The following is a 115,242-nucleotide window of genomic DNA, read 5'->3' on the forward strand; positions in this document are numbered from 1 at the left end:
AGAGCGCTAGCCTTGAGCTGAAGAGCTGAGGGACAGCGCCCAGGCCCAGAGTTCAGGCCTCACGACCAACCAAAAATAAAAACAAAAACAAAGAAAGTCACTTCAGACCTTACTTAAAGCAGAAAAGAAGCCAGGAGAAACCAGGCTTACTGGTATAGGCCTGTAATCCCAGCACGTGGGAGGCTGAGGTAGGAGAACCCTGAGTTCAAAGCCAGCCTGGGACTGCATGGGGAGACCTTGTCTAAATCAAGAAAAGACTGGAGAGGCAGAGCTAGGCTGGACGGGAGAAGAAGCTGGAGTCCAGACTCCACCGGGCACCTAACCTGGGGTGTGTTCTTTATGAATCTGAGCAACTCTCTTTCCCTCTGAAGGATTCAGTCCTCCTCACCTGACAAGTGAGGACTACAGAAGCATTTCCCAAACTGAAAAACAGGTTAGTAGCATAAGAGAGAGACAGACAGACAACAATCTTTTTTGTTTCTTAGTTTTTGTCAGTCATGGGGCTTGAACTCTGGACCTGGGCACTATCCCTCAGCTTTTCAGCTCAAGGCAAGTGCTTTACCACTTGAACACAGCCCCACTTTGGGTTTTTCTGAGTGGTTTATTGAAGATAAGAATCTCACAGACTTTCCTGACGGGGCTGGCTTTGAACTGTAATCCTCAGATCTCAGCCTCCTGAGTAGCTAGAATTACAGGCATGAACCACTGATGCCGGCCAGACAACAATCTCTAGCCTAGGTTTTTAGCAAAAGTCACTTAACATTTATTGGATAAAGACTTGGAGATTGTGTTAGCCCAGTATGTAGCCTCTAATCTCATATGACTAAATTAAAATTAAAATTCACAAAGCCAGGAATGGTGGGACATTCTGTTATCCCAGACTTTGGAGGCAGGAGGTTTGAGAGTTTGAGGTCAACCTGAGCTATATAGTATGGACTCTGTCTCCAAAACCACAAAATTTAAAAAAAGTGGGAGGGGGGGGGACCGGGAAGGTGGCTCAGTGGTAGAGTGCTTGCCTTGCATGCATGAGGCCCTGAGTTCGATTCATCAGCACCACATAAGCAGAAAAAGCTGGAAGTGGCACTCTGGCTCAAGTGGTAGAGCGCTAGACTTGAGTTTTAGAGCCTAGGGACAGTGTCCAGGCCCAGAGATCAGGCCCCTGGACCAACCAAAAAAAAAATGGTGCCAGTGTTTGGCGTTTGAATTCAGGGCCTGGGTGATGGTCCTGAGTTTTGTGTTCAAGGCTAGCTAACTCTACCACTGGACCCCATGCCTCCACTTCTGGCTTTTTGGTGATTATTTGGAGATAAATACCTCATGGACTTTCCTGCCTGGGCTGGCTTCAAAGTGTAATCTTCAGATCTCAGCCTCCTGAGTAGCTGGGAGTACAGGTGTGAGTCACTGGTGACTGGTTATAAGAAAAGTATTCAAATAAAATTTAACTTTGCCACCAGTGCCCTGGTCTCACTGGGCACATGTCAGAGCACAGGCCTCTCTCTACATCTCTAGTGGCAAATGCTTCCTAGAGCCTTGGAGCAGGCTCTCTCCACTGGAAGTATTACTGGGAGTGGCTGCTGCTAGGGCCTTCTTCCATATCCTGCCTCTTCAGAATGTGTACAAGCAGTTAAGAAATAACTTCTAATAGCCAAGTTATACAAATAGTCCCGATGCCCTACAATAGATGAGTGGATCAATAAAGTGTGGTAACTATGCCGGGTGCCCGTGGCTCACGCCTGTAATCCTAGCTACTCAGGAGGCTGAGATCTGAGGATCACAGCTCAAAGCCAGCCTGGGCAGGAAAGTCTGTGAAACTCTTATCTCCAGTAAACCACCAGAAAACCAGAAGTGGCCCTGTAGCTTAAGTGGTAGAGTGCTAGCCTTGAGCTGAAGAGCTGAGGGACAGCGCTCAGGCCCAGCATTCAAGCCCCACAACCGACCAAAAAAAAAAAAAAGTGTGGTATCTATTCACAATGGAATTTTACTCATCCATGAGAGAATAAGATTATGTCATTTGCAGGGAAATGGATGGGCCTAGAACAAATTATACTAAATGAGTTAAGCCAAGTTCAGACAAATGGTGCATGTTTTCTCTTGGTGTGGAAGGTAGATCTAAAATATAACTGGACACGAAAACCTATACAGGACTCCAGGCATTTATAGTCAGACTAAAGGAGGATTCCTGTAGGGGAGGAAGGAGCCCAAATATGTAACTCCTCTGAACATTGAAAATACTATTTATTGAAATGAATTCCAGGAAATGGAAATATGGGGTGTTTATTTTTGTTATTGTTGGTATGGTTGTGGTTTTTGGTTTTGTCTTTGGGGTTTTCTTTTTTCTGATTTTTTCTTTTGGGCGAGGGTGGAGAAAAGGAGGGAGGATAAACAATGGAATCGTGCTATTCAGTAGACACTGTGGAAAACGAGCTAAACTTGTGTGCAGAGATTGGAGGGGGAAACTGGGGGAAAGAAACAGAGGAGTGGCATTGTAAAAAAAAAAAAGAAAAGAAAAGAAAAAATGTTGCTGGGCACTGTTGGCTCACGCCTGTAATCTCAGCTCCTCAGGAGGCTGAGATCTGAGGATTGTGGCTCAAAGCCAGGCAGGAAAGTCTTGAGACTTTTATATCCAGAAAACTGGAAGTGGCGCTGTGGCTCAAGTGGTAGAGTGCTAGCCTCCAGAGTTCAAGACCCACGACTGACCAAAAAAAAGGACACATTATCTGACTTATGAAATGGTAACCTCTTTGTACAATACCGTAATAATAGCAGTAAAATTAGGTTTAAAGATAATAATAAGCCAGGCATCGGTGGCTCATGTCTATAATCCTAGCTACTAAGCAGGCTGAGATCTGAGGATCCCAGTTCAAAGCCAGCCTGGGCAAGGAAAATCCGTAAGACCCTTATCTCCAATAAGCCACCAGAAAACTGGAAGTGGCGCTGTGGCTCAAGTGGTAGAGCACTAGCCTTGAGCTGAAGAGCTGAGGGACGAAGCCCAGGCCAAAAGCTCAAGCCCCAAGATCAACCAAAATAATAATAATAATAAACTGCTTTCCTAGGAATGTGCTGAGCGAAGGCTGTGAGCCTTCTTGCCCTGACAGTGTGCAGAGAAACATTCCAGCTGCAAATTCCTGCCTGGGGAGGCCCCGGCTGGGCTCACAGGGTTCTTCCTGAAGAAAGGAGGAGGCTAAGTGGACACCATCACCGTGGGAAGGGCTCTCCGTGTGGCTGTCTTGCACTGGGAAAAGAGGGGGCAGAGAATGTCATTACATGTGAAATCTGGAAGGAGAGAGGAGAGAAATGGGAGTGGTTGACGGTCAGAGAGAGGCTGGCCACCCAGGGGAAAACGAGAGAGGACCAGGGGGTTGGAGGGCTCCTGCACGTGTGCACACACGTGTGCACGCATATGTGCATGTGGGCATGTGTGTGCACAGGTTCTGACACTTGAACTCAGGGCCTGGGTGCTGTCTCTACTTGAGCCACAGCTCCACTTCCAGCTTTTTTTATGCCCTAGGGCTTGACCTCAGGGACTAGACCCTATCTCTGAGCTTTTTCTGCTCCAGGCTATTGCTCTATTGAGACACAGAGCTACTTCTGGTTTTCTAGTGGTTAAGTGGAGATAAGAGTCTCAGGGACTCTTTCTCTCTGTTCGTTTCTAGCTCTCTTGCTCTTCTTTTCTAGCTCTCTTGCTCTTGCTCTTCTAGCTCTCTTGCTCTTGCTCTTCTTTTCTAGCTCTCTCTGCTCTCTCTCTGCTCTAGCTCTTTCCTCTCTCTTTCCCAGCCACGTGGAGTGCCAACCTTGCCTGGTCCCAGCAGGTCTACTGAATAAACCTACCCCTTACCTGAATACCACGTGAGTGCTACTGTTCTCACCCCTCTCTCTGCTCTTTTCTAGCTCTTTCCTCTCTTTCCCAGCTCTCTCTCATTCCCAGGCCTTTCCCAGCCACGTGGAGTGCCAACCTTGCCTGTTCCCAGCAGGTCTACTGAATAAACCTACCCCTTACCTGAAAAAAAAAAAAAAAAAAAAGAGTCTCAGGGACTTTCCAGCCTGAGTTGGCTTTGAACTGAGATCCTCAGATCTCAGCTTCTGGAGTAGCTAGGATTACAGACCTGAGCTACCAGTGCCCAGCTGTGAAACTCCAATTAAGTACTGAAAAAGCTAGCCTTGAGCAAAAGAAGCTCAGAGATAGCGTGCAGACCTTGAGTTCAAGCCCCAGAACAGGTACAAAAAAAAAAAAACAAACAGGGCTGGGTAGGTGGCTCAGTGGTAGAGCGCTTGCCTTGCATGCATGAGGCCCTGAGTTCGATTCCTCAGCACCACATAAGCAAAAAGAAAAAAAGCCAGAAGTGGCACTGTGGCTCAAGTGGTAGAGCACTAGCCTTGAGCTGAAGAGCTGAGGGACAGCGCCCAGGCCCAGAGTTCAGGCCCCATGACCGGACCCCCCAAAAAACAAAACAAAACAGGAAGTAGCTCTGTGGCTCAAGTGGTAGAGTGCTAGCCTTGAACAAAAGAAGCTCAGGGACAGTTCCCAGTGTAAGGTCCGCTCTTGGATGGCTAGCAGACTCCACCCTCCTCGCAGCAAAGTCTCCACCCAGTACCTGCGTTACCTAGGCAACTGAGACACCTGGAAGAGGTCACATCTGAATTTGATGTGGCCACACCTTTCCCTGCCCATACCCTACATAAGGCCTAGCCCAGGCCCAGACTCTCTCTTTCTCTCTCTGTTCGTTTCTAGCTCTCTTGCTCTTCTTTTCTAGCTCTCTCTGCTCTCTCTCTGCTCTAGCTCTTTCCTCTCTCTTTCCCAGCCACGTGGAGTGCCAACCTTGCCTGGTCCCAGCAGGTCTACTGAATAAACCTACCCCTTACCTGAATACCACGTGCGTGGTGCAGTTCTTACTCGGCCACCTCTTTTTAAAAACCTAACACCCAGGACTGGCAAGAGAGAGAGAGAGAGACGGAAGGAAGGAAGGAAAGGAAAGAAAAGAAAAGAAAAGGAAAAAGAAAGAAAGTTCCACTTCCTGTTTCTTTGGATACTCCTTCTTGGAAGCCAGCCGCTGTGGGTCACGGTTCCAGCCAACTGCCCCAGCTGAGTTCCAGCAGACAACCAAAGCAAAGTGCCAGACTGGTAAGCAAGGAAGCTTCTAGATTGCACCAGGCCCCTTGACTATAGCCCCCCAATCCCTGTGAGTACATCACCCAGCCAGCCTCCAACCTGCACAGACACAAGACCCAATAACACGCGCGCTTGTTTCAGGCTTACAGCATGAGTCATCCCACAAGCAAGGTTGAACGGGGCCAGAAGATGAACCATGAAGTCTCCGCACAAGATGGGGCCAATCTGTTCCCCAAAGTGCCAAGTGTTAGGCCTCAGTGAGCCTCGGCCAGCTGGCATCCCCGAGAGACCATGGCTGCCATCTTCTGCAGGCTGGACATCAGATCAAGTTTCTGCTGCGACTGTCAGGAGCTGCCTAGAGACTGTCCAAAAGACAGAGAAAGGATCTGAGTGCTAGTGCTCACACCTGTAATCCCAGCTTCTCAGGACGCTGAGATCTGAGGATTGCAGTTTAAAGCCAGCCTGGACAGAAAAGTCTATGAGACTCCCATCTGCAGTAAACTACTAAAAAAGATAGAAGTAGAGCTGTGGCTCGAGTAGTAGAGCATTAGCCTTGAGCAAAAGAAACTCAAGGACAGTGCCCAAGCCCAGAGGAGAGAAAGACATGGAGAGGGAGAGGGAGGGAGGGGGGAAAATGGGGTAGAAGAGGGAGAGACAGAGAGAGGGAAAGGGGAGGGGGAAGAGGGAGGGACAGAAAAATATGACTTAGGGAGGAAAGGAAGGGTGAGGTTTCAGATCTAGGCTTGTTCCTTTTTTTTTTTTTTTTTTGGTCACAGGGCTTGAACTCTGGGCCTGGGCGCTGTCCCTCAGCTCTTCAGCTCAAGGCTAGTGCTCTACCACTTGAGCCACAGCGCCACGTCTGGCTTTTCCTGCTTATGTGGTGCTGAGGAATCGAACCCATGAAGCTTCATACATGCAATGCAAGCGCTCTACCACTGAGCCGCCTTCCCAGAACCTCTGTTTGGTTTTTATCTTTGTTTCTGAGGAACAAAACTGCCTCTGTCTCCCAAGTGCTGGGATTACAAGTGTGTGCCACTGTGCCAGGCAAAAATGAAGGCTTTTGTGCTTGTAGATTCAGTCCATGTTCTCAAAGCAAAGGTTTTGGGAGTATGGCCGGGCACCAGGCTCACGCCTGTAAGCCTAGCTACTCAGGAGCCTGAGATCTGAGGATTGAAGTTGAAAGCCAGTCATGGCAGGAAAGTCTGTGAGACTCTGATCTCCAATAAACCACCAGAAAAACAGAAGTGGCGCTGTGGCTCAAGTGGTAGAGAGCTCACCTTGAGCTGAAGAGCTGAGGGACAGCACCCAGGCCCAGAGTTCAAGCCGCACAGCTGAAAAAAAAAAAAAATGTTTTGGGAGTGTGAATTTCAAATCCCATTCCATCAGACCCTTGTTCGATCATTCACTCACTCACTCAGAACTCATTTAATTACACTGCATGTGTAGGTGCCATTCTGGTGTGTGGTGGGCTCAGGTTCTCAAGGTCCAGTTCTACCTCTTTCTAGTTGCATAGCCTTAGGCTAGCAATCCAATCTATTTGTGCCTTTTATCTCTAAACACTGTGGGGCTGGGAATGTGGCTGAGTGGTAGAGTGTTTGCCTAGCGTGAATGAAGCCCTGGGTTCGATTCCTCAGTATCCCTAAACAGAAAAGTCGGAAGTGGCATTATGACTCAAGTGGTAGAGTACTAGCCTCGAGCAAAAGAAGCTCAGGGAGCCGAGCCCTGGTGGCTCACATGTACAATTGTAGCTACTCAAGAGGCTGAGATCTGAGGATCACAGTTCAAAGACAGCCAGGCCAGAAAAGTCCCTGTGAGACTCCTATCACTAATTAACTACTCAAAAAACAGGAAGTGAGGGCTGGGAAGGTGGCTCTCAGTGGTAGAGTGCTTGCCTTGCATGCATGAGGCCCTGGGTTCGATTCCTCAGCACCACATAAGCAAAAAGAAAAAAGCCAGAGTGGCACTGTGGCTCAAGTGGTAGAGCGCTAGCCTTGAGCTGAAGAGCTGAGGGACAGTGCCCAGGCCCAGAGTTCAGGTCCCATGACCGGACCCAAAAAACAAACAAACAAAAAAACAGGAAGTGATGCTGTGGCTCACCATGGTAGAGCAAATAATTTGCCTTGAGCAAATAAGCTCAGGGACAGCACCCAGGCCCTGAGTTCAAGCCCTACACCCAACCAACCCCCTAAAAAAACAAAACAAAACATGGCTTTCATGGTAGAAATTAATATATAAGGAAAACTCAGAACAGTAATTACTTCTTAGCTGTTATAAAGATGATCTATTAGCTGTTAATAAGGATAATAATAATAACTTAATAAGATGATCTATTATGAGGCAAGATCTGGATATACAGCCCAAACTAGCCTTGAACTCTTAAACCTCCAGCCTCCACTTCCCAAGTGCTTGGATTACAGGGTTGTACCACTGCACCCAGCCTCAGGTTTGCTTTCTATATCTTGTCCCATTTGAGCCTCAGGAAGACCCTGTGACATTGGCAGAGCAGTGACTTCATTGTCATTTGACTCTTTGCGCAGTCTCCATGGCTGACACACACCTAATGGCACTAGGACTTAAGTGGCCCAGAAACTCCTTGTCCCCTGTAGGACAGTTATTCCTTCCGCTACTTGGAATCCCCAGAGCAGGAAATCTTGCAGGTGACCAGGCATGGCTCCCCAGCCCCTGGGCCTCCCAGCAGATTCCAGAGGCATAAAAAGGAGGTGTTTTTACACACACCCAAGTCAAATGGTCTTCACGGGTGCCTGGGATTCCGCTGCTCATGACTCACTTTTTCAGGTTGAGCAATTGTCCTTAGGAGTGTCCTTTTTCTTTTCTTTTTTTTTTTTTGGTCGGTCGTGGGACTTGAACTCTGGGCCTGGGTGCTGCCCCTCAGCGCTTTAGCTCAAGGCCAGTGCTCTACCACTTGAGCCACAGCTCAAGTGAGACGCTTCCAGCTTTTTCTGTTTATGTGGTGCTGAGGAATCAAACCCGGGCCAGTCAGGGTCTGGTGCAGCCGATCCAGGGTTGGTTGGCTTCTGGTTCTGGAGCCTCCAGCCACCTCCGTAGCCCCCCACGAGTCCCCCCAGGCTGCCTCCCTCCTCCTGCTCAGCCAGAGCCAGGAATGGTGTTCTGGCCTCTGGACAGGCCACATGTGCTGGCCCAGCGCCTGCCGCACCCAGGCCGCGCTCACAATGGCTCCATTCACCAGTGGGGGGGAGCCGGGCTGCCTGGAACCCACGCCGGGATGTTCCAGGCTTGGGGACTGGGCTGGGAGATCAGAGACTGAGGAGGGGGGCTGCTGCTACGAGGTGAGAGGTGGCAGTCTCCCCCCTCACCACCTGATGGGGAGGTGACCAGCCCACAGTTGGGGCCAGAGATCAGGTTCCCTAGGAGAAGATGGAGGGAACAAATTAGTCATGAGGTTCTGGGGCGAAGGGAGGAGGGGCCCTCAGCCCACGCTCTCGCTGGCATCTGCAGGCCCCCAGCCAGTGGGTGACGTGGACTTCTAGAAGCAGCCCTTCTCGTAACAGCAGCAGCATCTCAGCCAGACGCTGTCATCTGCCCCAACCTCCATGTCCCCCTCAAGAACCTGTATATTGGGAAAAACAAGTCATTTAAATAAGGATACAGGTGGACCTGTTGCAACAATGAGAAGTACAAGTTGTCATGTCGAAAACGAACTTTACAACTTGGGGGGGGGAGGATTGAGTCGGGGAGAGGGAGGATGGGAAGGGATGGGAAGGGGAAACAAAGGAGGAGGAGGCTACAATGCTTGATAAGAAATGTACTCACTATCTTGCCCATGTAATTGTAACCCCTCTGTACAGTATTTTCACAATAAAAAAAATTAAAATAAAAAAAAAAAAGAACCCGTATATTATTAGCCAGGTGCTGGTGGCTCACACCTGTAATCCTAGCCACTCAGGAGGTTGAGATCTGAGGATCACAGTTCAAAGCCAGCCTGGGCAGGAAAGTCTGTGAAACTTTTTTTTGGTCGGTCATGGGACCTGAACTCTGGGCCTGGCCACTGTCCCTCAGCTCTTCAGCTCAAGGCTAGCGCTCTACCACTTGAGCCACAGCGCCACTTCCAGCTTTTTCTATTTATGTGGTGCTGAGGAATCGAACCCAGGGCCTCATGCATGCAAGGCAAGCGCTCTACCACTGAGCCACCTTCCCAGCCCCCTCTGTGAGACTCTGATCTCCAATGAACCACCAGAAAACTGGAAGTGGTGCTGTGGCTCAAGTGGTAGGGCGCTCACCTTGAGCTGAAGAGCTGAGGGACAGCGCCCAGGCCCAGAGTTCAAGCCTCATGACGGACCAAAAAAAAAAAAAAAGGAACCTGTATATTGAACCCACCTCTGTCCCCAGCTGCCTGGTCCCAAACCAGAGTCTCCACTGCCAAAGAGCCTTGACTCAGGGCCTGACCGTCCCTTCCCGGCCAGCCGCCATGGCTTCCCGTCAGAGCTCCAAGTCTCTCTGTCCCCTCCACTCACTCCAAGTGTCCGGGTGGGGCGCAGGTTTATAGTCATGTGACAGCGATCTCCTGTCACTCGGAGCTCACTAAGGAAAGGCAATGGCATCCGCCCTGCCCTACAAGTGCAGACTCACTGCCGCCTGAAGCCCTGGTGTCCACACGCTCTCTCCGCCCTGGCCCTGCCTCCTGCCAGGGTGCATTCCTCTTCTCCACCCTGGAGTCCAGGCAGATTTGAGTTCAAGTCCTGCTTTGATGTGGGGCAAGTGATACAACCTTGAGCTAGAACTCATTCTGTACTATGCCTTGATCTTTTTTTTTTTTCCTTCCAGTTTTGAGGCTTGAACTCAAGGCCTGGGCACTGCCCTGAGCTGCTTTTGTTCAAGACTAGCACTCTACCACTTAAACCACAGCACCACTTCTGGCTTTTTTCTGTGTATGGGCACTGAAGAATGGAACCCGGGCTTCGTGCATGCTAGGCAAGCACTCTACCACAGAGCCGCATTCCCGGCCGAGCTATGCCTTGTTCTAAGTGCTTGGCCTGTCCTGACACTTCTGGGTAGTTTCTCTGTCCTGGGAGTGTGGGGAGTAGTTGACCCTTCACCTACTAAACAGAAAACAGCCTCAAGGCTGGCATGAGGGAGCGGAGCCCGGGTACCTGGCTGCAGCAGCAATGGGGTGCACTAGAACCTTCTTCCAGGAGCTCACCTTCACCTTAAATGAGGAGATGACTGTGGGGCTGGGAGTTGCTGTTGTCCTCTCTGGGTCTCCTGTCTGTGGCAGCCCAGCTGCTCAGAGGAGCCTGGGTTTTAGAGTCCAGCTGGAGGAAGGGGTGCGGCTGGTGCTGGCATTCCCACGTTCTAGCTGTGTGACTTCAAACAAGTTACTTAACCTCTCTGTGCTCCATTCCTCAACCATGAATTGAAGCTCACAACCAAAGAGCCCCGTGTGTGGTGCATAGAAAGTGGTCTGATAGCTTAGCTCTTATTATATTCAGGTTGAAAGACCTTGGGTAACTCTCCGCTCCTCAGGCCTCCGTTTCCCCTTCCTCGAGTGAAATAATAGACTTCACTGACAGTGCTATTTTCTAGCTGGTCCCCAGACTCCACCCCTTTCTTTGGGGCCGGCTGCTGTCTGCATCTTGTTCACTGCCAGGCCTGGGCCTGGCACATGACAGGCCTTCAGGGATGTGTGTGTGTGTGTGAGTGTGTGTGTGTGTGTGTGTGTGTGTGTGTGTGTGTGTGTGTGCACTACTGTGCACGTATGCGTGGGCATGCACCTGTCCTGGAGCTTGAACTAAGGCCCTGGGTGCTGTCCCTGAGCTTTATTTGCTCAAAGCTAGTGTTCTACTACTTGAGTCATACTTCTACTTCGACCTTTTTTTTTTTTTTTTTCTGACAGTTAATTGGAGATCAGAGTTTCATGGACGCATCTGCCTGAGCTGGCTTCAAATTGTGATCTTCAGGGCTGGAAATGTGGCCTAGTGATAGATTGTTTGCCTTGCATGCATGAAGCCCCAAGTTCAATTCTTTAGTACCACATACGCCAGAAGTGGCGCTGTGGCTCAAGTGGTAGAGTGCTAGCCTTGAGCTGAAGAGCCCAGTGACAGCGCCAGGCCCAGAGTTCAAGCCCTACAACTGACAAAAAAAAAAAAAATGCATAGGGGGTGGACTGGTGGTATCCACCGATAGTCCCAGCACTTCAGGGACAGAAGCTAGAGGACAGCGATTTAAGGACAGCCTAGACTATATCATTGACCCCGTATTTTGAGTTTCTTTTACAAAAATTGATATATAAGCCGGGCACCGGTACCTGTAATCCTAGCTACTCAGGAGGCAGAGATCTGAGCATTGAGGTTCAAAGTCAGTCTGGGCAGGAAAATCCATGGGACTCTTATCTCCAACTAGTCACCAGAAAACTGGAAGTGTTGCTTTGGCTCAAGTGGTAGAGCGCTAGCCTTGAGCTAAAGAGCTGGGGGACAGCACCCAGGCCTAGAGTTCAAGACCTATGACCAACCAAAAAAAATGGTATATAATTTGATTGCTACTATTAAGATGTTGTATAGAGGGGTTACCATTTTATAAGTCAAGTCATGGGTATATTTCTTTCTTTTTTTTGGACAATGTCATCTCTGCCTTCGCTTTCCCCCAGATTTCCCCTCCTGTCCCTGCCCACAAGTTACACTGGCCATTTCCCTCATAGTGTATAGCATGATTGCATTTGTTCACCCTTCCTCCTCCCTTTCTTTGCCCCTCCTTTCCCCCAAAAAAGAAATAAAAATGAAAAAAAAAGGAAAAACAAATACTACCACTACCAGCAACAACAAAAACATGTTTCCATTTCCTGGAATTTTTTTTTTTTTTTGGGTCCAGTCGTGGGACCTGAACTCTGGGTCTGGGTGCTGTCCCTCAGCTCTTCAGCTCAAGGCTAGCGCTCTACCACTTGAACCACAGCACCACTTCCGGCTTTTTTTCTTTTTGCTTATGTGGTGCTGAGGAATCAAACCCAGGGCCTCATGCATGCAAGGCAAGTGCTCTACCACTGAGCCACCTTCCCAGCCCCGGAATTTTTTTTTATTTGACCTTCCTGGGGCTTGAACTCAGGGCCTGGGCACTGTCCCTGAGCTTCTTTTGCTCAAGACTAGCACTCTACCACTTAAGCCACAGCACTACTTCCAGCTTTTTCTGTGTATGTGGTACTGAGTACCAGGGCTTCATGCATGCTAGGCAAGCACTCTACCACTAAGCCACATTCCCAGCTCTGGAATTCATTTTTTTTCTTTTTTGGCCGATCGTGGGGCTTGAACTCTGGGCCTGGGTGCTGTCACTGAGCTCTTCAGCTCAAACCACAGTGCCACTTCCAGTTTTTTGGTGGTTTCCTGCCTGGGCTGGCTTTGAACCGAGATCCTCAGATCTCAGCCTCCTGAGTAGCTAGGATTACAGGCATCAGCCACGGTCACTGGCTAGTTTTACTATTTTTTTTTTTTTTTTGGAAGAATCTCCAAACCTCCTTCCAGAGTGGGTGTTGTAGTTTACCTTCTCACTAACACCCATCTTCAAATTAAACAAGTACTTTCCTAGAGATCCCAATTCAGGCCCTCTGGCTTCTGAGTTTACCCTGAACCAGTCTGGCTCTGTCCCTCTTCAGGAATGGGGATACACGAGGCGCCCCTTGCTCCTCACCCTCCCTGGCTGTGTGGTGTGAGGAGCTGAGAACCAGGGTTTCCAGAAGACAGCTGCAAACACCTGCCACTCCAGCAAGTCCCATGGGGCCTGGGCGTGGCGCACAGGCTGCTGAGTGGAGTAGAGAACGGGAAGAGAGGAGAGATGGGAGGAGGCCGGAAAGGCAAGGGGGGCCCCCAATGCACCTCTCTTCCTTGGAGGCTGGCTGGGTCCTGAGTCACAGGCCAGGACCTCCCCACCCACAGGTCACACACTGCGGAGGAGGGACAGCTGGAAATCCCTGCCTGTCACCTGCAGGAAGGATGGGGGCTTTCTGTGCACCCACACACACTTGCATACTTGTGGCTGGTCATCTGGGCTGGGGGGCCCTGGTCTGTCCTTGGATGCCCGAGGGTGGGAGGCAAAGAGAGCCAGGGAGCAGTGTGGCATAGCTGGACCAGAGCCCCAGGGAAGCCGGCCCAAGACAAGTCTATGGGTTGAAGATTTGCTGCATACTTAAAAACTCATTTGCTGGGGCCTGGCAACTCATGCCTGTAATCCTAGCTACTCAGGAGGCCGAGATCTGATCAAGTCCCAGGACCGACCAAAATAAGAAAAAGTTATTGCATGGTGATCAGTCAAGAAGTGGGCATCTAACTCCAGTGACTTGAAGGTGGCGTGGGGCGTGTGTGTGTGGGGGGTGTGTGTATGTGTGCACACTTCCCTGAGCTTTTTCTTTTTCATTCAAGGCTGGAGCTCTACCACTTGAGCCACAGATCAAATCCCAGCATTTTGTTGGTTAATTGGAGATAAGAGTGTCACAGACTTTCCTGCCTGGGCTGGCTTTTGTTGTTGTTGGTGGTGGTGGTGGTGGTCATGGGGCTTGAACTCGGCCTGGGTGCTGTTCCTTAGCTCTTCAGCTCAAGGCTAGCGCTCTACCACTTGAGCCACATCGCCATTCTGGTTTTCTAGTGGCTTTATTGGAGTTAAGAGTCTCATGGTGGGGGCTGGGAAGGTGGCTCAGTGGTAGAGCGCTTGCCTTGCATGCCTGAGGCCCTGGGTTCGATTCCTCAGCACCACATAAGCAGAAAAAGCTGGAAGTGGTGCTGTGGCTCAAGTGGTAGAGCACTAGCCTAGAGCTGAAGAATTGAGGGACAGTGCCCAGGCCCAGAGTTCAGGCCCCATGACCGACAAAAAAAAAAAAAGAGAAAGTCTCATGGACTTTCCTGTCTGGCCTGCCTTTGAACCATGACTGTTAGCAAATTGAGTCCCTTCCCATACCTTGGTCCATTCCTTCCCTTCTCCACAGCTTAGCATGCTCCCTTCCTAGGCAACACTAGGCCCATGTAGTAAAAGCGGTAAATAATCAGCCTCCAACCCCCTTTACTTTGGGATGGCGCTTCTCTGGGGCAGCTACCACCATGGAAGGCAACAAGAGCCCCTTAGAGTGACCTTCAGGTCTGGGCAGCTGCAGGACCCTTATCTACTACTTGGACAGCAGCCATACATCCTAGTCTGCCATGATGAGGCCCCTGACCCACAGGTCCACACCAGGGTCTCTGCCTCCTAGCCCCTTCTAGCCCTTCCTAAACCTCCTAGGTTATATGGGTCACCTCAGACCATAGCCAGTGCTTCTTCTCATTCCTCCCTGTGAGAAGGAGTCTTGCCGGGCCCCCTTTCCAGGCAATAAACCTTTCTTTGTTCTCTGGCAAAGTCTAATTATTCCTAATTTGCTATCAATGACCCTCAGATCTCAGCCTCCTGAGTAGCTAGGATTTACAGGTATGAGCCACCAGTACTGGGTGGAGATTTGTGGGTTGTTTTTTTTTTTTGGGGGGGGGTCCGATCATGGGGCCTGAACTCTGGACCTGGGCGCTGTCCCTCAGCTCTTCAGCTCAAGGCTAGCGCTCTACCACTGAGCCACCTTCCCAGCCCGTGGAGATTTGTTTCATGCAACAGGGAGTCTTAAGGCATCCCTGGTTTGGGATTGATAGTCTCCATGATTCAGTGAGGTGAAAAGCCTCTGGAATGTTCTGTTCTCTACTCTGTCTCCCTTCTCTTTGGCTTTGGCCCGAGGTGGCACCCTCTTGGTGGCAGGATGGCTTCCAGGAACACCTGGGCAACCAGGGGCCTTGTCTCTTCCTCAGCAAGGAAAGACCATTTCCTTAAACTGGATATGTAACACCTTCCTTCCCAGTCAGATTGGGCAGATTGGGTACTGCTGTCTTCCCCGACCAATCAGGACACAAGGACAGCTCCAGGAGTTGATTGGCTTAGATTCTGGGAGCCCTGACCCTGCAGCCAAGGCTGGAATGACTTTTCCCAGAAACTGGGGCCTGGTGGGAGGAGGACTCTGTTGGGAAGGCCAGGGGGACTGTGGATGTCACTTTTAGGGCTAGTGACCCCTGTCAGCTGCGGACTGGGTGGGGGTGGGAGGAACCCTTGGGTCACAGGAATAGCTTCAGAACATTGTGCCATCCAGAGGCAGCGGCGCCAGATCCTGGGGAGGAAGCGTTTATTTAGACTGAGGGCGGAGGTGTGTTTGGGGAGATCCCTGGAGACTTCGCCTCCGAATCCTGTAATATGAGAAAGATTTCTGCCCTGAGGAGCCTGGGAAGAGGGTCAGAGGGTACAGCTTGAGCAACGGCCTGTGAGCTGCAAGAGACAGGGAAGCCGGAGTGGAAGAGCTGGGAGATCAGCTCCCAGTGCTCACAATGTGGGGCTTCAATCCTCCCCATATGAAATAATTTGAAAGAAAGAAAGAGAAGTGCTGAGGGCCTGTGGCTCATGTCTATAATCCTAGCTAGTGAGGAGGCTGAGATCTGAGGATTGTGGTTCAAAGCCAGCCCTGGCAGGAAACCGTGAGCCTTTTTGCAGCTCAAGGCAAGAGCTGTACTATTTGAGCCACAGCGCCACTTCTAGTCTTCTGGTGGTTAATTGGCAATAAGAGGCTCAAAGATTTTCCTGCCCGGGCTGGCTTTGAACCATGATCCTCAGATCTCAGCCTCCTGAGTAGCTAGGATTACAGGCATGAGCCACCAGCGCCCGGCTCTGTGAGACTCTTACCTCCAGTTTACCACCAAAAAGCCAGAAGTATAGAGCTCAAGTGGTAGAGCACCAGCCTTGAGCAAAAAAAAAAGCTCAGGGGCAGTGCCTAGGCCCTGAGTTCAAACCCCAGGACAGGAGCCAAAAGAAGAAGAAGTAGTCCAAAAAAAAAAAAAAAAAATCAAACCCAGACAGAGTTCCTCCCACTACTTCCAGGCTGAGAAAACAGTAACTGTGAGCCTGGTATTCCCCGCCATATTCCAGATGTGGCAGGTGAGACACGGAGAGATTCAGGAATTTGCCCCAAGCCACAGAGCTGCCCAGCCGGGCTAGGAGTCTGGGCTCTGCCTCCATCCAAAGGCAGTGCTTTCAACGTGGTCTCCACGGCCCAGATGAAGCCGGTCCCCCAGCCCCCTATCCCAGCAAGCTGAGCGTGGCCTGGAGGGGAGACCTACACCCTGCTGTCACACTGTGAGTCACTACAGTGCCGGCCGCCTCCACTGGGGGATCCCCAGCTGGCAGACAAAGGAGGGAAGTGTGTGTGGGGGGAGGGGGGTAGTCTCCTCTGGGCAGGGAGGTGCCTGTGTGGAAGCTTCCCACTTCCTTAGGCTGGAGAGTTGGGGAGAGATAGGGGAGCGAGGTAAGCTCTCTGGATGACTGGTAATTGGCATTATTGTAAATGTCATGGCAGGCACGGGAGGGGCAGATGGACCGCAGTGCAGGGGCACAAAGCCGCTTTCTACCCAGTCATTCCAACAGCGGTTTCCTTATTCGAGCCCAAGCCTGGGTGGAAGGCACTGGCAGGGCTCGCCCTTAACCCAGAGCTTTTGGTCTAAGCTTTCCACTCCCTAACCCTGCATCCGCCCAACTCTCTACAAGGAACCTATTTTACTCTGCAATGGAGTCGGCCCCAAAAGAACAATCAAGTTCATTATTAAAATGCCTCCATGAATACATCTGCATAAACCTATGCATGCATGCATAGGGTATCTTTGAAAGGCAATCTATGATTTAGGCTTGGTGGCCAGGACCTGGGGGAGGAGACACTGGCCCAGGCCGTGTCCCAGGGGCCTGTCCCTGTGCTGACAGCTCCTGGAGCCCATGCTGTATGCATTTATGTATGTTCCACTGTACTTGCGTGGTTTCTTTCCAAAGGTCATTTTTTTTTTCATGCCAGGCAGTGCTGGGACTTGAACTCAGAACTTGGGTGCTGTCCCTGAGCTCTTTTGCTCAAGGCTGGCACTCTGTCACTTCTGGCTTTGTGCTGGGTCATTGGAGATGAGTCTCAGACTTTCCTTCCAGAGGCTGGCTTTGAACCTTGATCCTCAGACTCAGCCTCCTGAATAGCTAGGATTACAGGTGTGAGCCACCGAGTACTCCAGCACTGGGCTAAACCACAACACTTGAGTGTTTAGCATATGCCGGCTTTCTCTGTCTCTGTCTCTGTCTGTCTCTGTCTCTGTCTCTCTCTGCCTGTGCCAGCTCTTCATCCCATCTCTTCTTTCATCCTCCTCTCCCTTTGGGTGTTTTATGTAATGGCTTGATTTGAACTCAGAGCCTGGTCTCTGTCTCTTAGCTTTTTCACTGAAAGCTGGCACTTTACCACTTGAGCCACAGCACCACTTCTGATGTTTTGCTGATTAACTGGAGATAAGAATCTCCCAGACTTTCGTGGGGGAGGGGGCTGGCTTCAAACCTTAACTCTCACATCATCTCAGCCTCCTGAGTAGCTAGGATTGCAAGCATGAGTCACCAGTGCCTGGCTCAGAGCAGCTATTTTTATAAGATGAGCGTGGTTTTGGGTGTGGCCTATGTCTCCTCTTGGTCAGTGTCAGCTGGAATGTTCTGATAGTGAAGTTGTGTACTTTTCGCAGTATCCTTCCCTGAAGCACCTCATGTCTGTCCACTTGGAGAAGTTGGTCATTTTGGTATCTGGATTCAACTATCCTCTGGATAGTTGAATTTTCTCCCTTGCAAGTAACCAGCAGAGAGGGGACAGCACGGGGTCCAGTCAGCTCCGGCTCCTGCTGACTCCGCCGTGTTAATCTCTGATGGACAGGAATGGGTGTGTGCTCCCTGCCTCCTCCGCCGTCCCTGCCACCCTCACCCCTGTAGGCTCATGGATGGAGCCCCATCGTAGTTAGCAAGTTGGGGTCTGGGGGCTTGGATACCCCCTTCCTTGTGTTCTACCCCTCCCCCACCCCCAGGAGCCTCACAGAGTGAACCTCAGGACTCTTGTTTTGTTTTGTCAGTCATGGGGTTGAACTCTGGGCTTGGGTGCTATCCCTCAGCTCTTCAGCTCAAGGCAAGCGCTCTACCACTTCAGCCACAGCGCCACTTCCAGTTTTCTAGTGGTTTATTGGAGATAAGAGTCTCACGGACTTTCCTGCCTGGGCTGGCTTTGAACCGTGATCCTCAGATTTCAGCCTCCTGAGTAGCTAGGATTACAGGAGTGAGCCACCGGCGCCCGGCAAATCTCAGGACTCTGGTCCCTGCCCCACAGATGAGGGATGTGGGTGGATTCAAGAAAGAAATTTCAGGCCAGGCCCTAGCTACTCTGAGGCTGATATCTGAGGAATGCAGTTCAAAGCCAGCCCAGGCAAGAAAGTCTATGAGACTTTTTGTTTTTTTGGGGGTCAAGTTGTGGGGCCTGAACTCTGGGCCTGGGCGCTGTCCCTCAGCTCTTCAGCTCAAGGCTAGCGCTCTACCACTTGAGTCACAGCGCCACTTCTGGCTTTTTTCTTTTTGCTTATGTGGTGCTGAGGAATTGAACCCAGGGCCTCAGGCATGCAAGCCAACCACCTTCCCAGCCCAGTCTATGAGACTTTTATCTTTAGTTAACCAACAGAAAACTAGAAGGGGAGCTATGCCTCAAAGTGGTAGAACACTAGCCTTGAGCAAAAGAGCTCAGGGACAGCACCCAGCCCCTGAGTGCAAGCCCCAGGATCAAGAATAAAAATATAATAAAAAATAAAAGGAAGTTTTGAGCCGAACCTAGAAACTCAGGGGCGAATCAGGTAGGAAACACAGCGTGATGCTGGGCTTAGTCCTGGAGTCTTAGATCCCCCCCCCCCACACACACACGTGCTCACTGTGTGTGTGTGTGTGTGTGTGTGTGTGTGTGTGTCCTCTGTCACAGGCTGTCCCGGGGCTGTCAGTCAGGGCACCGTGTGGCATGGCGAGGCAGTACACAGCGTTCTGCACAAAGAGCAGCAGTCCTGCTCCAAATAAAGACATTGCCTTAGGAACGGGGGCTCCCTGTGGGGGAGATTAGGGCATGGCACAAGCCATGGGCATGCAATGGGGTGGGCAGACTGCCACACCCACGGGGCGTGGGAGGCAGCTGGAGAAACATCAGAGCCACCGATTTTCCCACTGGGGTCTCCAGAACAGGCTGGGAGCACCCCGATTCTCCGGAAGCATGAAGGACACTTGTCAGCTTTAAACAAATTCATTTGCCTGCTGAATATCAAAGAGCTCCCCCTCGGGCTACCTCGCTGAGAAACACAGCAGCAAAGGACTGCATGGAGGATCCTAGGAGGGAGAAAGGTCTGCTAAGTGTGCGGCCCTGCTGCTCCCTTGCAGGGAGCCGTGGGTGAGGGACCCCCCTGCCCTCTCAGATGTTGCTGCATTGAGAGACACTGGGGAATCAGGTCCTTCCCAGAGCCACAGCCACCTGCTCTGTGGCTGGTTCTCCATGGTGACATTCGCAGCCCTACTCTAAACTCAACTGTGCACATGGTAAGGTCGGCTTTTCAGCAAGACTTCTAGCCACCAAGGAGTCCTCCTACAGTCTCCAGTTCGAATCCTACCCCTGCCACTTACTACTAGCTATTTCCTTGGAATAAGTGATTGAATCCCTCTAAGTCTTTATATGTACCCGGCTCTAGGGGACCTTTATCTTCAGTTAACCACCAGAAAACTAGAAGGGAAGCTATGCTTCAAAGTAGTAGAGCACTAGCTTTGAGCAAAAGAGCTCAGGGAATAGCACTACTTAGTCCCCTAGTTCAAGCCCCATGACCTACAGGAAAAAAAAAAAGAAAGAAAGAAGAAGAAATCTATCTTGCTGGTGGTCTTTATGAGTCACAAAATGGGCTGGGCACCAGTGGCTCATGCCTATAATCCTAGCTTCTCAGGAGGCTGAGATCTGAGGATCAGGGTTCAAAGCCTGGGCAAGAAAGTCCTGAGACTCTTATGTCCAATAAACCACTAGAAAACCAGACATGGCACTGTGGCTTAAGTGGCAGAGCACTCGCCTTGAGCTGAAGAACTGAGGGACAGTGCTCTGGCCCAGAGTTCAAGCCCCACGACCGACAAAAAAAAAAAAAAAAGGCCTGGGGACACACATAAGGAGAGGGTACTCAAACAAGAGGCAAAGGCACCTTTACTCTGGAGATAACTCATTAATCCATTAAACCCCAAGTGGATTAATCCACTTCTCAGGGCTCAGTCCTCCTGACTAATCATTTCTCAAAGGCCCCACCTGCCCCCATCTTAAATCCTCACAAGGGGTTGAAGTTTCAACATGAGTTTGGTGGGGTGGTCAAACTATAACAGTAGGTTCTGGTGTGTTCTTTCACTTCTGTCTTTGTGTGTGTGCGCGCACGCGCACGTGCCAGTCCCAGAGTTTGGGCATTGTCCCTAAGTGTCTTTGTGCTCAAGGCTAGTGCTTTATCAGTGCACTTCTTGGTTTTTTTTTTTTTTTTTTGGTCGGTCATGCAGCTTGATCTCTGGGCTTGGGTGCTGTCCCTCAGCTCTTCCTTCAGCTCAAGGCTAGCGCTCTACCACTTGAGCCACAGCGCCACTTCTAGTTTTTCTAGTGGTTTATTGGAGATAAGAGTCTCACGGACTTTCCTGCCCAGGCTGGCTTTGAACCACGATCCTCAGAACTCAGCTTCCTGAGTAGCTAGGATTACAGGCATGAGCCACTGGTGCCCAGCCCACAATACACTTCTGACTTTTTCTGAATAGTTTATTGGAGATAAGAGTCTCATAGACTTTCCTGCCCAAGCTGGCTTCAAATGCTGATCCTCAGATCTCAGCCTCCTAGTAGCTAGGATTACAGGTGTGAGACACTGATTACCAGCTCCCATATTACATTTTCGATTAAGAAAACAACAGAAATTGAGTACTGATGGCTCACACCTACTTTCTCAGGAGGCTGAGATCTGAGGATCATGGTTCAAAGCCAGATTGGGCAGGAAAGTTCATGAGACTTTTATCTCCAATTAACCACTCAAAAACAGAAAGTGGGGGCTAGGAATGTGGCTTAGTGGTAGAGTGCTTGCCCAGCATGCGTGAAGCCCTGGGTTTGATTCCTCAGTACCACATAAACAGAAAAAGCCGGAAGTGGTGCTGTGGCTCAAGTGGTAGAGTACCAGCCTTGTGCAAAAGAAGCTCAGGGACAGTGCGCAGGCCCTGAGTTCAGGCCCCAGGACTGACAACGCACACATACACCAGAAAGTGGTGCTATGGCTCCAAGTGGTACAGTGCTAGTCTTAAGCAAGAGAGTTCAGGGACAGAGCCCAGGCCTGAGTTCAAGCCCTAAGGCTGTTTAAAAAAAAACAATAAAATAACAGAATATCATGACTTGGCTGGGAAAGTAGCTCAGTGGTAGAGTGCTTTGTCTTGCATGTATGAGGCCCTGGGTTTGATTCCTTAGCACCACATAAGCAGAAAAAAACTGGAGGTGGCACTATGGCTCAAGTGGTAGAGTGCTAGCCTTGAGTTGAGGAGCTGAGGGACAGCACCCAGGCCCAGAGTTCAGGCCCCAAGTCTGGCAAAAAAAAAAAAAAATTATATCTATATCTATCTATCTATATAAACATGACGTTAGGTCTCCCTATCCAAGAATAGATTATGCCTATTTATTGAATCTTTTGTTGTTGTTGGTCATGGGACCTAAACTCTGGGCTTGGATGCTGTCCCTCAGCTCTTCAGCTTTAGACTAGTGCTCTACCACTTGAGCCTCAGCCCCACTTCCGGCTTTTTCTGCTTATGTGGTAGCTGGGGAATCGAACCCAGGGCCTCGTGCATGTAAGGCACGTGCTCTACCACTGAGCCACCTTCCTAGCCCCTTGAATCATTTTCAAAAACTCACATATATATTTCTTAAAACTTACTGTTTTGTTCAAATGAAACTGGTACATATTTTGGGGGGAGGGTTGGTCATGAAGCTTGAACTTGGAATTTTTTTGCTGAAGGATAGTGCTTTACCATTTGTGTGTGTGTGTGTGTGTGTATGTGTGTGTGTTGGTCGTGGGGCCTGAACTCTGGGCCTGGGTGCTATCACCCAGCTCTTCAGCTCAAGGATAGCGCTCTACCACTTGAGCCACAGCACTACTTTCAACTTTTTCGGTTTATGTGGTGCTGAGGAATCGAACCCAGGGACTCATGCATGCAAGGTAAGCACTCTACCACTGAGCCACCTTCCCAGCTCCTAGTGCTCTACCATTTTGAGTCACAGTGCCACTTCTGGTTTTCTGGTGATTGGAAGTAAGAGTCTCACAGACTTTCCTGCCCAGGCTGGCTTTGAACTCTGATCCTTAGACTCAGCCTCTTGAGTAACTAGAATTACAGGCATGAGCCCAGTGCCTAGCTTGGATTGTTATTTTTTTTTGGGTCCGGTCGTGGGGCCTCAACTCGGGGCCTGGGCGCTGTCCCTCAGATCTTCAGCTCTACCACTTGAGCCACAGTGCTACTTCCGGCTTTTTTTTTCAGCTTATGTGGTGCTGAGGAATCAAACCCAGGGCCTCAAGCATGCAAGGCAAGCGCTCTAGCACTGAGCCACCTTCCCAGCCCCTTGGATTGTTATTTTAAAGAGTTGTTCAAATGGGTTACAATTTCACGTCAGGTTACATGAGTACAATGCTTCTTGGGCGTTTCCCCCCCTTCCTTCACTTTTGTTTATTGTTTTGACTAATGTCTGGAGGAACAGAGTATGTGAGAAAGTCCTGATTTTTCAAAAAGCGTTTTCTTGGTTTCCAGTCACTTCTAAAGTTTTCTTATTGCTGGTAGATTTCCCGTTGTTTTCCTTTGGAACTAAAGTGAAGGCCGCTGGTCTGTGGCTCTGGATGCTCCTTGGATTTATTAGTTTATTTTTCTTCCTCCTCTTCTTCCACCTCCTCCTCCTCTTCTTCCTCCTTCCCCCTCCATCTTTTCCCATCCTCCTCCCCCTCCCTGCATCCTTACCTTGTAGGCACCAGGCAGACCCTGTCCCCTCTTCCCTGGGGAGCAGAAACCCGACCCTTATCCCTCTTCTTTCTATCCTTTGCTGGAGTCTTCTCCCGGAAAGTCACGGGTTGCATTCTGTCTCTTGGAAGCTCCAACAGTAGGGAAGGGAACCCAAGTTGACTCCAAGCCAGGTCCTTAATTGGATTGGATTTCCGTGGCCATTAACAGCCGGGTGGAAAGGAACCCCCGCCCCCCCCCCCCCAGTGGTGAGCCATCTTGGATGGCCTACAGCCTAAAGAAGCTATGAGATTAGGTTTCTAGTGACTGTGCCCACCTCTAATAGTATAAATATGGTAAGTGTGGCAAATCCCTGCTTATTTATGCCACACATTTGTGGTTGTTTATTTTTTTTTTGTCGGTCGTGGGGCCTGAACTCTGGGTCTGGGTGCTGTCCCTCAGCTCTTCAGCTCAAGGCTAGCGCTCTACCACTTGAGCCACAGCACCACTTCCGGCTTTTTTCTTTTTGCTTATGTGGTGCTGAGGAATCGAACCCAGGGCCTCAGGCATGCAAGGCAAGCGCTCTACCACTGAGCCACCTTCCCAGCCCCCACACATTTGTTTATTGAGGACCTACAAGGTGCCAGACCTTGTGCCAAGCCCAAACAGCATCTTGGTTAGCAGAGCTTGTATCCAAATACCCAGGCCAAATTTCTTAAGTAGGGAAGCCAGTAAGAGCTATGAAGAAGAGTAAAACAAAGTAAAGGGATAGAAGTGGGGAGGACATCTCTGATGAGATGACAGTTGCATAAAGCCCACAGGAAGTAGACAACCAGATCCACGATGCTCTACGCAAAGGGAACAGCAAGTGCAAAGGCACTGGGGCAGGAATTCCCTTGGTATGGTAGAAGGACAATAAATCTCTTGCCACCACTTCTGTGACTCTTGTCCATCACTCAGCTTAGTGACCACAAAAAATAGCCCCGAGTTTAGAGAAAAATATTTTTCACGAGATCACGTGAATCTCCTGAAAAGGGAAAAAAAGATACACAGGGAATGTGGCTTCGTGGCAGAATTTCTGCCTAGCATGCATGAAGCCCCGGGGTTCAATTCCTCAATACCACATAGACAGAAAAAGCTGGAAGTGCCACTGTGGTTCAAGTAGCTAGAGTGCTAGCCTTGAGCAAAAGAAGCTTAGGGATAGTGCTCAGGCCCTGAGTTCAAGTCCCAAGACTGGCAACAAAAATAACACCAACGAAAAGAGGGAGATATCCATGGCTATATTATCTAAAGGCACAAGAGAGCCAGGCCCTGATGGCTTATGCCTATAATCCTAGCTACTCAGGAGGCTGAGATCTGAGAATCATGGTTCAAAGCCAGCTGGAGCAGGAGTCTGTAAGACTCTTATCTCCAATGAACTACTGAAAAGCTGGAAGTGGCCCTGTGGCAGCACCCAGGCCCTGAGTTCAAACCCCAGGAGACAGACAGACAGGCAGACAGACACACAGACACAGACACACACAGACACAGACACAGACACACACACACACACACACACAGGTAATGTGAGTTATGAAGGACTGGCCTGCCCTGTTATCCCAGGTGCATACTCCAGGTATGCATGGCCATGCTGGACACAGGCAGGGCACTCCGACCTAAGCCTCACTTAAACACTTCCTTGTGGGCCTGACCAAAAGTCTCCACCTCCCCAGCCCCAATAGCTTTTTTCATGACCTCTGTCTCCTTGCTCAGACCCCAGAAAAGTCCAACTCCAACCTCACGTCCTTTCACAACCTCTGATCCCAGGGAAGGTTGTTGCAGCGCCCTTGCTGGGCGCTGGTGGCTCACGCCTGTAATCCTAGCTACTCTGGAGGCTGAGATCTGAGGATCATGGTTTAAAGCCAGCCCGGGCAGGAAAGTCCCTGAGACTCTTTTTTTTTTTTTTTGTCAGTCGTGGGGCTTGAACTCTGGGCCTAGGCACTGTCCCTCAGCTCTTCAGCTCAAGGCGAGCGCTCTACCACTTGAGCTACAGCACCACTTCCAGTTTTCTGGTGGTTTATTGGAGATAGGAGTCTCATGGTCTCTCCTACCCGGGCTGGCTTTGAACCACGATCCTCAGATCTCAGCCTCCTGAGTAGCTAGGATTACAGGCGTGAGCCACCAGCGCCGGGCTGAGACTCTTATCTTCAATTCTTATCTTTCATTAAACTAGAAGTGGTGCTGGGGCTCAAGCGGTAGAGTGTTTACCTTGAGCTGAAGAGCGCAGGGATAGCGCCCAAGCCCAGAGTTCAAGCCCTACGACCAGCAAAAAAAAGTATCTCCTCTCCTCTGTCCTATGTTTGCTAACCTACTCTCTCCCTCCAGGGAAGGCCAGATCTACAAGGAAGCTGGCAAAGGTTGGAGCGTCTTTAAACACCACTGGTCAAGTTAAACTTCAGCCAAACATATGGTTAAGCCTCAATTGGCAGGATTTTATAGGATCTAGTTCACATGGTAGTGACAGAATTCAAATTCAAAGCCAAGTAGAAAATTTCCATAGTGGAGGTGACTGGCATCAGACAAGATGGGTGAGCTTTAATCATGTGATAAGAGAAAACCCCAGGAGAGAGAGAGATTCAAAGGCAGTGTTTGAAAGCCTGCCGCCAGGGGCTCAGGCCTGTAATCCTAGCTATTCAAGAGGCTGAGATATGAGACTGTTTTTTTTTTTTTCCTTTTGCCAGTCCTGGGGCTTGAACTCAGGGCCTAGGCATTATCCCAGAGCTTCTTTTGCTCCAGGCTAGTGTTCTACCACTTGATCCACAGCACCACTTCCTGCTTTTTTTTTTTTTTTTTTTGCTTATGTGGTGCTGAGGAATCAAACCCAGGGCCTCATGCATGCAAAGCAAGCGCTCTACCACTGAGCCACCTTCCTAGCACCCTCCCCCCATTTTTTCTCTCCATCCAGTTCAAAATGTTTGCATCTCTTAATAGCTAGTATTCTCGGCAGTGATCACCTATTTTTTTTGTCGGTCCTGGAGCCTGAACTCTGGGCCTGGACATTGTCCCTCAGCTCTTCAGCTCAAGGCTAGTGCTCTACTACTTGAGCCACAGCACCACTTCTGTTTTTCTGGTGGCTAATTGGAGATAAGAATCTCACAGACTGGGCTGGGAAGGTGGCTCAGTGGTAGAGCGCTTGCCTTGCATGCATGAGGCCCTGGGTTCGATTCCTCAGCACCACATAAGCAAAAAGAAAAAAGCCGTAAGTGGCGCTGTGGCTCAAGTGGTAGAGTGCTAGCCTTCAGCTGAAGAGCTGAGGGACAGTGTCCAGGCCCAGAGTTCAGGCCCCACAACCGGACGCAAAAAAAAAAAAAAAAAGAATCTCACAGACTTTCCTGCCTGGACTGGCTTTGAACTTCAATCCTCAGATCTCAGCCTCCTGAGTAGCTAGGATTTCAGGCATGAGCCACAGGTGCCCAGCATCAGTGAGACTCTAATATCAAATAAACTACCAGAAAACTGAAGTGGTGCTGTGGCTCAAGGGGTAGAGTGCTGGCCTTGAGCTGGAAAGCTGAGGGACAGTGCCCAAGCCCAGAGTTCAAGCCCCACAACTGGAAAGCAAAACAAAACAAAACAACAAAAACCCACAACTTTTTTTTTTTTTTTTTTGTCGGTTGTGGGGTTTGAACTCTGGGCTTGGGCGCTGTCCCTCAGCTCTTCAGCTCAAGGTGAGCGCTCTACCCCTTGAACCACAGCACCACTTCTGGTTTTCTAGTGGTTTATTGGAAATAAGAGTCTCATGGACTTTCCTGCCTGGGCTGGCTTTGAACCATGATCCTCAGATCTCAGCCTTCTGAGTAGCTAGGATTACAAGCAAACCCACAACTTTTTTTTTTTTTGTCGGTTGTGGGGCCTGAACTCTGGGCCTGGACGCTGTTCTTCAGCTCTACAGCTCAAGGCTAGTGCTCTACCACTTGAACCACAGCACCACTTCCGGCTTTTTCTGCTTATGTGGTACTGAAGAATTGAACTCAGGGCCTCATATATGCAAGGCAAGCCCTCTACCACTGAGCCACCTTCCCAGCTCACCCACAACTTTTTAAATACATATAAGAGCAATTTCCTTGACCTCCAAAAATGTCAGTTTCCTAAGGAAGAAGATGCCATTGACATGAGAGGTGTAACAGTATTTGCTCATTAAATGCTTATTGCTAAATGCAATAGATGACCTTAGTTAAACCTCAGTGACCTTGTGAGCCAGTTTCTGCCTGCCTGCCGTTTTTTTCCTTTCTCTCCCTTCCCTTCCCTTCTTCTTTTTTCCCTTCTTCTCCCCTCCCCTTCCCTTTCCTTCCTTTTATCCCTTCTATGTGTGACAGTACTGGGGCTTGTAGTCAGGGCTTCTTGCTATCCCTTGGCTTTTTCACCAAGGCTGATGCTTTACCACTTAAGCCACACCTCCAGTTTTAGGTTTTCGATGCTTAATTGGAGATAGGATTTTTTTTTCCAGTCTTGGGACTGGGCATTGTCCCTGAGCTTCTTTTGCTCAAGGCAAGTGCTTTACCAGTTGAGCCACAGTGCCACTTCTAAGTTGTTGTGTTGTTGTTGTTGTTGTCGGTCGTGGGGCTTGAACTCTGGGCTTGGGCGCTATCCCTGCACTCTTCAGCTCAAGGCAAGAGCTCTACCACTTGAGCCACAGCACCATTTCCGGTTTTCTAGTGGTTTATTGGAGATAAGAGTCTCACAGAGGGGGCTGGGAAGGGGCTCGGTGGTAGAGCGCTTGCCTTGCATGCCTGAGGCCCTGGGTTCGATTCCTCAGCACCCCATAAGCAAAAAGAAAAAAGCCGGAAGTGGCGCTGTGGCTCAAGTGGTAGAGCGCTAGCCTTGAGCTGAAGAGCTGAGGGACAGCGCCCAGGCCCAGAGTTCAGGCCCCACGACCAGACCCCCCCCCCCCAAAAAAAAAAAACCAAAAAAGAGTCTCACAGACTTTCCTGCCCTGGCTGGCTTTGAACCATGATCCTCAGATCTCAGCCTCCTGAGTAGCTAGGATTACAGGCATGAGCCACTGGTGCCTGGCTTGATACTGTTTTTTTTTTTTTTTTTTTTTTGGGGTCCAGTCATGGGGCCTGAACTCTGGGCCTGGGCGCTGTCCCTCAGCTCTTCAGCTTAAGGCTAGCACTCTACCACTTGAGCCACAGCGCCACTTCCGGCTTTTTTCTTTTTGCTTATGTGGTGCTGAGGAATCGAACCCAGGGCCTCAGGCATGCAAGGCAAGCGCTCTACCACTGAGCCACCTTCCCAGCCCCTTGATACTGTTTTTTTATCTGTAAAGTGGAGAAATGAAAGCTATGCTGTGACTGGCTATCTGGTGGCTCATACCAGGAATCTTCCCTACTCAAAAGTTGAGATCTGAGAATCCTGGTTTGTAACCAGTCTGAACAGACAAATCCTAGAGAGTCTTTTTTTTTTTGGTAGGTCGTGGGACTTAAACTCTGGGTTTGGGTGCTGTCCCTCAGCTCTTCAGCTCTAGACTAGTGCTCTACCACTTGAGCCACAGCACCACTTCCAGCTTTTGCTGCTTATGTGGTGCTGAGGAATGGAATCCAGGGCCTCATGCCTCTACCACTGAGCCACCTTCCCAGCCCTCCCCCCTCCCAGATTTTTATCTTTAGCAAAAAGCTAGAAATGGAGGTGAGGCTTTAGTCTGAGTGGAAAAAGCTGAGCAAGAGCTTGAGGCCCTCAGATCAAGCTGCGGGACCATAAAAATAAATAGGGAATATGGCTTAGTGGTAGAATGCTTGCTTAGCATTCATGAAGTCCTGGATTCAATTCCTCAGTACCACATACACAGAAAAAGCCAGAAATGGTGCTGTGGCTCAAGTGGTAGAGTGCTAGCCCTGAGTACAGAGAAGCTCAGGGACAGAGCCCAGGCCCTGAGTTTAAACCCCAGGACCAGAACAACAAATAAACATAGGAATAATGAGAAAAGGAAGCTGGATGCCTGTGGTGGTGACTCACACCTGTACTCAGGAGGCTGAGATCTGAGGATACAGTTCAAAGCCAGCCCAGGCAGGAAAGTCCATGAGACTCTTTTCTCCAATTAACCAATAGAAAACTGCTAATGGAGTTGTGACCAAGTGGTAGAGCACTGATCTTGAGCTGGAGAGCTGAGGGTCAGTGCCCAGGCCAAGTTCAAGCCCCACAACAAAAAAAAAAAAAAAAAAGAAAAAAGATTAATACAAAGAAAGGCTCAGTCAACAGAGCTACATGAATCCATCCCATGGTGTTATCATTCAATCCCTGTTTTGATTGATGAGCTGTTCTGCCAGTCTGGAATATAGCCATAAACAAAGCCCAACCTAAATCTCAGCCTAAAGGATGACACCAATACTAAGACTGCTAGGTACATTCAAGGAATAGGGAGGAGGCAAGTGTGGCCTGGGTGGAAAGCAAAAAGGAAGAGCTTCAGGAGATGAAGTCAGAGGAGATGGGTGGAGGTGAATAAGCTTGCCTTGGGTTGAAGGAGCCTAGATGCTATGCAGCCTCCCTCCATAAACACCCTCCTCTTCTCCCCACTCCAGCTCTCCCCTCCTAGGTGAGTCACTGGGGCTAGAAACGCCAGGTGTGACTGTGACCAAGTTTCTTAAGCACAGGCTCCGGGTCTGAGCCTCTGCCTGGGGGTTTTGTTTAAGGTCTGTGGAGGAAAACCCCTCCGGCTTCCTCTCAATGAAGATCTGTGTGAAGTCAGTGCAACTCACGGAACCCAGCAACTGCAACTCTCCTTCCAGGCCTGGGTCATCTTCATGTCCTGGTGCTGTTGCTGTGAGCCAGTCTGGGAGGTCACATGGTACATGCTCACTGAAGATCCCCCTCAGTGACTCCACATTGAACAGGAAGGCCTCAATTCTCCCTTGCCTCTGGGCTGCCTGGGGTCTTCTTTGAAGTTCAGTTAGATCATTGTAGGTTTGGATTTACTTTGAACTGATTCACCATTTTGGCTTTTCAGGTCTGAGAGGGAAGCTGCAAGAGAACTGGAATGCAGTTCATGATTCCCTGAAAAAACTAACACAGAGTTCAGTTCAGAGTCCAGCCAGTCAGTTCAGTTTGTTTTAACTTCAAGTCCCCAACTAAGGGGGCAGCCTTCTGGCATTTATGAATTTTCAACAAGCTTTCTAGATAAAGAAAGGAAACCGGGTTCTAAAGTTTGCAAGGACATTGCTGGGCCAAGATGGGAAATGAAAGCTGAGTGTGTGGTGCAAGTCTGTAACCTAGCAAGTCTGTAACCTAGCAACTTGAGAGAAGAGATGGGACTTCGAGGTTTGAGGCCAGCCCAGGCATAAAAATTCAGGAGACTCCAGTGGCTGGGTCTAGCAGGACAAGCCTGCTATTCAACTTACGGAGGGAACAGAATAGCTGGGTGCATTGGTGAGCCCCTGTCATCCTACATACAATGGGAAGCAAAATATAGAAGGATCACAGCTGCCTTTGGTCCACACTAGCCTGCCACCAAAAGTGGGATTCTATCTGAAAAATAACCAAGGCCAACAGGGAATGAGGTTGTGGCTCAAGTGGTAGAATGTCACGCAAGAGGCTGAGTTCAATTCCCAATACTACCAAAAGAAAAAAAAAAAAAAGGAAGAAATAAAAAAGATGGGGCCAGGGCTGGGAAGGTGGCTCAGTGGTAGAGCACTTGCCTTGCATGCTTGAGGCCCTGGGTTCGATTCCTCAGCACCACATAAGCAGAATAAAAAAGCCGGAAGTGGCACTGTGGCTCAAGTGGTAGAGCGCTAGCCTTGAGCTGAAGAGCTGAGGGACAGCGCCCAGGCCCAGAGTTCAGGCCCCACGACTGGACCCCCCCCCCCAAAAAAAAAAAAAGATACAGCAACCGAACTAGAAAGACAGCCAACTAATAACTGGAAAAAAATATTCACCAGCAATATATCAGATAAGGAGTTAATATCCAGTATACTCAGGGAACTCAAGAAACAAATCCCTCCCAAACCTAACAAACCAATTATTAAATGGGCAAGGGAACTAAAGCGAGACTTCTCAGAAGAGATAAAATGGCAAAGAAGGGCTGGGAAGGTGGCTCAGTGGTAGAGCACTTGCCTTGCATGGGTGTGGCCTGGGTTCGATTCCTCAGCACCACATAAGCAGAAAAAGAAAAAAAACAGAAGAGGCACTGTGGCTCAAGTGGTAGAGCGCTAGCCTTGAGCTGAAGAGCTGAGGGACAGTGCCCAGGCCCAGAGTTCAGGCTGCACGACCGGACCCCTCCCCCCCCCAAAAAAAAGATGGGGCCAGGTGCCTGTGGTCTTGCCTCCCAGGGTCTTAGCTCCTTAGGAGGCAGAAATCTGAAAATCATAGTTCTAAGCCTGTCTATGAGACTGATTTCCAATTAACCACTAAAATGCCGGAAGTGGAGCTGTGGGCTCAACTGGTAGAAAAACCAGTCCTGAATAAAAAGCCCAGTCCCTGCGTTTTACTCCAGAGCCTGTGTCCACGGTCCTTCTACCAGAGTCCCTGTGGGAAAATCTGAGCGACAGGCTTTGGGGCAGAGGAAAAAGAAATGTTGCAGGTTTCACTGCACTTCCATTACCCATTTGATTTATTCTGGAAGAAGCTAAGCCAGGATGTGGAGACAACTCCCTCCCCGCCCCCCCCCGCCCCCCACCGTATTGGCCCTGCTGGAATTCACACATCAACCCAGGAAATGGAGCACACGTCAGTGAATCAAACATTGGGGAAAGATGAGGAAGGACACAGAAGGCTTCCTGCGGAGGAGTGTGGGGGGAACCGGCGGACAATCCCCCCAGGCAACCAGCAGTGGCAGAACCGGCTTGGGGTGCTCAGTTAGCACTGCTGCGGGGGGGGGGGGGGCAGGAACCAAGCCCCAAGGCCCTAAGACCTGGTGGAGGGGGCGCCTCGTCAGAACTCCTGAGAAAGGAGGGCAGGGGGCCGCACCCAGAGGCGGGGGGGGGGGGCAGCCCTGAATCGGGGGCCGGGGGGCGACGGCAGGGTGGGGAAGGGCAGGGATCCTAGCTCAGTGTGTGCTGGCTTCCCATATGGAAGCGATCGGAGAGGAGGAAGAAGGAAAAGATACTTTGGAAGGAGACACAAACTTTCGGGAAAGTTTTCCTGACCAAGGCAGCCCTCCCTCCCCACCTTGCTCGAGACAGGGAGCCGGGCAGGAGGCCCCTGCAGTCCAGGGCGGTGGATGAGTCCAGGGGCTGCAGCCCCGGAGAGGGCGGGAGGCGCCCGCCGGCCTCGGGCGGGCGGAGGCATGAGGTCACCTGGCACCGAACCAGCAACAGCTGCGGAGGACTGGCGGGCGCAGCGGAGGGAGGCGGTGTCAGGCTCCGGCTCCCGGGGAAATTTCCCTCCCGACCCCCCGGAGGCGTGGCTTACAGCCCCGCCCGCCACGCTGGGAGCCGGCCCGCCTAGCGCCCCACCGAGGCCACGCCCCCTCCGCAACCTCCCTGGCGCCTGAACGGTCCCCTCCGAATTCCCTCCCCCCCCACCTCCCCCCACCAACTGGCGCCGGAGCAGTCCCGCCGCTTCCCTCGCCCTAGGCCACGCCCTCGGCTCTCAGGCACGCCCATTTCCTCGGGAGAGTCCCGCCGCGCCCCGGGCCTTGGCCCCGCCCCCACAAGGCCCCGCCTCCCGCCACGCCCCACCGTTTTTGAAGCGTCTCGGAGCGCCGCTGCCGCCTCAGAGTCGCGCGCGGACCGTGGGGCGGTACAGACGCGTGGAGGCCGCGGCCAGCTCGACGCCCGGACTGTCCAGCGAGCGCAGCGCAGGAGCCCGCAGCCCGAGCAGCCCCGGAGCCGCAGCCGCAGCCGCGCCGAGCCTACCATGGCGTTGTCGATGCCGCTGAACGGGCTGAAGGAGGAGGACAAAGAGCCCCTCATCGAGCTCTTCGTCAAGGTGAGCCAGCGCCCGCCGCCGTCCCGCCCGGCCGAGCCCCGCGCGTCCGCCCGGCCCGGGGGGTGGGGGGCGTCTTCCCGGCGGCCCCCGCCCCGGCGCGCCACGCGCGCTCCCCGCGCCCCGGCGGTGCCCATTGTCTCCGGGCCACCCGCGCCTTCCCGCCTCCCAGGAGCCGGGGCGGGGACGGGTCGGTAGAAAGCTCCAGAACGGGCAGCGGGGCGGCGGCAGCGGTGGCGGGAACGACGGCCCGCGTCTGGGCGCAGCGGGCCGACCCCCGGCCCCCGGGCCGACCCGGAGGCGTGGGTCCTGTCACCCGCCCCAGCTTTGCCGCCCCTCCGCCCGCGTCCTCCCGGGCCCGCAGCCCCGGCCCCCGTCGCTGCAGCCTCCGGCCCCGCCGTCCGGGGGAACCCCACCGGGCACGCGCTTGCAAAGAACCTCTGCGCCCCCGGGATCTGAAACTGAAACTTTTCATCTCGGACGCAGTCTTCAAAGGAGAAAACGGACCAAGGGGCCCGGGGCTCCCCCGCGAAAGACCCGGGGTTCCCAACCTGGGATTTCCTGCCTTCGGTGTTTTCTGTTGTTGTTGTTAACCACCGTCTGGTTTTCTGGTTTCTCCAGCGCCGAGGATTTCGTATGATGCAACATTTTGGCTGCTCCCCCCCCTGCGCGTTGCCGCCCCGGGAAAGATTGCTGTGTGCCCTTTTGTTGGAAAAGAAAAATTTGTTGAGAGAACGAATTCATTCCCTCGCTTTGGACCCCAGCGGGACCGATCCCCTTTCCTCCCCACGTCCTTCCCGCCCCCTTTCGCTTTTATATCCCGGAATTAGCTTATCTGCTTCCAAATCCTATACGTGGCCCCTTCCCGTTTTTCTTTAGTGTTTTTCAGTGTAAAACAGCTGGATCCAGCTGCTTTCCCTAAAACGATTTCTTTGAGGTTCTCTCAGCCACTTAACTTTTAGCAGCCAGGCTGCTTTAGAGCAGGGCAACACTGGAAGAGTTACCAGGGGATCCAGTACTTTTCTATTTTCTTCCCTGAGTTTTTGGTTTAGAGAAGGGAACTGAGGGGCGCATTTTAAGAAATGGCGAGGAGAAAGGATCTGCCAGTGAGTGAGTGGATCACTGTTTACCTTAGGATTTTCTTTCGATTCTCAGTTTGAGAAACATTTTGCTCCCCCAAATGGGAAGAGCTGAAGGGTGTGTAGAACTTCCAGAGTGGCAGTTAAATCTCAACTACTCTGAGTGACAGTACTTTGAGGTGAAGAGAATGTGGGAAGGAACCCGAAATGAGAGGAAGGAAGAGAGGGGAGTGGAAAGCTGTGTGGACAGGGAAAAAGGTGGGTCAGAGATCAGGGGGAAAAAAGTTAAAAGAGGTTAGAATTCGAAGGAATTTCCTTACTCTAAAAAAAGTATATGCTAATAACCCAAAATAATGGTAAACTTTATGAGCATATTTATTTATTTATTATTTATTTATTTTTTGGGGTCCGGTAGTGGGGCCTGAACTCTGGGCCTGGGTACTGTCCCTCAGCTCTTCAGCTCAAGGCTAGCACTCTACCACTTGAGCCACAGTACCACTTTCGGCTTTTTTTTTTTTTTCTGCTTATGTGTTGCTGAGGGATAGAACCCAGGGCCTCAAGCATGCAAGGCGAGCGCTCTACCACTGAGCCACCTTCCCAGCCCTTTATGAGCATTTTTAAATTTAGGATAATATCAGGATGCCTTCTCAGTATTCTGGCTCACACAGTAAACACTTGCCTAGCATGCAATATGTGCTAGGTTCAGGCCTCAGGACTGGGAGAAAAAAATGAGACCGATTTGGAAGTGGGCAATGTCTTAATCCCAGCTACTCTGGGGGTGGAGGCTGGACTATTTCAGATTTAGAGATAGATCTTATCTCAAAGACAATGAAGGGCTTGAGGGATTTGGCCCAAATTGTAGAGCTCCAGTCTAGTAGGTCTGGGACCCCACATTCAACCTCTAGTATCTCCCCCCCAAAAAATAAATTAACTAAAATAAAAGAATTGGAAAGAGGCAGGAAAAATATAGGTCAGTAGTGGAGTGCTTGCCTAGCCTAGATGAGGCCCCTAGGTTCAGTTCCCATTAACACCCATTTAAACACCACACACGACACACACGATTCCTGTTGAACTTCTGGTGAGTTAATCTCTCCTTTAGAAGGACTTGGGTGTGGTCACTTTCCTGAAGTTGAGTCACTTGCATACCCCTTCTTTCTCAGTTTTCCATATCTTTGTTGTGAACCACTTGGAGTCATGGTTGCTTGCACAAGCTATAAGTCTGTCTTTCGTGAAGGTCCTGAGGATTGAACTCATGGCCTTGCCACTGAGCTTTTGTACTCAAGGCTAGCTAGCACTCTTAGCATTGGAGCCACAGCTCCACTTCCAGCTTTTTTGGTGATTAATTGGAGAGAAGAATCTCATGGACTTTGCTGTGGGGCTGGTTTCAAATCTACTGGTATCCTTAGATCTCATTGTCCTGAGTAGCTAAGATTACAGGCCTGAGCCACCAGCCTCCATCAGAAGTTTTTAGTATGGGTTTGAACACAGAGCTAGAGTCATAGTTTTGTGCTTATATGCTAAGTTATTCTGAGCTATTGGTTTTTCTTATTAAAGCCTTTTTTTTTGGTTGGTTGTGGGGCTTGAACTCTGGGCCTGGGTGCTATCCCTCAGCTCTTCAGCTCAAGGCGAGCGCTCTACCACTTGAGCTACAGGGCCACTTCCGGTTTTCTGGTGGTTTATTGGAGATAGGAGTCTCACGGTCTCTCCTGCCCGGGCTGGCTTTGAACCGCGACCCTCAGATCTCAGCCTCCTGAGTAGCTAGGATTACAGGCCTGAGCCACCAGCGCCCGGCTTTAAAGCCTTTTTTTTTGTTGTTGGTGTGGGGCTTGAACTCTGGGCCTGGGCACTGTCCCTAAGCTCTTCAGCTCAAGGCTAGTGCTGAACCATTTGAGCCACAGCGCCACTTCCAGTTTTCTGGTAGTTTATTGGAGAAAAGAGTCTCACAGACTTCCCTGCCTGGGCTGGGTTTGAACTGTGATCCTCAGATCTCAGCCTCCTGAGTACCTAGGATTACAGGCGTGAGCCACAGGTTGCCCAGCTAAAGCCTTATTTTTATTTGTGAAATGAAAAGCAAAATACTAGCCTGGGATTCAACACAGACCAATTTTTCACTGACAAAGACTAGTGTTAGTTGGGTGAATAAAAAGGACAACTAAAACATACTCTTGATTTCTTCTCAAAACCTATGTGTGGAAATGCAAATAGGAGAAAATACCCTTGTAAATACAGTAAATTTGAAAATAATCGGGCTGTGGTGTCCAGAGTGCTATGCTAAATTGTCTTATTTTTTTTCGTGGGAGCTTGAACTCTGGACCTGGGCGCTGTCCCTCAGATCTTCAGCTCAAGGCTAGTGCTCTACCACTTGAGCCACAGCACTGCTTATGTGTTGCTGAGGAATCGAACCCAGGGCCTCATGAAAGGCAAGCATTCTACCACTGAGCCACCTTCCTAGACCTTGTCTTAATTATTCTGTCAAGAAGTATTTGAGTTTGTAGCAGAGAACTGTTTTTTTTTTTTTAAAGCAGGAGCAAGAACACACACAATTTATCACATGCATCCACACAATTTATTACATGCTTAAGTCATAGGAGTATTAGCCTCAGTGCCAGCAAAATTTATTTACATTGAAGCACAGAGTATGTGTAGGAATTCTCTGTGCATTTCTTTTCCCTATTATTTAGCACCAAGATTTAGAACCAAGGTTGCAGTTTGTGTAGAGGTAAATATTAACTGATTGATGACCCACAAAATAAGAGACATTGAGAAGAGTCTAGATTCCATTGGCTTGTGAGGGCCCAGCTTCTGTTGACACTGCTGCCTCTCGGTGCATACTGGGAGCTTTAATATGACATGAGGGTATTTCTCATCTCCATTTAGGAAGTAATCCCTTTGTAGTGTTTAGTTTTTTATGAGTTGGGACTTAAATTTGATATATTACTATGAGCTGGAGCATGGCTGCAGTAGCCACCAAGCTACTGGGATCCAGGTGCTAATTGTAAATTCGTTAATTTGGCGGAGGATGACATCAGTAATTTTTCTTTTGTTATTTAGAAGAGATTTCTTTTGTGCATGGACTTTTGAGCTAGACTCCTGGCTTTTCCTAATATGTCAGTCAAGATCCTTAGATTCTCAGGGGTGGTTTCTGTCTCAATAATATTGGGGTAAAGTAATAATAATAGCTATTTTATATGGTTGCTGAGAGATTAAAAAAACTGCTGTAACACTTAATGCTCTGCACTCAAACAGTGTTTCAGACAACATGTAATTTTTTATTCTATTTTTTTTGTTGATCATGGGGCTTGAACTCTGGGCTTGTGGGCTGTCCCTCAGCTCTTCAGCTCAAGGCAAGCGCTCCACCACTTGAGCCACAGTGCCACTTCTGGTTTTCTGGTGGTTTGTTGGAGATAGGAGTCTCACGGACTTTCTTGCCTGGACTGGCTTTGAACCTCGATCCTCAGATCTCAGCCTCCTGAGTAGTTAGGATTATAGGCATGAGGCACCGGTGCCCAGTGCAAATTTTTTTTTTTCTTTCTCACCTTGCAGTCTAGGAGGGTGTTCTATATCTCTGTTTGTGATCAAGGCTCTTTCATCTTATTTTTTCACTAAACATCTCTCTCATCAGAGCATTGTCCTTTTTGTTTGTATATGTATGTATACACCTGCACAAATACATATCTGCGTGTGGGTGAGGAATGTTGGCTTTTTGTCCCTTAGCTTTTTCACTCAAGGCTGATACTCTACCACTTGAGTCACAGCTCCATTTCCAGCTTCTTTTTTGGTCAGCTTTTCTGGTGAAGGCTACTGCTCTACCAATTTGAGCCATACCACTTCTGGTTTTTAGGTGTTTATTTGGAAATAAGATTCTTACAGAGTACCTGCCCAGGCTGGCTTTGAACCATGATCCTCAGATCACAGCCTCCTGAGTAGCTAGGATTACATGCGTGAGTCATCATTTCCCCAACCTGCCCTCTTCTGATTAGTCACAGCTGGTGAGAATATAATGAAAGCACATTTTTTTTTTTTTTTGGTGGGGGAGAGGGGTTGTTGGGCTTGAATTCAGGGCCTGGGTGCTTTCCCTAAGGTTTTGCACTCGAAGCTAGTGAGTGCTCTATTATTGTGAGCCACAGTTCCACTTCTAGTTTTTCTGGTGGTTAATTGGAGATTAGAGTCTCACAGACTTTCTTACCTGTGCTGGCTTCAAACTGTGATCCCCAGATCTCAGCCTTCTGAGTAGCTAGTTTTACAGGCGTGAGCCACTATGGCCTCAGTGAGGCACATCTTAAGTGGCCCAGCCTGGAAGTTCTGTCTTACTTCCTGTCACACTGTTTCATCTAATTCTGAGAGGCTAGGAAGTTATCTAACTACCATTGAACAACCTTGTGTAAAGCTTTAAGAAAGCTTGACTTGCAGTAAATACCTGCTTTTGCTTTTGCCTGTGCTGTTCCCAAAGACATAATAATACTCCTTTTTTTCCTTTTGTGAGTTTTAGGGCTTGAATTCAGGGTCCTGTTTGACTTTTTTACTCACAGCTGGTATTCTACTAGTTGATTCACACATCCAGTTCCTGCTTTTTGCTCGTTAATTTGAGATTAGAGTCTCAGATTTGTCTGCCTGGGCTGGTTTCAAAGCTCACTTCTCAGATCTTAGCGCTCTGAGTAGCTAGGGCTATAAGCATAAGCCACCAGTGCTTGGCACAATGCTACTTTTTAGACAAGTTGATGACTTTGATTCTAAGAGAAAAGGGCCAAGAGATGAGGCTTTTGAGTGTGGGTGGCTGAACTGGAGAATAGTGGAGAGGACTTGGAACCTGGCTGCCACTGGGAGCTGGCTTGGAAGGGGAAGGGTGCATGCAGAAGTGCCTGGAGGCCTGAGAGGGGTGGATTTGCTTCCCTTCTTCCTGTTTCCTAACGCAGTAGAGCTTCAGTGTTCTGGTAGCTTCTGAATAGAGACTTGGTAATTCCATAAAAGGGAAATGTGTTCCACACAGGAGGGACGTGGGATTAGGTATGAGTACAGCATTTGATCAAGTAGGGGAGTGAGCTGGGATGGGTTTGTTCACTTTAGAGGCTCACAGAGAATGAAAAGGGAATTTCTGGAGGGAAATAACATTAGGTCAGGATTACAAATCATCCAAGTGTGATTTAATAGAAATCCAAATTTGATTTAGAGCTTGAGTTGGTAAATTTCCTTGGAACTTTGAATCCTGTCGTCTTTTTTGAGACTTGGCTTTGGCTTTTATCCTTTGGTGCCAGAACCGCCAAGGTATGAGGAATATCAATTAGTAGCCTGGTTTGGTTTTGGTCTTTTTTCCTTATTTAGACTATAAAACTAGTAGACTGAATTAGACTAATTATTAATGTATGAAGGTGACAACCTAATGCAGATAAATAAATGCCTATTTGAAAATTGTTTCAAAGATAGACTTAGGAGTACCTTATATTTGTGTAATTTTAAAAGTTAGCATATATTAATTGTACAGGGGTTTCATTGTGATACTGTAATGTACTTTGATTACATTAATCCCCATCTCTTTCTCTCCCTACTTCCTTCCCCCTTTTTCCATGCCTGCTTCTTTAGGAAAATTGAAGATTTATTAGGTCGTTGTTACAAGGTGAGGACTGCAGGCAGCTAGGCAGCGGGCATAGATCAGTGACTCACTGGAGAAGCAGGGCTCTCTGAGGGGGCAGCAGGGTGTTGAAAGAGTTCAGGAGATAGGAAAGAAGAATCAAATGTTTATTAGGACACCATTAAAGAAGGTGGTGGACAGACTAATAGAGAAATGTCCCTAACTATGTCTTTATAACAGTTTTTTTTTTCTTTCCTTTTTTTTTTTTTTGGCACAGCTGAGGACTGAACTCAGGGCCTTGTAATTGCCAAGCAAGTGCTCTTCCAGTGAGCTAAATCCCCAACCCCAATATAACAGTTTATTTTTTTTTTTCCCCCTGTCGAGGGGCTTGAACTCTGGGCTTGGGGTGCTATCTCACCTCTTCAGCTCAAGGCTAGTGCTCTACCACTCGAGCCATAGCGCCACTTCTGGCTTTTTCTGCTTATGTGGTGCTGAGGAATTGAACCCAGGGCCTCATGCATTTGAGGCAAGCACTCTACCACTGAGCCACCTTCCCAGCCCCAGTTTCTTTCTTTCTTCTTTTTTTTTTTTTGTTGGTCGTGGGGCTTGAACTCTGGGCCTGGGTGCTGTCCCTGTGCTCTTCAGCTCAAAGCAAGCACTCTACCGCTTGAGCCACAGCACCACTTCCCCAGCCCCAGTTTCTTAAGCTCTATTTTAAGATAGTTTCAAAGGTTTTGTTCTGTTTTCATACATGCATATAAAATATTGGGTCATTAGTTGTTTTTTGTTTTTGTTTTTTGCTTTTTTTGGGTCCGGTCATGGGGCCTGAACTCTGGGCCTGGGCGCTGTCCCTCAGCTCTTCAGCTCAAGGCTAGCGCTCTACCACTTTAGCCACAGCGCCACTTCTGGCTTTTTTCTTTTTGCTTATGTGGTGCTGAGGAATGGAACCCAGGGCCTCAGGCATGCAAAGCAAGCTCTCTACCACTGAGCCACCTTCCCAGCCCTTGTTTTTGTTTTTTGAGACTTGGCTTTTATCTCTCAGTGGCTAATATTTGGTATGGCTCCTGAAAGGTAGAGTAACGATGTGAGAACTAGGGCCAGGTGTTCACCTCAGAGTTAGCATGTATTTTGTACTTCTAGGGTATTTTTCTTTTTTTACCTTGAAACTGAAATACAGTGTTCCTAACTGTAAGCTTGGAGTGTAAGTTTCTCTTCCTTTTATTTTATTTTTGTAATACAGTTAATATTTCCAGCTTCACATGTACAAAGATTCATTCCTATGAAAAGGACTTAGTTCTCATGATTTGAGTTGTAAAAATGTCAATCATCTGTTATAAGCAAGTATTGAATTTTACTACTGTGCAACATAGCCATTTACTTGTATATGTGTGGGAAGAATAAAAGAATCTGAACAAACACTGGAGAACACAAAACTATGCAATTAGATGGACATTAATTAAGGCAATTACCTTAGAGGATTTGTTGTTATGGGAATGTTTTTCTCCATTAAAATCGGGTTATTTATGTGGAGGTATATTACTAGAGTGAATGGTCATTAAGAACTAAAGAGTAGTCCAATTAGGTTATTGTGCCACTTAGGGAGAGCTGGAGGAGTGGGAGTGGGAGTTTGAGGCCAGACTAAATGGACTAATTGGGAAAAAGAAAAGGTGGTTAGATTTCAGAGATTAAATTTTGACCTTGAACAAAAACATACTCTAAAGATTCAATTGACAAAGCTCAGGCCCAGAGTTCAAGCCCCATTACTGACTAAAAAAAAAATTCAATTGAAACTTTTCAAAGTTGTAAGCCTGTGAGGAGTGTGTAGTTTTATATTGCATGCTATTCTTTTGGGCAAAGCTAGTGCTTCACCACTTTGAGCCACAGTTCCACTTCCATTTTTGAGTAGTTAATTGGAGATTAGAGTATCATGGGGATTTGTCTGTTCAGTCTGGCTTTAAATGGTGATTCTCAGCCGCCTGAGTAGCTAGGATTACAGATGTGAGCACCAGTGCCTGGTGTCCAGTAACTTTTTTTGGGGGGGGGGCGTCGTTGTAGGGCTTGAACTCTGGGCCTGGGCGCTGTCCCTGTGCTCGCTAGCTCAAGGCGGGTGCTCTGCTGCTTGAGCCACAGTGCTACTTCCGTTTTTCTGGTGATTTATTGGAGATCAGAGTCTCATGGACTTTCCTGTCCGGGCTGGCTTTGAACAGTGATCCTCAGATCTCAACCTCCTGAGTAGCTAGGATTATAGGCATGAGCCACCAGTGCCTAGCTTCCTGAGCTTGTCCAGTAACTTTTTTTTTTTTTGGCCATTCGTGGGGCCTGAACTCTGGGCCTGGGCGCTGTCCCTCAGCTCTTCAGCTCAAGGCTAGCATTCTACCACTTGAGCCACAGTGCCACTTCTGGCTTTTCTGCTAATGTGCTGAGGAATTGAACCCAGGGCCTCATGCTTGCAAGGCAAGTGCTCTACCACTGAGCCACCTTCCCAGCCCCTTGTCCAGTAACTTTTGAGATAAGGTTCTCAAACTTTTCTGCCCCAGATGGTTTCAAACCTTCCACTTAATCCTGCTCTCAACCTCTTGAGTAGCTAGGATTATAGGTTGAGCCACTAGCACCCTACTGGGAACAAGGTTCTAGCTTATAAAATCTCCTAACACCCAGAACTGCTCCAAGAGTAGATGTTTCTTCAAGTAGTTTGAAGGTAGGCACTTAACATTCTTTTGGAGAGAGGTGTTCTAAAAATTCAAGTGGTTTTTCAGAATTGATTTCTTTGATCCATAGTTAGGTAAGATGTGCATATGGAAGTAAGGTGTGCCCATTTCATGGTTGGAGATATAAGATACAATCTTTGCCTAGGAGCAATTGTACGTGGTATTATAGGGATCTTAATAGGAGCTCATGGAATACTTTCCATGTTCTAAGTGCTGACAAGATAAGGAATAAGACAGGGCCCTTTTATCCTGGGAGCTTGCAAGAGAGCTTCATGTATGATAAGTCAGTGAGCCCTGGCTGATGGCACCGGTCAGGTGCTTAGTGCTGAGTTTCTGTTTATGAAGTCAATGACTTTAATTTGCTTTTTGGAAAATCCCAGTTGGATTAGTTTAAGAAATAATTTATATATGGCAGTCTTTTTTTTTTTTTTTAATTTTATTTTATTTTATTTGAGAACATACTGTACAGAGGGGTTACAATTACATGGGCAGGATAATGCATACATTTCTTACCAAGCATTGCAGCCTCCTCCTTTGTTTACCCTTCACCTCCCTTCCCAGCCTCCCCCCTCCCCCCCACCCAGTCATACCCCCCCCCCCCCACATTGTAAAGTTGGTTTTGACATGACATTTTGTACTTCTCATTGTTGCATATATGGCAGTCTTAATGAGATAAGTGACTTAGAGATGAGTCCAATACTTAGTTACATTTTATATTCTCTTTTTTTTGGGTCTGGTCGTGGGGCCTGAACTCTGGGCCTGGGCACTGTCCCTCAGCTCTTCAGCTCAAGGCTAGTGCTCTACCACTTGAGCCACAGCGCCACTTCTGGCTTTTTTCTTTTTGCTTATGTGGTGCTGAGGAATGGAACCCAGGGCCTCCGGCATGCAAGGCAAGCTCTCTACCACTGAGCCACCTTCCCAGCCCCTTAGTTGCATTTTAACAAATGAAGGGCAGGAGTTTATTATTAGTTGTTAAGGAAAACAATTTGTGTGTGTGTGTGTGTGTGTGTGCGCGCGCGCTAGGGCTTGAATTCAGGGCTTTGCTCTGTTTCTTGGCCCTTTTGCTTAAGTATGACACCTTGTTACTTCTCTTTTTTTTTTGGTTGGTTGTAAGGCCTGAACTCTGGGACTGGGCACTGCCCCTCAGCTCTTCAGCTCAAGGCTAGCGCTCTACCACGAGAGCCACTTCCAGTTTTCTGAGTGTTTTATTTGAGATAAGAGTCTCATGGACTTTCCTGCCTGGGCTGACTTTGAACCATGATCCTCAGATCTCAGCCTCCTGATAGGATTACAGGTGTGAGCCACCTGCACCCGGCTACTTTTTTTTTTCTGTTTAATTGGATCTGTCTGCTCAGGTTGGCTTTGAACCTTGATACTCAGATCTCAACCACTGGTGCCAGGCCTCAGTTGTTTTTGAGGAACTGGACATTTTGGCAATCCCATGGAGAATAACAAGTAGGCCAAGGCTGAGGCAGAAAGATTATAGAGTCTTTTAGTGACTCGAGGTAGGAGATGATGATTTGGAAGTGGTAGGGAGGTGATGGAGGTAGACATTGGAAGTGGAGACAGCAGGAATCTGTTGGAGGAGATGTGTGTAAGAGGTATGTGAGAAATGACTCAGGTTTCTAATTAGAGTCACTGGTGAAGAGATGGCCTTTTATGGAGATGGAAGAAGAGCTGGAAATGTTGAGATGGCTGGGATGACAAAGTAGATAATCTATTAGATATGTCCAGAAAGAAGCTCAGCTAAAGTAGAAATATTTGCAATTTGAAGACATACGGTATTTATGGTGTTCTAAAATCTATCAGTTTATTGGGTGGATGGAGTGAAGAGCAAGAAAATGCCTTGGGCCAAGTTTTTGGGAGCTGTCAATATCTGGGATGTGACACATCTAGAGAACCAAGGGGAGTTGTGACAGAGCAGCTGGGGTTGGGAAGAAAGGAAAAACTCCAGGTACTTAGAAGCTTGGAGAGGCTTTCAAGAGGAAGAGGAGGAGCTATGTGTCAAGTAGAATGTCTCTTGGTCTGAATAGCTTGAAGCCATTGGTGTAACCTTTGTAGGGTGTTGGAGGAGAGCTGGTAGTGGGGAAGCCACAGGAGATGTGGGAGGTTAGATAGGAAGGAGATTGGGTATAAAGCCAACTTTGAGACACTGGGTTATGTGTAAGGGACAGGTAGATAGCTCAGAGGAGGAGATACATGTCAGGGAAAACTTTTATTTTATTTATTTATTTATTTACTTATTTATTGTCAGTCGTGGGCCTGAACTCTGAGCCTGGGTGCTGTCCCTCAACTCTTCAGCTCAAGGCTAGCGCTCTATCACTTGAGCCACAGCACCACTTCCAGCCTTTTCTGCTTATGTGGTGCTGAGGAATCGAACCTAGGGCCTCATGCATGCAAGGCAAGCACTCTACCACTGAGCCACCTTCCCAGCCTCTCATTTTATTTTTATTATCTATGTTAGTTAATAGTGGAAGGGATTTCATTGTTATATTTCCACATGTTTCAAGGGCAACCTTTTTTTTTTTTTTTTGGCCAGTTCTGGGCTTGAAGTTGGGGATTGGGTACTATCCCTGAGCTTCTTTTGCTCAAGGCTAGCCCTCTACCACTTGAGCCATAGCACTACTTCCTCTGGTGTTTTCTGTTTATGTGGTACTGAGGAATCGAACCCAAGGCTTTATGCATGCTAGGCAAGCACTCTACCACTAAACCACATTCCCAGGACTCAAGGGAAAGCTTTGTAACAAAATGTCTGAACTATCAGAGCTGTTTGAAGGCTGATGTATTAGAGAAAGATGAAATGAATAAGAAAATTTAAGAGGGATAAGGTTTATGGGATCTTTGTTATATGAATTTGTAGGTCTTGAACTCTGGGACTGGGTGCTGTCTCTGTGTTCTTCAGCTCAAGGCAAGTGCTCTACCGCTTGAGCCACAGCACCACTTCCAGTTTTCTAGTGGTTTATTGGAGATAAGAGTCTCATGGACTTTCCTGCCCAGGCTGACTTTGAACCATGATCCTCAGATTGCAGCCTCCTGATGGCTAGTCCTGTGTTTTTTAATCCTGGTGTTACCCTTTACTGAGTGCCTTAGTTTATGTTCATTGAAGTTGTAGTGTTTACTTTTTGGCTTTGGTAAAGATTAAAAGTGTTAATATGGGGGCTGGGAAGGTGGCTCAGTGGTAAAGTGCTTGCCTTGCATGCATGAGGCTTGATTCCTCAGCCCCACATAAGCAGAAAAAGCTGGAAGTAGTGCTGTGGCTCAAGTGGTAGAGCACTAGCCTTGAGCTGAAGAGCTGAGGGACAGTGTGCCCAGGCCCAGAGTTCAGGCACCATGACTGGCCAAAAAAAAAAAAAAAAAAACATTAATACGAAAAAAGTACTTAGGGCCTGACACATAGTAAGCTTAGTTTGTTTCTGTATTCTGCCATTGGATGTTAAGCAGTCCCAGTAAATAACACTACTGGGATTTGGGGTAAGATCTTCATTATTCCACAGTGCCAGAGGCAGGATGTTTATTTGTTTATTTATTGCCAGTTCTGGGGATCAAACCCAGGACCTTAACATGTACCTGGCAAGCTCTCTTACGGAGTGGTGCCCCAGCTCCTCTAGGTTAAATTTAAAAGGCAGTGTAGAGTTTCCATAACTTAACCTTTTTGCATTTTGGGGACCTTATTGATTAATTTATTTTTGGGTCCCTTGTGGGGCTTGTACTCAGCCTGGGCACTGTCTTTCAGCTCTTCAGCTCGAGGCTAGCGCTCTGCCATTTGAGCCACAGCACTACTTCCAGTGGTTTATTGGAGATAAGTGTCTCTTGGACTTACCTATCCGGGCTGGCTTTGAACCATGATTCTCAGATCTCAGAGTAGTTAGGACTACAGGCATGAGCCACTGGCGCCTATATTGATTAATATTTTATAAAGTATGTTAGAAGGGTTTATTTCTTTTTATTTAATAAGTTTTTTATTGTGAAAATACTGTACAGAGGGGTTACAGTTACATGAGCAAGGTAATGAGTACATTTCTTTTCAAGCACTGTTGCCTCCTTTGTTTTTCCCCTACAGAAGGGTTTATTTCTAAACACAATAAAGGGACTTGATTTGAACATTACAGGTTTTGATTTTATAATTTTTTTTTTTTGGTTGGTTGTGGGGCTTGAACTCTGGGCCTGGGCTCTGTCCCTGAGCTCTTTAGCTCAAGGCTAGTGCTCTACCACTTGAGCCACAGCACTACTTCTGGTTTTTTGGTGGTTAATTGGAGATAAGAGTCTTACAGACTATTCTCGACCGGCTGGCTTTGAACCGTGATCCTTAAATCTCAGCCTCCTGAGTAGGTAGGTTTGCAGGCATGAGCCACTGGTGCCCAGCTTTGATTTTAAAATTATCTCATAATTAATAGAAATGTCAAAGTGGTACAAGTGTAATAAAAATCACATCCTAATTTGTTCATTTAAAAAAAATGAGTTCTGGGGCTGGGAAGGTGGCTCAGTGGTAGAGTGCTTGCCATGCATGCATGAGGCCCTGGGTTTGATTCCTCAGCACCACATAAGCAAAAAAAAATAAAAATAAATAAAAAATGAGTCTCTTTCCTTTCTTTTTCAAACCCTCCCCCCTCAGAGAGGAGGCTGCCTGTATTGTTGATGTGAAAAAAAAAAAAAGCAAGGAAGTTTCTTTTTTTTTTTGGAAGTTTCTTTTTGTGGAGAGGAAATGGCCGTTAGTTTAGGACTTCATCCATATTAGGTATAAACTAAATATAGCTGTGTAGTCCAGGAGTGAAGTCACATCTATGAAGTTTCTTAGGCAGAGCTAATGAGATCAACCAGTACTTTGGAGTCAGTCCTTTCCCGTCCCTACTTTTGGCTCATGTAAAAGGCTACCAAACTGCTAAGTCTTATGATCTCCTTGCCTTTGCCCCTTAAAAAAAAAAAATCAAGCTGGGTGTTGGTGGCTGGACCTGGAATCCTAGCTATTCAGGAGGCTGAGAATTGAGGATCGCCTGGGCAGGACAGTCCATGAGACTCTTTTTTTTTTTTTTTGGGTCCGGTCGTGGGGCCTGAGCTCTGGGCTTGGGCACTGTCCCTCAGCTCTTCAGCTCAAGGTAGTGCTCTACCACTTGAGCCACAACGCCACTTCCGGCTTTTTTCTTTTTGCTTACGTGGTGCTGAGGAATTGAACCCAGGGCCTCAGGCATGCAAGGCAAGCGCTCTACCACTGAGCCACCTTCCCAGCCCCATCCATGAGACTCTTATCTCCAGTTAACCACCAGAAAACCAGAAGTGCAGCTGTGGCTCAAAGTGGTAGAGGGCTAGCCACGAGCAAAAGAAGCTCAGGGACAGTGGCTAGAGTTCAAGCCCCAGGACTGGCAGAAAAAAGAAAAAGAAAAAAAAAAGGCTCAAGGACAGCAGGTCTAAGCCCATGAGTTCAAGCCCCCAGACTGGTACCAAAACAAAGAACAACAAAAAAGCCATTTACAAAGATGTGTTTTTTTTGTTTTTTTGAGAACCCAAAGTCTCTGCCCTGTTCCTAAGCTTTTTTGCTCAAGGCTAGTTCTCTACCACTTTGAGCCACAGCTCCACTTCTGGTTTTCTCATTGTTAATTGGAATTTAGAGTCTCACAGACTTTCCTGCCCAGTCTGGCTTTGAACCATGATCCTTAGATATCAGCCTCCCGAGTAGCTAGGATTACAGGCGTGAGCCACTGCTACCCAGCTGCAAGGAATTTTTAAGTGATCAACATTTCTTAATTCTGTCATTTTCCTATCATCAGCATTTTTTTTTTTTTTTTTTTTGTGGGGGGGCCTGAGCTCTGGGCCTGGGCACTGTCCCTCAGCTCTTCAGCTCAAGGCTAGTGCTCTACAGCTTGAGCCACAGTGCCACTTCCGGCTTTTTTCTTTTTTCTTATGTGGTGCTAAGGAATCAAACCCAGGGCCTAAGGCATGCAAGGCAAACGCTCTACCACTGAGCCACCTTCCCAGCCCCTGGTCTCCTCTTATAAGTACATTCTACTTAGTATTGTTCTCGGTTATTCAGTTTTTAAAATTTATTCTTAAAATTTTTTTAAAAGATATCCTTATTTGTGAATCCTGGTCCCATACAGCTGAAGCAGTGGTTTTGTTTTGTTTGTTTCTTTGTTTGTTTTGCCAGTACTGGGGCTTCAACTTAGGGCCTGGACACTGTCCCTGAGCTTCTTTCCCTCTGGCTAGCCCTCTTCCACTTGAACCACAGCGCCCTTTCCAGCTTTTTCTGTGTATGTAGTACTGAGGAATTGAACCCAGGGCTTCATGCTAGGCAAGCACTCTACCACTAAGCCACATTCCCAGCCTGGTTATTCAGTTTTTAACCATTAAATGAGATCCTTATGTGGCCATGGGTAATAGGGTTTCTTCTGATCTGGTTAGAGATTTTATTTATTTATTTATTTGTCTGGTTGTGGGGCCTGAACTCTGGGCCTGAGCACTGTCCCTCAGCTCTTCAGCTCAAGGCTAGTGCCCTACCACTTGAGCCACAGCGCCACTTCCGGCTTTTTTCTTTTTTCTTATGTGGTGCTGAGGAATCGAACCCAGGGCCTCAGGCATGCAAGGCAAGCACTCTACCACTGAGCCAACTTCCCAGCCCCTGGTTAGAGAGATTTTAGTAGAACAGAATGGTAGGATGAATCTCTTGTTTCTGGTCAGGTTACATGTTCTCGAATAAGGACTTTGAAAGCATTTTTCTTCAGGATGACTGCCCAGCTTTTGGGGTCTGTCTTAGAGCCCTTTGTAGCCCTGCGTAGACGTTCAGCCACTTGGGACTTGGTTACCCTTCAGAAGGGAAGAACCATAAGAATCATGTGTTTATAGCCTGTCTTAGAAATAGTTTGGAATACAACTATGTAAGAGATTTAACTTAGCATCTTCCAAGGCTTTAACTGTCATTTTATGAAACCAAATGTCCTCCAAAAGGCTCAGGGCAGATCACTCTGAGTGCTCTGGGTCTTCTCCTGTGTCTGGAGATTAGTGTATTTTCACAGCTGCTGCTTATCCTTCCTATTCTCCTGTTTCCTGGGGATTCCAAGAGTTCGAGCCTCAGTGTATTGTCTTCATCTTTTTTGCTCCCACTTACCATAAACTGATCTACAGAAGGCTAATCTAACAAACACCTATTAGCATTTTGGGGCAAGTTGGCATGCCTAGTATAGAATGGAAGCATGTAATAGATATTAAGTCTGGTTCTGATGCATTACCTCATAGTAAAACGCCAGAGATAAAGATAGGATTCCTTTTTGAATTTGAGACATATAATTTGGGGTTGACTAGCTGCTCATCTGGTCTAAAGTTAATAACATATTGGTGAAGAGTATTAGGATCTTAAAATTACATAACTAGGAGGCAGGTTCAGCTTCCTTTCAGTGTTAGCTCCCTTCTTCTAGCATCTGCTTCCTAGGTAGGACCTTCCGGTGGCTGACTTTATATAGAAATTGTCTCTGTTTTGATTTGTTTATTTATTTTTTGGGTCTGGTCATGGGGCCTGAACTCTGGGCCTGGGCGCTGTCCCTCAGCTCTTCAGCTCAAGGCTAACGCTCTACCTCTTTAGCCACAGCGCCACTTCTGGCTTTTTTCTTTTTGCTTATGTAGTGCTGAGGAATCGAACCCAGGGCCTCATGCATGCAAGGCAAGAACTCTATCACTGACCCACCTTCCCAGCCCTTGTCTCTGTTTTGAGAGACAGAGGATTGATTCATGTGAACAGCTTGGCCATACCAGAAACCTCAAATTAATTTAAAATTAAATTTTACATTAGATTTGATTTGTACATATTAGATTTGTAGAAAAACTGCAAAAATAGCAAAGAACATCCTCAAATTGATTTTAAATGAAAACGAATTGAAAATAGGCCAATGCTTTGTTGACTTCTTAGACTACTGAATTTAACTGCCAACTCATGTGGCATTCTGAATATAAATTCAATAATAATGCAGCCTTGGCCTCAGGAGCTACCGGGTATGTAAAAGCGTCTTTGTGTTCCTTCTGAATGGCTTTAGCCATTATTCTTTTAAACCTAGCTCTCTCTCTGTATATGTATTTGCTATTTTTTTCCTTTGCTAAATAACTTAATTCTGTTGATACAGACCATTTCCTTTAATTTTTTTATTCTATAGTTCAGTAAACCGGGTAAGCTTGTTGGAATTTGAAATAAGAATAAGTAATTTCTTTCTTTCTTTCTTTTTTTTTTTTTTTTGGTCATGGGGCTTAAACTCTGGGCCTGGGCGCTGTCCCACAGCTCTTCAGCTCAAGGCTAGTGCTCTACCACTTTGAATGAACACTGACTTTCCTTCCTGGGCTGGCTTTGAACCTTGATCTTCAGATCTTAGTCTCCTCTGAGTAGCTAGGGTTATAAGCAAGAGCCACCGGTGCCTGGTTATATGCTGGCAATATTTTAAGAGGTTCCCATCTACGTATTCACTATTCATAATAACGCTTGTGAGGTAGGTGTTCTTCCTCACCTTACCTATAAGGGATCTGAGACCTAGAGAAGTTGGCCAGTATCACACAGGTGGTGAAGTTAAGTAGAACTGACAAAACAGTCCCTCTGCATAGCCTTGCTGTTAAACATTGCACTAAATACTTTTTTCTCCATTGCAGGTTCTTGGTAAACATTTGTTAAACGAGGGTCTGAACTATTCCCTCTGTGGGCATAAAGTTTGCCCTTTAATTTGGTTGGGAGAGTCTTATCTGATCAGGCCCTGTAATCCCAGCTCTATGCTCACAGCTGTAGTCACAGACTCCACGCTGCTGAGTGGAGAGATCATCTATGACCATCAGATCTAAAGTAGGAGAGGTGCTCCCAGTCCCTTTCTCTGAGTATTGTTTCCCTCAACTTCTGGCACTTTTTATCTATTTCATAGAAATCTAAGATCCACCAAGTTAGATGCTACCTTCCTTACCTCTGCTTGCTTCTCCAACATGTCCCACTATGCTTGGGAGATGGTAGCCCTCAGTAAATAATTGTTGTGAGCAAATCTTGTGGTTCTAGGGAAGGAAGTGTTTTGGGAAAGCCCCATATGCAGAACTTGAGTGGCAAGTGCTACCCACATCACAGGAACCTTGGTGTAAATGGCAGCTTGAGGAAAACAATTATAAACAAATCAGAGCCCTGGAGGACCATTGCTTCTCCTTTACTTAGAAAAGAGTTTTCTTTTTTCATTCCTTATCATGTCTTACAGTCTACCACTGAGCTACATCCCTTTTAAGCCTATTAGAGACTGTTTTGGTTTCAGCTAGAGTGAACTAGAAAGGTTTCTTGGGTGTGAGACTTGATCTGAAAGGCAGATGTGGTAGTGGATGTTGCAGGTGGAGTGTAATGTAATTTTAGGCACAGAAGTTTCCAGGTTTATCCCCCTCTGAGTCAAGTAGAAAGGGAGGTGGTGTGGAGTAGTACTGTGGGTCACCAAGTACACTGTAGGGGCTGTGTGCCATGGCTCATACCCTGAGGCCTCAGCTAGTCCAGAGCACAGATGTGGGACCATTGTGATTCAGCTGAGACAGGCTAAAAGAAGAGAAATAGCTGAAAGCATAAAGAGCTAGGGCTGTGTAGCTCAAGTGGTAGATCTCATGCCTACCTAGTTATGAAGCTCTGAGCTCAAACCTCAGTACAGCTGACTGAATGACTGAATGAACAGAACATTATAGGGAAATTGTTCTAGGAGAGAAGGGAAAACTTTGCTAGACTCAGCTTTAAAGATTCTCGTGCTGGTGACAAGAATTTTTCTTTTAAAAACTAAGCTATTGGGGCTGGGAAGGTGGCTCAGTGGTAGAGTGCTTGCCTTGCATGCATGAGGCCCTGGGTTCGATTCCTCAACACCACATAAGCAGAAAAAGCCAGAGTGGGGCTGACTCTCAAGTGGTAGAGTGCTGCGCCCAGGCCCAGAGTTCAGGCCCCACAACCGATCCCCCCCCCAAAACAAACAAACAAACAAAACAAAACTTAAGTTATCAGCTGCATTAGGTAGTAAAATCATAATCTGATAACTTGGCAAGTTAACAGAAGCATAACTTCTCACACTACTGGGATGTGAATCATTTCCTCCAACTCAACCATGAATAATTGTGGGTGGAAGAGAATAAAATAAAGTAAAAATAGAAGTAAATAAAGTGTCTGGTGGCTCACACCTATAATCCTAGCTACTCAGGAGGCAGAGATCAGAGGATCACAGTTGAAAGCCAGCCCGAGCAGGAAAGTCTGTGAGACACTTATCTCCAATTAACCACCAGAAAACTGGAAGTGGCACTGTGGCTCAAGTGGTAGGGCCCTCCCCTTGAGCTGAAGAGCTGAGGGACAGTGCCCAGGCCCTGAGTTCAAGCCCAGCAATGGGGAGACGCACACATACTAAAGTAAAATAAATAAAACACACACACTCACAAACACACACACACACACACACACTAAAGTAAAATAAATAAACCTGACCATGCCAGTTAGCTAAAGCAATGGCTGAATAGTGTATTTTGGTTATTTTTCCAACAACATAATAACCTTAAATCTTATGACTTTACTAATTGTAGATTTTTGGAGTTATTTCAGAGAAGAATGAGGAGGGTAGATTAGATCAGGAAGCTTGTGGTTTGAGACCAGTGCCAGCATGGTGGCATGCGACTGATCTCAGCTGTGTGAGAGGCCATAGGTCAGGGGATCATAGTCCAAGGCCAGCCTCAGGCAAAACACAAGACCTCATCCAGAAAAATGGCAACTAGAGGCAAAAAACTTCTCAACCAACAAACAAAAAGAACAGAAAATCTGATTATACTTTCAGTTGATCCTCTACTTGTTAATGAATAAAATGAAAGGATATTAAAAAAAAAAAAGTGTTTGAATCTCTCTCAACTCACAGTGGTAGGTAAAGCATGACTGGCAAGTGAACCAGTATAATCTGAGCCACCTCCGCAGAGGAGGAACCGCTGTTCTCACTGGAGACTGCACTTCCGCAGTTCACAGAAACATCGTGATTTGTTGGCGGATATTTATGACACTTGAGAAAATGAGAAGCAAGTGTTTCACTTGTCACAGAGTTGGGTTATATTTTGAGTTTTTATATATATATATATATATTTATTTATTTATTTATTTTGTCGTCAGTCGTGGGGCTTGAACTCTGGGCTTGGGCGCTGTCCCTGCGCTCTTCAGCTCAAGACAAGCGCTCTACCCCTTGAGCCACAGCACCACTTCTGGCTTTCTAGTAGTTTATTGGAGATAAGAGTCAAACTGACTTTCCTGCCCTTTCCTGCCCGGGCTGGCTTTGAACCGTGATCTTCAGATCTCAGCCTCCTGAGTAAGCTAGGATTACAGGCGTGAGCCACCGGCGCCTGGCTGAGTTTTGATATTTTCTAATTGAAATGTCCATGTGGATTTTAAATTTTTCAAACTAAGCATTGTAGTCTAAAGATAATAGCAAGGTAGGAGCAATGTGTTCTCTTGTTCCTCACTGGGTTGAGTGTAGGCACTCACACTATTGGTACATGAACATAAAAAACAAGTGTAAAATATTTACTGTTAAGAGACTGAGGACTGGGGATGTAGCTTAATGGTAGAGTTCTTTTTTTGCAGCGGGGGGAGGGGTCTGGTCGTGGGGCCTGAACTCTGGGCCTGGGCGCTGTCCCTCAGCTCTTCAGCTCAAGGCTAGCGCTCTACCACTTGAGCCACAGCGCACTTCTGGCTTTTTTCTTTTTCTGCTTATGTGGTGCTGAGGAATTGAACCCATGGCATCAGGCATGCAAGGCAAGCGCTCTACCACTGAGCCACCTTCCCAGCCCTTTGGCTTTTTTTGTTTTGATCAAGGTTGGTAGCTTACTACTTGGGTCACACCTCCCCTTGTTTGCTGTTTCTCTACAAGTAGCATATATTGTGGCTCTGGCCCCTGAATACTTGTATGTATTCCCAAAGAGTAGGGTTATATCTTGTATGTATCATGTTACATCAGTAGAGCAGTCTGTCCTACCCCACTTCCCTTCCTGGATTAGAAAACCAAAATCCAAAGAGATAAGTGATTTCACTATACTTACGTAGGTTCTAAATGGAAATCCAGACTAATTTGTAAGTCACGTATTTGCCCTGGTTCCTGACATCACAACAGATTGCTTTGATTGCCTGACCAGCCAGATCATTCAATAGTACAAAATAGTAATAAGATTACTCTTTTCCACTAGATGTAACACCGGAAGCACTTGATCTAGAAAGGGCTTTCAATCACAAACTCCTACAAATATCAGTGTAGTATGAGTTTTACATTAAAATGTACTTGTCTCTGCTTCTCAGTTTGCGTGAAGTGAGAATGTTCTCAAATTTGGGTATGGGACTTGTGAGGCTTTAGGTGGACTTGGTTGAAGTTTGGGTATGTCCCTATTTAAGGCAAGATAGGATTGCATTCCTTTGAGGGAGGGAAGGGATTGTTATTTACCAAATCTGATCCTAACAGTCTGGTTGCTGCCTGCAAAGAGCAGAGTCCAAAAGGCATCATGAGGAATTCAGAGTTCAACCAGATTTGATTTTTTTCCCCATGTTTTTCCTCTTTGTCAATGTTTGTGAAAATACAATGCACCCCACACGTGCAACAGAATTGCTTGAAATGCTTAAAAAATTTTCAGTTTCCTGAACCTGCTCCAACATCCTATTATCTAGCTTTCCTTCATCTTAAGAGCAGTTTCCACATTCATTCAGTGATTTGTGTATTTACTTTATTTTATTTATTATTAAAAAAAATTTTTTTTGGAGTCCGGTCGTGGAGCCTGAACTCTGGGCCTTGGCACTGTCCCTCAGCTCTTCAGCTCAAGGCTAGCGCTCTACCACTTGAGCCACAGCGCCACTTCCGGCTTTTTTCTTTTTGATTATGTGGTGCTGAGGAATCGAACCCAGGCCTCATGCATGCAAGGCAAGCGCTCTACCACTGAGCCACCTTCCCAGCCTACGTTTGCTTTATTTTAATGTCTTGTTTGAACCCCACCCCCTTTCATGGTACTGGAGATTGAACTGAGATTGAATTTGCTCTTGCAAGGCAGGTGCCGCACCACTTGAGCTGTGCCTCCAGCTCCTTTTTTTTGCTTTGGTTATTTGCAGAATAGGGTCCCACTTTAATGCGCAGACTGGCCTGGGCTGTGATCCGCTGCCTTGTGCTTCCTTGCTTCTTTGGGGAATGGCAGGTTTGCATCACTGGGCTCAGCTATGGTGCTTACCCTCATAGCTGGGACAGCAGGCACATAGCGCTGCTCCCAGCCATTGGTTGAGATGGTCTCACAAACTTTTTTTTTACCTGGGCTGGCCTCAAACCACCATTCCCCCAATTTCTACCTCCCAACTAGCTAGCATTCCAGACTTGAGCCACTGTACCTAGCTTGCTTGCTCTTTTAAAAAGAAAGATTCATGTCTATATTATACATATCAAAAAGTAAGGAAGGGCATGCATTGGAACTTCCCTGTCCCTCGATTTTAGATCATTGGGCTGTTCTAAGCCCTTCTTATATAGTATTAACACTTCAGTTTCCCTAACAATCCAATGAGAAAGGCACAGACGGAGTCCTCCATCTTATAGAAGAGGACAGCAGCCCAAAGGGGTTCTGTCACTTTGAAAGTCACTTAGCTAAGAAGTGTGGAGTTGCTGAGTCTTGCTTGGTGCTTTTTAACCACCATTGCTTTGCTGTGTGAGCAAATGAGAGTATTAACCAGATTAATGCTTGTCACAAGAGCTTGTTATACAGTAAATGTTCCATGTGGACTTTTTTTTTTTTGGTGCTGGTCTAGGGGCCTGACCTGAGGGCCTGAGCAGTGTTCCTGAGCTTTTTGCCCAAGACTAGTACTCTACCACTTGCTACCATTCCATTTCAGGCTTTTTTGGTGGTTAATTGGAGATAAAATGTCTCCTAGACTTTCCTGCCTAAGCAGGTATCAGACCTCAATCTTCAGATTTCATCCCCCTGAGTAGCTAGGATTACAGGTATGAGCCACCAGTGCCCAGACTGTCTTTCTTTGTGAATCTCTAACCACCTATCCTGGGGTCCTGTTTAGCCCTCAAGTGAGATATTGAGATATTGTTTCAACCTACCTAGCTCCTAAATGGCTCAAGGCTTTTATCCTGGGTGTAGATGCTGAACAAGAAAATGGTAGCAACCTCAGTTTATTTCTAGAGGCAGAGCTTGAGAATGTGATAATTCTTCAGGATGGACTTGACTTTATTTCTCTAATAACAGTTCTATGATAGAGTTATTATCAGGAAACAGTGGGACAGTCTGGATATGGCCAAAGATTTTACAGGACATCTTTGTTTTCACTGCATTGTGGACTGGATTTATTGATTGATTGATTGTTGGTTGGTCATGGGACTTGTGGCCTAGCCCTGAGCTCTTCCAAAAATTCAAGGTTGGGCTGGGAAGGTGGCTCAGTGGCAGAGCGCTTGCCTTGCATGCATGAGGCCCTGGGTTTGATTCCCCAGCACCACATAAGAAAAAAAGCCGGAAGTGGCGCTATAGCTCAAGTGGTAGAGCGCTAGCCTTGAGCTGAAGAGCTGAGGGACAGTGCCCAGGCCCAGAGTTCAGACCCACCCCCCCCCCCCAAAAAAAAAAAAAAAGAAGCTCAGGGACAGTGCCCAGGCCCAGAGTTCAGGCTCTATAACTGACCCCCCCCCAAAAAAAAAAAAAAAAAAAGTTCAAGGTTAATGCTCTACCACTTTGAGCCACAGTGCCACTTCCAGTTTTCTGGTGGTTAATTGGAGATAAGAGTGTCATGGACTTTTCTGCCCTGACTGGCTTTGAATCATGATCCTCAAATCTCAGCCTCCCGAGTAGCTAGAATTTCAGGCATGAGCCATTGGCATTCAGCTGGACTGAACTTTTTTTTTTTTTTTTTGCCAGTCCTGGGGCTTGAACTCAGGGCCTGGGCACTGTCCCTGAGCTTCTTTTGCTCAAGTCTAGCATTTTTCCACTTGAGCCATAGCACCCTTCTGGCCTTTTCTGTGTAGGTGGAACTGAGGAATTAAGCCCATGGCTTCATGCATGCTAGGTAAGCACTCTGCCATTAAGCCACATTCCCAGACCCTGGTAGACTATTTCTTAAAGCATAGGACCCTAATGTTGATCAGAACAGGGTACAGGGTGATTATTATTCCCCTCTATTACTGTTTTCTGAAAAGGAAGCTATTGTGTTCACTCTAGTGACTAAGTGCTTAAACTGAGTCCCTGTTGTTAGGTCTTGAGTTGTGTATAGGAAGTGTCTTGTTTTGTTTTTTTTTTTTTCTTTTTGGCAGTATTGGGGTTTGAGCTCAGGACTTGTATGCTTATTGGGCAGGTACTCTACTACTTGAGCCAAGTCCACTATAGGAAGTATCTTCAAGTAAAGAAACATTTGTGAAATTCTTACCATGTGCCAGGATCCTAATTTATGTGATCCTATAATGTTTAGTCAGTTTTTACAGATGACGCCACTAGTGACGCTTGGATAACTAATTAAGTAATGAAGTCAGAATTAAGACCTTATTTCCTGCATCTTCTGCAGACCCTCTGGAAAGAAAACAACTTACAAAACCTTTAGACTCTTAAGTCTTGGATCCAGCGAGGGCTTAGAAAAAAACTCTGAAGGAAGGTAATAAAACATGGATGACTTTGATTTCACATGTTGGTGTGTGACTTAAGTTGATCCAAATCAAACCAAACTGTTTTAAGTGTTCAGGCAACTTACCCAGAGCAACAGAATTCACACTGAAGTAAACGGACTATTACATTCTTCAGGAACTCTTTTGTTGTCCTGTACATTCCCTAGAAAAAGTGTGGAGGAAAACAGCAGTGGTCAGGAGCCCATTCTTGTTTCAGGCTCCAGTTCTTTCTTCCTCCAGCCACTGCACCTCGCCTCCAGTTCCATAAACACAACAAAAGATGGGACTCCTTATTAGGTGTTTCAAAGGCTGACTAGTCTAAAGACTGATTAAGCTGGGTTTTCTAAGTGAGCAGTTTCTTTACCCCCACTTAGTAAAACATTAAAATATTTATGGCAGCTGCCACTGACCCCTCTTCTGCAATGTGGGAGAAGTCTAGCAGTGTCTTGTTGGATACCAGCATTATGCAATTGCAGAATTACCACAGAGGTCTGGAGTTGGGGTTGGGGGGGTGAGGCTGGTGAGGAACAATGGCTATGTGAAGGAAACTCTGGACAAGTCAGACCCCTTTGAGAAGAACAAACTCAAGATGATGATTCATTCTTTATCTGGAATTTGTGACTGTTTTTGGGTTAGTGGTATCATTCCCATTTTCTCTAGGATTATTTGGATTTTCTAATTTGTAGGGAAACATAGCATGAGTCATAACATGAAATTATAATTTTAAAACTCCAGAACCCAAATTAAAATTCTTTTCAGCACATGGAAATTTATACTTAGGCTTTTTTAGATATAATTCCTGCACTGTAAAATTCATCCATTTAGAAGGCAAAAATCAGATTTGCAGTATATCCAGAAGGTATTCAACCATCTTCAGTCTAATTTGATAACATTTCTGTTAGCTCATCAGCAGTTACTCCTTATTGTCTATTTGTAATTGCTATTACTCCTCACAGACTCATGCTGAAACCCTAGGTATCCACAAGTCTACTCTGTCTCTATGAATTTACATATTTTAGACATTTCATGTGATTGAACTTTTGTGATGGCTTCTTTTACTTAGCCTATTTTCAGAGCTCATCTAAGTTAAAACATTAAAAATTAAAAATTTTCATTAAAATTTTTCTCCTGGGCTGGGAAGGTGGCTCAGTGGTAGAGCGCTTGCCTTGCATGCCTGAAGCCCTGGGTTCGATTCCTCAGCACCCACATAAGCAAAAAGAAAAAAGACGGATGTGGTGCTGTGGCTCAAGTGGTAGAGTGCTAGCCTTGAGCTGAAGAGCTGAGGTACAGCATCCAGGCCCAGAGTTCAGGCCCCACGACTGGACCCAAAAAAAAAAAAATTTTTTTTTTCTCCTGCCCCCTAATTTTTTTTTTTTTTTTGCTGGTCATGACCTGACCTCTGGGCCTGGGTGCTGTCCCTCAGTTCTTCAGCTCAAAGCTAGCGCTCCACCACTGGAGCCACAGCTCCACTTCCAGCTTTTTCTGCTTATGTGGTGCTAAGGAATCGAACCCAGGACTTCATGCATGTAAGGCAAGCACTCTACCACTGAGTCAGCTTATTTATTTATTTATTTTTGTCAGTCCTGGAGCTTGAATTCTGAGCCTGGGCGCTGTCCCTCAGCTCTTCAGCTCAAGGCTAGTGTCCTACCACTTGAGCCACAGTGCCACTTCCAGTTTTCTGGTGGTTTATTGGAGATCAGAGTCTCACAGACTTTCTTGCCCAGGCTGGCTTTGAACCACAATCCTCAGATCTCAGCCTCCTGAGTAGCTAGGATTATAGGCCTGAGCCACCGGTGCCCGACAGTATTTAGTTTTAAGCGTCTTGATCAAGGTCACCCCTTTAATCGAGCTCATTTTTTATTTATATTTTTGGTCAGTTTTGGGGCTTGAACTCAGAGCCTGGGTGAGGTCCCAGAGCTCTTTTGCTCCAGGCTAGTGCTCTCCCTCTTTGAGTCAAAGTTCCATTTTTGATTTTCTGGTGGTTAAGTGGAGATGAGAGTTTCATGGACTTTCCTGCCAGGGCTGGCTTTGAACCTAAATCCTCAGATCTCAGCCTTCTGAGAGCTAGGATTACAGGTGTGAGCCACCAGTGCCCTACTTGATTTTATTTTATTTTATTTTTTATTTTTTTTATTGTAAAGCTACTATACAGAGGGTTACAGTTACATGAGTGAGGTTATGAGTATACTTCCTCTTGAACATTGTTACCCCCTCCATTGTTTTCCCCCTACCATCCCCTCCCTCCCTCCCTTCCCCGAGGTTCTTTTTTTTTTTTTTGATTGTGATTAAATGATTACATAATTTCAAAGTCACAAGTTCATTCTAACTTCCCTGGAGCAAATTGTCTACCACAGTCTGTAATATATAACAGTGTTCACATGTTATATACCATATTTGTGATCAGCAGCATGGGGATATTTAGTAGTGGTTCAACCAGATGAGCGGGAGTTCTTTGTTTCTTAAGTCCTGTTAGTTTTGTCGTATCACCTAACCTTGATTTTATTTTTAAGACATGGTGTCACTGTGTAGCCCAGCCTGCCTCAAACTAGGTCCTCCTGGCTTGGTCCCCAACTGCTGAGATTACTTCACTGCTTTTCATTGTTGAATAATTAGCAGATAGTAGTGAGTTTCTTCTGGATGCTTTTGCCTTATACCTCTCACTTGGAACTAAAGAAGTCAGTATTTGGAAAGAGCAGCAAGCACTGACCCAGAGTACTGGAGATTGTGCTGGGGGAGAAACACTCATTAAATCCTTGTCCTTCTACCCAGAGAATGAGGAAAGGGGCACCTAAGAGGACTGAAAACTTTTAGACAACAACTCCTCTACTGTAGACTCCATAAATACCACAACAAACCTCCCTGTGACCCACCTGCCCTGTGGCCGCAGGGGCTGGATGGGTGGCCTAGGCCTCCACCCTCTGGTAGTAGTCGGTAATTTAACCATCTTTTGCTGGTGAGCTTGGCTGGTATCCAGTGTTTTGCCGTTAGACGCAATACTTCTGTGTTCTTCCCATTTTTTATTTTTATTTTGCTAATTATGGGCCCTTAACTCAGGGTCTGGGCCCGTTCCCTGAGCCTCTCAGTGCTCAAGGCTAGTGCTCTACCACTTAAGCTATAGCTTAAGCTCCTGAGCTTTCCTGAATAGCTTATTGAAGATTGAGTCTCATGGACTTTTTCTGTCTGGGATGGCTTGGAACCATGATCTTCAGATTTCAGCCTCCTGCATAGGTAGGATTATAGGCATGAGAGCCCCTGGTGCCTAGCCTACCTTTTTTTTGGGGGGGGGGGGGAGGGAGGGCAGGAAAAGTAGATCACAAGGCTTGAACCCAGGGCCTGTGTGCGGTCCCTGAGATTTTTTTTTTTTTTTTTGTCGGCTGTGGGGCTTGAACTCTGGGCCTGGGCACTGTCCCTCAGCTCTTCAGCTCAAGGCGAGCGCTCTACCACTTGAGCAGCTACAGCACCACTTCCGGTTTTCTGGTGGTTTATTGGAGATAGGAGTCTCACGGTGTCTCCTGCCCAGGCTGGCTTTGAACCGCGATCCTCAGATCTCAGCCTTCTGAGTAGCTAGGATTATAGGCGTGAGCCACCAGGGCCCGGCTCCCTGAGATTTTTTTACTCAAGGCCTAACTCTCTACCACTTTAAGCCACAGTGCTACTTCTAGTTTTGGGGTGGTTAATTCGTGAAAAGAGTCACTTTCTGTCTAGGTTGAGTAGCTAGGATTATAGGGGTGAGCCATCAGCAGCAGGCTCCTCCCATTTTCTTGTGTCTTTGGACATCAATGTGTTTCTAACAAGATAAATCTTTTTTTTTTTTTTTTAAATTTTATTTTATTTTATTTGAGAACATACTGTACAGAGGGGTTACAATTACATGGGCAGGATAATGCATACATTTCTTACCAAGCATTGCAGCCTCCTCCTTTGTAACAAGATAAATCTTTAGAGGTAAACCTCGAAGTAGCAGATGGATGATATCAAAACATGGAAACAAGTAAAAGTTCTCCAACATTCTTTCCCCTGACCCTTCTGTTGCCTGGTTTTTGAGACCATATCATTCAGTTTTCTGCAAATACCTGAGAGAAATAGCTTCTCATGAGAAAAGGCTCTTTTTCTTTTTTTGGTCGGTCACAGGGCTTGAACTCGGCCTGGGCGCTGTCCCTCAGCTTTTTCTAAAGATTCATAGAACCTTCCAGTAGTGTCACGCTCAGGCCATGCATAGAACTTTGTGGCACACAAACATCAAACTATAGTTGAGCTCATCTACTTGAGCCTTTAATTTCAGTTATTATATTTTTCTAAAAATTTCATCTGGTTCTTTTTTTGGGGGTGTGGGGGGGAGGTCAATCGTTGGGCTTGAAACAGGCCTGGGCACTGTCCCTGAGCTCTTTTGCTCAAGTCTAGCACTATACCACTTCGAGCCATAGCTCCACTTCTGGTTTTCTGGTGGTTAATTGGAGCTAAGTCTCACAGATTTTTCTGCCCAGGCTGGCTTTAAACTGTAATCCTCACTCTCCTGAGTAGCTAGGATTACAGATGTGAACCACTGGCTCCTCTGGTTCTTTGTGTTTACTACTTTTGTCAGGGCTTGCTATTTTTGTTGTTGTTGTTGTTGTTGTTTCCAGCTGTTGATAATTACTCATTGAAACATTAAAAAAAAGTACCTCATGCTTGTAATCGTAGCAACTTGGGAAGCTGAGATCTAAGGTTAGAAGCAAACTAGGCTAGGAAAGTACATTGGACTTTATCTTCAATTAACCACCAAAATTAGAGCTGTGGCTCAAGTAATAGAATATCAGTCTTGAGAGAAAAACTGGTCTCTGAGTTACAGCCCCAGTACCATCTTGCGTGTGCACATGCACACTCACACAATTGTTATTCTGTAGATAGATACTTTGTCATTTAATTCTTTGTCATCTTGGTCTTGGCTTCTGTATGTGTTTATTCATTCGGTTTGATACAGCTATTGGTATTAGAAGTGACTTTTAATTGAAGTCTTGAGCATTTCATATAAGAGCTTGGGTCTTGGCTGGGCGCTGGTGGCTCATGCCTGTAATCCTAGCTACTCAGGAGGCTGAGATCTGAGGATCGCGGTTCAAAGCCAGCCCGGGCAGGAGACACCGTGAGACTCCTGTCTCCAATAAACCACCAGAAAACCGGAAGTGGCGCTGTAGCTCAAGTGGTAGAGTGCTCGCCTTGAGCTGAAGAGCTGAGGGACAGTGCCCAGGCCCAGAGTTCAAGCCCCACGACCAACCAAACAAAAAAACAAAACAAAAATAAGAGCTTGGGTCTTGTTGAGCCCTTCTATTGATATCTGATGGGGGGGTGCAGTGGGGAGGGAAGAATGGGAGAATGCAGCATTGCCTGTTGCAGCCTGGTATGGTTGGAAATCCAGGGGTTCTCCTGGGTTTCCACTGATTGCTAAGGCAGGGAAAGCTTCTGCCTATTCTTTGGCTGGGTAAGGGTTCCAGTTCCCCAAGTACTCCCACCATACTTCAGTGGAGGTGGCCTCAGAGTTTCTCCCCTGGGTCTTTTGCCTCCACCCTTAGGTAACTGGGTGGGATGGGGAAGGAAGGGGCTCCTGTACTCCCTGACAGAACTTTTAGTACTTCAGGCCTGCTTCCTTGGCCTTCTCTGACATAAGCCCAGCCAGCAGCTGGTTTCTTAAGTGGAGGATAAAATAAGCACTTTGTTTAAAAAAAAAAGAAAGAAAAAGGTATATAGAGTGATCACAGTTTTGGGGGCTGGGAAGGTGCATGCATGAGGCCCTGGGTTTGATTCCTCAGCACCACATAAGCAGAAAAAGCTGGAAGTGGGGCTGAGGCTCAAGTGGTAGAGCGCTAGTCTACAGCTGAAGAGCTGAGGGACAGCGCCCAGGCCCAGAGTTCAGGCCCCATTACTGACCAAAAAAAAAAAAAAAAAAGTGATCACATTTTTTTTTGGGGGGGGGGGGGGGGGTCGGTCGTGGGGCCTGAACTCTGGGCCTGGGCGCTGTCCCTCAGCTCTTCAACTCAAGGCTAGCACTCTACCACTTGAGCCACAGCGCCACTTCCGGCTTTTTTTTCTTAAGTGGTGCAGAGGAATCGAACCCAGGACCTCGAGCATACAAGGCAAGTGCTCTACCATTGAGCCACCTTCCCAGCCCAGTGATCACATTTAAAAAAAAATTATTTTTGCCAGTCCTGGGGCTTGAACTCAGGGCCTAGGCACTGCCCCTCAGCTTCTTTTGCTCAAGGCTAATGCTCTACCACTTGAGCCATAGTGCCACTTCTGGCTTTTTCTGTTTATATAGTACTGAGGAATCAAACCAGGGCTTCATGCATGCTAGGCAAGCACTCTACCACTAAGCCACATTCCCAGCCCTAATATTTATATTTTAAACAGGTTTTTATTTCTATTAGAAGCAGTGAAAAGTGTCCAAACATATAACATTTTTCTTGCTTTTTTTTTTTTTTTTTTTTTTGCCAGTTTAGTAGTTTTCACACAGCTGTGATCAAGCAGACAGAAATTTCGTTGAATTCTTCAGACTAGTTCTATGTCTACCAAGCTTTACTGTTTTTTTAATTAGTTTTAAATTTAGATTTTTTTGTATTTATAAATTTGCTGCTATGTATATTTAAAACAAGAAGGATAAAAATAAAATAACATGACAAATTGTAGGTAGCTAAAGTCACAATCTGGTGTGAAATACCTATCACCAAGCCAAATGGCAAGATGATGTGTTAGCTTTATCTGTGGTTAACTGCACTGTGGGTCATCATTGCTCAGGCCTGTACATGATACTCGGCATATGCCAACTAGCTAGGCAAATTGCGGTGCTAAGTAGGGTGATGATGTAGTTCTGGGACCTGACTTGTGTGGTCCACAGGCAACTTCCTTGGGATTTCTGAGGTCCTGGAAACCAAGTGAGGAGTCCTGGGCCTCACAGGAATTCTACTCAATCAGAAGGCCAGGGCCCTCGTTTAAAATGTTTCCTTGAGTTATTTATAGTCATGCTAACATTTTAAGAACTAGACTCCTTTGAAAGTAAAATTATGTACAAGTTACAATATTAGAACTTGAGGCGCTGTGATTATTGCTCATAAAAAGTTATCATATTTTAAACCAAGTTTAATTGCAGCTGTTGTGCTGTCTTGATTTTAGAGTGGGGTTCTCGGACCTTCCTTATATACTCCATTCATTAAATAGGATTAGAAATTGCTTACTTAAAGGTAACTTTGATATGGGCTATTAATAAGGACTTTTGTTTCTTTAATGGGAGTAAGATTGTAGATATTTAACTTTGGAGACAAGCCTACCTCCAATTTTTTTTTTAATGTCATAAAGAATACTGTCAGAATTCAGAATAAGAAATAAGCTTTAGGGCTGGGAATGTGATTTAGTGGTAGAGTGCTTGCCTAGCATGCTTGAGTCCCTGGGTTCAATTCCTCAGTACCACATAAAAAAACCACAAGTGGCTTTTTTGGCTCAAGTGGTAAAGCTCTAGGCTTGAACATAGATAGAGAGGCTCAGGTGGACAGTGCCCAGGCCCTGAGTTGAAGGCCCAGGACTAGCAAAAATATAAAATAAAAATAAAAATGAAAGAAAAAAAAAGAAATAAGCTTTATATTCCAAGAAACCCATGAGAGACTTCATCTTGCCTCTAAAGCAAGACACAGGGACAAGAAATCCCTATGGGATTGGGACACTGTTAAATAGAAGTGCCATTACTTACATGGGGCTATATAAATTTAATTTAACTAAAAACAAAATAACATTCAGAACTTCAGAACTCCTGATTTTAGTGTACACTGGTCAGGTGTTGCTAGTGGCTACCACACTGGGAGGTTGTAATGTACATTGTGCAGTTCTGTCACAGCACTTGTCTGGACTGGTCTGGTTTTTGTTTTTGTTTGTTTGTTTGGTTTTTTTTGGCAGTCTTAGCCTTCTGAACTCTGGGCCTGAGTGCTGTCCCTGAGTTCTTCAGCTCAACGCTAGCAATTTATCAATTGAGCCACAGCTCCATGTCCGGTTTTCTGAGTGGTTTATTGGAGATAAGTGTCTCACGGACTTTCCTGCCCTGGCTGGCTTTGAACTGAAATACTCAAATCTCAGTTTCCTGAATAGCTAGTATTACAGGTGTGAGTCTCCGCTGCGCTTCCTGGCTTGGTCTTTTTTTTTTTTTTTTGGTTGTGAGGTTTGAAGTTAGGGCTTGGATGCTGTCCCTGAGCTTTTTTTGCTCAAGGCTAGCACTCTACCACCTGAGCTACAGTGCCATTTCTGGCCTTTTCTGTTTATGTGGTACTAAGGAATGGAACACAGGGCTTCATGAATGTTAGGCAAGCACTGAACCATTAAGCCACATTCCCAGCCTCCCACTTCTGGTGTTTGAATGGTTAATTGGAGATAAGAGTCGCACAGGGACTTTTCTGCCATAGCTGGCTTTGAACAGTGTTTCTCAGATCTTAGCCTCCTAGGATTACAGGTGTGAGCTACCAGTCTGGTCATTTCTAAGAAGAAAAACAAGGCAAATGAAAGATCAAAATAATAAAGACCTGGATCTTTGCCTTCCGTCCACAATGCAGTGTTTATATCTTCTGATAACTTTGATTATGAAATTCATAGAAAGCTCTGTCATTGTGAGTATCAGCATATTGACTGTGTTTTGATGTTGATTCTCTTTCTAGGCTGGCAGTGATGGTGAGAGCATAGGAAACTGCCCCTTTTCCCAGAGGCTCTTCATGATTCTTTGGCTCAAAGGAGTTGTATTTAGTGTCACCACTGTTGACCTGAAAAGGTAAGACACATTGCACTTCGTTTGCGAGCAGCACTTTACTGTCCATACATTTTGATTGCATATAATAGAAATCCATTTCATTAAAAGTCCACTGTTGATGGACAGATTTAACCTATGTAAGTATTACAGTCAAAATGGCAGTAAGTTGTATGTTGCTGCCCAGTCTTATTGGGAACTTAATGAGCAGCTCCTGGACTTAGGTTTTATTTTAGCCCGGGTGCAGTGAAATCCTTGAACTATCCAGTACAGACGGAACCATGAAGAACTCTCTTGGCAGTCATCATTTGTCTCATGTGACCAATGAGATCTGGTCCTTAAAGGCAGGAATGGAGGGTAGGAGGTGTTGCTCAGTGGCAGACTTCCTGCCTGGCATGTGTGAAGCGCTTGGCTCCAACCCCAGCATGGAGGAGAGAAGACAAATCTGTTTAGAAGCAGAGTACTGTTGTCGGTTTCATTTAGCCTGCCTTTCAAGGAATAGCTAGTTAAATTGTAAACTTAAGAACAAATACCCACAGCTCTGTGATTGTTCTTGCTAGTTGAAGAGTTGCATCTAGCTTTTTCTTCATAGGTCCAAGTAGAGATTTCTGAGACGAACCCTGACAAGTAGTATTTTTTTTTTTTTTTTTGGTGCCAATCCTAAGGCTTGAACTTAGGGACTGGGTGTAGACCTTGAGAGTCCTTTGCTCAAAGTTAGCACTCTACCATTTGAGCCATAGCTCCACTTCTGGCTTTTTGGTGGTTTACTGGAGATAAGAATCTTAATGGTCGGGCTGGGAAGGTGGCTCAGTGGTAGAGTGCTTGCCTTGCATGCATGAGGCCTGGGTTCGATTTCTCAGCACCATATAAGCAGGGGGAAAAAAAGCCGGAAGTGGCACTGTGGCTCAAGTGGTAGAGTACTAGCCTTGAGCTGAAGAGCTGAGGGACAGCACCCAGGCCCAGAGTTCAGGCCCCATGACCGGACCCAAAAAAAAAAAAAAGAGTTTCAGGGACTTTCTTGTACTGGCTGGCTTTGAGCCATGTTTCCCAGATCTCAGCCTCCTGAGTAGTTAGGATTACAGGAGTGAGCAATCGGCATCACCTAAGTCTTTGTTTTTATCTAGGAACTTAGGTTTTTCTTTGGAAAATAGGTACAAGGTGAAAAAACATTCATACTCCCTTCCTTTCCATAAGATTGAAATCCAAGGTTAAGAATAGTTGTACTTCTGGGTGTCGGTGACTCACGCCTGTAATCCTAGCTACTCAGGAGGCTGAGATCCAGGATCCTGGTTCAAAGTCAGCCCAGGCAGGAAAGTCCATTCTTGAGACTCTTATCTCCAATAAACCACTCAGAAAACTGAAAGTGGCACTGTGGCTCAAGTGGTAGAGTGCTTGTTTTGAGCTGAAGACCTGAGGGACAGCGCCCAGGCCCAGACTTTAAGCCCCATGACTGACCTCCTTTACCCCCTCTCAAAAAAAAAAAAGAAGTATAGTTGTACCAATGGAAGCTTCGTGCTCTGGCAGTATTGTTACTATTCCTTGCGCGTGCGTGCGTGCGTGTGTGTGCATACGTGTCTATGTGTGTCTATTGCTGGGGTTGGAACCAGGCCTCCTGGATGCTTTGCAAACACTGTACTACAAAACTGCAGCATGTAGCTGGCCCCATGTATTCCTCCTAACATCAGTGCCTCTGCATTATCAACTGTTTATTTTTAAGCGTATCAAGTCATTAGTAGTGTTCAGAGGAAGATACTGATAGGCTGTCACTTAGGTGGTGAGAGATGAGGTATATTATCTGTCTGCCAGCCTCACAGCCTGGAGCTACCTGAGAGCTGTAATCCTATCCCCAGGTAGGTTAGCTAGCATCTTTGGGGTCTCTGTCAAAGATCCCTAAAATTTATTCTTACTCCCAGTGCAGGTTTTCAAGTTTTTTGTACTTAAACTACATTTATTGAAAAATAAGCCATGAAGTCTTCCAGGAAATTTATTTTTCATGCATCTGTATACATGTTGTTTTTGTTGTTGTTTTTCAAGGCAGGGTCTCAATGTGTAGCCCAGACTGGCCTTAAAACTTGAGGTCCTCCTGCCTTCTCCTGTGAGGGCACACCCATCCTTGTCTACAGGTGTACACCACCATACTCATGTCAGGAACCTTTACAGATATATCCAACGAAGTAAGCCTCGGAGGGTAGTCAGCTAAAACCACAACCCCCAGGGGAGACATTACTTTGTATTTATTTATTTATTTGTCTGGTTGTGGGGCCTGAACTCTGGGCCTGGGCACTGTCCCTCAGCTCTTCAGCTCAAGGCTAGCGCTCTACCACTTGAGCCACAGCGCCACTTCCGGCTTTTTTTTTCTTTTTGCTTATGTGGTGCTGAGGAATCAAACCCAGGGCCTCATGCAAGCAAGACAAGTGCTTTACCACTGGGCCACCTTCCCAGCCCCGACATTACCTTGTTGATGGTGAACAGCTATTTTAAGAATGAAGTTTTTGGAAGTGGTACTGTGGCTCAAGTGGTAGAGCACTCACCTTGAGCTGAAGAGCGCAGGGACAGTGCCCAAGCCCAGAGTTCAAGTCCCACGACCAACCAAAAATAAAAAAAATTAAGTGTTTGCCATATTGAGTTGGCATTGTACAGAAATTAATAGCCCTATTGGTCTAGAAATGTTAATCTTAATTTTTTCCAATTTTGGCAGGGGTAAATGCACTGTATTAAATATGTAAGGTCTTATCTACATGGGTTTGATTAAAGAAAGTAATAAAGTATCAATTAAAAAATAGAAAGAATGAAGTAAATAACCCTGGAGCTGGTGGCTCAAGCCTGTAATCCTAGCTACTTAGGAGGCTGAGATCTGAGCTTCACTGTTTAGAGTCAGCCCCAGCAGGAAAGTCTGTGAGACTCTTATCTCCAATAAACCACCAGAAAACCAGAAGTAGTGCTATGGCTCAAGGTGTTGAGTGCTTGCCTTGAGCTGAAGAGTTCAGGGATAGTGCCCAGGCCCAGAGTTCAAGCCCTATAACCGACAAAAAAGAAAAGAAAAAAGAGGTAAGTTGTGCAGTTATCCTTCTATTACTGTTTCTTTCCTACATGCATTTATAAAGAAAGTTTCCCAACATAACTCCTAAAAATAGACCCACAACCAGGCACACACCCTTACTGTCCTAAAATACTTGAGTTCTCCTCCATTTTTGGCTTGGAACAAGTGAGTTGACTGCCTTGCTTTTAGAAAGCCTTCTTTGACTCGCTCAGTACAGTGCTTGATTGTGTCCACAGCCTAGCAAGAATGGCTCTGGCTCAGGAGATGAAGCAAAGTAATCTGTCTTTTTGTTCTTTTTTTTTGGGGGGGGGGGGGTCTGGTCGTGGGACCTGAACTCTGGGCCTGGGCGCTGTCCCTCAGCTCTTTAGCTCAAGGCTAGCGCTCTACCACTTGAGCCACAGCGCCACTTCCGGCTTTTTTTTTCTGCTTATGTGGTGCTGAGGAATTGAACCCAGGGCCTCTGGCATGCAAGGCAAGCGCTCTACCACTGAGCCACCTTCCCAGCCCTAATCTGTCTTTTTATATATGCACTTTGTAGGGCATCACTGCTGTATGCTAGCTGATACCTGAGCTTTTGTATATGTTAGAAATTTTTGTATGCCACATACAAAAGGTACTCATAATTATCAATGATCTATACACACATAAAATTGAAGCATGTATTTCCTAGTCTTCAGTGTATCTAAGGAAGGTTGTTTATGATAAAGTCTGGCAATGTCGCCCAGGCTGGCTTCAAAAGAAAAAAAAAATTTTTTTTTTTTGGTCCGGTCGTGGGGCCTGAACTCTGGACCTGGGCACTGTCCCTCAGCTCTTCAGCTCAAGGCTAGTGCTCTACTGCTTGAGCCATAGCGCCACTTCTGGCTTTTTTCTTTTTGCTTATGTGGTGCTGAGAAATCGAACCCAAGGCCTCATGCATGCAAGACGAGTGCTCTACCACTGAGCCACCTTCCCAGCCCCTGGCTTCAAAATTTTTATTCTCCTGCCCCCTACTGGGATTATAGGAGTATACCACTATATCTAGCTTAAAAAATGCTTTTCATTGGGGCTGGGAATGTGGCTCAGCGGTAGAGTGCTTGCCTAGCATACATGAAGTCTGGGGTTTGATTGCTCAGTACCATATAAAAAGAAAAAGCCTTGGCTGGGAAGGTGGCTCTGCGGTAGAGTGCTTGCCTCCCATGCATGAGGCCCTGGGTTCCATTCCTCAGCACCACATAAGCAGAAAAAAGCCGGAAGTGGCACTGTGGCTCAAGTGGTAGGGCACTAGCCTTGAGCTGAAGAGCTGAGGGACTGCCCAGGCCCAGAGTTCAGCCCCCACGACCGACAAAAAAGAAAAAAAAAAAAGCTAGAATGGCTCTGTGGTTCAAGTGGTAGAGTGCTAGCCTTGAGCAGAAGCAGCTAAGGGACAGTGCCCAGGACTAGCAAAAAAGAAAAAAATGCTTCTACATTGTGTTCATAACCTAGTTTATGAAATTGAAATTCCTTTGCACAATCCTTAGAAATACTAAGAAAAGCTGGGTGCAGTACATGCACACACACACACACACACACACACACACACACACACACACACACACACACATTCTATCCTATAATCCATCCTAGCTACTCAGGAAGTTGAGCTCTGAGGATCATTGGTTCAAAACCACTTCAGTCAGGTGAGACTCTTAATCTCCAGTGTCACCTAGAGCACTAGCCTTGAACCAAAAATCCCAAGGACAATGCCTAGATTCTGAGTTCAAGCCCCCGGACAGGCACACACACTAAAAAGCTAAGGGCAACAAAAGTATGTAAGTGGCCCATGGTAATGGTCCCTTCCACCCCCAGCCTGCTTGTCAGCCCCCCTTCACTGCTCTTTATTCTATCAGAGCTGTTCCTATAGTTTACCCACTTGCGGTTTTGAACAGTTTCAAAGAGAAGACACCCCAGGAGAGTGAATACTGATTCACAAACAAAGTGTACAGGGGCTGGGAAGGTGGCTCTGTGATAGAGCGCTTGCCTTGCATGCATGAGTCCCTGGGTTCGATTCCTCAGCACTACATAAGCAAAAAGAAAAAAGCTGGAGATGGCACTGTGTCTCAAGTGGTAGAGCACTAGTCTTGAGCTGAAGAGCTGAGGGACAGCGCCCAGGCCCAGAGTTCAGGCCCCATGACCGGACCCCCCCCCCCCCCCCCCCACACACACACACAAGAAAAAAAAAAAAGAACAAACAAAGTGTACAATGAAGTTGTCACAGAGGAGTTAAAAGTACATTCCATAATATATTCTTAGTTTTAAAGCTCTAAATGTGACTCTTTAGAACTCTATGGGGGAGAAACTACCTCTAGTACTTATTTTCCTGCATATCTTGGTAATTGCCCGGGCCCTCAGCGAGAAGTACTGATCTCAACACACACCAGCCGAGAGCTATTTAAAAGCCCACTCTGTGCTCTCAGAAAGTGATTGTTCCATGACATTTCATGCCTCAGAACAAGCCTACATGTAGTTCTGATGCCGTGTCCCACAATCTGAGTCTCAGTCGGAGCTAATGGCTGTGCTGGTGGTATTTGTGTGTCCTTTGTGAGGCTTTTGAACAACCTCCCATTACACACTCCCTGTGCAGCCATAATACTTTAGTGGGAGTTATTTCCAAGTCTCATTTTCATGCTGTGATTGTATTAAAGGAGTTTTAGATAAAAGTTCCTGGGTGTCAGAAAGAATGTAGAATTTGCACCAATTGCCATTTGAACAAAAACTGTAGACAGTCCTACGTGACAATATTACAATTGGGGACACAGTTTAGATGCTGCATGTCATCAAGTTGGGGAACGACCGTGGCCAGGAGAGGGTGCGGTGGGGTTCTGTGTGGAGCCAGCCAGCTGGTGCTCTGAGCACTTTGTACTTCTTTTTCAAACCATTTTTGGGCCTGATATGGAGTAAGATCCATTGTTTTCTAGCACCTCTGGCTATGAGGTTAATGGCAGCAGTCTTAATCTGAAGACCTTACTGTCTTCATTAGTTCCAAGATGACACATTAACACTATTACGGCAGTTTTGTTTTAGTTAAACCTTTTAGTGATGCAGGATAAGCTTGAGAGCTAGGCAAGGGAAAGAGAAAATAGAAGAACAGTGTTGAGAGAGAGACTGTAGGAGACACATACACAGAACTGCTTCTAACCAGTGTGAACTTATGTTGTCATGTTGGGATAAATATTCTGGTTTTGAGAAATTAGGGGTAGAAATGATAACTTTTAAGTTGGCCTTTTATTATAAAAACTGTTAAGTCTACTGTAATATCAGTGAGCAAACTCTGTAGTTTCTCTGAGAGAATAGAGATCATTCCTCTCCCTCAGTACTAGGTTTTGTACTCAGGGCCTTCTGCTTGCTCTGCTTTCTTGCCGAACTGCCCATCTACCACTTGAGCCACACCTCCAGCCCTGCTTTTTGCTGGTCATTATGGAGATGAAGTCTCCAGGACTTTTCTGCCTAGGTGGACTCCTGAGTGGTTAGTATTATAGATAGGATCTACTAGCTCTGGCTGAGAAATCCCTTTAAAAGTCTGGGAGATAAGATTCCACTCTTGCATTTGTATCTTTAACACAAAACTGTCTCATTCTGTGCATTGTTAGTAATGATTTCCTTCTGCTTTGATATAAACACCCCATTTGTAACATTGTGAGTCAGACTCTTGGTGAGTTACCACAGCAACAGAATAAACTTTTGGAGCATTATTGCAGTACTTGAAACTTAACAGTTTCATAATAATTTGAAATGTTACAGTGAAACATGGAGCTGATAGAACATATCTTAAAAAGCAGTTATAAATTCAGAACAGAATCTCATTTCCAAGTAGGCTTTTGAGAATGGTTTAATTTTTATTGTCTCTCAAGCTGAGTGTAACGGTACATGCCTGTAATTCCAGCAAGTTTAAGACTAGTCTGGGTTATGAAGTGAAATCTTTTCTCAACAGCCATCAGAAACTTCACATTGTCATGTTTTTCTGGTTCTACTTTTTTGTTTGTAGTGGTTTGAACTCCAGGTCTAGAGTAACTAGGATTACAGGCCTGAGCCACCAGTGCCTGGTAGCAGTTTTCTTTTCTTTTTGGTGCCTGTATTGCAGCTTGAACTCAGGGCCCCCAGCAATGTTTCTGAAGTCCCAGCTACTTTTTTTGGGGGGGAGGGTTCGGTCATGGGGCCTGAACTCTGGGCCTAGGTGCTGTCCCTTAGCTCTTCAGCTCAAGGCTAGTGCTCTACCACTTGAGCCACAGTGCCACTTCCGGCTTTTTTTTCTTTTTGCTTATGTGGTGCTGAGGAATGGAACCCAGGGCCTCAGGCATGCAAGGCAAGTGCTCTACCACTGAGCCACCTTCCCAGCCCCACCTTTTTTTTTTAAAGCTCTATGCATGTGTGTGTGATCAGCAAGGTTTGACACCCTCTGGTGCAGATGTGGAAAGTTCTTTTCCTTATTCAGATATGCATGCATGAACAGACTGTATACTGTTTGACTGTTTTGTATGTGTGTGCCAGTCCTGGGCTTGAACTCAGGGCCTGGATGCTGTCCCTGAGCTTCTTTTGCTCAAGGCTAGTACTCTTTTTTTTTTTTGGGGGGGGGGTCATAAATCCACTTCAGTCCTATCTTTTATTTAAAAAAATTAATGTTTTTTTATTGTGAAAATACTGTACAGAGGGGTGGGTTATAGTTACATGAGCAAGGTAATGAGTACAGTTTTTAATCAAGCATTGTTGCCTCCTCCTTTGTTTTTCCCCTACCATCCCTTCCCTCCCACCTCCTCAACTACACTCCCCCCTCCCCCTCCCCCTTCCCCCTCCCCTCCCCCTCCCCCAAGCCTAGTACACTTCAGCCACAGTGCTACTTCTGGCTGGCTTTTTCTCTTTATGTAGTACTTAGGAATCAAACCCAGGGTTTCATGCATGCTAGGCAAGCACTCTACCATTAAGCCACATTCCCAGCCTCTATTATTTTGTTTTTAAAATGTTGCTGCAAAAAATTGAAGCATTAAAGCCTGGCTAGCTACTCAGGAAGCTAGATCCGAGGATCGCAGTTCAAAGCCAGCCTGTGAGACTCTTATCTCCAGTAAGCCACTCAGAAAACTGGAAGTGGTGCTGTGGCTCAAGTGGTAGAGTGTTTGCCTTGAGCTGAAGAGCTGAGGGCGAGTGCCCAGGCCCAGAGTTCAAGCCCCACGACCTACCAAAAAAAAAAAAAGAAGAAGAAAAAGAAGCAGTATACTACCTTTAATCAGAACTAATGAATTCTTTTAACTACTTGATTTGGAACACAGACAAATGCTTAGTATCTACAGGTTTTGGTGTGTTTTGTTGTATTTTGTTGAATTTGTAAATACTTGATCACTGACTTAATTAGTCTAGCCAGAAAACAGAAAATTGACTAAGAAGTAATTATTAGGAATAAAGTGTTATGAAACAAACAACTGCAGCATTCTGGGGTTAACTTTGGTGTGGTTGTTCTTTTGGGGATATTTATAGAGTGCCCCATAATTGGCTTGGTGTGTGTCTGTATGTCTGTGTATGTGCCAGTCCTGGGGCTTGACTCAGGGCCTAGATGTTGTCCCTGAGCCTTTTTTTTTTTTTTTTTTTTATCAGTCGTGGAGCTTGAACTCAGGGCCTGGGTGCTGTCTCTAAGCTCTTCAGTTCAAGACTAGTGCTCTGTCACTTGAACCACAGCTCCACTTCTGGTTTTCTGGTGGTTAATTGGACTTTCCTGCCTGGACTGGCTTTGAACCGAGATCCTCAGATCTCAGCCTCCTGAGTAGTTAGGATTACACGTGTGGGCCACTGGAATCCAGCTTTTTAATTTTTAAAATTTAATTTTTGTCGGTTGTGGGGCCTGAACTCTGGGCCTGGGAGCTGTCCCTCAGGTCCTCAGCTCAAGGCTAAGGGCTCTACCACTTGAGCCACAGCATTACTTCCAGGTTTTTCTGCTTATGTGGTGCTGAAGAATCGAACACAGTGCCTCATCCGTGCAAGGCAAGCACTCTACCACTGAGCCACCTTCCCAGCACCTTTTTTTAAAAATCAAAGCTAGTGCTCTACCACTTGAGCAACAGTTCTACTTCCTGTTTTTTGGCATTTGCTTGGAGATGAGTCTCATTTGGCCTTTCTTGCCCTGACTGGCTTTGAATTACAATCCTCAGATCTCAGCCTCCTGTGGAGCTAGGGGTGCTGGCATATGTGAGTTTTATGTCTTGAAAATTAGCATCTTCCAAAAGGCATTGAGCTTAAAAAGATAAACTGCACATGTAGGACTTGCCCCCATTTAGCAAGTCAGCCAGTCACAGACAGACTATCCTTACAAGCTTGCTTCTGTGCCATGTACCTCTGCTCATTTTACACTAGGCAGCTGGAGCTGAGCCACCGGCCTCATTGTTGTTGTTGCCAGTATACTGAATTAAATTTTAATTGAAATTAAGACACTTAAGTGTAAAGCAGAACCACTGAAGAATAGCCATGCTGCTGTCTTGAGTGTGTACTCCATGTCCTCTGCCTTTTCTAACTTCACTTGAGGAAAACATCTTGAATAGATTTGCGTAAAGCCTTATACATATGTTGGAGGCCTTTCACAAAGTAAGCCACTGATGCTTTAAAATCAGCTGTTGTCAGTTCTGTGTGATTCCTGCAGAGACACTATAGGAGGAGCCTTTGTGGGTCAGGCTCAAGGCCTTTGTGCAACGTAGGACGGGACCCCTCCCTCGATCTTAGATCTGATAGCATGTAAACCCATCTGCACTCCTTGCCTTCCTTGTGGCCTGCCAGTCCATTTAGAGACCTGAAGTTTCTTCTCACATCTATTCCCACTGGGCACAAAGACCTGAGGTATGCCTATCCTTCACCACAACAAAACTACTGAAACGTAGTTTTTAATCTCTTAGAATTATATTTGTTGGGTACCAGAGGCTTATGCCTAATCCTAGTTACTTAGGAGGCTGAGATCTGAAGATTACAGTTGGAAACAAGCCTGCCCGAGAGACTCTTTATCTCTAACTACTCTAGATCCAGAAGTGGTGCTGTGGCTCTACTTGGTAGAGCACTAGCCTTGAGCAAAAGAGCTCAGGGACATAGCCCAAGCCATGAGCCCCACAACCAACCAAAAAGAAAAAAATTCTTTTCTTTTTTTTGCTTGGCATCAGTGGGCCTAATACTCAGGAGGTTGAGATCAGAGGATCATGGTTCTAAGCCTTCCCCAAGCAGGAAGATCTTATCTCCAATTAAAATCACAGAAAAAGCCAGAGGTGGCACTGTGGGCTCAATTGGTAGAATGCTAGCCTTGAGCAAAAGGAGCTCAGGGGCAGTATCCAGCCCCAGGACTGGCAAAATAAATAAATAAATAGAACTAAGAAGTTGTACAAAGAGGTTCCATAAGTCAAGTTATGAGTACAGTGTTATCTTGATCACTTGTCTCCCCTTCCATCATTCTCCTCCATTTTCTCCCTCCCATCCCTGCCTTCGAGTTACATAGTTCCATGTTTACATAATGTACATCGAATATAATGACTGTTTTGCTTATCCTTTTGCAAATTGTCTTCCAAATGATAACAACTTGTACTTTTTTTGTGCCAGCCAGTCTTGGGGCTTGAACTTGGGCCTGGGAGCTATCCCTGAGCTCATTTTCTCAAGGCTAGCACTTCAACACTTGAGCCACAGCTCCACTTCCAGCTTAATTGGAGATAAGAGACTCATGGGCTTTTCTGCCCAGGCTGGTTTTGAATGGGATCCTTAGATTTCAGCCTCCTCAGCCTCCTGAGTAGCTAGGGTTACAGGTATGAGCCACCAGTTCCTGACACAACTTACACATTCTTTTTTTTTGGGGGGGGGGGTCCGGTTGTGGGGCCTGAACTCTGGGCCTGGGCGCTGTCCCTCAGCTCTTCAGCTCAAGGCTAGCGCTCTACTGCTTGAGCCACAGCACCACTTCCGGCTTTTTTCTTTTTGCTTATGTGGTGCTGAAGAATCGAACCCAGGGCCTCAGGCATGCAAGGCAAGCACTCTACCACTGAGCCACTTTCCCAGCCCCACAACTTACACATTCTTGACAAGATTAAAGAACATGGAGCCAGTGGCTCATTCTATGCAAGAAATGATCCAAGTAGCCATGATTTCAGGCTTAAGCTACTATATCTATGGAGATCTGTGTGTTACTGAAGTACTGCTGCAGTCCTTACACTTGGTGAAAATATACTGTGACTTACTCATTATTATGGATTTAAGAAGTATTATGAGAATTTAAAGTATTGCTGCTTATTTAGAATAAAAAATCATCTAATTCTGACCCCTGTTTGCCCAACAGGAAGCCAGCAGACCTGCAGAACTTGGCTCCTGGGACCCACCCACCATTTATAACTTTCAACAGTGAAGTAAAAACAGACGTTAATAAAATTGAGGAATTTCTTGAGGAAGTCTTATGCCCTCCCAAGTGAGTATCCAATAAAATTGAATGGTATGAATACTGCTGTCTCTCTGAAGCTTTGTTTTAGTTGTCCCCAGAGACTGTTCTGATGGCAGTGAAGTTAAATACAGCGTTGATTTGAGATGATCAAAAGTATCTTTTAAATGATTTACCATTAATGCTACATAGCTATCAGAATTGATGACTTTACAATTGCTATAAAGATGTCAGAATTGGTCTCTTGCTAGGCCATTATTAAGCAATACTAAAGAGGATGGGAATCTGTAAGCAGGAAAGAACACGATGAAAGCAGGTTGGGGATGTGTATGACACATCAGAGAAGAATGGTCATTTGTGGGTTATTAATCTCAAACCAAGGGAGTTTGTGGAGAAGAGATGAGGAAAGATAGGTTCCCACTAAACCCAGCCCAGTGCCTGTGCAGGTGGGTAGTACAGCCAGCCATGGGGTTTGCTCTCAGTGAGTTTAAGGACAGCTTTCTGGAATCCAGACTAGGGGGGGTTGATGTGTCCCGTATTTTGTTTCTGAGAGTCACATTTACTTAGCTCTTTGAGACATCCAGATCTAGAAGTTACACATGTACTGACCATGATGACAGTTTCCTAAATTGCAGATCACAATTTTGTATCCTACTGTAATCTTGGCAAAGGTTCAAAGCATTATTAATTTCTTTCAGACTTTGCAGTTTCATTGTCCTGAAAACAAATGTGTTCATTTCCTCTGACCCAAGACTTTCTAGTTGATTTGACTTTCACCTTCCATGTCTAGATTAACTTCACAGGAATGGAATTGTTGGGTCAGAGCATTCTAAACTTAGTTGCTCAATATTTATCCATTCATCTGCTCATTCATTCATTCTTTCTTTCTTTCATTCATTCTGTAGGCAATGGTAACTAGACAGTGTGGCCACATAGTGACTAAATTGAGCAAGCAAAGTTGGAGGCAGGGACTAGTGAAGAAAAGCATTAGAGAAGAGGCAATACAGAAAGCCAGCCTTATTTAAACTAAGAAAAGTGGCAGTTGGCAAAAAGTGACCCTTAGTGGGTGAATGAAAGACTAGCAGACATCTTAGGACAGATTTATTTTGGATAGGTTGTTTCTTTGGAGGAGGGTAGGCAGGAAGGCTGCTATGAAGAGAGTGAGTGAGCAGGTCATCCTGCCATGAATAAAACTGCCTTTCCTTAGTCACTACCTAAAATTGTGTTCTCTTCATCCTTGTTTTCTTAATGCTAATTCTAAAGGCTTGCTCTTTGCCCACTTTATTTCTGTTAACAACCTCAAAAGCTCCCCTCCCCTCCTCCCCCCTCCTCCCCTTCCTTCCCCTTCCCACTTCTTCCTTCCCCCCTCCCCTCCCCCTTCTTCTCTGTCCCTGAGCTCTTTAGCTCAAGGTTACAACTCTGCCACTTTTGTTCCCCCCCACCCCCCAGTTGTGAGGCTTGAGCTCTGGGCCTGGGCTCTGTCCCTCAGCTCTTCAGCTCAAGGCTAGCCCTCTAACACTTGAGTCACAGCGCCACTTCCAGCCTTTTCTGCTTATGTGGTGCTGAGGAATCGAACCCAGGGCTTCATGCATGTGAGACAAGCACTCTACCACTGAGCCACCTTCCCAGCCCCAGGTCTGCCAGTTTGAGCCACACTGCCACTTTGAATTTTCTGGTGATTAATTGGAGATGACTCTTAGTATTTTCCTGCTTGGGCTGTCTTTGAACTGTGAACTTCAGATCTCATCCTCAGGAATAGCTAGGGTTATAGGTTAAGCCACCACCCCCTGGCCTCTCTAATTTCTTCTTTATCTCTACTTCCTGGAGTTCTAACTTCCTGAAGTACATTCAGACCAACATTAATGCAACTGCAAAAATTTCCCTCAGCCTATGCATTAACTCGAATACTACCACATCAAAACTGAGATCTTTGTAAATTGTAAAGGGTAGCTTTATGTATATCTGGAGATGTTAGGAACACACAATTCAACACAGTAGAAATGACTTTTGAAGGGTGTTATGACATGTAGCCCACTAGATCCATTTTCTTCCTCTTCCTCCTCATCGTTATTTTGGAATGCCTTAGTCATTTTCTTTGAATGAAGCTATGGTTTTAGCATTTCTAAAGCGCTTACTATGTAAATTATTCCAAATATATTAAGTTAAAAAAAAAAATAGCTGGGAATGTAGCTCAGTGGCAGAGTGCTTGCCTCACATGCATGAAGTCCCGAGTTCGATTCCTCAGTACCACATAAAGAGAAAAAGCCAGAAGTAGTGCTGTGGCTCAAGTGGTAGAGTGCTAGCCTTGAACAAAAGAAGCTTAGAGACAGTGCCTAGGACCAGAGTTCAAGCCCCAGGACTGGCAAAAAAATAAAAATCAGTGTAGCTGGTAGCATAAATGCTACTTTAAGTTCAACATACATTTTCTTATGTTCTCTTATAACCTTTAACAGCAACAAAATCAAGAAATTTTACTCTTGTTGTTTTTCTCTGAGAGGGACTAACATGAAGAGAAGCACTAATATCAAAATGTTTGGATTTCCTGGCCGTTAGTGATTGGTGTTTTCTCTTTTCTCTCTCTTTTATTTTGAGACCTAGCTCTTGCTATGTAGCACTGGGCCTTGAACTCACTGTTTTCTTTGCCCTAGACTCCTAAGAGCTGAGGCTATACTCATGCACCAGCATATCCAGCATGCTTTTTTTTTTTTTTTTTTTTTTTTTGATTCTGGGTCTTGAACTCAGGACCTGGGTGCTATCTCTGAACCTCTTCATGTTCAAGGCTAGTGCTCTACCACTTGAGCCACAGGGCCACTTCTGACTTTTTCTGAGTAGTTTATTGGAGGTAAGAATCTCACAGACTTTCTTGCCTGGGCTGGATTTGAACTGTGGTCCTCAGATCTCAGCTTCCTGAGTAGTTAAGATTACAGGTATGAGCCACTGTGCTTTGCTTTTCTATATGGAAACTTCACTTGTTTTAATTGGACTAGTTCTTACAGATACAATAACCAAATATAGTAATTTTTTTCAGTTTGAACAAATTGGAAATCTGTTATAAATTGTTCAGAATGTGCTAGATTCTTTCCAATGATTTTCCTTTTCTTTCTCTACTTTTTAAAAAAAAATGAGCTGTGGTTTATATTCTACAGTGAGTTGCAGTTCACTTTTTTTTTGTTTTGTTTTGGTTTTTTTTGGGTCCTTTCGTGGGGCCTAAACTCTGGGCCTGGGCGCTGTCCCTCAGCTCTTCAGCTAAGGCTAGTACTCTACCACTTGAGCCATAGCGCCACTTCCGGCTTTTTTCTTTTTGCTTATGTGGTGCTGAGGAATCGAACCCAGGGCCTCAGGCATGCAAGGCAAGCAAGCTCTCTAACATTGAGCCACCTTCCCAGCCCCACAGTTCACTTTTTGTAGAATGGATTCTTCCTGATGTTGTCCAGGCCTCTGTGGTTGTCAACAATGCTAAATGTGCTAATTCTGTGACCTGTACTGCTTTTTTGATTTTTTGGGGGGGGGGGGGGGGGGTCAATCCTGGGGTTGAACTCAGGGCTTGGGCACTGTTCCTATGCTTTGTTTGCTCAAGGCTTGCGCTCTACCACTTGGGCCACAGCCTTTTCTGTTTCTGTGGTACTGAGGAATAGAACGCAGGGCTTCATGCATGCTAGGCAAGCACTCTACCACTAAGCCACATTCCCAGCCCTCTTGATTCTTTCATGCATCTTCTCAGCCCTAAGAAGTTCTTCATGAAGAAACTGGAAATGAGTTTTCCAAATAGTTTGTTCAGGGGTTCACTGTTAATAATATCAAGTCAAATGACATTAAAAAATGCCTTTTGGTCGGGTGCTGGTGGCTCACACCTGTAATCCAGCTACTCACGAGTCTGAGATGATCTGATCACAGTTCAAAGCCAGCCCAGGCAGGAAAGTCCATGAGACTCTCCAGTAAACCACCAGAAAACCAGAAGTGGCGCTGTGGCTCAAGTGGTAGAGCACTCACCTTGAGCTGAAGAGCTGAGGGACAGCACCCAGGTCTAGAGTTAAAGCCCCACGACTGACTCCCCCCCCCCAAAATGTGTCTTTTACCTGGGCACTGGTGGCTCACATATAATCCTAGCTATTCAGGAGCCTGAGATCTGAGGTTCACAGTCCAAAGCTAGCCCAGGCAGAAAAATCGTGAGACTTCTGTTTTTCTGGTGGTTAATTGGAAATAGGAATCTCCTGACTTTCCTGCCTGGGCTGGCTTTGAACTGTGATCCTCAGATCTCAGCCTCCTGAGTAGTTAGGATTACAGGCATGAGCCGCCGCCACCTGGCAAGGCGTAAGTCTTTAATTGGGATTTTTCTACAATGAGTACAGGTGAAGTTAAAAGTAGAGAAGAAAAATCAAAGCTAGATGCTGTGATGAGAAGCAAGACAGAAGTGGCTGTCAGCAATTCAGCAGATGCTTTCAAAACAGGCCAGGTTTGACTTCTGATAAGTTTTCATTCATTGATGTTCATCGAAATATACCATGTTTGGACAGGGGCTGTCTTCTCCTTAGTGTGCTGCAGCCTGTACTGTGAAATCCTGGCAAAAACCATGGTCTCTGTCCTGCAGAGCTGTTTCTGGAGGAATGGGAGGAGAGAGTGTTTTGAGGCCTATCACCTGCAGGCTTCTCTCTTTCTGTGTGCACTGTGGAGGTTTAGGCACAGGGGACCATCCTGGCTCCCTCACTGCCAGTCAGTACCCCTTAGGACCAGGAGGTCTTCAATCTCTTCCTGATTCTTCTTGCGCGGGACTTCTTTGTAGGTAAGAGGAGGAGGTAGGGAAGCGCAGGCAGGTACACTGGAACTCAGCCTGTCTACTAACATGCCTTTGGCCTTCAGGGATGCTAAAGACTGCGTATGCTCCAGTTACTTGATATTTACAGACTGATGGAAAGCTCAACTTAGAACTTTTGCTTGTATGAAAAAGTAGGCTCTAAAATAATCCTTTCTCTTGTTCTCTAGAGAGAGAGAGAGAGAGAGTGTGTGTGTGTTTAAAGCTCTCCTTGCTTGAATGAAAGAGCTACTTTACCAAAAGCCTTGAAACTTGGGTTTTACTCTGAACTGCACCTGGCTAATGTACTGATAAAAGGGCAGAGTAAAGGACAGCAAGTAAATAGAAGAGATAAATTTAGATGGCACTAAAAATGCTCAGCCATTAAAAAAAAATTAAGACAGATAACAGGCTGTATAAACAAACTTTCTCTTATTAACATGAGAAAGAAGAAAAGATCTGAGCCTTTTCCTAAGAGGATGGAAATATCTCAGCTAGCCTGCAATCCATAGTCTATGATGTAAATCAGGGGTTGATCTGAGAATCAAAACGTTCCAGGTGCTCATGTCTGTTCTGTGGCACACAGCCTTTTATGAGTCCTTTCTTTCCCATACTCCAGATGATCAATTGAGAGCTCACCATAATTAGAAATCACTGCTTGACCAAGCTGTTTGCTAAAGCTAATAATGTTGAGTTATCTGTTAGATCCTGCTCTGTGACATGGGACAGGAACTCTGTGTTTCAGTTTCTGGATACTTTCAGCTAGCTGGATGACTTTGTGAGCTAACTATTTAAGCTTCCAGGAGGTAAGTTTCCTTTTAAGCAAAGTGAGAGATTCAAGGCAAGTGCAGCTACTCTATCCTTTATAGTCATAGCACATTTGATGACTTATTCCAGTTCAATCTGCTTAGAGAACAGGGCTCTTTGAGCATTTTGAGAGCATCTATTTTTAAACGAGTAAAAAATGCAAAGGCTGGATGTAGTGGCAACTGGTAATCTCAGCTCTTAAGGGAGGCAGACATTCAGGGAGGACCATAGTTTGAGGGCAGCCTCCGCAAAAAAAGTTAGTGAGATTCTCCTTATCTCAGCCAATTTAGGTGGGAGGATCTCAGTACATGGCCAGCCCTAGTCAAAAAGTGAGAGACCCTTATTTAAAAAAAAAAAAAAAGAGAGAGAGAGAGATGCTGGCGCTGGTGGCTCACGCTTATAATCCTAGCTACTCAGGAGGCTGAGATCTGAGGATCTCGATTCAAAGCCAGCCCAGGCAGGAAAGTCCGTGAGACTCTTATCTCTAATAAACCACTAGAAAACCAGAAGTAGTGCTGTGGCTAAAGTGGTAGAGCGCTCACCTTGAACTGAAGAGCTGAGGGATAGCTCCCAAGCCCAGAGTTCAAGCTCCACGACCGAAAAAAAAAAAAAAAAATATATATATATATATATATAATTAAAAAATAATAAAGAGAAAGAGAACAAAGGAACTGGAGGCTTGATCCCAAGTGGTAGAGCATCTGCTGTCTGATTTCACTAAAACTAGGTTTCTAGTGGGAACACTTGTATTTGTAAAAGTGGTAAGTTGCTTCTTATGCACAGCAGTTAGTACCATGCCTCGCACACAATAAACAGTTACAGGGATGGAAGTTTTCTTCATTTAGGAATGAGGTGCCCCTCACTGCTGCTTGGACTTTTGTTGTTGGTGGTGGTGGTAGTCATGGGGCTTGAACTCTAGGCCTGGGCGCTGTCCCTCAGCTCTTCAGCTCAAAGCTGGCACTCTACCACTTAAGCCACAGCACCACTTCCAGGTTTTTCTGCTTATGTGGTGCTGAGGAATTGAACCCAGGTTCTATGCATGCGAGGCAAGCACTCTACCACTGAGCCACCTTCCCAGCCCTGCTTGGACTCTTGAGAGGGAAGTAGTGGCAGCGAAGCAGCTCTGAGGAACGACTTGCTACCAGGCCTGCTTTACAAGGGGTGGAAGCTTTGCAGGGAACTTGGCTGCTGCGTATCAGGGGATGAGCAGGGGTGTTGGGCCTGGGCCCAGCGTGAACTCTTCACCTCAGGCGGGGGCGGGCGGGCACATGCATACATTTAGGTAAAACTCATTATATTAGTTCCCCCAAAATGATACAATCACTTGTGTTTACAGGGGAAATCTTTATGATTACAAATTGAGAGATAGCTAGAGCTATTAAAAAGAATGAAAGCTAATATGTAGGTGGTCCATGGATATTTTATATCATCCTTACCAATAAAGCGTCATGCTTGATTTCTAGAAGCTCTGTTTCTTCCTGAATTCAAAATAGTAAGCAGGAGAAATGTGTTTCTTGCCGGGTACTGGTGGCTCACGCCTATAATCCTTGCTACTCCAAGAGGCTGAGATCTGAGGGTTACAGTTTGAGGCCAGCCCAGGTAGGAATGTCAGTGAGACTTATCTCCCTTCCAGTTAACTACCAGAAAATTGGAAGTGGAGCTGTGGTTCAAAGTGGTGGCGCTTTAGCTTTGAGCAAAGGAGCTTAGGGACAGTGCTCAGGCTCACAGTTCAAGCCCTAGAACAGGAAGGAAGGAAGGAAGGAAGGAGAGAGAGAGAAAGAAATAAAATAAGGAAGGGAATAAGGAAATGTTCGTTACTGTTGGAGCCCTCAGGATAGTTGGCGACATTGCGTTTTCTGTTGCTAGTCGTCCCCCTCCTCCCCTCCACTGTGGGGCATTTCACACATGGGTTGTGGGAGGGCAGGTGCTTTCTGTGTAGGATCTGTGGCTCTTCCCTGTCCAGGGCTCAGCACTGCCAGCGCTGGCTGGACTCTGTACTAAGGGTGGCTAGTACAAGCAAGCATCAAGTCCTTACCCTGTTTGATTGGATTCTTTGGTATTTGTATTGAGATACTTGAGGTGCAGAACATTTTATCATCCCAGCTGTCTGTAGGATGCCCTGAGCTGAACTCTCCACAAGTCCACTGTCCCGGTAGCACTGCCATTGCCAAATGGAGGTGGAGTGCGGATGCCCTTTGCCTGCCAAGAATCTTAATGCATGAACAAAACACGGGCAGAGCTCTATTTCCTAAGGAAAAAACACATTTAAAAATAGCATAGAAAACAGAGGAAGACATTTCTTAGAGTAATAACTAGTCAAAGCTGTCTGGGAATCCGGGCACTGGTGGCTTATGCCTGTAATCCTAGCTTTTAAGGAGGCTGAGATCTGAGGATCACGGTTCAAAGCCAGCCCAGGTAGGAAAGTCCGTGAGACGCTTATCTCCAATAAACCACCAAAACCAGAAGTGGCACTGTGGCTCAAGCGGTAGAGTGCTAGTCTTTTTTTGGGGGGGGCAGGGGGGGGGAGTCGGTTGTAGGCTTGAACTCTGGGCCTGGGTGCTGTCCCTGAGCTTTTCCACTCAAGGCGAGCGCTCTACCTCTTGAGCAGCAATACTACTTGCAGTTTTCTGGTGGTTAATTGGGGATAAGAGTCACAGACTTTCCTGCCCTGGCTGGCTTTGAACCGTGATCCTCAAATCTCAGCCTCCTGAGTAGCTAGGATTATAGGTGTGAGCTACCAGCACCCAGCTTAGACTGCTAGTCTTGAGCTGAAGAGCTGAGGGACAGAGCTGAGTTCAAGTCCCATGACCAACAACAAAAAAAGCTGTCTGGGCCAGGCGCTGGTGGCTCACGCCTGTAAGCCTAGCTACTCAGGAGGCTGAGATCTGAGGATCATGGTTCAAAGCCAGCCCGGGCAGGAAAGACTGAGACTCTTGTCTCCAATTAACCACCAGAAAACAGGAAGTGGCTCTGTAGCTCAAGTGGTAGAGTGCTTGCCTTGAGCTGAAGAGCTGAGGGACAGCGCCCAAGCCCAGAGTTCAAGCCCCATGACCAAGGGCCTTCCCCCCCCCCAAAAAAAAAAAAAAAAAAAAAAGCTGTCTGGGAACTGCTGGTACAATCCTTTATTGATTGATGTACCTGGGAGGTCTTTATAATCAATTATCACCTTTTCCATTTAGATACTTAAAGCTTTCGCCAAAACATCCAGAATCAAATACTGCTGGAATGGACATCTTTGCCAAATTCTCTGCTTATATCAAGAATTCACGTCCAGAAGCTAATGAAGGTAAAAAGCAAAAAAGTTGAATTATCATTGGGGGAAAAATCAGATAACAAGAGTTTCACTGTGACAGTGATTATAAATAAAAATTTTGGAGTCTAAACATGACCATAGTATTAAAAAATATCTTTCAGACTTGATCAGATAAACTGGAAGGACTTAAATTGCTGGGTTTCTAAGTAGTACACCAATACCTGGGTAGTAGGTTTGTGATAAGATGTTTGTTACATATTCTCTTTAAGTTTTCACGAAAGGGGAGCTGCAAAGAGTTAAGGCAAATCAGAATGACAGCATGGGGCTCTGGGTTCAAACCCCAATACTGCCCTTTCCCCTAATGACTGTGGTGGCTATGGTGGTTTGACACAGTGACAGAAATAAGCCCTTGCTTATTTGTAGGGTGCCCGCAGCCTACAAGCAGCGAGGTGCTTTTTCTGTGCACGTGTGTGCACACGTGTGTATGTGTATGTATGTATATATGTATGTATGTTGATTCCCTTTGCAGAGCAGTTTGGTGACTGGTGATCCTTGTTACTCAGGAGGCCCAGATCTGAGGATCACAGCTTGAAACCAGCTTGGGCAGGAGACCCCCCCCCCCCCCAGGCTCTTTAGTTAAAAGACAATTTTAGTATTTCATTTACCACACTCAAGTCCAGTGAAGGAAGAGGAGTGTTTGAGCTCAGTCCCTATCTCTTCACCACGCTGCCTGCCAACTGCCCGTTTCTCTCTTCACGGGTGGAACAGCGCTCTTTCTGGGGAGCCCTGTGCAGAGAGTATGTACGACAGCCACCCCTGGCTTCCAAAAGGGTTAATTCATGGGCTGAGAACGAGGCTTAGTGGTAGAGTGCCTGCCTAGCATGCATGAAGTCCTGGGTTCATTCCTCAGTACCACATAAACAGAAAAAGCCAGAAGTGGAGCTATGGCTCAAGTGATAGAGTGCTAACCTCAAGCAAAAGAAGGTCAGGGACAGTGCCCAGGCTCTGAATTCAAACCTCAGGACTGGGAGAGGAAAATCATTAGCGTTAGACATTTGGTTGGTAGCTTGGAGGATTCTAGAAGTTTCTGGAAGTAACTAGCAATGGTACCAAGCGGGGAGTCTTGATGTTGGATGATAGGAACAAATACTGTGTAAAAAAGTGAAACACAGGGCTGGGAAGGTGGCTCAGTGGTAGAGTGCTTGCCTTGCATGCATGAGGCCCTGGGTTTGATTCCTCAGCACCACATAAGCAAAAAAGAAAAAAGCTGGAAGTGACGCTGTAGCTCAAGTGGTAGAGCGCTAGCCTTGAGCTGAAGAGCTGAGGGACAGTGCCCAGGCCCAGAGTTCAGGGCCCCCCCCCCCCCAAAAAAAAAAGTGAAATACTTGGCAATTTCCTCGTGTTATTTCAGCAGGCAGACTTCCAAGCTATCCAGGCTATTTTGTATTAACACTTCAAGCTGGGCACTGGTGGCTCATGCCTGTATCCTACTCAAGAGGCTGAGATCTGAGGATCATGGTTCAAGGCCAGCCTGAGGCGGAAAAGTCTGTGAGGCAGTAATCTTCAGTTAAAACTGGAAGGAGCAGCGTGGCTCACAGTAGTATAGTACTGGCCTGAGTGCAGAAGCTCAGGGACAGTCCTGGCCCTGAGTTCAAGCCCTATGACTGACCCCCCCCCCCCCAAAAAAAAAAATGCAGTATTGTATAATTTAGTGTTAAAGTTCAGTTTCTTTCACTCTTGGAATAACTTCCATTGCATGAGATTTTTTTTTTTTTCCTACAGTGAAAGGAAAAAAAAATTTGTGTCCAGGCCCAGCTTGCATCTATTTCTATAATAGGTCCCAGTGGCTGCTTTGGTTTAGAAGCAGTTTTCTTTGGTAATTGGCTGCTTTTCTGCCTGATTTGTACTCTAACTCAATAGTTGTGCTGCAGCCGCCTCCCACCACAGGCCTCGCTGCCACTGCCGTGGCCCTCCTCCACGCCGCCACCCCTCCCCCACGCGGGCTGCCCTGTGCTTCAGCACAGAGCTCTTCCACTCTTCAGGTCATAAAGTTTGTTTCCCTGTTTGGCTTCTGAGGGCTGGAGGGTGGTTCAACTTTGTCTGACACTCAGGGAAGTGATGGGAAATGGGTTTTATTTTGCTTTAGGGGACGAGGGCTGGGGAGGAGAACATGATTCATTTAAGTATAACTTGGCATTCTATTTTTTCCCTACCAATTTCTACCATCTGAGGTAGCCACCTACACTCATGTCTCTGGAGTGCTGTAGCCAATTAGAACAAAGGACATAATGGATACCAGTGATTCACTTAGAAGGCTTTATATATGATGACCTATTGGTAAATAAGAATTCCAGTTGCCAAGCAACTTTCCCCACAGGGACTTGAACTGTCTTTAGGGACTTTAGAAAACAGTATTTGGAAGCACTTTGGAGCTTCCTGGTGTCCCACAAGTCTGTTTGGTGCTGTTCTCTCACCTGTTGGTTTAGGGCAATGAAATGCCTTCAGTAAGCCTGTACATTTATAGTTGACAGAGATGCCATGGTCATTTTTACTTGATGAAGGAGAGTAGACATCGTTTTATCAACCAGTTAATTGATAAAATTCAGCATGTTGGATGATATTGGGGGGGGGGAGGCAGTTGTGGGGCCTGAACTCTGGACCTGGGCGCTGTCCCTCAGCTCTTCAGCTCAAGGCTACCACTCGAGCCACAGCGCTACTTCCAGCTTTTTCTGCTTATGTGGTGCTGAGGAATGGAACCCAGGACTTCATGCATGCAAAGCAAGCGTTCTACCCACTAAGCCACCTTCACAGTCCATGTTGGATGATTTTAAGACATTTTGGAACCTGTGTATAGTCCTGGGATTAGATGTCTGGATGTTGCAGTGTGGGCTAGTGAAGGCAGAACCTGGATGGATGGATGGATGGATGTGGTGTAAAATTATAATTCTTTTGCCAACAGGTTTAGGTTGACTGGGAATAAAAGTTTATGTAATCTTGAGGCAGTTAAAGAGTGAACTAGTAATTCCTTTTGTAGACTTGATTATGACCTGTCCCCAGATCTCTTTTTCAGTTCAGTGATTTTATTAGTTCATATAATTTACTAAGTAGAACTAGTCTGTTGGCATTTGGCATTGCTATTTTCTCTCTCTCCCTCTCTTCCTCTCTCCCTCTCCCTCTCCCTCCTTTCTCTCCTCTCCTCTCTCCCCCTCTCCCCTCTCCCCTCTCTCCTCTCTCCCCCTCTCCCCTCTCTCCTCTCTCCTCTCTCCCCTCTCTCCTCTCTCCCTTCTCTCCTCTCTCCTCTCTCCCCTCTCTCCTCTCTCCCTTCTCTCTCTCTCTCCTCTCTCCTCTCTCCCTTCTCTCCTCTCTCCCTTCTCTCTTCTCTCTCCTTTCTCCTTTAGTACCAGAATTTGAACGTTAGAGCTTGGTCCTTGGCTCACAGCTGGTGCTCTACCACTTGAGCTATGTCTCTAGTTCACCATTTTGCTGCTTAACTGGAAGTGTGCTCTTGTAGACTTTCCTGCCTGGGCTGGTTCTGAACTGTGATCTCAGCCTTCTGAGTAGCTAGGATTACAGGCGTGAGCCACCAGTGCCCAGCCCAGATTCCTATTTTTAAATGCAAATAAAGAATCTGTAGGTTCTGATTAGTCCTTGTTACTCAAGACCCCTGTCTCTTCTTGCTTTCTCACTTACTCTGGCTTTCAGGGGGGGGAAAAAAGGGTTTGGTAGTGAGAATAGTTCATCATTGTAACTATGAAAGTGCATTGTGTATTTAATCATCTTAATACATTATCAACTTTCTCCAATTCTGATACATAACTCAGCCTTAAAAAGTTGCTCGGCGTTTGGCTCAAGTGGTCTGTTGTCTGCTTGGCAAGTGCAAATCCCTGAGTTCAAACCCAGTACCCAGTTGGGTAAGGGTTATTCATTTTTTTGGTCCTGGGGCTTCTCTGGGCCTGGGGCGCTGTTCCTCAGCCCTTCAGCTCAAGGCAAGTGCTCTGCCACGTGAGCCACAGAGCCACTTCCAGTTTTCTGGTGGTTAATTGGAGATAAGAGTCTCACTGACCTTCCTGCCCGGCCTGGCTTTGAACTGTGATCCTCAGATCTCAGCCTCCTGAATAGCTAGGATTACATGCATGAGGATGGCACCTGGCAGGTTTATTCTTATTTAAAGGAGCAGTATTTTGAAATTTGGGTTTTCTCTATTTAAAGTGCTTATGATTTTAGAATCTTTGTTGTCCTCATTATTTGTTGCAGCTGTGCTAGGGGCAGAAGCCAGGGCCTCTTATGTGCTCTACAGGTGCTCCTCCTTGGTCTTTCCCAGCCCAGTCCCCCCCCCCCCCCCCCCCCCCCCCCCCCCCCGCCCAAGGCCTCCAGCAATCCCCCACCTCCCAAAGAGCTAGGATTAAAGTGTGAGCCATGGTTCCTGCAGCACTTCACTTTTCTAAACAGCATGTCTTTCTCTCGTGTATGATTTAAATGGGTGAAATTCATGGCAAAAAGGGGCAGGTGTAACTTGGACAGCAGTGAGCCTGCCAGCACAGCTACCAACAACAATAACAACCAAACAAAACTGTTTCCATTTCTTGTAGTTCATTTAGATAAAAAGTATTAAATGTTCAGAGAAGTTACACCTTTAGGATCCTTCCTTAAGGATATCTTCCTTTTTTTTTTTTTTTTTTTTTGTCAGTCTCGGGGTCTGAACTCTGGGCTTGGGCGCTGTCCCTCAGCTCTTCAGCTCAAGGCTAGCACTCTACCACTTGAGCCACAGCGCCACTTCGGGCTTTTTCTGCTTATGTGGTGCTGAGGAATTGAACCCAGGGCCTCATGCATGCAAGGCTAGTGCTCTACCACTGAGCCACCTTCCCAGCCCCATGATATTTTCCCTTAATCTTCATTTGTGTGTGAATACATTTTGTACAATTAGTAGAAATATGTGTCCACGTGTTTCCGTTTCCTCTGCAGTAGCAATCCTTCCATGTGGAAAGGAAGTCTACCTTGCTTTCAGAACTGCTGCCGGTACCATGATACGGGTTTATTTAACCATTTCCTATTGGTAGATGTAGCTTGTCTCAGGGGTGTATCAAGCATGACAGTGCGGCCAGTTACTATCCTTGGCAGCATTCTAAACAGGTTAAAGGTTTGCTCTGTTTTGCCAAACTTTTTTACAAAACTGCACCACTCTGTATTTCCACTAACCTGTAGTTACTCATTTCCCACACTTCTGACCCTAGGGTCAGCATCTTTTTTTTTTTTTTTTTTTTTCGGGGGGGGGGGGGGTCTGAACCCAGGGCCTCAGGCATGCAAGGCAAGCGCTCTACCACTGAGCCACCTTCTCAGCCCAGGTCAGCATCTTTTGATGCATGCTAGGCAGAAAAGAGTTCTTTGGTTTTCATAATCTTAAACTCTGTGCCTGTGGTTGTTTTTAGAGTTTCTGAAATAGCTAAATAAAGACAGCAGCATATTCCTGCAGCAGGATATTAGAAAACAATAGCACTGCTTAATAAGTTTGAAAGACAAAAGGACTGTCTTGTGGCCTGCTGCTGCCCTCTAATGGTTAAGATTGACATTTTCTTGTTCTCTTCGATGTTTTCTTTTTTGCTAAGTGGTATGTGTGTGCGCGCGTGTGCATGAACACACACCAGTCCTGTTGCTTGATCTCAGGGCCTGGGTGCTGTACCTGAGCTTTTTTGCTCTACTACTTGAGCTACAACTCTAGCTTTTTTGGGGGGTGGGGAGGGGGTGGTTGATTAAGAGTCTCACGGAGGGGCTGGGAAGGTGGCTCAGTGGTAGCGCGCTTGCCTTGCATGCCAGAGGCCCTGGGTTCGATTCCTCAGCACCACATAAGCAAAAAGAAAAAAGCCGGAAGTGGCGCTGTGGCTCAAGTGGTAGAGTGCTAGCCTTGAGCTGAAGAGCTGAGGGACAGCGCCCAGGCCCAGAGTTCAGGACCCACGACCGGACCCCCCCCCCCCCCCCCCAAAAAAAAAAAAAAAAAAAAAAGAGTCTCACTGATTCCCCTGCCCAGGCTGGCTTCAAACTGTGATCCTCAGATCTCAGCCTTCTGAGTAACTAGGATTGTAGTTATGAGCTTGTAGTACACGGCTACCATTTTGCTTTTTATTTGGTTTTTCAGATAAGGTCTCTCATTAACTGCTAGAGCCGGCAAATTGACCCTCTACCTCTGCCTCTCAAGTAGCTGGGACTATAGGTGTAAACCACCACATCTGCCATGTTTTTGAGATAGGGTCTTGCTAGCTTTTGCACAGACTGGCAGGTTCTACTTTTAAAGACCATGTGAGGCCAGGGACGCAGCTCAGTAGTAGAGCACTTGGAAGCTCTGGGGTCCATCTGGAGTACTGCAAACAAACAATACAGTATAGACAGGAAAATAAGAAAACTGACTTCAGTAACAAGAGCTTGAAAAGGAGCAAACTAGCACTAAATTTAAAAAATAAGCAGCTGTTACATCTGTAAGCCTAAATTCTTGGAGGCTGAGATTGGGAAGATTGGATGCAAGGCCCCATTCATTACTCCTTTATCTATACAGCCTGGAGGTTGTTTTGTGCAGTATATTTGCAGTGAGCCTGGTTTTATTGGCAGGCCGTGACGTCACATGAGATGAGGAATGGAATTGTCGGGCCGAGCAGGGTTTGCGGCTGGGTAGTCAGGGTGAGCCTCATGGCGAGTACTTCGGCTTTACCGCATGGATGATTTCCTTTCTTCCTCGATTCCTTCCTTCTGGTTTTTAAAGCACTGGAGAGGGGGCTGTTGAAAACACTGCAGAAACTGGATGAGTATCTGAATTCCCCCCTCCCTGATGAGATCGACGAGAACAGTATGGAGGATATCAAGTTTTCCACACGGAAATTTCTGGATGGTAATGAAATGACACTGGCTGATTGCAACCTGCTGCCCAAGCTGCACATCGTCAAGGTAGGGCTGTGGCTGAGCCCGTGCCGGGGGCGGGGGCCGAGCCAGTGGGAGCCTGTGTGCTTAGTGTTGGCTGAGCTGATGGACCCGGAGGGCGGGGCTCCATGGGTAGTGAGATCTTCAGATCCAGGGCACGGAGAAGGAGCATTGCTCATCTTCCTTCCGGAACCCGAATAGAGACAGGAAGGTAGGAAGGGTAGCAGAGCTTTGAGCTCACTCACAGCTGACATTTTTGTGCAAGGTCAGAGTTTGGAGCTCAGTCTAATAGTATTTACGGAGGTAAGATAGGAAATCCACAGATGTGAAGGACTGTGTTGTGTGTGTCCAGTGCTTACACATGGCCTGGGCAGGAAAAGTCCGTGAGGCTCTTATCACAGTTAACCACCAAAAAAGTGCAAGTAGTAAGTGCTGTGGCACACATGGTAGAGTATTGGCCTTGAGCAAAAAATGCTCAGGGAGAGTGCCCAGGCCCTGAGTTCAAGCCCCTGCACCAGCACACATAAAAGATTATTTCTGTGTCTCTGAGAGCTGCTCGAACTTCAGAAGAGGCAGGCGGCCCCATCCTGCCCCTGGGCTCGCGCAGCACAGGAGGCGCGCTTGCCCGATGCGGGAGGTGGTGGGACCTGCCATGGCTTTGAACTGTGATCCTCAGATCTCAGCTCCTGAGAAGCTGGGGTCACAGGGGTGAGCCAAGTAATAGTTTGCTGTAAAGTTAGGCTTAGGTCTAGGTTATGAGGCATGGAAAATGAAGGTTAACTTGGCTCTCTTGGAATTTCAGGTGGTGGCTAAAAAGTACCGCAACTTCGACATCCCCAAAAGCATGACAGGCATCTGGCGGTACCTGACCAACGCCTCCAGCAGAGACGAGTTCACCAACACCTGCCCGAGCGACGAGGAGGTGGAGATCGCCTACAGCGACGTCGCCAAAAGACTGAGCAAGTAAAGCGGCGCTCGAGAGACGGCTCCAGACCCCTCCTAAGCGCCTGCTTTCCTCACGGACTGCTCTTCCGTCTGCAGTAGAGATGCGTTTTGCATGAACACGCAGTTACTCATGATTAGAATCAGGATAGACAAGGTGCAGTAGTTGTCTGAAAACACACTCCTAAGCAGTATTATTGTCCAGTCCCACCACCCCTGCCCACAGCCTCCGTCCTCTGATCTGGAGACACTCCATCTCAAGCTTGTCTGTTCACAGGGTGCAATGTGTTACTTAAATAGAAGCCATAATGTCAGTCTCCCCCCCCCCAGCCCTGATGGTTCTGGAATTTCCTTAGAGCTTGAGAGAGAGGATGGCTGCACAGGCCTTAGTGGAAAGATCTGGTGCCCAAGCCACGCGGGCTCTGCCTGTGTGGAGCCTCTCACCGCCCATGCCGCCCCCCGCCTCGTGACGGGGGCTGTGTGCAGAGAGGGGTGGCGGCACTGCCATGGTCAGGGAACCGCAGCCACCTTGGTGTTGAAAGCTGCTTTTCAGGCCTCGTGGGCGCACATGCCGGACAGCCGTTGCCTGAGCTCCAGCTGGAAGTGGTGAGGCGCGCACAGAGATGAACCTCAGGTGAAGTGGAGGGGGGTGTGGCGAAGCATATTTCTGTAGCTAACTTAAATCCCTCCCTCCCTCCCTCCCCTCCCTCCCTCCCTCCCAATGGTAGTTGTTTTGCCCAGTCTCCTCCAGCGTCAGCCAGCCCGTGGGGTTGAGGCATTTCTTGTTAAGTTGAGATCTAGTGCAGAGATGGGTGTCGCATGAAGTCGAGCTTGGTGAGGCTTACGGTGTTCTTCCCAAAATGAACTAAGTTCCGCTCTAAGGACTGGGCGTGACTGCACGTGCCGTGTGGGCACGTCGCGTGAGGATGAGTGCATCTCACAGAGCGTCATCTTGAGGTATAGCTCTAGGATGGCGGCGCCCCCCGTGCTGCGCGGGCATCGGTGCCTGGCTTTGTGGTCACGCTGCCTTTCTACCCTGGCAGCGAGGAGTGTTGAGCAGCCACACGAGCAAACTCCAGCTTGTGTCCCCTTGGCCTGGTGATGGCGAACGGCCTTAAAGTGTGAGGAGGGGCCGGAGAGGGGCTGTGAACGGGACCCAGTGGGCTGGGCGCCTCTGGAGAGGAAGCCATGCTCCTCACAATGGCCAAATTCCCTGCACAGCATTTCCACTTAGGTATTCCCCTCCTCCTGGCGTCTCCTTTACCGGTGACCCACTCGTGCTGGGGAGGCGGTGTGGGCACTGCCACAGGCTGGCGTTTCCCTGTGGGAGGAGGTGTGTTCGCACGCTGGCTGTGTGGAGGAAGGAAGGGCCTGCAGCTCGCAGCGTGCGTGCGTGTGTATGTGCGTGCGTGCACACGTGCGTATGTGCACGCGGGGGCGGGGCCAGGAGGTTGGCGTGCGCGGAGGGATAGCTCGCCAGCTCCTCTGCCCTCCGGGAGCACAGCACAGTCAGAGTCCAAGTCTCATTTCCTGAGGGCCACTGAGGTTTCTTTAATTAAGCATTTGGAAAGTCCTTTACTGTTCCAGTTGATATTACTCCCCCCCCCCCCTTTTTTTTTTTTTTTTTGGTATAGATTCAGACTTTCAATAAAATGCAAATAAGGTTTATTTCTTGCAAAAGTCAGCTGTTCCAACTTAAAACCACTAGCAGTCTGTGTCCATGCAAAGATAGATTCCTGACCAGTGTGTACTGCACTCAGTGGACCATTCTAGAACTTAGGAGTGGTGCGTCTGGTGACCTTCGAGCTTCTCCAGAGTTGCATGTAGATAGCTTTTATTTCCGTGCATTTAAATATCCCATTTAGAAAATACCTACAAAGTAAAGATGAGAGGAAATAGAAATTATTTTTTCACAAACATTTTGATACACATTTCATCAAGCTAATTGATGTCATCAATTTCTTAACACAGGCTATAATCAGTAATTAATTCAAACAGAGGGAGATAATTTTAAACTTTCAAAATCCCATTCTTTGCAAATTATCGAGATTGGAACAACCAAGATATATTTTTAGCAAGGGAAAAAAAATCTCCCCAAGCCATAATACTGAAAAGAATTGGACTTTTTTTTTTAATTACTTGGCTAGGCAGATGCAAGCTTTATAGAATGCTTGTATTTTATTTCCTCTCTCTGGAACATCAACACCAGTATATTGCTGGCAGCTATTGTATTAAAAATAAATATATTTTCACTATCATAAAGGATTTTTTTTTCTTCATAAAAACAAATAAAAACTGGATGTAAAAGTGTTTGAGACTACTGCTTTTTCTTCTGAGTTTCTGATTCAGAACATCTAACAACAAAAGAACTGTGCTGGTGAGTTATTCCTGTATCCAAGCTACTCAGAAGGTTGAGATGTTCAAATCCAACCTGAGCAGGAAAGTCTGTGAGACTCTTGTCTCCAGTTAGCTACCAAAAAAGCTGGAAGCGGATCTGTGACTCGAGTGGTAGAATGCTGACTTTGATCAAAAGCTCAGGGGAGGCTAGGAATGTGGCTTAGTGGTAGAGTTCTTGCCTAGCATGCATGAAGCCCTGGGATGGATTGCTCAGTACCACATAAACAGGGGAAGGGGGTGGGGGGAAGCTGGAAGTGGAGCTGTGGCTCAAGTGATAGAGTGCCAGCCTTGAGCAAAAGAAGCTCAGGGACAGTGCCCAGGACTGGCTAAAAAAAAAAAAAAAAAAGCAATAGTTCTGAACAAATTATTTCCCCAAAGAAGATAGAAATTCTTAGCCAATACTATGTGAGTCTATTTTCCATTGCTATAACAAAATGCTCAGCTGGGGATTTTCTAAAGAGATACAGCATGCAGTTTTGGAGGTTCAAATGCAAAGTATCTTGGTTGGTCTGGCTCTGGAGGAGCCCCCAGGGAAGCCATCTTGCAGGAAGACCGAAAAGCCAGAAAGTGCGCAGGGCCCAGCTTGTGTCCAGCCATGAAGTCCAGACAAGACGACCTGAGGCTTGCAGGGCACCCCCCAAGACCCCCATGGCCGGCCCTCTGCAGGAAAACTACGCAGGTATGAAGGAGACTGCCTGCCTTCCCGAGGGCAGCGCCTGCAGGGACCCTAATTCCTTGTTCAAGACCCCACACTTTGAGGTTCCCTATCTCAGTATTGCCACACTGAAGACCCAACTTCCCACTTGCGAGTCCTCGGGACACAGGTGAACCATACCCAGACCAGAGCACGGGCAGACAGATGAACATCGTTAAGCTACAGACCAGAGCACGAGCAGAACGATGAACATCATTAAACCCCAGACCAGAGCACAGGCAAACAAATGAACATCATTAGACCCCAGTGAGCCTCCCAGGATGGCGGTTGTGGTGGACGGTGGGGTTGGTAAGGGGGTGGGTTGGGGGGAGGGGGGTTCACCTGCCATGCTCACTGCCATGTGAAGGGCAAAGCCCTGCCTTGGAAAGTGAGACACCATCACAAGTGGCAAACACTCCACCTGCACTCACACACACACACACACAGAATCCACACACATCCTCACCCCTCACCTCACGTTCCCAGCACCGGTGCTCATGGGACCCAGAATACAGACAAGCCAAGCGCCCATCTTGGTAATGCATCAGCAAGTGGTGTGTCAGTGGACGTGTGTGTGTGTGTGTGTGTGTGTGTGTTTATATGCCATGTGTATGTGTGCATACATGCATGGCATTTCCACACTGAGCCATAAGAAGGTGTGAAGGGCAGATACCATCTACCACTGAGCTTGAGAAGACACACAGCAGAAGCCAGGCAGCTCATGGTTCTGTGTATGGAAGCGTGAAGGGCAAGCATCGCTCTACAGTCGAGTCATGGCGGCCGGGGCTGGGGTGAAGGGAGAGCACAGCGCCGAGGGTATGGGCCTTTGTCTGTGTGGTGTTAGAAGTGTTCTTAAGCTAGATTATGGTGACGTGGCTATGCTAAAAACCACCCAGTTGTACACTTCTGTGTACAATTGAAATATAAAGAGTGAACAAAGGACTTACATCAGTAAGTATGTTTAAATAAGTGCAGACAGGCTGATTGGAGAGTTAGTTATTCATCCTAGAACTTAGGCTGAGACTGCGGCAGGAGGATGGAGAATTTAGAGTGAACACAATAGGGAGACCCTGGTTTTTTTTTTTGGGGGGGGAGAGGAGCCTAAATAAAAATTCCTTGGCTTGGGCATTGGTGGTTCATGATTGTAACCTAGCAGGAGACAGATCTGAAGAGCTTCAAAGCCAGCCTGGACAGGAAAGTCTGTGAGACTCCAATTAACTACTAGAAAGCCAGAAATGGTTCAGTAGCTCAGGAACAGTGCCCAGACCCAACCCTGAGCTCAAGCCCCAGGACTGGCACAAAAAAAAATAAAATTCAGCTATCTAAAATATATTGTTAAAAAGGAAAAATGTGTTCTGATGAAGCTTAAATCTGAAGTTACAAAGTTAGCTTTTCACTGAAAATGTGTGAGCTCTATAGTTTGTAATACCTCTGTAGTCAAACATGAAAGAGAACTCTGTGTGTGTGTGTGTGTGTGTGTGTGTGTGTACAGGGACTTGAATTCAGGACTTGGGTGCTGTCCCTAGGTATTTTCTCTCAAAGTAGATGCTCTACCACTTGAGCTACAGCTCCACTTCTGGCTTTGTGCAGGCCAATTGGAGATAAAAGTCTCAGACTTTCTTTCCTGGGCTGGCTTTGCTCAGATCTCAGCCATCTGAGTAGCAAGAATTATAGAGGCACTGGCACCTAGCTTAAAAACAAACCGAGATTCAAATTTTATTGGATGGATTTAACAGCAGAAAACAGGCTGGAAACAGTGATCTAAACTAAGCAAAAAGATTTTTTTTAAAAAAAGGTAAAACAAGACCATTAAGCAAGCAAGAGCCACACACGAGAATCTGAGTGCTGTGTGTGAGCCTGAGTGCTATGTCAGAGAGACTGAGTACTGTGTGAGACTGAGTGCTATGTCAGAGAGACTGAGTGCTGTGTGTGAGACTGAGTGCTGTGTCTGAGAGCCTGAGTGCTGTGTGTGAGGCTGAGTGCTGTGTGTGAGCCTGAGTGCTATGTCAGAGAGACTGAGTGCTGTGTGAGAGCCTGAGTGCTATGTGTGAGCCTGAGTGCTATGTCAGAGAGACTGAGTGCTGTGTGTGAGAGGCTGAGTGCTATGTCAGAAAGATTGAGTGCTGTGTGTCTGAGTGCTGTGTGTGAGAGGATGAGTGCTGTGTGAGAGACTGAGTGCTGTGTGTGAGAGGCTGAGTGCTGTGTGTGAGACTGAGTGCTGTGTGTGAGAGGATGAGTGCTGTGTGTCTGAGTGCTGTGTGTGAGAGGATGGGTGCTGTGTGTGAGACTGAGTGCTGTGTGTGAGAGACTGAGTGCTGTGTGTGAGAGGCTGAGTGCTGTGTGAGAGGCTGAGTGCTGTGTGAGAGGCTGAGTGCTGTGTGAGAGCCTGAGTGCTGTGTGTGAGACTGAGTGCTGTGTGTGAGAGACTGAGTGCTGTGTGTGAGAGGCTGAGTGGTGTGTGAGAGGCTGAGTGATGTGTGTGAGCCTGAGTGCTATGTCAGAGAGATTGAATGCTGTGTGTGAGAGGCTGAGTGCTATGTCAGAAAGACTGAGTGCTGTGTGTGAGAGGCTGAGTGATGTGTGTGAGCCTGAGTGCTGTGTGAGAGCCTGAGTGCTATGTCAGAGAGATTGAATGCTGTGTGTGAGAGGCTGAGTGCTATGTCAGAAAGACTGAGTGCTGTGTGTGAGAGGCTGAGTGCTGTGTGTGAGAGGCTGAGTGCTGTGTGTCTGAGTGCTGTGTGTGAGGATGAGTGCTGTGTGAGAGACTGAGTGCTGTGTGTGAGAGGATGAGTGCTGTGTGAGAGACTGAGTGCTGTGTGTGAGAGGCTGAGTGCTGTGTGTGAGACTGAGTGCTGTGTGTGAGAGGATGAGTGCTGTGTGAGAGACTGAGTGCTGTGTGTGAGAGGATGAGTGCTGTGTGTCTGAGTGCTGTGTGTGAGAGGCTGAGTGCTGTGTGTGAGAGGCTGAGTGCTGTGTGTGAGACTGAGTGCTGTGTGTGAGAGGATGAGTGCTGTGTGTGAGAGCCTGAGTGCTGTGTGTGAGCCTGAGTGCTATGTGTGAGCCTGAGTGCTATGTCAGAGAGACTGAGTGCTGTGTGTGAGAGGCTGAGTGCTGTGTGAGAGGCTGAGTGCTGTGTGAGAGCCTGAGTACTGTGTGTGAGGCTGAGTGCTGTGTGTGAGAGGCTGAGTTCTGTGTGAGAGGCTGAGTGCTGTGTGAGAGGCTGAGTACTGTATGTGAGAGGCTGAGTGCTGTGTGAGAGGCTGAGTAGTGTGTGTGAGAGCCTGAGTGCTGTGTGTGAGGCTGAGCTCTGTGTGTGAAGCGCTGAGTGCTGTGTGAGAGGCTGAGTGCTGTGTGTCTGAGTGCTGTGTGTGGGAGGCTGAGTGCTGTGTGTGGGAGGCTGAGTGCTGTGTGTGAGAGGCTGAGTGATGTGTGTCTGAGTGCTGTGTGAGAGACTGAGTGCTGTGTGAGACACTGAGTACTGTGTGAGAGGCTTAGTGCTGTGTGAGAGACTGAGTGCTGTGTGAGACACTGAGTACTGTGTGAGAGGCTGAGTACTGTGTGTGAAGCTGAGTACTGTGTGTGAGAGCCTGAGTGCTGTGTGAGAGGCTGAGTACTGTGTGTGAGACTGAGTGCTGTGTGTGAGAGGCTGAGTGCTGTGTGAGAGCCAGAGTACTGTGTGTGAGAGCCTGAGTACTGTGTGAGAGACTGAGTACTGTGTGAGAGCCACACAAGAACACCCAGGAGTTTTCCCAGGCAGGTAGAACTCTGTAAACGCCACCTGGAATAAAACCAAACCAAGCACATCTAAGAGAAAACTCTAGAGACAGCCACATCACCTTTGAAGTAGGTGGAACGAAACCAGTGGCTGGCTTTTCATCCACAAGGGGCCTTTGGAAGTGGAAGACGGAATCTTTCAAGTGCTGGGGGGTGGGGGTGGAGTTCTGCCAACCCCAAATTCCATCCTCCATGAAAATGGTAACAAGGCAAAATATGGAGAAAACAAAACCACACGCCCCAAACCACACATTCAAACTCCGCCTCATTTCGTCTAATTGCCTGGAGGGAAGGCGCGTTCTTTTCAAGTGTGCTGGGTTTCTAGCACAGCCAACCCCACGCTGACCCCATAACGCAAGCTCAGCAAATGCTGGAGGCATGAAACCACACTGCGCTCCCAAGCAGAGGAATAAAAGAAACCAAGAATTGAAAGATAGCAGGGAAATCCCCAGCATAAAGAGCCACTTAGAGCAAATGCAACTGACAAGCCTACAGCTTACGCTGGGATTTAAATGTTTCAGAACTATTCTGGCCTGGCTCTGGTGGCTCACGCCTGTAATCCTAGCTGCTCAAGAGGCTGAGATCTGAGGATCATGGTTGGAAGCCAGCCTGGGCAGGAAAGTCCCCATGAGAATCCTATCTAGTTAACTACCAAGAAGCCGGAAGTGGAGGTGTGGGTCAGGTGGTAGAGATAGAAAAGGCCAAGCAAGATTGTGAGGCTTGAGTTCAAGCCTCAGTCCTGACACCAAACACAACAACAAAACAACAAAAACTTACATACATTACTCAGTCTCTAACAATCCTATGCCATAGCAAATGTTATTTCTATGTACAAGGAAAATTGAGGCCCTAAAAGGTTTAGAAACTTAAGATGACTCAGGTAACAGAGGGGGTACTGTAATATGTATGTGACATATAAATGCATTGCCTATATTATATGTGTTGATAGATCATAAATAGGAGATTTTATGATGTATACTTATTAAGGTGAGCTTGGTCTCCTCACATCTGAAAGTTAATCTGGTGAACTGCCAAGCAAGCAGAGGTCTCCCTGGGCGAGTCTGGTCTGGGGTTTGTCCTCTGGTGGCAAGTCTCCTCCCATAAGCAGGAGGCAGGTAGAGCAAGCTCAGACAGCAAGGCTCTCTAAGGAGTCATCAGATGGGTGCAGGTCTAGTTGCTCCCAGCAGGGGGCGCCGGCTCCCCTTCCTCAGTCTCTGCTCCTGCCACCTGGGCTGGGCCAGCTGCAGGCCCAGGCAGTTTCGGGGGACCTGTAGCGTGGAGGGCTTCCTTCCTCTTTATCAGATCTGTCAGGGCTGCTGCGCCTGGCGGCGGAGCCTCAGACCTCCTTCCCTCCTTCCTGTGTGGAACGGATGCTGCTACCCCCTACTCACAGCCTTGGGGGCCCGTGTGTGTGTGTGTGTGTGTGTGTGTGGGGTGTGTGTGTGTGTGTGTGTTGGGGGAGGTGTTAGTCCTGCTTGGAGATCAGGGCTACCCCTTCTTTGGCCTTTGGCTCCCCCAGCCCCAGCCATGGTCAAATAACAAGAATACTTTGTTTTCCTTTTTTTATTTGAAAATTTGTTATTATTAAAGAGTTGTACATAGGGGTTGTAACTCCATGAATCAAGTAATGAGTACAATGCTGCTCGGACACTGTCATCCCTTCCTCCTTCCCTCATTTCCCCCTCCTGTCCCTGCCTACAGATTACAGTTCATTTTTTACATAATGTACACTGAATATAGACTGTATTTGCTCACCCCTCCTCCCTCTATTCCTGTGCCCTCCCTTTGCCCCTCTCCCCCCAAAATATTAGGTTTCCATTTCTAGTTTTCATTTTGAGGAAGAGTACTTTAGTTGTTCAGAAGAATTATGCCTTTGGTTTCCTCCTCTAACTCTACCGTCCGTTAGTCAGTTGATATGTATGGAAATGCACCAAGCCCTGTACACCATGCCCAGCTCTATTTTAGCTCTAGCTTCCACACAGGAGAGACAACGTGGGCTGATTTTTTTTTTTTCTCTCTGAGCCTGGCTTAGTTAACATGATTTGTTCTAGGTCTACCTGATTTCCTGCAAATGACTTAATATTTAAAAGGAGTATATCTTGGGCTGGGGAAGGTGGCTCAGTGGTAGAGTACAGACTTAGCATGCATAGCATGCATGAAGCCCTGGGTTCGATTCCTTATTACCACATACACAGAAAAAGCTGGAAGTGGTGCTGTGGCTCCAGTGGTAGAGTGCTAGCCTTGAGCAAAAGAAGCTCAGGGACAGTGCCCAGGCCCTGAGTTCAAGCCCCAGGACTGGCAAAAAAAAACAAAAAAACTCAAGTCTTCTACTATTTTCAACAGTCCAGTGGTGAAGAAAGAGCATCTCCCTCGCTGTATAAATGGAAACTGATGAAGAGAAAGGTTGACTAATGTGCCAGGAACTCAGCTAGGAACTGGTAGGGCTCAGCAACTCTAGAAATGGGGTTCAGCAGGGCCCTGGGCACTGTGGCCTCGGGTGGGCTGGGAAGGGCTTTGGAGGCCTGTTTCCCAGTCCAGCAGTGGGGCTCCCAGGGTGGGCTTTCCTATCAGGAAGTTCAGGAGCCCGAGGGGCGGAAGCTAGGACTAATTTGCTCCTGTGCCACCCGCAGGCCTCTGGACTGCACATTTCCAGTGCTGAGGGTCCTGTTTTGTGCAGTGGACAATGAGAGACCCAGAGAGCATCAAAGACCGGCTCTCACCAGACAGAATCCGCTCACCCTGGATGAGCAAGGCCTCCTTGATGGTGCTCCACTGCTTGAGCCACATCTCCACTTGGAATTTTTGTTGGTTAATTAGATTTGTTAATTGGATTTGTCTGCCCAGACTGGCTTTGAACTAGGATCCTCAGATCTCAGCTTAGGGAGTAGCTAGGATCACAAGCGTGAGCCACTGGCACCAGGCACGGGAACTTTGCACTTAAGAAAATCACAAGATGTAGAGTGCCAGTGGCTCATGCCTAGCTACTTGGGCTAAGACTTGAGGATTGTGGTTCAAAGGCAGCCTGGGTAGGCAAGTCTGTGAGACTCTGATCTCCACTTAACCACCAGAAAACCTGAAGTGGCACTGTGGCTCAGGTGGTAGAGCGCTCACCTTGAGCTGAAGAGCTCAGGGACAGCACCCAAGCTCTGAGTTTGAGTTTGAGCCTGGAGACCAAGAATAAATAAAAAAGAAAATCACAGCCAGGGGCCGGGGGCTCATGCCTGTAATCCTAGCTACTCAGGAGGCTGAGATCTGAGGATCTTGGTTTAAAGCCAGCTGGGCAGGCAAGTTTGTGAGACTTTTTTTTTTTTTTTTGGTCCAGTTGTGGGGCCTGTCCCTCAGCTCTTCAGCTCAAGGCAAGAGTGCTCTACCACTTGAGCCACAGTGCCACTTCTAGCCTTTTTTTCTGCTTATGTGGTGCTGAGGAATCGAACCCAGGGCCTCATGCATGCGAGGCAAGCGCTCTACCACTGAACCACCTTCCCAGCCCATTGAGACTCTCATTTCCAATAAGCCACCAGAAAACTGGAAGTGGCACTGTGGCTCAAATGGTAGAGTGCTAGTCTTGAACTGAAGAGCTGAGGGACAGTGCCCAGGCCCAGATTTCAACCCCATGACTGACAAAAAAAGAAAAAAAAAAGAAAATCACAAGACATCATCAGGAAGAGTATTTTAAAATCTGCTCTTTCACTATGATTCACAGAGTAATTCCACTCACTGCAAAACTGTTGGAAAGTACAGAAGACAGAGCAGATATGTAAATTTCCCCAGTAGGCCCTGGAGGCCGCCCATCTACAGTTCATTTTTCCAGCCTAGGGGCTGGATTCTTTTTTAGATCTACTGTAATTTTAACCTACTGTATCCCAAGCATTGTCCCGAGTTGCCTGGTTATGATACAGCAGCGGCCCTACTCTGTCCCCCACGGAAGGGCTTTTGGGGTGTTTCCAGCTTTTCCCGATTATGCATTGAGTCCCAGGAGATGCCTTTGTGCATGTCTTTGCAATGTTTCTCAGGACGGCATCAGAGCTGTGACCCCCAACATATGGACACTTGAAGGAGGTTGTTAAAGACCATTAAAAATTATCTCCTGGAGCCGGTGGCTCATGCCTGTAATCCTAGATACTCAAGAGGCTGAGATCTGATGATCTCAGTTCAAAGCCAGCCCAGGAAGGAAAGTCCATGAGACTCTTATCTCCAATTAACCACCAGAAAACTGGAAGTGACGCTGTGGCTCAAGTGGTAGAGAGCTAGCTTTGAGCTAAAGAGCTCAGGGACAGCACCCAGGCCCAGAGTTCAAGCCCCACAACCGACAAAACAAAACAAAAAAATATCTCCTAGAAAGTTTCTTAGGAAATATATATATTTATGTATGTATATATATATATATATATATATATATATATATATAATAGTATACACATATACACACACATATATTTCCAGTTCTGGGGATTGAACTCAGGACCTGGGCACTGTCCCTGAGCTGCTGCTTCTTTTTTTATTGTCAAGGTGATGAACAGTCCCCGAGCTTTTTTTGCTCTACCAACCTGAGCCACAGCACCACTTCCAGCTTTTTCTGTGTATGTGGTACTGAGGAATTGAACCCAGGGCTTCATGCATGCTAAGGAAGCACGCTACCACTAAGCCACATTTCCAGTCCAGAAATGTATTTTTTAATGTGAAAACTAAGTAGGAACATTTTTGGAGGCTTTTGATCTGTATCACCAGTTGCGTGTGGAAATAATCTTCACCCTCGCCTGCTATAGCAAGAGCCACGTTCTGTGCTTCTGGTAGCAGAGCTAGGAAAAGGAGTCTCTGCCAGCCGGAGGCTGAGCCACGGCCCCTCTCCCTCCCAAATGTTTACTGGAGATATTTATGTAGCATCTCCTCCTCCCTACACCTCCCTCACAGCCAGGATTACAGCTGTGTAGTTGAGATTGGGGTGGAGGGGTGCCTTGTTTACTCTCTGGCTAGCCTTGAACTGTGATCCTCCTGATCTCTGTCTCCCGAGTAGCTGGGATTATAGGCCATGAGCGCCATGTCCAGTCCTGGCCTTTGGCTTTGTATCCATGGACATTTGTCTTTGTATTGATTTGTATGAGTTGTTTATAAATGAAAGGTTCTAGTTTTGTGTTTGTAAGATCTGCTGCATACATTTTCTGTTTTTTTTTTTTTTGTCTTTTAGGTTTGCTTATTTTAATAATATCAAGATGATGATGATGATGATTGATTTTATTTGTGATGCTGGGGATTCAACCCCAGGCATCATAGAAGCTTGGCAAGTGCTGCCAGCCTCGCACTGGAAGTTTTTATTTCATGCGGCATGGTCTGTCAAACATTTCCTTTTTGGTTTCTCCCCAGGCTTTGAAGCTTTGAAAACCCCAGGGGCCACTTGGTGAAAAGCTAGCGGTGACAGTGGGTGGGGCGCCACCTGCAGGTCAGAGGCGGCACTGCACTGGGTGCTTGGCGGGCAGGGCTTTCCAGGCCCCCCCCTCCTGGGTCAGGGTCACCTGAGGACTGAGCTGTGGGGTCCCAGACAGAAAAAAAGGCCGGCGACGGGAGGAGCTGACTTTGGGTGACACCTGGAGCAGAAAGTTGCCTCCTGATGTTGAGGTATGGCAGGTTCTGGAAGGTTCTGGGAAATTCAAACAAGTTCTCAGCTGGGCATGAGGCTGCCTGTTTTTTATTGTGCTTTCTCTGACTCTTGACTCTGGTGCCAGCTGTGGGGCTTGAACTCAGGAGGCTGAGATGTGAGGGTTGCGGTTCAAAGCCAGCCCAGGCAGGAAAAGCCCATAAGACTCTTATCTCCAATTAACCACCAGAAAACTGGAAGTGGTGCAGTGGCTTAAGAGGTAGAGCTCTCACGTTGAGCTGAATGCTGAGCTGAGGGACAGCGCCCAGGCCCAGAGTTCAAGCTCCACGACTGACCAAAAAAGAGTCTCATGCCCTTTCCTGCTCGGGGTTGGCTTTGAACCTCAGTCCTCAGATCTCAGCTCCTGAGTCCCTGGGAATACAGATGTCAGTCACCAGCACCCACTCCTCTCAAATCAAACAAGTTCATTGTAAAACAATGCAACAATTCAGCAGCACGAAAAGGAAACGTGCAGCCCTCTTCTCCTTCCCCTCAGATCCTTACCCCTCGGACTGTGGGGCCACGGCTCCTCTGGAATCGTCCTCCACAGAGGCTGAGCTCCTTCCTCCTCCGCGGGTGTAGTGCGGCCCACACAGGTCCCCCTGACCGCCTGCACCTTCTGTCATAGCTGTAAATACTAAAACCCACTCTTTTTTTTTTTGTCAGTCATGGGGCTTGAACTCTGGGCCTGGGCGCTGTCCCTCAGCTCTTCAGCTCAAGGCGAGCGCTCTACCACTTGAGCCACAGCGCCACTTCCGGCTTTCTGGTGGTTTATTAGAGATAGGAGTCTCACGGCCTTTCCTGCCCCGGCTGGCTTTGAACCGCGATCCTCAGATCTCAGCCTCCTGAGTAGCTAGGATGACAGGCGTGAGCCACTGGTGCCTGGCCCAGACTCTTTTTTTGTGGGGATACGTCTGCTCCTGGGCTGCCCGCTGGCGTCTCAGATGGAGGCCGCTCAGCTGGGGCAGGAGGGGGCGCCTGGGCCTTGAAGCTCACCCAGAGACCCAGGTGAGCATAGGGCTGCCCAGTCTAGCCCCGGGTGCATGGCTGGAGGCCTGTCGCACGGCACTGGGGGCCGCTTGTGGCCTGCAGGGAACAGTCTCGGGCGCCACAGCCCCTTCCCGCGAGGCCCTTCCCGCCGGGGCCGGTGGCATGGCTGCGGCAGGTACTGCGTTGGTGTGAAGGTCACTGTGGACAAACGATCACCCGTCCCCCGAGGGGCCAGGGCAGGGCCGCGCGACGCCGGCTGGAGCTTGTGGAGTAGGTTGGCACTCAGAGCCTCTCCAGGCACGTGCGAAGGAGGACACCCCGGGCTCTCCTTCATGCCCGCCTCGCCCTCCGTTCCCACCGGTCTGACGAGCCTCCCCCTGGAGAACCACCAGGAACCAGCTGGCACGGGGCCCACGAAGGCAGCCGCGGCGTCCACCCTGCGAGGTGGCAGGGATGCGCTTGCGGTGGGGGGCCAGTGACCATTTGCGTTTACGCGTGGGGTGCGGGGGCTCACTGTCCGCAGCCGCCGCGGCCTTTCCCAGGTGGGGCCCGCTGAGGGTTCTGAGCATTCGGTTTTGAATGAGGAAGAAACCGGTGACCCTGTGACCCTGGCCTTAGCCTTGGCCCAGGGAACCGTCGTGTGGCTTCGAGCTGTCCTCTGCCTGGGTACCCGTGTCACTCAGGCGACTTCACCTACCAGAGGACACGCCCGCCCTGCGCCCCAGGACAGGCCCCAGTCCGTCCCGGCCCTCCCGCACCTGTACAAGGTGAATTTCCCGCGGTTCCTCCACCACGGCCCCGCGGCCCCGCCCCGCGGCCCCGCCCCCGAGGCCCCGCGGCCCCGCCCCGCCCGCGGCCCCGCCCCGCCCGCGGCCCCGCCCCGCCCGCGGCCCCGCCCCGCCCGCGGCCCCGCCCCCGCGGCCCCCGCCCCCGCGGCCCCCGCCCCCGCGGCCCCGCCCTGCCCCCCGCGGCCCCGCCCCGCGGCCCCGCCCCGCGGCCCCGCCCCCGAGGCCCCGCGGCCCCGCCCCGCCCGCGGCCCCGCCCCGCCCGCGGCCCCGCCCCGCCCGCGGCCCCGCCCCGCCCGCGGCCCCGCCCCGCCAGCGGCCCCGCCCCGCCCGCGGCCCCGCCCCCGCGCCCCCCGCCCCCGCGGCCCCGCCCCCGCGGCCCCGCCCCCGAGGCCCCGCCCTGCCCCCCGCGGCCCCGCCCCGCGGCCCCGCCCCCGAGGCCCCGCCCTGCCCCCCGCGGCCCCGCCCCGCGGCCCCGCCCCCGAGGCCCCGCCCTGCCCCCGCGCCCCGCGGCCCCGCCCCACGGCCCCGCCCCGCGGCCCGCCCCCGCGGCCCGGCCCCGCGGCCCCCCGCGGCCCCGCCCCGCGGCCCCGCCCCCGCGGCCCCGCCCCCGCGCCCTCGCCCCCGCGGCCCCCCGCGGCCCCGCCCCCGCGGCCTCGCCCCCGCGGCCCCGCCCCCGCGGCCTCGCCCCCGCGGCCCCCCGCGGCCCCCCGCGGCCCCGCCCCGCGGCCCCCCGCGGCCCCCCGCGGCCCCGCCCCCGCGGCCCCCCGCGGCCCCCCGCGGCCCCCCGCGGCCCCGCCCCGCGGCCCCGCCCCCGCGGCCCCGCCCCGCGGCCCCGCCCCCGCGGCCCCGCCCCCGCGGCCCCGCCCCCGCGCCGCTGGCAGCCGGTCACGTGGTAGGAAGCCCCTCCCCGGGACATCTCCAGCTCAGCCGCTGGGGCCTGGTTCCCACCCCCTCCGCCCCGTCCCCCCTCCACCCTCCCTCCCCCGCCCCCTTGCAGGCAGGAGCCCTTCCCACGGCCACTTCTCCATTCCGAGAGGCCAAGTGGGGATGCAGATCTGACCACACAGGGCAGATGTTTCCACACGTGGAAGTGAGGCCCGGGCCTGGCCGCGCCGCCCAATGGCCTCGTCACTCTGCTCTGAGTGATGTGACCACCGCAGCAGGGCGGCCTCCTGTCCTTCTGGCTGTCTGTCTGTCTGGCCTACAGGCTGTTCCCAGATTGGGGAGTCGCTTTGCAGTCGGCATAGCCAGCTCCGTGGCTCTGGCAGCAAACCTGGGCTGCGGCTGCATGCACAGAGGGACTGGGAGATGCAGCAGCGTGCCGATGGTGACGGGCGTGTGGCAAGCCGCCCCGCAGCGCAGGCCGCCTCACGCTGTCTCCATGGCAACCCTGGGATGGAGAGAGCATCCTTATCCCTTTGTTTGGATCCTGAAGCTCAGAGAGGACAACTGACCCACCCAAGGTCACAGGGCAGCAAATCCAGACCATCTCTTAGTCTTGACGTCTGGCTCAGTGGGCTGATCAACTCTTGAGAACACCAGTAATGCTTTAAAATACACATACTGTTAGCCAGGCTCACTCCTGTACTTACTTAGGATTGAAGTGTAAGGCCAGCCAGAGCAGAAAAGTCCATGTTGGTAGTTAATTGGTGATAAAAGTCTCACAGATTTTCTTGCCTAGGATGGCTTTGAACTATGATCCTCAGAGCACAGCTTCCTGAGTTGCTAGGATTATGTGTGAGCCACCAGTGTTTAGCCCAGGTTGGCTAAGTACCAGAGGATGAATGCTGGAATTACAAACATGCGTTGACACTCCTAGTTTCTTGCCCTTTTATTTATTTTGGTTGGTCATGGGGCTTGAACTCTGGGCTTGGGCACTGTCCCTGAGCTCTTCAGCTCAAGGTGAGCACTCTACTGCTTGAGCCACAGCACCACTTCCGGTTTTCTAGTGGCTTATTGGAGATAAGAGTCTCACGGACTTTCCTGACTGGGCTGGTTTTGAACACAATCCTCAGATCTCAGCCTCCTGAGTAGCTAGGATTACAGGCGTGAGCCACTGGCACCTGACTCTTGCCCTTTTAAAACTGGGTTATTTTATCTATCTATCTATCTATCTATCATCTATCTATCTATCTATCTATCTATTCTATATCTGTCTGTCTATTATGCTCTCTCTCTCTTTGGCTGATTGGCTAACACCATCGTTATTTGGCCAGAAAGAGTTAGAAAGATATTTATGACCCAAAGGCAAAGTGGGGAAGAGAAAGCTCATGTCTGCACCCCCAGCGGAGAGGAGCTGCGCCCCCACCAGAGGAAACGAATGGGGGCGGGCCCTGGACGCTGCACCTGTGCCTCTGCCTGGGCTGTGAAGCTCAGCCAAAGGCTCCAGGGCTGCTGCACCTGGCTACATGGGAGAGGCGCCAGGCCTAGGGCTGGAGCAAGGCCCAGCCAGGAAGTGGCTCAGTACCCCCATGGGCTGGGGATCTGGGTGGGGGAACTCCTCTTTTTTGGGGGGAGGGCTGGTCATGGGGCTTGAACTCTGGGCCTGGGCGCTGTCCCTCAGCTCTTCAGTTCAAGGCGAGCGCTCTACCACTTGAGCCACAGCACCACTTCCAGCTTTCTGGTGGTTTATTGGAGATAAGAGTCTCATGGACTTTCCTGTCTAGGCTGGCTTTGAGCGGTGATGGTCAGATCTCAGCCTCCTGAGTAGGTAGGATTACAGGTGTGAGCCACTGGTGCCTGGTGGAGCCTCCCCTCCCCCCCCTTTTTTTGCTTCAGGGACTCCTTACCACAAACACGTGTCTGGGAAGAGTAAGGGACAGATGGTTTGCCCTGTGCTGTCTACGGGAGCTATCTGTTCTGGACAGGACTCTTCTCAGGCTGTCCCCCTCCTGTGGCTGTCCCTCGCATCTGGTGAGTGTGTGTTGGGTGTGCCGTGCTGAATGTGACGCGTCCCACTTGCCCATCCTTGCTGATGTGTCGCTCAATTCCAGAGGTGACTGTCCCGGCCTGAGTCTTCCCCAGGAGCTCTTGGGCGACCCTCAAAGCTTCCGGGCTGACATGAAAGTCCTGGTGAGCAGCAGGGGTCCCGTCTCCATCTCCTCCACCGACGAGTGCCACTTCCCCGGGCACCGGTTACGGCCGCAGCTGCCCTCACTCCAGGGCGAGCCCAGCGCCTTCGCCAACATCAGAGGGGCTGGCTGTGGCCAGGTGGCCCTTTATCTTCTGGATCTTCCAACCTGTTCCTTTGGTCTTGGTGTCTGGTTTTGTTTCCATGCCTTGTGGTATAATTTGAAATCAGGTATTGTGGTACTTCTTGCATCACTGTTTGTACCCAGGGTTGCTTTGGCTATTTGGGGTCTTTTATACCTCTATATGAATTTTAGGACTGACTTCTGTCCCTCCTTCCCTCCCTCTCTGACTCTCCCCACTTCTCTCCCCCCTCTTTTTCTCCCCTTTCTCTCTCCCTCCCTCCCTCCCTCCCTCCCTCCCTCCCTCCCTCCCTCCTTCCTTCCTTCCTTCCTTCCTTCCTCCCTCCTCCCCCCACCCTTGCCTTTGTGCCATTCCTGGGGCTTGAACTCAGGGCACTGTCTCTGAGCTTTTGTGCTCAAGGCTCTCTCACTTGGGCTGTAGCTCCTCTTCTGTCTTTTTGCTGTCTGCTTAGAGAAAAGAGTCTCACAGACTTCCCTGCCCAGACTAGCTTCAACTTACGATCCTCAGATCTCAGCCTCCTGTGTAGCCAGGATTATAGGTGTGAGCCACCAGCTCCTGGCTTAGGACTGACCCCTATTTCAGTGAAGGACGTTACGGGGATTGTGATGGGACTGCACTGGATCTGTAGATTGCTCTCTGTAGTGTAGTCATTGCCACCACACTAATTCTGTGCCAGCAACCCTGGAACCACTAGAGCTGATTGTACATACACATGCGTGCACGCACATGCACGCGCACGCGCACACACACACACACACACACACACACACACACAACGTATGTGGGTGTCTGTGTCCTCTATACTGCCTTAAAGTCAGGGATGGACTCCTTGTCAACAAATGAGTCAGGTGGGGTGGTGAATGCCTGTGACCCCAGCTACAAGGAACAGATAGGAAGATCACACACTGAGATGCTACGTAAAAAAATAACTAAAGCTATAGAGCTGGGAATATGGCTCTGTAGTGAAGGGTTTGTCTAGCAAGTACAAGGCTCCGAGTTCAAATCCCTGTACCACCAAAGAGAAAGGAAGGGAGAGAGAGAGAGAGAGAGATACAGAGAGAGAGAGAGAGAGAGAGAGAGAACACACCCAATCTGCCCTCACCTAAGGAAAAGCATGAACAGAGAACTTGATAGGCAGGAAGTGTCCTGGGAGACGTGGCGTGGCGTGACGTGGCGTGGCGTGGCGTGGGGCCGCCTGCTGGCGCTCATGGTCAGCAGACCCATCCTGGGTCATCTCCTTGGAATAATGAGAGGCTGGCCCAGCAGGCTCGCTCCGGTCTACCCAACGCGAGGTGCTCACGTGTGAACTCCCTCACAGGAGTCTTTCCCGAGTGTTGCTTCCCCGGTCTTCCACAACCTTGGGCTTTTCAGTGGCAATGGAGGGCATGGGGGCCGCCTTCAGCAATGGGGCACTTGGGATTTTCATCTCTTAGAACTGTGATTTCTCAGAATGTGGGGCTCTGAGGACCGTGCGATGGGTGATTTCAGCATCTGTGGTGACGGCACTGAGGCTTGTGTCTCGGGGCCCCTGAGCAGCTCCTGTGTTCATGGACGGGGTGCAACAGAGGTCGGTGATGGGGAATCTGGACACATGTCTTCCTGATCTTCCGGATCTGCCCACATCCAGATGTGGGTCCTGTGCCCATGGAGGTGCGGCCCACACATGGCACTCGCGATCGGCTGAGCGAGTCCCTGGGCTGCACGGGTGTGGATGGTGGATATGTCCACATCCCTGGGCAGACATCGCCTTTCTGTCATGGACAGCCGCACGGAGACTGTGTGGATCTGCGCTGGGAGCTGTGGCCGGTCTAGTGTCGCACACAGGGAGGAACGAGGGCTGTGTGTGTACCGACCTGCACCCCTCCTCCAGGAGGCCCTCCCGACTGCCTCTCCCAAAGTTGCCTGCAGGCTGCTAAGCTTCCTCCCTCAAATACTCTAGTTTTAGTTTTTTTTGGTCCAAGACAGGGACTCAAACTCAGTTCCTGATACTGTTTTTGCTCATTGGTGAGCGTTAGCAAAAGGAGCGAGTGCTCTACCAACCGAGCCATGCCTCCAAACCTTGTTTTAGTTTCATAGCACTTGTGATGATCTGGAATCATGTAATATATCTATCTTTGTTCACAGCCTTTCTCCCCTCTGACATGAGCTTTTGTTGGTGGTGGTGGTGGTCATGGGGCTTGAACTCTAGGCCTGGGCGCTGTCCCTCAGCTCTTCAGCTCAAGCCAAGAGCTCTACCACTTGAGCCACAGCGCCACTTCCATTTTCTGGTGGTTTATTGGCAAAGAGTTTCACAGCTTTTCCTGTCCGGGCTGGCTTTGAACCACCATCTTCAGATCTCAGCCTCCTTAATAGCTAGGATTCCAGGCGTGAGCCACCGGCGCCGGGCCGGCATGAGGTCTTTGGGGGCTAAAGTCACCTCTGACCTCTTCGTAGCCAGCTCCTGCCCCCTCTCCCCGAGTCCTGATGGGGTGCTCAGCTGCGGTGTGCTGGAGTAACAGGCTTCCTCTTGGGGAGAACAGAAGGAAGTTTGGGGCTTCGTGTGGAGCATCCATGCCAGATGCCATTTCTGGGGGAAGGCAGGGGGCAGGCCAAGGTGGGCCATCTTCCCGGTGGCTCCCCTCTGGGCCCCTCAGCCCCTTGCTGGCTGTTTGTCTTGGTGGGTCTGACGCACGCCTCAAGGAAACGGAACATTTTAAATAAAACCTCCAAGTCAATAGAGTCTTGGGTGCCCTCCCTGCCGGGCTCCACTGTTGACTTAAGAAATCAAAAGGTTGGGGCGTTGCCAGGCTCCCTGTAGGCCAGGGAGATACAAGCTAGAGAGGCCAGGAGCTTCCAAAGGCTCCCCAAAGACTAGCCCCCATCAAAGGTCTGTTCAAAGCCACACCAGAGCACTGGAACCAAGCCAGGGCCTCTGAGTGTGTCCAGGGCCACTGCCGGCCACCCCGCTAGCCTCAGCAAGAACCCCCCAGGTTAACGTTGCTTTATGAGGATAGGGTCTGAAGTTGTTTTCATGGGGCAAAACATAAAAGCAGAAGCTATCTGGGCAGACACCCTACCATGTGTGGGGGTCTGG

General features: G+C 47.9%; 1 protein-coding gene and 1 non-coding gene across 2 annotated transcripts; one reads left to right on the forward strand and one right to left on the reverse strand.

The window, feature by feature from the left end:
- Positions 1-21,776: 21,776 nt before the first annotated feature.
- Positions 21,777-21,858, reverse strand: Trnav-uac. The gene has a single exon. It is a non-coding gene; the product is annotated as a tRNA-Val (tRNA).
- A 10,770-nt stretch (positions 21,859-32,628) lies between these two features.
- On the forward strand, positions 32,629-96,935 carry Clic4 (chloride intracellular channel 4). Its single transcript, XM_042688512.1, has 6 exons — positions 32,629-32,851; positions 66,470-66,579; positions 77,892-78,017; positions 86,763-86,869; positions 93,585-93,766; positions 94,542-96,935. The coding sequence occupies exons 1-6, from the start codon at positions 32,780-32,782 to the stop codon at positions 94,704-94,706; spliced, it is 762 nt and encodes a 253-aa protein (XP_042544446.1). The 5' UTR covers positions 32,629-32,779; the 3' UTR covers positions 94,707-96,935.
- Positions 96,936-115,242: the final 18,307 nt, after the last annotated feature.

This window comes from Dipodomys spectabilis, unplaced genomic scaffold (assembly GCF_019054845.1).
Source record: "Dipodomys spectabilis isolate Male_0828 unplaced genomic scaffold, ASM1905484v1 ptg000118l, whole genome shotgun sequence".
Taxonomy (NCBI): Eukaryota; Metazoa; Chordata; class Mammalia; order Rodentia; family Heteromyidae; genus Dipodomys; species Dipodomys spectabilis.

Coding starts and splice junctions, on each gene's coding strand:
- Clic4 (XM_042688512.1), top strand. CDS start 32,780: ATGGCGTTGTCGATGCCGCTGAACGGGCTGAAGGAGGAGGACAAAGAG. Junction 78,018..86,762: donor GAAGTCTTATGCCCTCCCAA/GTGAGTATCCAA, acceptor TTTTCCATTTAG/ATACTTAAAGCTTTCGCCAA. Junction 86,870..93,584: donor ACGTCCAGAAGCTAATGAAG/GTAAAAAGCAAA, acceptor TGGTTTTTAAAG/CACTGGAGAGGGGGCTGTTG.